At 41.7% G+C, this 144,179-nt stretch overlaps 2 protein-coding genes across 7 annotated transcripts in view; both read right to left on the reverse strand.

Moving 5' to 3' along the window:
• Nucleotides 1–6,844: 6,844 nt before the first annotated feature.
• On the reverse strand, nt 6,845–73,547 carry SPATA6 (spermatogenesis associated 6). Of its 6 annotated transcripts, none has more exons than XM_079776479.1 (13): nt 73,319–73,547; nt 65,876–66,013; nt 64,016–64,064; nt 53,633–53,674; nt 52,459–52,583; nt 45,166–45,246; nt 40,122–40,415; nt 36,048–36,135; nt 33,022–33,062; nt 30,172–30,356; nt 26,126–26,177; nt 20,186–20,277; nt 6,845–17,599 (listed from the first exon to the last, which is right to left on the reverse strand). In XM_079776479.1, the coding sequence occupies exons 1-13, from the start codon at nt 73,367–73,369 to the stop codon at nt 17,419–17,421; spliced, it is 1,419 nt and encodes a 472-aa protein (XP_079632605.1). In that variant the 5' UTR covers nt 73,370–73,547; the 3' UTR covers nt 6,845–17,418. The 6 variants fall into 6 exon arrangements, with proteins under 6 accessions (XP_079632605.1, XP_079632604.1, XP_079632601.1 ...); XM_079776478.1 differs by having other exon boundaries at nt 30,172–30,359; XM_079776475.1 differs by having other exon boundaries at nt 26,078–26,177; nt 30,172–30,359.
• A 26,933-nt stretch (nt 73,548–100,480) lies between these two features.
• AGBL4 (AGBL carboxypeptidase 4) overlaps nt 100,481–144,179 on the reverse strand; it is a gene marked incomplete at both ends in the record, with an annotated part of 953,795 nt that continues 910,096 nt past the window's right edge. Inside the window, 4 exons of the mRNA XM_079777856.1 lie at nt 100,481–100,601; nt 104,929–105,025; nt 132,760–132,922; nt 136,338–136,490. Of these exons, the coding sequence (XP_079633982.1) occupies nt 100,481–100,601; nt 104,929–105,025; nt 132,760–132,922; nt 136,338–136,490 (534 nt within the window). The remainder of the gene's footprint in view (nt 100,602–104,928; nt 105,026–132,759; nt 132,923–136,337; nt 136,491–144,179) is intronic.

Genomic DNA, 144,179 nt, shown 5'->3' on the forward strand with positions numbered 1-144,179 from the left:
CTCATTCAAAACCTTTAGAAGGGATTTAATTTTTTGCTTGCTTTCTTTTGCTTTGGTTTATTTGTTTCTGTCTTTGTATACTTCTTTCACAACAAATTTGAAGCCCAGTAAGTTAGGCAAAGCGCATCTTGCTTTGTACTCAAATTACTCTCAGAACACAGATTGCTTAAGAAGGGTAGAGATGCATAAACCTTTACAAATCAGAGGGATTTCAAATGGATTCAGTCTTTAAAATGTAGCTGCATGAGTAACAGTAGCTGATGTTCTTGAGCACTGTGCCAGCCACCGTGCTGTTTCTATGTATTACCTTGATTAACCCTCCCTACCCACCTGAGACAGGCAGGACCCTGTGTACAATGTGAATGACGCCCTGGGGCTGGGTGTTACTTTCCCTTTCTCAGAGGAGGAGATGGAAGCATAGTCTGATTCAACACCTTGCCATGATCTCACACAGTGGTGCACAGCTCCCCCAACAGGCTGATTGGACTTAGAGGGCTCTTACTACCCTGCGCTGTGCCTGCTCCTCTGCTGTTACAAGACTTAATTATGGTAGGAGAGGTAGTCTCTACTTCCAGGACTTCCTCTACTTTGTTCTGGCTGCACCATCCTATACATCTCTGCCTGCTGAAATCCCCTGCATCCTGTAAGGCCCAGCTCAAATGTTTGTAGAAACTTCCCTGTATTTATTGAAATTAGGGTGAAGTGTTAGAAAGGAATAAGAAACCAGTAGCCTATTTTAAAATGATTGCACAGAATACACAATGCCCTGTATTTCAGATCTTTCATTTGTGTTGTGGTAAAGGTTTCCATTTTAGAGAGAAAACACTATGAGTGTAAATAAAATAAATCCTAATGTCCGTGTTGGCGTAATAGTACGTCTTGCATCTTGGTTATGTGACGCCATATTCAAGACCCCATTCTAATCAATCTGGGGTGGAAGTTGTATGACACAGCAAATTCTCATGTAAAGCAACCCCGATGCAGTCCCAATGACTTCTGCTTCTCTTATATTAAAGAGTACATGAAATTAGAACAAGAGGCCGAAGTCATTTTACCCTTAAATGTTTGACAACTGACATTGGAGAAACAGCCACATTTATCCTTACTAGTACACTCTGCGGACACGGTGAGTTCATCCACCCAGCTGGAAGAAGAAGCAAACAAAACTCCTAACAGTCACAGTTGATGGCGTCACCTGCAAGGCCCCTGACAGGTATTTAGATCGAGCCTACTCTAAACCATAAACCAAAAATTTTAAGAGGAAAAAGAAATTCTGAAATAATGAGATGTGTCCATTGTCAGCAAGGGAAGAACAAACATCAAAGTAGCATAAATGCTAAAAATAAATAAATAAACAAAATAAATAAATAAATAAATAAATAAAAACGGAACAAAACAGAGCCAGATTGGCATGAAGGCAGCCAGGCTGGCACACACTCCCCTCAGCAGCCCTATTCACACCGGCTGAAGCAATGAGCGGCATCCATACAGGTACCAGAGCCACCAACAGGCATTAAGATACACTCAGTGTCCTCTGTTCTGGGGAGGTTAGGAAATATGTGAGACGTTTAGAGCTCCAGTCAATAGTTAAAAGAACAAGTATTCAAAGTATAACAATTATTTGAAGAATTCAGGGGTTCAGAACTCAGGGTCAGGATGGTGATGGTTTTACTCTTTAGGGACTTTATACTATGAGAATGTCAAGCCTATTGTGACTGACAATTTTTATTAATTTTGGAAAGGCAAGAACTTTCTAATGCCGTCAGAGAGCACTGTCAAATTCAACTTAAACATCATTATTTTTTCAAGTAGTTCATCTCTGACTTGAAGTACGACACACGTTATCTCAAAAGTCACTCACATGGTGTGGACAATCCTGCAGAATGCTTTCAGATGCCAGCATGGTGGTGTGTTGCTGAAAATAAGAGAATCTGATTTTTACTCCTCCTTTCCCTCCCCCATCTTCACATCCGCTTTATAGTCAATACAGAACTGCAATTGACAGTGTGTGCTATTGCCAAGCAGCACCAATAGTACCTTCATTGTACTCACTTACATCTGGCAAGACTTCAGGTCTCCCTGGACACATTTTCTCTCTGTGTCTTATGAGCATTAGGAACTTCGACAGGCCACCTCCTTTATAGTCACATATAACCTAACCAGCCTGAGAACCATTCCATGTGTCCAGTTTGCTATTCTACTTCTGACAAGTCCTATTAAAGAGAAGGGGATAAACTGACTTGCATTGCGTACAAGATGTTGCCTACACCAACGCCAGGCAGGGAGGCAAGATGAACAGCCGGAGCATATGGCCGGGAGCCGATGGTAGAAAGAAACTCATTCTCGTGAGCAACAAGGAACATCTTGAAACGTACAAGACATATGGGTTTTCGGAAGAAGACTGAAGTGTTTCATAATAAAAACAGGACAAAGTGAACCATGAGTGCTGAACAAAGTTTTAATTGAAAATGGGTTTTAGCCTTCAATGTGAATATACAATATGCTCCACAGATGGATTTTATATTTAAACCTTATCCAAACCAAAAAGTAAGTGAGACAAATAAAGCTTCTGAAAATGGCATAGAGGCTAAAATGTACGTAAACAATGGAGAGTTCGGGTACAAACAAACAGGGAGGGAGAGGCACCCAATACCCCCCGTTTTCTGCTTGCACGCTGCATAAGCAGATCACAGAACCTACCTTCGGTGTGAACACGCTCTCCTCAGCTTTAGTATGTAATAGACACACACAATTAGGAAACAACCTAATTGCCCAACCACAGAGGAATGGTTTAATTACTCCACAGGATATCCATGCAACATTAGATCAACCTTAAAAAATACATTTATGCATCATTTTAGAAAAGGAAATGTGTTTATATTAACATTAAAGTAGTAAGATAACCAATTTGTAAAAAACTAACAACGTTGTAGAAATGAATAGAATATCGCAATAAACTATACACACATATTACCAAGTTAAGTCTTTACTTTTATATGAGTACTTCTACATATAAATCTTCCAATGTTGTGGTGCACTATTGCTTTTTTGTCTTTTTATCTTTTTGCACTATTGCTTTTTAAAATAAGAAAATAACACTTGAAAAGTCCAGTTAAAGCTGAAATATTTAACTAGAGAAGCTGATATAAAATAACAGTGATTTTAAGTTTATCAGAAGATGTTTTCATATTAAGCCTTTGATGTCTGAGTTATAGTGGCCCTATGTATGCAACTTTATTCTCAATCTGAGGCCAGAAGGAATTCTCCCTAACGTTCCCTGAGTAGGCAGACAATGAAGGAAACACGGAGTCCAGCAGATGAAATGAGACAATTGTGCTCTGTGCACACAGGGCCAAGGGCTATACTTTTCTATCTTTTCCTTGGGGTAAAAATGTCCAAACTATCTGAAGCTTTTTCCAAAGCATTTAAACAGTGTGAGTTTAAGCTGGAAAATCTCTGGCGATGATTTTAGTGTTTGAAAGTATCTTAATGCCAGGAAATACTCTCCTAGCACAAAATATTTACTTTTTAAAGTTCAGTTGAGCTTTGTGTTTTATGTGAGATCTTTAAGGTGGATCAAAAGTAAATTCAGGAACAGCCTTTCTTGCTAGGCTTTTCAAAGGTTTCATTTCATTTAGAAGCTATATTTATTGCCAGTACTCACTGATATCCTCCCCTACAGGAGACTCTAGCTCCAGGCAGTGGTGCCCTCAAGCACATGTCAGCCTGTCATTTCACACCTGTAGGCCATTGCTCAATTTTCCACAATTAAAGTACTTTTCTCCCTTCCCCACCTATTCCAATCCAACCCATTCTTCAGATTGACCTCACCCCTCCTCTGTATTCAGGAAATTCTTTCTTATAAATGGCTTTGGTTCTCCCCAACCTTTGAATTCTTATTACTCATAGACTCCAGCACTTAGGAATGCCTATGTGGTATCTCTTCTGTGGTCTTTTCAAGTATTTATGTCACATGCTAAAATGAACTGAAAAGTCAGTGAGAACATTTAAGAATCATTTTTTTATGTCATCTACAGTGTTGGACACACAAGTGCTCAAAGAAATATGCTCAAAGATGAGAAACAGAATACAAAACCCTTATCCTTGGTCTTAATACACTATGCGAATGAAGTGGCATTATTGAGCATGTAGTTCTTTTGACATAAGGATACAATTCAATCCTATAGTTAAGGCGTCTGAAGGAGGAACTTCTGTTGAAATGTGATTTCAACATAAATTCCACCCTCATCTTAGGCCCCCAACTTCACCACACACCTTCCTACTGGAACCATCCCAGACTTCCCGCGGTTCCTTGAGTCCACTGTGCTGCTTGCACGAGCAAGCTCTGATGCCCAACTCTCTTCTCCTGGCAAAATCATCCCTTAAGATGAAAGGCTGATTCCTTTGTGAAGTCTTCCTTCCCTCACTAGGTGATTGCTTCCTCTTTCATGCTCTCTATGCGCTCACCCAAACATCTCTGTATACCGTTACTTACTATGTTGTATACATCCACAATACACTTCACGCTTTACCACACACTGTATTATAAAGTGTGAGGTCCAGATTTTGCCTTATTTTATATTTGCCCAATGCCACTCACCATATTTACTTCATAGTAGGCTTGTTTAATGAATACATAAATAAATGACCTGAAAACTGTTGAGATGAAAAGAGAAAGATAAAACCCTGGTATTTAAAGGTTAGCCATGAACAACCAAAAAGATATATAATTCATATGGAAATCAAGAACCAGTCATTATCCTCCTTGGAGATAAAGATATTTTGCACCTAAAATACAATTTAAAAAATCAGATGAAATTAACAAGGTAAAAATGTTTTAAAAGGAGAAATTTAAATCAGGAAAACACAAAAAACCCAACATGCTCTTTATGCTCCTTACTACAGAGGAAGCCATATAGGGGCAGACCCCGGGTTCTCTAACCTGGACCAACATCACAATCACCTGGAGAGACTCTTAAAACACAGGTAAATGGTCTGCCTCAGGCAGGATCTCCGCAGGTTGAGTGAGAAAGCCATTTTTCACATGAGCGACTCTGACCAGTCAGGATTTGGAACCACTGAACTGGAGCACAACCAAAGCTTCACCAGCAGCTTTGCACCTGAGTCCAATCATTTGTGGTAACCAGACCCCTGAGTTCTTTCAACGCCATGGAAGTTCACGACTAAGCCTTGCTGGGAGAGCTGCAGACAAGTCACAGGATGGTGAGTGTCATTTCCTTCGCTGCTCAGTGGAGCAGGGATGTGTTACTAAGTAGGCGAACTGGTCAACAGGTAGGACAGAGCAGGGAGCAGGAAAGCAAATGGTTGGAGGTATTTACAAACATATGAAAATTGTGAATCAGAAAAGCTGCCTCCAAATACAGAAGTGAATTGATCACTGACAATCAAGTATCACCTCTTAAAATCTAATACTTAAAGAAAATCAAACAATAGTAGGAAGAAGTTCTAGAGTATCTATGAGAAAATACTAATATCTAGGTTTAAGTCCTACTTCAGCCACTTACACATCCACTATGTCACCTGCAAGAGACACTCAAAACTTTAGATTTCTCATTTGTAAAAATGCAGATTACATTTTCCTGCCCTAAATAATTCACAAACATGCTAAGGAGAGAGACAATAACTTATGTAAAAATGCTTGGAAATGTTAAGGCCTATGCAAAATACAAACTACCATTTATCATAAAAATTAGTAGAAATTGTTTCCAAGGATTTTAAATGTTTACCCAACAAAAATTCACTGAAGTCAAATGTTCTTTTCCTTCCATTTTCTCAACATAAACACTTGAAAACACTTCCTAATTCAAAAACTGGCACCTTTTCTCTCATTTGGCAAAAACAATTCCCCTCCTTGGGTTTCCAGTGGAACCGAAATGAGTTTGACTGTTTTTGTTTAAGATTATCAACAAAAAGCTCTCCAAATTATGCAGTTTCTATGCCAAAACACATTCTTTGTGCAGCACAGTTGCAGAAATAGCATATGCGAACAACTGCTGGGCCACAAAGGAGAAGCAGGGGAGCATACTGTTTCTATCCTTTAGGAAAATGCAAAATGTTTTTAACATGTTCTTGTTGAGTAGAGTGGTAGATTCCTCTTCAGTATAACCGAATATTATTAAAACAGAATATTATTAACAACAGAATATTATTAAAAACGGGGTGCAAAGGGACGTACAACTGTTTCAGAAAACATACATTTCAGATGAGTCCAATAGATAATGAGTCAGATACATCAACAGCATCATCGTTAAGTAATGTCATTCATGGAGCCCTTACCATGTGCTGAGCATTGTTGTAGGCACTTTGTGTTTGGTAATTTAAACTTCATATTGATCCCATAGGATTGGCACCATTATTTCCATTTTACAGGTGAGAAAAGGTCACACAGTTGCTAAGTGGTTAAAGTGGGATTTGAATCTGGCATGTGATTTCAGAAGCTGTGTATTTAACCACTAGGCTATTTTCTGGGCAATGAATAATTTATGTACAGTAAGATGCAATAGATAAAATATAATACTCACTAGATGCCTGGTGCATGAAATTCATGCACTTGGTGGGGGGCCCCTCAGCCCAGCCTGCATCCTCTTGCAGTCTGGGAGCCCTTGGGGGATGTCCAACTGATGGCTTAGGCCTGTGGGCAGCGGACCTAAGCTGGAAGTCAGACATCCTTAGCTCTGTTGCAGAGGCAGGAGAGGCTCCCGCCACCGCCGCTGCACTCACCAGCCATGAGCCTGGCTTCTGGCTGAGCGGTGCTCCCCCTGTGGGAGCACACTGACCACCAGGGGGCAGCTCCTGCATTGAGTGTCTGTCCCCTGGTGGTCAGTGTGCTTCACAGCAACCAGTCTTTCTGCCGTAGGGCTGAAACAGGCTACCTGACATCCCTCAAGGGGTCCCGGATTGTGAGAGAGCACAGGCAAGGCCGAGGGACCCCACCAGTACACATTTGGGGCCAGGGAAGGACAAGGGACTGTCGGAGGGCTCCAGGGCATGTCCAGCCTGTCTAGCTCAGTCTTGATTGGCTGGACCCCAGCAGCAAGCTAACTTACCAAGTCAGAGTGTCTTCCCCCTGGTGGTCAGTGCACGTTATAGCAACTGGTTGACCAGTCGACTATCTGCCCCTTGGTGGTCAGTGCACATCATAGCAATCAGTTGAGTGGCCTTAGCATATCATTAGCATATTACGCTTTGATTGGTTGAACGGCCAACCGGATGACCAGACACTTAGTATATTAGGCTTTTATTATATAGGATTAGCTACCAGTTTCCAAAAAATATATAAATGCATTTTAAATTTCATTTTATTTATGTATTTTTACTTTATTTATATCTTAGGTTGAGATCTCTAGAGAAAAATTATGTAATTTAAAAATCTTTCATTTAAAACTTGTAAAGAATCACCTGGTAAACATGAGATGGGTCTACTTTAAAAAAGGTATATATGACACATATACTGTATATATATATTAGAGGCCCGGTGTATGAATTCGTGCATGGGTGGGGTCCGGCCAGCCTGGCCAGGGGGAGGGGACATGGGCGGTTGGCCAGCCTGCCTGCTGGTCGAACTCCTGGTCGAGGGGACAATTTTCATATTAGCCTTTTATTATATAGGATATACTCTGAGTCGCCAGATTATTATGCATTCAGAGATCATAATACAGTGTATATAGTCATGCCCCATAAATGATGTTTTGGTCAATGAGGGACCAAATCTACAACAGCAGTCTCATGAGATCATAATGGAACTGAAAAATCCCTATCGCGCCTAGTGATGTCGTAGCCATCTTTATGAAGCGCATTATGTGTTTGTGGTGATGCTGCTGTAAACAAACCTACTACGCTGCAGTCAGATAAAGTACAGCACATGCAGTGATGCACAGAAATAATACTCGGTAATGACAGTAAACGACTATGTTACTGGTAAATGTATTTACTATATTATACTTTTTATCATTATTTTAGACTGAACTCTTTCTACTCACAATAAAAAGTTTGCTATAAAACAGTATGCCATGTTACGCCAGCATCAGCCTCGCACATCTCATGTTTACTGCACCTCTCAACTGCATCATTTTAGCTTGTGCTTGATTTAATCTCGTGTTGTTTTGCACATGCTGTACAGGCTTGTATCATATAACCTAGGTGTGCCTTGGGCTGTACCATCTAGATTTGTGTAAACACACTCTATGGTCACACAAGAATGAAAGTGCCTAAAGATGAATTCCTCAAAACATATCCCCATTGTTAACAGCACAGCTGTACGCAGACCTCTGTGACTGGTGTCAAACAGTATACTCTTCTGAAAAAGGTGGTGACTGCTCAGTCACAGTCCTGCCAAATTCTTAAGAGCCACAGGGCTGTTCCTCTGGCTGACATATTCTAGGATTACCTCCATTGACTTAGAATGATCTACTAACTTCCGTCTCTCACATCCCCCAGATCAAAAGAATATGTTTTATTTGTAAAATATAATGGTACAGAGTTAAAAATAAAGACAAAATCAACTTCCTATGTCAAAACTGGTTTGACAGGATATACCCTCAAACTAAATTTAATTTTATTTTTAATATAATACCTTCACAAGTGAGAGACATCAAATGTAAGATTTAAAAGGATAACATCCTCAGAGACTGAAATCATGACTTAGTGTCAGTTGTAAACTCTACAGAAACCTCTTCCACAGGCACAGGGGTCCCAGGGTAAGGGCTGAGCAGTGTCTCTGCCTGGGTAGGTTTAGGCACAAAACAATTAGTGACAGGGTAAGGGTACTAAATCATTTTTAAGCATATACCTCTTGTCAGGTACAATGCTAGTCACTTGGTTCATTTACCTACTATATGTTTCATAGTAACAATCCTAGGTGGGTAGGTATTCCCATTTCATGAATGATAAAATTAAGGTTCCATACCTTCAGATACCACCACAGTACAGAATTCAAAAACAGGTATATCTGGCTCTTCCCATAATTCTACGCAACCTACATACATTAAATAACTAGTAAATTTAAGAGCCATACCAAAAATCTAACTAACTTGGTCTCATGGCTTAAAATAATCTTGAATTTTTTTATATTTATTTACAGCTCATCTTCCATTCCCTCCCAATCAGATCCTCTGATCTTTCAGAATACTCCCTCTATATTGACTTAGAATTTTAGTTTTAGTTACTCTTTATTGAATGCCATGCATTGTACGAGGTGCTCCACATGCATTAACTCTAAATGATCACAACACTATGAAAATAACTTTCATTTTTCAAGTGAAAAAATAAGTTCAGAAAGGTTAAGTAACACAGAGATAACAAATATAAGGAAATAAATCTGAGGTCTGGTCAACTCTAGAACCAGATGGAATATCTTTCAAATTGCAAATTCGTTTTCCCAGATCAGTTCCAAAAAGCAATTATGATAGTAACTAATGTATGTCAAAGAGTGTCCATATTTTCCTACTCAATTCTAATACTTCTCTGAGGAATGGAGGGCAATGTTTATTAACACCCTATTTCACAGGTGGTAAAAAATGAGGTTCGGAAAAGTTGTGAAGAGGTGATTTTTCTACTTCACAATGTTGTGAGAAATAGAACTTTCTGAAAATTTATATATATGTATAAATTCTTCCGTAGGGAGCAGTTATAGGGTTAAGCCTTGGACTGACCTGCTGGCAAAGTCTCAAACAAGTCCCAGCTTAGAGGGCACAACCCTCTTAGCATAATTAAGCTTGACCTTATGACACTCCCTAGATCCTTCCTGGGTAGCTAATGGGCTGTGGGAGGTGCAGCAAGTGCTGCCAAAACAAGTGAAACTTACAAGAACATTGTAACTATGGTGACCACTACCTTGTTTACCTCTGACTATAAAATAAAGCATCAGCTTGCATTCTGGATCTGTTCTGTGGTCTCAGCCAGGCACAGAAGATCCACCTAGACCCAGCTTATTCTCTTTGTCTTTTCTTTATCCTTCACCGGCCCTCCCTCAGGCTCGCCGAACCCTTGGCTGTGCTGGCGCGGCACACTTTCTCACTATTTTGTTTGCATATATCACTGATTTTATTACAAATCAATTACACAAACAAAAGCTCAGGTGAAGAATGAGTTTCATTGATAAAGGGGAGCCTCTAACAGAATATGCTTATTCTCAATTCTATTACATATGTTCAAAGACATTAAAGGTTTTCTCTCACCTTATTTCTGAACTAGATCATAAAATCAGAAAGCTAAACTTTAAACTTTTACTGAAACAGAAATGTAGTGATGTTGAGGCAGTTTTTTACTTCAAGTCTATTTTTTTCTGAGATTACTATAGTCACCTATGCTCTTGTTTACTATTTGCATGGAATACCATTTTGCCATTTATTCACTTTGGGTCTGTGTGTCATTATGTATAAAGTTAGTCTTGTAGATAACATATAGTTGGGTCTTTGTTTATTATCCCTTCAGCCATTCTATGTCTTTTGATTGAGGAGTTTAATCCATTTACATTTATGGTAATCATTGATAGAAGAGGGCTTACTTTAGCCATTTTGTTTTTCTGTTTTTTTAATTCTTTGTTCCTCTAATCTTCTATTGCTCTCTTATCTTTGCGTTTGGTTGATTTTTTCTTTTGTAGTGATATTCATTGATTCATTTTCTTTTGTATATCTTCTATATGTTTTCTTTTGTAGCTACCATGTGGCTTGTTAAAATGTACATACTACTCAAAGTTATCTAGAGATCACTATCCCCATCACTTCATTGCTATGCCTATCACAATCCCAATGACAATTTTTATAGAAATAGAAAAAATCATAAACTTCATGTATAACTACAAAAGATCCAGAATAGCCAAAGTGATCTTAAGAAAGAGGAACACTGTTGGAGGTATTACACTTCCTGATTTCAAACTAAATTACAAAGCCATAGTAATAAATCAAAAAGATTGACAGAGAGCAATGAAACAGAATAGAGAACCTAGAAAAAAAAAGCAGCATATATACAATCAAATGATCTTTGACAAGGATGCCAAGAAAGGATAGTCTCTTCAAAAAATGGTATAAGGAAAACTGGATAGCCACATTAAAAAAAAGAAAAGAAAAAGAAATTGGACCCCTACTTTACTTACACCATACACAAAAATCAATTCTAAGAAATTGAAGATTAATGTAAGACCTGAAACTATAAAACTCCTGAAAGAAAACTTAGAAAAAGGTTTCTTGATACTAGTCTAGGCAATGATTTATTGGTATGACACCAAAATCACAAACAACAAAAGCAAAGATAGACAAGGGGAATCATAATAAATTAAAAAGCTCATGCACAACAAAGGAAACAATCAACATAATTCAAAGTCAACTATGGCATGGTAGAAAATATTTGCAAACCATATATCTGATAAGGGTTTAAAATCACTTTTATCCTATATAATAAAAAGCTAATATGCAAATCGACCGAACAGTGGAATGACCAGTCGCTATGATGCACACTGACCACAGACACAGACACTCAATGCAGGAGCTGCCCTCTGGTGGTCAGTGCACTCCCACAGGGGGAGCACCGCTCAACCAGAAGCCAGGCTCATGGCTGGTGAGTGCAACGGCCATGGCGGGAGCCTCTCCTGCCTCCACAGCAGTGCTAAGGATATCCGACTGACAGCTTAGGCCCGCTCCCCGCTGGCCTAAGCCATCATTTGGACATCCCCCAAGGGTTCCCACACTACAAGAGGGGGTAGGCTAGGTGAGGGACCCCCTTCCCCGAGTGCATGAATTTCATGCATCAGGCCTCTAGTTTGTTAATAATAACACAGTTTCAGTTACATAAGTTGAGTAAGTCCTATAGAATACTTTACAGCATGGTGCTTATAATTCACAAACAAAATGGGACACAAGGAAACTCTGGGAGGCACTGAATTACCTTGATTGTGATGATGGTATCACAGGAGTTTGCAAGTGTCCAAATTCATCAAAATGTACATATTAAATTTGTACAATTCTTTGTATATCAATTATACTCCCAATAAAGCTGTTAAAAAAGGTAGTGCTGCCCTAGCCACGTGGCTCAGTTGGTTGGAGCGTCATTCCGTACACCAAAAGGTTATGGGTTTGATTCCTGATTAGGGCACACCTAGGTCTCAGGCTTCATCCCCTGTAGATACCCTGGGGGGTGAGTTTGGGAGGCAACCAATTGATGCTTCTTTCATATCTCTCTCTCTCTCTCTCTCTCTCTCTCTCTCTCTCTCTCTCTCTCATCAGTGAAGGCATATCCTCAGGGGAGGATTAAAAATGTATATATTTTAAAAAAATTTGTTCTACAGGAATGTGCAGTTAATCAAAGAGAGTAAGTAGGGCTCCACAGAAAGAGCATCATGAATCCTTCACCTGCCACTATCTCATAAATCCACTCTGGTTACCATGAAATCACGAGCCAGATACATTTTCAGTGATATTCCTTTCATACCCTTCCACCGATTTCCAACCTAGTTCACGAAATGATCTCTTCTTTCATTTTCAGTGTTAGAATGTTGGAAATCTGCCCCAGATTTTATAGCATTAATGTGATTTCAGTTTGCATTGTAATCTGAGGTTCTCTCTGAAGAGATACTAGCTCCATCATTTAAAAACCTATGAACTATAACAAGCTGATTTTTTTAAACCACTTATCTGGTTGAGAGGCAGAGCTGGGGTGAGATGCAAATCCAAGTTTACCATTGACTGGCCAACCACAGCGGTTTGATCCTTAGTTACTGAGTCTATAACACTGAGATTACTCAGAGTGGTTGTGAAGATCAATAAGATAATGTATGTCAATCACCAAGCACAAATGGTGATCTTTAATAAATATTACTTTTAATTCTCTTGTTTTAAAAACTAAAGATGACATGAAGGTGGGGATAGGAGGTGAAAAAAATGTCCCCTCAAAAAACCCCACATACATTCATATTCTATACAAATTAGAGCAGGATACATTCTCTTACAACAGGCTCATTTATGTCATTTTTCACAGCTTGAATGCAACCTACTGAGATTAAGATTATTAGTAAAAGTGAAAAAAAAACCTGCATTTCATTGAGACAGTTTTGCTTACATATTCACATAAATACCTTATTTATCATACTAATTCTTAATTAATCGAGAGCAACAGTTTCTAGATTAAGTAGGTTGTTTACATCTGAATGCTGGAAGATACAGGATTCACTCCCTCAGTCAAAGATGTATGGCTTTGTGAGTGACAGAAGACACTGGGAAAAAAGTGTTTAAGGCTCATTTGGGAACCAAGACATTTGCATTTCATAGAAGGGATTTAGACTCCATTGGAACATAAGGTTCTAGGAACAATTGCAGGCAATTGCTTTCTTGGTCCATTGCCTAACCCTGTACTTATCACCCTCTGAGCAGCAGTTTAGGAGCTGGCCCTGGTCACCTGGATGCCTTATACCTTAGTGGGTTAGCCAAGTAACAGACAAAAAGGCAGGTTGTCGTATCGACTTCTTTTTTTTCTTAAGAGTACTCTTTTAAAAAATAGATTTCACACAGAAATACTAACTCTCTTATCTGAGGAACTTGACAACCAAGGCACAACTAAGATTTTGTCTTATCTTTGGCATTTTTATCTCTTTGGCTACAAGTATAAACTAGCTGCTAGCAACAGTATTGTCATGGCTTGCTTCCTTCCTTCTTTCCTTCCTTCTTTCCTTCCTTCCTTCCTTCCTTCCTTCCTTCCTTCCTTCCTTCCTTCCTTCCTTCCTTCCTTCCTTCCTTCCCTCCCTCCCTCCCTCCCTCCCTCCCTCCCTCCCTCCCTCCCTCCCTCCCTCCCTTCTTTCCTTCTCACCTGAGGATATGTTTTTATTAATGAGAGAAAGAGGAACAGAGAGAGAGACAGACAGATATAGATAAATGTCAATGTGAGATAGAAACATCAGTGGGTTGCCTCCCATATGCACCCTGACTGGGGATTGAATCTGTAACCAAGTTATGTGCCCTGACCAAGAATTGACCCTGCAGCCTTTTGGTGTATGGGATGATGCTGCAACCAACTGAGCCACCTGGCCAGGGTGGGACATCTTATTTTTCATATCCAGATAGAGTCAGGCTTTGTGTTGTTTTTAGTGGCCCTTCCTGTATTTTTTCATGCAGTTACTCAGCAAACACTGTGTGACACAAATGCAGAGGCAAACCTAGAACAATAGAAAAGGATGCATGAGAAAGTCATTGATAATTCAGTTTCTGTTTATCAGTTGCTATACTAAAGATATGCCCAGATTGTGGTGCTAGGGCTACAAATATGATACAAAAATGAAAAAATACATTGTCTATAAGAACCTACAAAGAATGTGATAGAGTAAAAATGAGGAAACCCAAGATATTATACCACAACTGTTTATTTGCCTGACCCTCTGTGAATAGTCAAGGTAAGCTCTTAGAGTCAAAGAACCCTGACTTGTCTCGCTAACTCAAGTTCAGTACCTTTGTGGAGGTGATCCATAGAAATACAGCAAAATGCACTTTCTTGAATATCTGTCTCCTCCCCAAAACTTGCACACAAATATTTAACACTACTCTGTTTCCTAGCACTTCCTTATCTTCCACATTAATCAATTATACAATTATAGAAATGTTGGAACATTTAAAGATCATTCTAAATAACTCCTTCAGCAACTTATAGTTAAGGAAACTGAGCTCCAAGAAGGATAAATGACTTAACAAGGTTATATAAAAAGTAGTGGAACCAGGGAGAACTCAGTTTAATGATTCATTTTTTTTAGTTGAATTGACATTTTTCTTTATAAAATCCCCCCCCCCTTTTTTTATTTAAAGGTAAAAGTACATTGAAAGAAAGAAGGCCCGTTTATCTCTCATATTAAATTCAATAACTACTATAAGTCTGTGAAAAACATAGAAAAAAGGCTAAGATAATAAACAACTGCACCTTTCTGCTTTTATCAATGAGAAAAGATAACTATTACTAAAGCTCTTACCCTTTAAAGACAATAAACATAAGAATTCACAGTAATAGGATAGCAATAAACACCACTCCTCCCCCAGGAGAAGAGAAGTAATCAGACACTTAGCACAGAAGCCACGTATCTAAAGATATGCACCTGACTCGGAGAGATGTCAGGTTTAATCAGAGGATATGGCCTTCAGAACATCACTTCCCGAGTCAATGGCAACTATAGGTACAATAAGTAATTTCTGTGGTACTTACTCAGGTGAGAGATATTCTATGATAGCAAAACATTTTCTTTGAAGTTCGTATTTTTTTTTAACAAGCAGCAACTTTTAAATGGGGAAGTTTTTCATTTGTTTCCACACACACAAAAAAAGAAAAAAACACACACCGACATTTCACTGAGGATATAATTTTTTAAAAGCATTATTCAATGTTAACCGTCAAAAGGTTATTGTACAAAATGTCATTATATAACCTGATACCAGGGGTACCTAGTCCAGCATTTCCCCCGCTGGTGTCCACATGCACCTGAGGGTGACATTGAGAGGGAGTGAGGGAGGTTAAGGAAGACAGAATACGAGCGGAAAGATGGCCATGACAACAGATACTATTACATGCTTAATTTTGTTGAGAAAATTCTGGGTTACTGCAATAAGTAGTTAGTGAACACCAATAAGTGCCAGACTCTCTACTTGATGTTAGAGCAAAACAGGTTTATGCCAGCATTTCTTAGCGCCTCTAATACACTAGGGTTTCCTATGACTATGATGACCACATGTCCGAGTTTTAGCAGGCCAGCGCCAGCCTGCAACTGCTGATTCAGCATTAACTGCCTACCCTTTCACTCCTGTCATCCTACCTGTGACTCTGTATGTTGGGGGGGAGGGTAAATATAGTGCACAAATTTTCCTAAACTAATATGACCAATGCAATACTGGTATTTACATTTCTACAACCATTTCCTAAAACAGTGATCCACAGGACCTGGTTCGGAAAATGCTGACCTATTGCATTCTCTTCACTTGATAGCTGTTGGAAACTAAGGACCAGGGAATTAAAGAGACTCGGCTAGATAATGGCAGAGAGGACGAGAGCCGAGGACTCCTGGCTCCTATCTCTGATGCATTTTCTGACATATCACAGACTGTTGTACTATTAGTAAAACATTCTTAACATGATATTAATATTCTTAACAAGAAGTTCAAGTCATACTAAAACATTCTTAACATGAAATTAAAAAGTACTATTATTAGATTGCCAGTATTACATTTTCTCCTAATACAAAAGTAAGTCACCCACTTTTACAAGTTAATTTCAATTTAAATGAAGTTCAAGTCCATTTTTTTTTTCGTTTTAAATCATAGCTGTAGAATTAACAAGAGACAAGAGTCAATGAGAAAACACTACCTTGGAGTCAACGTCAAGATTGTAAGCCAAGTCTTTCTCTGCTTTCCCTCCGTTCACTCTTGTGAAGGTGAGGTAACTGATTTCTTCCTATCCTCAGAGTGTTGCTGGCCTCACAAGTGTGTGTTTGGGGGTTGGGGAAGGAGCTAATTTTATCAACCAACAGACTTTCCACTTTCCAGTGCCTACCACAAAGAGTTCTGCTATAATATTTTACTTTCATTTTGGTTCCAAGTGCCCTATAAAATAAGGATATTACTTTCTTGGGCCATTTGATACTTATGAAAACTTTAAATAAATTAGTTTACAATATAATCCATGAGTCTCTCTACATGTTTACTAACAGAGGCTGTTTTCTGATTCTATTTGTACCAAAAGACATGGCTCTAGAAGAAAATCAGACAAAGAATTATATCGTTAAAAATAAGTTATTCAGATTTTGGGTCACACATGGGCTCTGCTATCCTAGATAACTGTTGTGCATTTTAGGCAACTTAGAAAGTTCTTTTAGAGAAGAGAGAGTGAATGATTATAAAAACTTTAAAAAGAAAGTGATTTCTTATGAGTTAAGAAATATAAATAGACTTTTCTAAGGGGAAAAAGTAGAAAATGCTGGTTAAAACTCTTGGGAAATTCATTTCTGCACAGGATATCTTTTTGCTCATTAGTAAGAAAAGGGAGTTAATATTAATTAAATCTTGCTCAGACAAGATAACCAGTTAAGTACATGAAGAGAAAATTACAAGGTGATTAAGGCAAAACATTTTTAGAGCGAATCCAGTCTTAGATTTTCAGATGATGACATGAGATAACATGACAATATCCTTCGCAGTCACACTGGACTTTGTGATTGTGTTGCAGAGCTCTGACTTTTGGAACATAGCACTCTTTTCTGTGATTAAAAAAAAAGGCTTGCCTATGGTAATGTACCGTTTGAAGAAATGGACGTATTCAAGTCTAACTACTGCACTCAATGAGAGCCACCTGTTTAAAAAAGAAAGGAATACAGATATTGATCACATCAAACGCTTTCATTGAAGTTGACATGGACACTCATACAGTTCATCATGGATGATCTCAGAAGCTTTCCTGTGTATGAGAAACAGAACTACAGGCCTTTTTGTATAAGTTCCTGTATATCTTGTCCATGCTGTTCTCAAAGATGGGTCGGTGGGACTTTCCTTTGTAAGAGGCTGCCCTGTTGGACCAGTATTCACCGTCATCCATTTGGAGAGTGCCTCGTGGCCGCTGACATGAGCTAAAAAAAGAATACATGGGATTACAATGGTGAGACTAGACCAGAGGCACAATTATCTAAATCAAATACTGATGACGTACTTCACAGGTGTGTATACTCTGTTTGGACTATGATAAATAAAAGACAGTAAGACCTGTGCCTTTAAAGAATGACATTATTTGCATGAAAACAAATTACAGAACACTAAAATCATAGTGTGTGAGAGACAGAGTTTGAAAGGAATTTGGAGAAGAGAGGTAAGTGAGGTGTGGTGAAGCAGAGCACAGAGGGTGCACGGGGGCCAGTCACGAGTCAGACAGACCTGGCACTGACTTGAATTTAATCCATTAGAGGCTGGGGACCTTGGACCACTTATTTGATCATCCAGAGTCTCAGCTTCCTTGACGGTATTTTTGCAGTTATTGTTTTAAAAATTAAAGAGAGTGTATGTAAGGTACATAGTGTAGTTCTTAACTGGCACACAGAAGTTATTAATTATGAGGCATGGAACTACTAAGTATTTTATATGTATTTACATATTAACTTACATCCTCTGAAGTTAGTAACTAGACACTGAGACTCAGTGAAGTCCAGTGACTTCCTACGACCACTCAGCTAGCAGGTGGTGGAACGGAAGGGGTGGCATGTCTGTGGCTCTGAGCCCTTTCTACTGTGCGAGGCTGCTGCTGTCCTCAGTGGGGAGCAGAAAATTAGACTGAACATGAACCACCTTTGGAAACAGGAAGAAAGGCAGAAGAGGGTATATTTGAAGTGACAGGGACATACTGTTATTTTAAGAGTTTTGAAGGGAAAAAAAAGAACAGATAGGAAGCTATAAAATAGTTGTAGGGATAAGGGAAGAAAAGGCAAGTTTTTCTGAAGGCTCAATAACACTTTTTAAAAAATGTATCTAAGTTATAATTTTAATATCACAAAAAATTAAATTCTAGGCTCACCACATTATCTGCTAGAAATAAAATGCTAGCTTTTTCAAAGACTAAGTTTACTATTTTTTAAATAAATCACTGACCTACTTCAATAAATTAAGTACTTGTTATAGGTAAGACCTCTTAGGCATGCTAGAAATCATGAAGTTTGTACCATATAAAACTATATGTCCTGACTATTAAATTATATAAATATTTCTTCATATATGTATCTATAATCACATTTCACATAAACAATTTCTTCCCTAACTTATCAGTTCCATGATATTACCTCCACTGTCAACTATGAAATAGGAACTCTTGAAGTTGTCTAGAGATGTATTTGCTATTTTGCCTGAAGCCAATCTTACCACCTGAACACTGTATAAATGACCATGAAAAAGGGCATGAAGTGGCTGTATTACCATTTCAGAGCTTGGTAGTGTCAGTGATGATGTAGTAAAAACATTTACACACTCACTTTGGAAAACAGTTTGGCATGATCCAGTAAGCTTAAATATGCAACTTCAACCCAGTAATTCAACTGCTAGATACCCCAGCCAAATTCCTGAACAAGTGGGCCATGTACAAAATGTTCATAATAGCACTCTTATCTTTATTCTTAGTTATGCAGGACATTTTACGTCTATATATTATTTAGATTTTTTCTTCCATTTGTTAATACTGAAGGTAGTTTTTGGTTGTTTGTTACATCTTATTAATCAGATAGTGACCAGTGGAGAAAAAATAAAAACTATATTCAACCCTGTGTTACTTAAAAATATATTTGTAAAATTTAAATTACTCAGATTGAGATTCTATTATAATTTCATACTTAAAGCATTTATATTGAGCATATTCCTACTGTTAGTAAATGAAAAAAATATGCATAAGCGAACAGAAAACAGTTTAAATCAATAGTTAATTCCTTAAAACAACAACATAGCTAAAATTTTAATTCACAGATATAAAAGGCCAAGTTATATTCTAAGCATGAAGTTCAAATTACTTTTATCCTTCTCTTTTTTTATGGCCAACTCCCATCTATATGAAGCATCACCTTATGCCCGGTCTTTAATTAGGACTATGCTCAAACAGGATAATGCTGCCAGGAGCTCTGAAGAGAACTGAGACAGACATAGGAGGTGCTAAAAGGAGGAAAGAGTATCCCAGGACCCTGGGAATTGGCAAGGCTACCACAGCTATCTAAAACTTTGTAAAAGAGAGGCAATATGAAATTGAGAAGGAAGTCTACATGGGTAGTAGATTCTTTCCCCATACTAGCCTCCAAATCCCTAAGTATTGGAAGTAAAAGATTTCTTCCTAATTAATTTCATAGTCAAAAGTAATGGAAGACATACAGCTAGCATGGATATAAAATAAAGCATAAAATAAGCCCTGGATATGTGGATTTGCAGAGAAGCCAAATAAACTAAAAATTTAAATAGGATGAGAGCATCACCATTCATTGACTGTATTTGTTTTCATTGAAAAGTTTCTTTAATGCAAACATTAAAATATTTTAATAGGATTGTTCATATTTAAATATTTTAAATATATAAAATAATTAATTAATAATTGCTAATTTGAGTCTAAATTTCCCACAAATCTAGCAGATTAAGCAGCAGGCTATTTTTGTACCAATTATGAGAAAGACCAAGAGAATTAACCAAGTTCGTACCTGTACTCGGGATCACTGTCATAGGCATAGTCTCTGTAGAAAAGACCTCTTTTCATTTCCAGTTCGTCTTCCTTCTCTGGGTCTCTCTCATCCTGAAAAGTATAAAGATTTTCATTAATTCATTTTATAATTAAAATGACACATGTCTCTTTGGGAAATGCTCACCTCCTCCCCCATTCTAAGAAATTGAATTAAATGTTTGGACATTTTAGGAAAGAAATAAAAGGGTAAGTCAGAATTTATTATTTTGTTCAGTAAGACTAACATAGTTTTATTATATTTTTGCTAATACTGTTTATCAAAAAATGGACACCTAGTAGATATTTCTTGAATCAACAAGTGAAAGGATACTGTGTATGAAGATATGCAATAAGATGTGTAGTAATATCTTACACATTGTTATGTGGAATCAAGATACATGGCAACTCCTCCTTGTATAAGTAGCTTGTTCAGACACATTCAAGAGCACAAGAAATATATATATATATAAAAGCCTAAGTGACCGTTCCACTGTTCGACCGGTAGCTATGGTGCACACTGACCACCAGGGGGCAGACACTCAACGCACAGGTATGGAAACATGGAACAGACTGATGAATCTCAGGAGGAAGAGGGAAGGAGGAGGGGAGGAAGAGATTAACCAAAGATCTTATATGCATACTAGAGGCCCGGTGCGTGGATTTGTGCACTGGTGCGGTCCCTCGGCCTGGCCTGCAGGGATTGGGCCAAAACTGGCAGTCCCACATCCCTCGAGGGGTCCCAGATTGTGAGAGGGCACAGGCCAGGCCGAGGGACCCCACTGGTGCACAAATCTGTGCACCAGGCCTCTAGTAGGATCATAAAGAAATAGCTTTGTAAACTATATTCTTTATAGTAATTATTAACTTAATGTATGGCATTTATGTAATTTAGTATCAAATATCTTTCTCACTGACTGGCCAATACCCTATTACCTACTCAAACTAGAATAAAAATAGAGAAAACTGATAATAAAAGAAACTTGTAAGCATAAATAGATTGCTATAAAGATTAGTGTTAATAAGGAATTCACTTTATATAAGAAATCAACTGAAAATAGATTATGAAGAAAATAATTTTTAAATTTTGCTGAGAGCATGAAATTGTGAAGAAAGCATTCTGCTAAAAATGTAAACAATAAGTGAAAAGAATAACAGAAGGCTAATTGGTTTGGCTCTGGATAGAGTGTTGGCCTATGGACTGAAGGGTCCTGGGTCCGATTCTGGTCAGGGGCATGTGCCTTGGTTGCGGGCACATCCCCAAGTGGGGGGTGTGCAGGAGGCAGCTGATTGATGTTTCTCTCTCATCTGATGTTTCTAACTCTCTACCCCTCCCCTTTCCTCTCTGTAAAAAATCAATAAAATATATTTTAAAAAAATAAAAAAAAGAATAACAAAAAATGTGAATATATATTTAGAGTTATTAAAGCTTCTAGGTGAATTAAAACCTTTTATTCTTTCAAAGTAACTCTTTTAATTCTATTAATGCCCCCCCTCCTTATTTTTGGTTTACTATTCATATAGCTACAATGGCTTTCTTTTAGTTAGTGCTTGGATGGTATATATTTGTCCTTTTATTTTCAATCTTTCCTTATTATTAGTTTTTAGATCTTTTTTCTTAGGTAGCATATAGCTACTAGATGTTACTTATTTTTGCCTAGTCTGATAAATCAACAAAGTGAAGCATTCACTCTATTATCACAGAAAGTGTAATTGGCTATCATGAATACAAAAGACACTACAAAAAAGTGAAAGAAATAAAGAAAAGTAATGTTTTCAATCTCAAGAAATATGTTGCAAGAACTAAATAAAACAATGTAAATATTAAATTTAAAAATTCTAAAGAATGATAATACTCTGTTTAATTTTATAAATACTAGTACAGTTGAAAAATTAATTTTTGACAACACTGTAATAAAAACGTTGACTAAATTTTAAATGTTTATATATGAAGAAAACATATAAAAAGTACCTTTTAAAAAATCTGAGCCTAGATTATTAAACAAAACCCGTATTTTGAGCTGGGTAGTTACTATTCTAGACTCTGAGGACAGAAAGATAACTAAGACAGGGTTCCTACACACGTGTGGAACAAGGCTTGCTATTCCATGAAACTCTAGGGATAGAAAGGACCAAAGGGTTGAATTATTAGGAGACATAGTAAAGGACAAAATAAAGAAAATAAGGAAAAACTTTCTAATTAATGAAGCATTCTAAGAACAGAATGACTGTCTTAAGAGGGAGTAAGATCACTGCAGAGCACTGATACCCATTTAGATCAAGGATTTCATGGAGGGGAATTCTACCCTGAGAAACAAAAAGGACTAGATGACCTTCATAGTTATTCCCAACAGAGTTTAAGACTCAATTTTGCAACATTGTATATATATATATATATATATATATATATATATATATATATATATATACACACATACACATACACACTAGAGGCCCGGTGCCTGAAAATTCATGCACTGGAGGGAGGTCCCTCAGCCCAGCCTACCCCCTCTCACAGTCTGGGAGCCCTCAGTGTGGGAGGTGACCCGGTGATCAGGGGAAGGCGACACCCCATCATACCTCTGCTGCTGCCATTGCCAGCAGCGCAAGCCTTGGCTGGCCCTGGTTACCTGAGCCTCGGGCGGCCCTGGGCAGCTGGGCAGCCACCATCCAAGGCTTGCCTGTGCCTCGGGCCAGCCCTGGGCAGCTGGAAGGCTGAGGGGACTGGGCACCACCATCTTGTGGCTGTGGGCACCGCCATCTTTGAGGGTGGGGTAGTCAATTAGCTTATCCCCTCCTTATTGGCTGTGGGTGCCGCCGTCTTTGAGGGCGAGACAGTCAATTAGCATATTCCCTCCTTATTGGCTGTGAGCACTGCCATCTTTGTGACAGCGTGAGGGTCAATTAGCATACTCCTTCTTTATTAGATAGGATATATGTATATATTCAACATATACACATCTCTTATAAGAGTCCTTGTGTAGTCTATTTTTTTAAAAAGGTCAGGTTATATAAAAACAAAGAGGCCAAAACATCACATCTTATTATAACTTATTGACTATGGATCAAGCAAACATTTAAAGAGATGTATCATTCTTGTCAGTGTCAGAAAATACATTCCCAGGACATAGAGAGGTGATTCACCCCTTATTCCTCATCCACATTCCCATTTGCCCACATGCAAATACAGAAAAAGATGGACAGCAGCAATATTTGTTGCATACCTACAAGGTATCTAGGACTGAGGTATTTTTTATATGGATGTCTTTAAGCCGTCAATAATCACATCAAATATACTGAAACTCAGAAAAACTTAAAAATTTGCCAAAGATACAAACTAAGAGGCAGAGCTGGAACTTAAATCCAGATCTAACTTGATCTACATTATACTGCCTCCTAGAATGCAAATAAACTGGACTATAAAATCAAAACCTCCATCTCAGGCCATTATATCATTCTCCTATATCCGTGGTCGGCAAACTGCGGCTTGTGTGCCACATGCGGCTCTTTGGCCCCTTGAGTGTGGCTCTTCCACAAAATACCATGGCCTGGGCGAGTCTATTTTGAAGAAGTGGCGTTAGAAGAAGTTTAAGTTTAAAAAATTTGGCTCTCAAAAGAAATTTCAATCATTGTACTGTTGATATTTGGCTCTGTTGACTAATGAGTTTGCCGAACACTGTCTTATATGAAAACTAGACCCAAATTCTTTCAAGCTGATATCTAGTTAGTTTTTTTATGAAGGTATTCTAGAAGAGTATAGTCCAGAATTTCCACAGTTTCACTTATCCTTGGGTAATAGCAGTACAAGAATGCAGAATGGAAAATCCCAGAAAAAAACAATTCATGAGTTTTAAATTGCATACCATTTTGAGTAGCGAGTTGAAATCTTGTGCCATCTACTCCATTCCATTCAGAACGTGAGTCACCCCTTTGTCCAGTGCATCTAAACTGTCTATGCTACTAGCCCGCTAGTAGCTTACTTAGCTGTCTAGGTTATCAGATGGCAGGGCAGTATCCCAGAGCTTGTGTTTAAGTAATCCTGTGATGCTGGCAATGTGGATACACCATAGAGAAGCAGTAAAGTGCTTCCTTTAAGTGAAAAGGTATAACTCTCGACTTAATAAGGAAAGAAGAAAAATCATATGCTGAGGTTGCTAAGATCTATAGTAAGAACCATCTTTCTAACTGTGAAATTGTGAATAAGAATAAAGAGATTCATGCTAGTTTTGTTCTTGCACCTTAAACTGATGAAAGGTAACCTGCAAGTTTGAGAAGCTCTAAAAACTTAACACAGAATTAATCCAACAAAACCACACGCAGGTATATAATGGTAAGCTTACTAAACACAAAGTTGAAGGCCAAATCTTAAATGCAGCAGAGGGTGGGAAAACCCCACATTATTTCAAAGGAATAACAGCTGAGTTTTCAACAGAGACAGAAGAAGCCAGAAGATAATGAAATGGCTTCTTTAACATGCCAAAGAAAACTACTAACCTAGAATTTTATATCCAATTAAACCATATTACATAAAATAAAAACCAAGATGCTTTCAAACAAACAAAAACTGAACTCACAGCCAGGAAAATTACATAAACATAAGTGTCATAGGGAATTCTTCAAGCAAAAGGGAAATGATTCTAGAATCTAGATGGGAACATGAAATTACTGACAAGAATGAAGAATAATAGAAAGGGTAAATATGAGCTTAAATGAGTAAACAAAATTTGTCTCTTTCATATATGTAGAATTTAAAAGGCATGATAATAGATATACAAAAAGGAGGTGGATTAAAAAGAGTTAATGTTTTTAGGCCCTACTATGATTGGGGAAGTCAACAAAGAAATAATTTGTCAGTATGCATGTTGAAATCTTTAGGGCAACCAATGACAGAATAGTAAAAAAATAAATAACAAGTTAGTTAAAAAGAAAATGAATGGCAAAAAACACTTATTAATCCAAATGAAAGCCCCATCGATTGACATAAAAATTCTGGATTTTCATTCTTGAAAAAAGATTTCATGTGCTTTTATAAGATATGTACTTTAATGATAAAAAGCAAAGGATGGAAAAATATAGACCTTGCATATATTAGCAAAAAATTAATGTTGCTATAACTATACTAACATCAGATAAAACACACTGAAACAGAATAATTCTAGAGATAAAGAGGGACATTGCACAATAAAAGGTTCTCATCACAGACTAAAATCTATATCCAACCAATGACTGCTTCAAAATATATAAAATGTCACATAATACAGTTATGTCTCCAGGACTGAGTTTAGTGCCCTCCATGACACTCATGATAATTGTTTTTAAAACTAATAAATGAAAAAGGAATCAAACACAAAAAGAAAATATAGTAATTATTTGCATACTGTCACTCATGTATACATTTTTGCCTTATCTCAAAAAATATTCTCATATTGATGTTCCCTAATATTAAACTTGATAGATCTGCTCTGCTCTTTTCCTCTTTTAAACATTTAATTAGCATAAAAATTAGATGGGTGGCTTCTTCAAAATGTTTTTTCTTACCCTCTCCTTCATTCTACCATTTAGAATCAAATCTATTGGTAGGACATGGAATTGTTTTGTACTGGCCCAAAAAAGAAGAGTTCCCGTATTCTGAAGGATGTGAAAAAATTATCATAAAGTCACTATTTATTGACTATGAGATAATAATCCCTAATTTTTGTTTATGGTGCAGATGATCTGTGTCAAACATTTTGCATTACTCAGGTCGGGCAGGAAATTAGATACGAAGATTGTATATTTTCCTTCCCAATGATTAAATATTGCAAACTTTAGCATTCTGTTGTGGTTTATATGCCCAGTTATAAAAAGCCTTCAAGGGAATATTTTAGAAACTAACATAAAAATGTCTTTGATGAGCCTGATGTGATTTCAAGACATTTTTTACCCGGTCATGGATCTCATCGCAGTTTGAAGGTGAACACCAATCAGAATGGAATCTGTAGGCATAAAAAACAAAGGTGACTTGTAGTCAGAGGGTGAGAAAAAGAAATCTTTCCAAATGCCAGACAGAGGAAGTCGTATTTTTCTTATCCCTATGTGATAACATATAAAGATTAAGTAACATTTTTCTTCTTCCAACCAAGGATAAGAGGCAGATATAAACTCAGGTTAATTCTCAGCTATAGTATTAAGCACTCACAATATGTTCAACACACTTAATAATAAAGTTTGACATGCTTTTGTAGTAACATACCCATATATCTGACCATTCTAACAATTTCCATACTTAATTCTTTAAAGCTTTGTCTCTAAATAAAGAATATAAATTTTCATGTTAGAACAATAATTCAATGTAGAGTGCATTTAAAATTGGTTCTCATTTTCTAGTAATTGAATCATACTCAAACTATGTGGAAGAAATTCCTTTCTGCATACAGAATAAAACATTTTATGAAATGAAACAAAATATCTACAATAGATTAAAATGTTGTTTATAATCTAATCATGTTCTTACTCCTTCAGAACACAGGGGAACATTTCAAATATTGAATCATCATGTTATACATCTGAAAGCAATATAATGTTGTGTGTCAGTTATACCTCAATAAACAAATAAATAAAAAATACAGGGGAACATAAAAATTGAATGATCCCATCCCAGTACAGATGGTATCATTTGTCTAGTCTCCACTATGATGTAAGCATATTTTTGAAAAAGCAAATATTGAAAAATAAGTTAGAAAAATGTCTTTTATTAGAGTCTGAATGTTGGAATTAAAAATGTTGAAGAAGAAATAAAGCAACCATTTCTCTTTCTTATATCCCTGACCAAACTTAAAACTGGCATTAGTATAATTAAGCTGTATAAGTAACAATGAAAATTTCTAGATCTGATTATAGTGCATGTGCATAAAATGCCATTGATAATTCCTTTATAAAGGAACTAGGGGCCCCTTTAGCAGGAAAAATCCTGCAAGACTTCCTGCGGGCTTCCCTCCTGCCACTGGCACCTCTCCCACCCCCCCACCTCTCCGGCTGTGGCGGGCCCCGCCCACCCCGCCACACCCACCTCCGCTGCTTTATGGTCCCACGTGCTGCTGCTGCCACTGAGTGCCTTGACCCCGTGGCCACCACCGCCACCACCTCCGTGGCCGCGCGCACTGCTGCCGTCACTGCCTCTGTGGCATGCCCCGCCCCCCGCTCCCCTGACCCGCTGCGCCTGCCACCGCCACGCGCCGCTGCCCACCTCTGTGGCCGCCTGCACTTTCCCTCCAGCAGCAGCCTTGCTTTCTACTTTCCCTCCCTCTTCCTTTTATGGTGTCTTCAGTCTTCACTCCTCCCTCCCTCAGTGTATGCAAATTAGCCGCCATCCTGGTTGGGTTAATTTGCATACTCGCCCTGATTGGCTGGTGGGCGTGGCTTAGGCATAGCGAAGGTGCGGTCAATTTGCATGTTACCCTTTTATTAGGTAGGATGAGTACTAAAATGTTAATGGGTTGCTTGAAACTTTGCCTTTTTATCTCCCAGTTTGTTCTTAAAGTTACAATTTTATATGTTTACTCAGAGTATAAAATATTAAGCAAGATAAATGATTTACATAACCTCTTGTAAAGAATGTAAACAACAATGGATGATCAACTATATCTAAATTTTAATCTCCTGCACTTTAAATGGAAGTATTACTGCATCCCTGCAAATATCCTGGCAGACCTTACTTGCTACATATGTTTGCATCCTGAAAATCTGAGATCCATATGTAGCTCCAACAGGACCCCACGGTACCTTTAAAGATACCATGAGAGGATCCACTAGGCTGTGCTGTGGTATAAGAAATGATTGTCTAACAATATTTTACTCCACTTACAAAAATCAAAACCGTAAGCATGATTTAAAAGAAAATCAGTTCCTTTTAAATTAGATTTATTAGTATTTCGCAGTCTGGTTTTAGTAATAATTCTACATCCTAATACAAAAGCTGCCATAATATTAACATTTACACTTTGAGGGAAAACTGCTTCTGAACTGTAACACATCAAATTAAAACCATTTTATGGTGTGAAACTTTATTGGAGGTGTTTTTTAAAATGCGTCTAAAGCAAAAAAAAACTTTCACAATAAATAAAAAATTAATTTGCTTAGAGTCACTGATAACAGTTTTAAACGTCTGTTTATTCATATACATGATTAAGGAGTCAGCATTTTACAGCAATTTTAGAGAAAACTTAATTAATTTTAATGGCTATTTACCCAGACAAATTCCTATAGCTATATGTTTTGTCATACTCCCCATTTTTTTCTGGGATATATATAACCTACATTTATAGCAGTTTAAATTCCAATGGATTGTATAAACATCCATAAATATACTGCTGAGTGACCTGAAAAGCCAGATCAGAAATGTTTCATATTTAAAGATGTGGTACTGAGTGCACTAAAGAATAAAATGATTTTGTTCCTAGTAATATGCCATAGTTATTTTATTCTCCTTTATAGACTAAATTTATATATTTTTTAGAAAATACACTCAAAGCACAGGTGTATTACCTCAGTGAAAGTCCACCCCCGCCCCAAATTTTATTGTTTTAGATAAATTCAAAACTAACCTCAACCTTCCTCAAGTCATAGTTAAGTAATGTTTAATATTAGAATCATCATTTCCTTCTAGAACTTATCCACATCTATCCAGCATTTCAGAAGCAGTGATATATGAACAAGCAAAGATGCTGCATGCTGACCCGAAAGACACCCCTGGAACAAGTGCTGAAAGTGCTTTGTTTAAGGCTAGTGGGGGGTGGTTTGATGAATTTAACAAAAGAGGTATTTATTTATAGTTCAAACATTGTGTTAGGAATGTATTGTGTCTAAGAAAAGTTGAAAGAGGGAATCATTTGTGGGTCTGGAACGGATTAACTCAATTTACCATTATTTCTAATGGGAAAACTGATTTGATTTTTGAGCAAATAGCTTCTCGAACAGCCTTCTGGAACTAATTAAGTTTGAGAACTGAAGTTCCACTATACTAAGGGGTGGGTGGGTTGTTGTTTTTTAATTTGTGACAGCTATTGTTTCCTATGTTACTATTTGTGAGAGAGGCAAACAATTCCCAACTTGGATTCAACAACAATAATAAAAAAAAAACAGATGAAGAGAAATTATTTCTTTCACATTCAAATTATAACTAGCAGCTAATTTTGGTTGTAAAGGTGTTTTTTTAGAGGAAGAGCTAGAATTTTCACAAGATTAAGATTCTCTTGGGGAGTTGGAGGGAGTTTATTTGAGGAAACTAGTTACCATATACCAGCAATATATACATCATTATTATCACCAAAAGAAAAATATAATCTATGCTATTTTTATACATATTTAGATACATATGAATCTACTAAAAGCAAATTATCACTAACTCTATTTTTCACTTTTATGAACTACTAGTAGCCCTGCGCATGAATCCGTGCGCCAGTAGGTCGCTGCCGCCCTCCTGTAGCTCTCCACCTGCTGCCCCACCCTCCTGTAGCTCCCCCCCCCGCCTCCCCCCTCAGAGCTTGCTGCCCTGCCCCCTCCTGTAGCTCTCCACCTCCTGCTTGCTTGCTGCCCTGCCCCATCCTATAGCTTTCTGCCACCCGCTTGTAGTTTGCTGCCCCACCCTCCTGCGGATCCGTGATCCAATCATTACAGGGTTGGTCGTTACGCCTCAGGGCGTAATGGATAATTAGCATATTCCTCTCTTATTATATAGGATAGTATTTAATTAGGATTAAAGTCATCCTAATGACTAAACTCACTAATAATAAACTCACTGCAAGAGCACTGGGTTGGGGAGGAGTATCTAACACTATTATAATATACAATATGTTCTAAACAAAAACAATTCAAGGCTCTGAAAATCAAATTATACTTTTACAAATAATCACTTCACATACATTATTGCTACCTTCTCTTCTAGTGATGATTATTCAAAAAAGTAGTTCAGAAATAGAGACTAAGCATTACCTTTCCCTGAGAGAAGCTCGATTTAACACAGGGCTTGGAGGATGCTTCAGCATTGTTGAGGGTGCTGAATGTACAAGTAAGGTCCTTGCTGAATGCCGAGGCTTGCTACATGACCTTGGGCTCAAATACTCATCACACCTTTCCAAAGACTCATCGTAGTCTATGCCATGGGGTGTCCTGATCACCTGCTTAAAAAAGTATATATGTATACACAGAATATATATAGTAACATGATACACACACACACACACACACACACACATATCCTTTGTAAAAGTTAAAATGCCACTGCTATATTTAAAGGTAAATTTCAGAATATAGCAATCATTCTTATTGTAAGAACCAACATTAAATGCGTCTGGATTGTTCATTCCACATGTCTAAAATTTATAAAATCTTATCACTATAATGGCTTTTGAGGAAGGGTGAGGTACAGGTAGGGATATATATATAAATATATCATATATATATATATATATATATATATATATAGAGAGAGAGAGAGAGAGAGAGAGAGAGAGAGAGAGAGAGAGAGAGGCAGGCCTGGGGCATGAAAATTCATGTACTGGAAGGGGTGGCCCTTAGCCCAGCCTGCCCCCTCTCACAATCCGGGAGCCCTCAGGGACGGAAGGCAACCCAGCAATCAGGGGAAGATGGCACCCCCATCACACTTCTGTTGCTGCCACTGCTGTCAGCACAAGCCTCAGCCGGCCCTGGTTACCTGAGCCTCAAGTGGCCCTGGGCAGATGGGCAGCCACCATCTGAGGCTTTCCTGCACCTCGGGCCAGCCCTGGGCAGCTGGACAGCCGACATCCAAGGTTTGCCTGTGCCTCAGGCTGGCCCTGGGCAGTTGGGGGTTTGAGGGTGGGTCTGGCCGTACCATGTGCCTTCCGTCCCCCTGGCTGGGCTGAAAGGACTGTGGAACTCCGGCAGGGCTAAGGGGTCTGGGCGCCACCATTTTTGTGATGGTGTGATGGTCAATTTGCATATCCCCCTTTATATATATATATATATATATATATATATATATATATATATATATATGTAACAAAAGACAAATACACATAAATAGTAGCCTAGTTTAAGCTATGAGGCCAAACAGAACAGAATTCTAACCCTAATACTCATTCATTGCTTCATTTGTTCTGGGAGACACAAATGAATGAACCAGGATAGACAAATTCATAAATTCTTGCCCAAGTAGTAAAATTTACATTCGAATAGAGAAATAGATTTAAAAACACACACATGAAAACAAATAGATAAACATATACAGTATGTCAAAGGATGACAAATACCATGGGAAGAAAATAAAGCAGGAAAGGAGATAAGAACTCCTGATTGTTGCTATGGGAGGGATAGGTAGGGAAGGAGCTGTTAGTTTCAAGTAGGAGAGTAAATGGGGACTGCATACAGAAGAGAATGTCTTAGTAAAGACCTAACGAGTAAAGGCCTGAAGACATTAGTGAAGACCACAAGATGTCCTTGGGACGTCTGTGGGAAGAACACTCAAGAAAGAGAGAAAAATAAGTGCAAAGATCCTGAGGGTTGGTAGGTGGGGGCATGCCTGATATAGTAGAAATAGCAAGAAAGATGGCAGGGCTGGACAAAGCAGTATGAGATGAGTTCAGAAATATAGATTTTAAGGATTTAGGCTTCTATTCTGAGCAGGAAAAATGCCCTTTTTTTTCTTTTTTTAAATTTAATAAGATCCCCTTGGCCACTATGTTAAAAACAGTAAATAGAGGGGCCAAAGTCAATGACAGGGAATTCAGCTAGAAAACTATCACAACAAAATAAAGGAAAGGATGCTGACTTGGCCCAGAGTGATAGCAATGGAGGTGGAAAGTGATCAGATGCAGAGAGCATTTTGAAGAGAAAGCCAACATGATTTGCTAATGGACTGGATGTCAAAGATAGCACCAAAGGTTTTGGCCTATTCAACTAGAAGAGTTGAGTTTGTATGAATTAGTTATAACATTCCAACTGGAAGGGTAGAAGAGTGAGATATTAAGAGACTGGTTTTGGACATGTTTACTGTCACATTATCTATTAATCTATTAACCAGCTAACATATTAGAGTGACGTTCAGCAGAAGAGTCCAGGATAAAGTTATAAATAGTATTTAAAGATATGACAGTAGGTGATATCACCAAGGAAGTGAGAGTAAATCGAAGAAAACATCTGAAGACCGAGCTTTGGGAATACTCCATTACTGAGAGGCTGGGAAGATGAAAAGGAAATGGACAAAAGAGTGACCAGAAAAGAAGGGGAGAAAATAGGAGAATGTGTTGTTGTGGAAGTCAATTAAAGAATGTATTTCAAGGAAGGGAAGTAACTGGGTCAAATATTACTGATATGCCAAGTTAGAAAAGACTGGGAATGAACCTTCGGATTTAGCAACAGGAAGGTCATCATTGATATTAATAAGCATAGCTTTGAAGAAGTGATGTAAGTGATAATCTGGAGTTGAGTTCAAAAGTGAATGAGAGGAGGAATTACATTTATTAACACAGTTAACTTCTAGTCACTGCACTAAGTGTTGGGACTACAACAGCAGCTTATATTCTAGCAGTATTATTTACTAAATATTTGACCTTTAAAAAGGCCAGTTTGACCTTTAAGAAAGCTACCTAATCTTTCACAGATGCATTTCCTCATTTGTAAAATAGGGTTAATAATAGCTAATTTATTGATTTTTCCATAGTTTGTTTAGTAAAGTATCTTGCAGTATGCCATTCATGATATGACAATTATTGTTAGTGCATTTTTTGACTAAGATAATCTCCGACTTATGCTTTACCTGAAAGCAAGGCTAATTATCATCATTCTGTAATTTATACCACATACCTTATAATCCTTGGGTCGGTAGCCGCTATGATGAAAATGATCTGAAAAAAGATGTACAAATGAAACTATAAATATTTCATATCAAAAATAAGAAAAGTTGGTGTCATCTTGGCTTTCTGCTACTATCTATCCCTCTGTTTCTATGATTAGGAGGCATAAAGGCATTGTATGATAGAAAGAATGGCCTTATAAACAAGACATCAGAGAGCTGGCTCTCGCACATGTTCACGTGGGATCTTTCTCTCCATTTCTTCCTCCATGCACACAGGAAGAGTGGTCATGTGAGCACACAGTGAGATGGCAGCTTCCCACAAGCCTAGAGAAGAGATCTCAGAATGAAACCTATCTTGCCAGCTCTTTGAACTTAAGACTTTCCAGCCTCCAGAACTGTGATAAAATAAATGTCTGTTGCTTAAGCCCCTGTCCATGGTATTTTGTTAGGGCAGTTTCAGCAGACTAATACAGTACAGAAGACTATTATTTCTACTCTACATTTCATGAGGCTGACTGCCTGTGTAGCTAAAAGTAATAGAACTGAGGTCTTGGATTAGTCCAGTTTCTACTTCCACAAATATAAGAATAATAGATTTCTTTATTATAAAACAAGAGCACACAGAATAAAAGTGACTTTGTCTCAAAAATGACACCAGATTGTGGATTCGTTAACCAAATGGATGTAATATATAATCAATTTAATCAAATATCAAGTAGTGACTAACAGTGCGGGATAAAATAAACATGTGGCAGTCATCAAAACATTTCCTTAGCAACTATCTAAAATAGAAATGAAAACCCACTTTGTATAAAGTCATTGTTCACACTGGGAGCAGTCTGATAAGTGAGAGCCTCTGCATCCATCCTCTCTCCATACTTGACCTTCACCCAACAGGTGTAGATGTGACCCAGTCCTAAAGGACCAATCCTGGCTTTAAGCAGGAAGGACTTAGAGCTTTAATGTAAAACTGAGAAACTCTGTAACAGTTCATTGTTCCTATCAAAATTATCAATGTTAAATACAAAAAAAAGTCTCAGGAACTGATCTATGTGAAAGAAAACTAAAGAGACATGGCACCTGAGGACTATAGAGGATGTGGCATTTCTATTGCTATAAGGATATTATTGAGACAAATAGCAAAATCTGATTTAGGTTCATAGGTTAGTTGTTGTTCTTATATCACTGTTAATTTCCTTCTCTGAGAATTGCACCACAGAACTTAATATCTGTTTTGGTCTCCTCAGGCTGCCATAAGAAAACAGCATAGACTGGGTGGCTCACACAACAGACATTTCTTTCTCATAGTTCTGGAGGCTGCAGGTCTGAGATCCAGGTGTCAGCACAGTCAGGTTCTGGTAAGTGTTCTTGTTTTGGCTCGAAGATGGCTGCCTTATAGCTAGCTGTGTCTTCACATGGCAGAGACGAAGAGCAAGATCTTTGGTGTCTCTTTTATAGGGCACTAATGCTAACAAGAGGGCCCCACCCTTATAACCTCATCTAAACTTCATTACCTCCCAAAGGCTCTGTGTCCAAATACCATGACAATGGTGTTAGAGCTTCAACATATAAATTTTGAAGGGACACAATTCATTCCATAGTGATGTCCTTGTCAAAATTTTATACACGGGCGTGCGTGCGTGTGCATGCATGTGCGCACCAGCGCGCACACACACGAAGACAGGAGGAAAAAGAGATAAAAGAGGGAAAGATAAAAGCAAATATTAATGTGTGTGGATTCTGAAAGGTATATTAGAAGTCTTTGTACTCCTTCAACTTTTCTTTAAGTCTGAAATTTGGCAAATATGTAACTGTCAAAAAAATCAGACACTTAAGTGCTTTCCAAAAACATCTTCCAAATAAACATCTATATTGAAATTATTTTTTTTATTTTCTTGTTCTTAAAGCTTGTTTTTCCATACCCATAAATTTCTTCTAAGAGGAGAAACAGATTATAATATCTGTTCCCAATCTCATATAATCTGACATTATAGGTATAAAAGACTTATTACCACATATATCTCCCTGTTAGTGCTAAAAAATAAAGCAAAATAAATGAACACAAACTGAATGTTCTCAGAGAAGAATGTTTCATTTTCCCACTTAATAAAAAGAGATTATACACTACAGTTTAGAAAGAGCTAGAGCTCACTACATGTCATGATTATATTTTGTTCACTCTCTCATTTTTCTTTCTCTATGCCTTTGTTGGTATGTAATAAATTAACTTAAGGGCTGCTGGTGAATGCTTGTTGAGCTGACTAGACAATGTCTATAGATATTAACACTTAAATATCCCTAATTATTCAATACCATTTAACCTTCATAAAAATCATCTTCATACTGAACTTAATACTTATCTAACCATTCAGACTAGGACTAAAGTTATATATTCTTATAGACTAAGCCTAAAGAATGTTATCTTTTCAGAAACATAAATAATAAGTATTATTTATATATTATAATGAGAGCTGATATTTATAAGTCCAGTGTGCTAGGGCAGTTTACATGGCAACATTTACCATGTTATATTTATTCTTTAATAACTAAACTGATTATCAAAGTAGTTAAGAATTTATTAAAGAACTTCCACTTTGTAAATAAGTGGTAGAACAAATATTCAAATATATGTGTAAATGTCTGTCTAAAACCTATAACTAACTCTTTTTACTACGGTATTCCCCAAGGTTAGTAATATATGTTAAGGTGAGAAAAGAGTTCCATAGTCAAATAAATTTAGAAATTGTTAAACAGAACAAAACAAAATCAAGTTATTGTTTTTTACTAGAAGAATCAGTCTTTAATATGTTAATACATATTTTTTCTCAAAGAGGGAGATGGTTTATAGCAAGACAGAAATTCTATTAATTTTAGAGTGTACCTATATGGGTGTCCCACAAGTTATAAAAAATAGCACTATGCCATATCATCCAACAATACAGCAAAGATTGTTTTTTTGTTAACTAATGTCAAGTGAAAGACTTGACTGTAGCCAAGGCAATAAAGCAATGAAGACAGAGAACCAGTAGCTTACCATTGTGCATCCTGGACCATCCATCCCTTTCACAGTCTCTGCTAGAAGACCCAAATAAAGTATCAGCCCTGGGACTTGGGGGATCGACCTAGAAGAAGGAATTCAATGTAAAAAAAAAAACACCAAAAAACAAAACTACATCAGCTTAAATCTTCTTTCAGTCTTATGACACCAGAAAATCAACTAAAGTACATAGACCACATATCTTCAGGTTAATGTGGCAGTGACTGTATGGTTCAGCATGTTTCAAAGTCAGAGCATAGTTGAGTATTTTGTTGTTCATTTGTAAACAAAACTGATATTAAATTCCAGAAATTTTTAATTATATATTTGAGCCTATTTAGAAATGAAGATATACATTTGAAATATATTCATTACTCCATTGCCTAGTTGGCTTTCCATTACCAAGTTTAAAAAACAGGAATCTACTTTGCCACATTTATAAAACAAGTTTAGTCATTTGCTACTTATCTCCTTAGCATATAGATTTTGAATTCAGTGTCTTTACTTGGCTGTGTTCAGAGCCCAGCATGCTGAGTGCTTTATAGCTTACAGATAGTAACAGTCAATCACATTTTCTAACCAAAAATAAAAAAAGTCAGTGATATAAATCTGTAAAAAAAGACAGCTCTACTCAAGAATATTAAAAACTTTGAATTAAAGTTTTCAAAGAACAATACCAAGAGTGTGAGAAGGCAACCCATAGGCGAAAATACTTGCAAATTATCTGATATATTAATATGTAGGTATTAATATGCAGAATATATAAACTTCTACAACTTAATTTAAAAACTCAGTTAAAAGTGGGCAAAGGACTTAGACATTTCTCAAAAAAATATAAAAATGAACAATAAGCATATGAAAAAAATGTTCAACAGCACTAATCGTTAGGGGAATGCAAATTCAAACCACAATGAGATAATACTTCATACTCATTAGGATTACTATTAGAAAAAAAACAAACATATACACATACACAAATAAAGCAAAAAAACAACAACACAGAAAATAGTAAGTGTTTATGATAATGAGGGGAAATTAAAACCCATTTGCATTTTCGGTGAGAATATAAATTGGTGCAGCTACTATAGAAAATAGTATGGAGGTACTTCAAAAATTTCAAAATAAAACTGTGATATGATCCCGCAATTCCACTTCTGAGTATCTACCCAAACGATATGAAAGCATGGAATTGAACAGATACCATGACACTATGTTCACAGCAGTATTATTCACAACAGCCACTTATATGAGACACCCAAAGTAGTAAAATTCATAAAAGACTGCAAGCAGAAATGGTAACTGCCAGAGGCTAAATGGAAAGGGGAGTGAGGAGTCATTGTCTAATGGGTACAGAGTTTCAATTTAGCAAGATGAAAAAAATTCTGGAGACAGATGGTGGTGGTAATTATCTAATAATATAAATGTAGTTAATGCCACTACACTGTACACTTAAAAATGGTTAAAATATCCCTGCCAGCGTGGCTCAGTGGTTGAAAGTTGACCTATGAACCGGGAGGTCACGGTTCTATTCCAAGTCAGGGAATATGCTTGGGTTGTGGGCTTGATCCCCAGTGTGGGGTGTGCAGGAGGCAGCCAATCAATGAATCTCTCTCTCATAATTGATGTTTCTATCTCTCTCTTCTTCTCCCTTCCTCTCTGAAATCAATAAAAATGTATTTTTAAATGGTTAAAATAGTACATTATTTATTGTTTATATTTTAGCACAATTTTTAAAACTTAAATGAGGATCAAAAGACAAGCCACAGAATAAGAAAAAAAATTACAAATCATATCTGATAAGGTTCTAGAATCCTAAATATATAAAGGAAACTTACAACTGAACAACAAAAAGACAAACAACCTACTTGAAAATGGGCAAAAACCTGAATAGAAAGTTCTCCAAAGAAAATACACAATTGGCTAACAAGCACATGAAAAGATGCTTAACATCATTAGTCTTCAGGACAATGCAAATCTAAACCATAATGACATACCAAACCCCTAGGATAGTTCTAATAAAAAGAAAGCAAAATGGAAAATAACAAGTGTTGTTAAGAATGTGTCTAAATTGGAACTCTCATACATTGCTGGTGAGAATGTAAAACCACTGTAGAAAACAGTTGGACAATTCTTCAACAAGTTAAACATAGAATTACCTAATGGCCCAGCAATTTCACTCCTGGGTATTAAAGCAATTAGGAATTAAAACAGGCATTCAAACAAAAGCATCTGTACAAATGTTCATAAAATCACTGTTCACACAACCAAAAGGCAAAAAAAACCAACAACACCCAAAGGCCAATCAACAGATGATAAACAAAATTTGTTATGTATTCATACAATGGGTTATTATTCAGCCATAAAAAGAATCAAGTACTGATACATGCTAAAACATGGATAAAAACTCAGTAACATTGTTCTAAATTAAAAAGCCAGACACAAAATGCCAATATTGTATGATTTTACTTATATGAAATGGCAGGATAGGAAAAGCCAGATAGGTAAAAGACAGATTAGTTGTGGCAAGGGACTGGAGAAAGGGAGGAGTGGGAAGTGAATGTTTAATGAGTACAGGGTTTTAGTTTAGGATAATGAAGTTCTGGAACTAGACAGTTGTGTCAGCTGCAGAACAATATGAATTTATTTAATGCCACTAAATTATATGCTTTAAAATGACTGAAATGGTAAATCTGCATATGTTTTGCCACAATAGAAAAACAAATTTACTCTGCATAAATAAAATCCTATCTTGATAAATGAAAAATAAAAAAAAAATGCTGTTTAACTCTTTTAAAATGGTGTGCCAGTCTATTTAGGGGCATACTAATGATTTCTTGAAACTGCTCCATATTCTTTAGGCTATATTTCATACAATGTATGTAAAATTAGAATGTCTTTCCTAGAAGTGTTAACATTTTGCATAAGCATGTAACAAATTAAAATTTGGTTTGGTTATCAATTTGTTAAGTGCTTTTAAAATCATTAATGACTATGGGGGCGGGGGGGAGAGACATGTCTCTATTTATAAATACAACTGGAAGAATCCAATTTCCTATACAATAAGGCAAGCAATTTTCTAACTATATGCATTTCTTTCTCTTCATTAGAAAGCTGAGGAAAATCACTTTAATAAAAATGTCAAGGTTTATACAAGCCATATTAGAATTATTCTATCTTGAACACTGATGTGAAAAGCAACAATATAATAAACATTTTAAGAACAGTTATTTCCCTAAACAACTTTTATGTGGCTAACCCCCAAAATATTCCTGGTTGTCTTTGTGCATAGCCACCTAGTATATCCTTTCTTTTCAATTTAATTTACAATTGAGGGCAGATATAAAATTAAAAGAATGCTAACTACCATCAAACAAGCAAGTAAACATTATCTGGATATTGTTGATACACACCACCACAAAAAAAAATCTTATCAGAACTTATAAATTCTACAGAAATAAGACTAATGTAATCACAGTAATATAAACTTAAACCATATGAAAAGCAGGTTTCTGTATAGAAAGATTAGAACTATGCTACCCTTAAGTTAATGCTCTTCACTTTCAAAGGCCTTCCCATCGCTGTCAAATAACAATTTGCTTTAAAGATCCATTCATTATATAAGGTTTACCCAGGAAACATGATTTTAAGGAAAACTTACTTTCCATTATTTTTTAAAAAGCTGGGGAAAAATGGGGGGGTGTCTTCCTTTTCATAAAGACAACTAAGACCCCTTTTAAAACTCTGCTCTGCCATTTTAGTACTAACATCAATTACATCTAAGTTCAATCATTACAGTTATTATGCTGTACACAGTATAAGAAGAAAGGAAATCGGTACTTAGAGGATTTAATATGACATTCATAGTGGAGCTTGATCTTTGTCAGGTTTAAAAACTGACAAAAGAATGTTCTTTTATTCCCAGTTAATTTTCCATTTTAGATTGCTAGGCTAACAATTCAGGAAAGAAAATTATTAACATAGGCTAGAAGTTGAAATAAGTCTTAGAATAATATTTTTGTGAAAGAACAGATTAGTTCAGTTTCAAATGGAAATGTTTAAGAGAACACATACATGTCTAATCACAAATGGAGGTTTATCTGTTTCTTTTTTGAATTCATAGGGTCCCAGATTTAAATGGGCCAGCCGCCGCCTGGTGTCTTCAGATAGCTCACACATGCGTCTTTTTGTGTAGGGAGATGGAGAGTGTGATTTTGAAGAAATCGTAGGCTGTTCGTAGTTTTTTGCATTTACACAATATTTACTTCTCTCAGGTGACTTGGATTTTTTCTTTTGAGATCTTGATGTTCTGGTTGGCAGTCTGCCGTGTGGTTTTTCAACTGGAGCCGTATGGTAAATATATTTATCCTAAACATAAAAAATAAAAATGAACTTGGGTAGAAGAAAGATAGATAAATGTAAATAGATATATATTTTTAAAATAAATTTATAGCAGTATAATCTATCAAAGCCAATTAGATCAGTCTTTCCTATTTGTGCATATCCTAAGGGAAGTCAAACCCAAATTCTCCTAGAAAACTCTTTGTCTAGAAGTCAATAAAGTATACTATATGAATCTTCCTTCTAAGTCTAACAAATACTTTATGAAAATGAAAACCCAATATTTAATCATTTGAAAAATCTAGGAAACTAAGTCAGAAAAATTATTTTTCAGAACACTAAAAAAAATTAATGCTAGCATTGATTTATTGTTTATAATTAAGCATTCAAGTAATTAGATATGTAATTTAAGAGGGTTTACATTAATGTTGCAAATACACATGTCTAATTGATTATGACATCTTTATTGAGAAAACTATTAAAATAAGTTTTATTCATAGTGCTATGATTATAAATATATAGAAGTATAAATGTGAAAATCTGAAGAACAGGTTTTCATGAAATGTATTACTTGAATTATATAAGGTGATTAAGGTTTTAAGATCTCCACCAAACTATAAATTTATAATTCAACTAGAGGCCTGGTGCACAACATTCATTCATGGAGTGGGGGAGGGAGGGGGGAGTGGGAAGGGGGCCCAGGATGGGAGGGGGGCCCTCAGCCTGGCCTGTGCCCTTTAGCAGTCAGACATTCTTAGCACAGTGCTGCTGCGCTCACCAGCTGTCAGCCTGGCTTGTGGCTGAGTGGCGCTCTCCCTGTGGGAGCACACTGACCACCAGGGGACAGCTCCTGTGCTAAGTATCTTCCCCCTGGTGGTCAGTGCATATCATAGCGACAGGTCTTTCTGCTGTTCGGTCAATTTGCATATTACCCTTTTATTATGTAGGATTATTATGTAGGATGATGACAGATAACCACCAACTTAATTCTAGTTTCACATTTGTTATAACAGTAAAAATGTATAAAAGATATGTAATAAACTTGAATGATTAGCATTCTATCTTCTAAAAAAATAGTTATCAATCTAAATTTATTTAAAATGTGATTCTAAATTTTTTGCATTATTAAGATAACATTTTATTTAGTCTCTGCCTTATAAATGCATTAAAAGATGGGTTATAAGTAAATAAGACCTCTTCACTCATTTTCTAGAATTATGAGCTTTCCAATATTAGAAAAAATGGGCAGTTGATAATCTTTAATGTCCTCCTAACTACTCACTTTAGAAAACCATCAATCCTACCCCAATTTCTACTTTCTTAATTCCCTTCCCTATTTGCTAAAGGTATCTATTCTAAGAAAATAAAAATGTGAAATAAAAGGGAGAAAAATAAAATATTTTTTAAAAGTAGATAAACAGGAAAAAAAATATTTTCCAAAAAAAATATTTTCCTAATTGGAAAAATAAGTCCATGAGTTTCATACAAACCAACAGCAACAGATTAATTCTTCATCATCTTTGGCTCTTGGCCCTTCTCCCACCTTGTCAGTGACTTCAACAAGTAATTCAGAATTTTTCTACCTTATCCCATTTCATCTACCTCTATGACATCACACTGACTCACAAAGCCAGGGATGGCAGTACATGAAAGGACCTCCAAGGTTTAACAAAATGTTCAAGCAATGAATTTTTCTAAGACCTTGGACTGAGGCTTTCTGTTTCTCACCTTTAATTATCTTCTAGTACTTTGTCTTAGATTTCATCATTATGTAGATCCATTGCATCCCAAACTCTGAAATCCCTTGCTCACCAAAACTTTTTCCTCAACCTACTTCTTTTATTCTCCCTGAATCTGTTACTGGCTCTCTCAACCCTTCAGTTCCTAGACCTCGTTCCCCCAGACCTTCCTACATTTTTAGTGTCTTTAACCTTCAGACCCAAATGAGCCCATGATCATCCACTTTAGCAAAGCTGTAAAGTTCCTACTTATCCACCTCTGATTATACCAAAGCTAAAGTAATTAACCCCACCTTCTCTTTTCATTTTTTTAATGTTAAGTACTACTAGAAGAAGTTATAAATAGTAATATATCTACTATAGATACCTGCTGTCTGACTCTCCTCACTCCTTAATGCATCCTATTAATGCCAATAAAACTCAAAGCAAGTGCTGTTTATTCTGCTGACATAATTAATGGCTTGCTCCTTTGGCCAACAGCATAAAAGCACATGAGACACAGAGAGAGACTTGAAAAATACTTGCTGTCTTTTACTCCTAAGAACCTTCCTGCCACTATGTGGTAGAGCCAAACTGAGCTGAGTTAGCCTTCAACATGATGAGCGTCTGTGGCCATTGCCCCAGTTGAAATACAGCCAATTGACAGAAATGTAAAGTCCCTTCCTGGACCAAAAAGGCAGCCAAGTGAGAAAGATGTGAATGAAGCCATTCCAGATCATTCAGCCCTAGCCTAGGCAGTCCAGACCAAAAGAATCACCAGCCAATTCACGGAACTGTGAGAAACATTTTGTTTTAAGCCACTAAGTCAGTGTGGCTTTTTACATAGCAAAAGCTACTTGACATAGCAGATTAACAAACATATTAATAAAGCTTCTATTGATATTTAACTAATAATGAATTCTACTTTGCAGTAGGTAAAAAGAATAAGTAGAAAACTAGTTTTATTCCAGAAAAATCACAATAATATTCTTACTTTTTTCCCCCCAGTAAATCTAATTGGTGACAAAACATCCAATTTGAAAATGTGCCAAAAGAAATAAAGATTATAAGCATTGTAAACCTTAATAATCTCAATAATTTTAATGACTTTATGGACACCGCCCCTAACAATAAAAGTGGTTTGTCTTATTCTTATATTTGAATCCAAAAATGATGCTTTAAAGCTGTTAAAATTTTAATTATAACTAATATTCACTTTTTTTAAAAGTTGATTATATTTTCAAATAAGTTCAAATAAAATTGCAATTCTGGCTGTTAACATTCATAATTTTAACGTAAATGTATATACTCTTTGGGCCTACCACACAATGTTTTCCATTTTATATTTCATCTATTATCTTCTGATCTCTCCCAATTATCTTTAAAATAACCTAGTAACAGCCACAAAATTCATTCATTAAATATTATGTGCCAGACAAGTCTCCAATTTAATATTTAAAATAGCCTTATGAAAAACCTGAACCCAGATCTGTCTGACACCAAAGTTTATTCTCTTCCATCTCTGTTTAATAAAGAACAAATGACAAATATTGAAATAGCATGTTAAAACAAGTCTTCCCAAATGTTTATGAGGAAAATGAAGTCCAATGAAGTACTAATGGGGAGACTCTGGAGACAGTTTTACATTTCGAAAGGACTCTTCCACCAAGCTGTACTCTTAGAACATATGTACTTTTCTGAGTATATGCTATACTCCAGACAGAAAAAGACTTCTTTAACCACCCTCTAAATAGGCATATCATCTTAATGTGGAGAGAAAAATGTTGTCTGAGTCCATGTAAGACATTTCTAACAATTTACAACTTGTAATAAGTGTGCAGTGTGTATATCAAAAACAAGTCAAAAACATATCTCTACATTCAGTAAGTATAAACTGCTAGAACTCTAACAGCTGTGTTTCAGCTTGCATTTAAAAAAGACAAATAACTACAGACAAATTCTGATGTATTAAATATCTTGCTAAATAAGATACGATCCCTTTGTTAATTTTATAACTATGTTTTACCTTTCTTAGCTTAAGTCAGAGTTATCATCTCCAGCAAATCTACTCTAAAACTGATAATGCAGTAAATTAAGACTCCACTCTTTCCATTGTAGGCCCCGTCCTGCCCTGCTTGGGCCCTCAGGGCTTATATACCACTGGCTCTTCATCACAGGCTGGTCATTGTTACCTGGTCATAATGCATCCACATAGTAGCGACGCCTAGGCATTAAGAGATAACCTTTGGACAAGGTAGCAAGACGATCCTGGTGATTCAAGGAGTTAGACCAGAATGTAGTATTAGAGCCGGATATCTCAGTTCACTAAAGGCAGTTTTCAAAAATATAGAAGGTGCTTAGGCTGGAGTGTCTAAGGTTCACTTGGTCTGATAGTAACAGTAACCTCGCCAAACTGAGGAATAGTCTCTTAAGGAATTAGAGACATTCAAGAAAACATAACTCACTAAACACCAATATCCCAGCCTGAGACCTCAGTCATATTTGCTAAAAAGATATCCTTGGAACTTTCTGCAGTAACCTATAGCCTCTGTAAGATTTATAGAAGCTTCCAACCTAGTTCTCGGGGGATGTCTTGATCTCAACATCTTTCTGACAGCCTCATATCTTGGCATTAAAGAAAGGCCCATACACTTTTTTAAAAAAAATAACATCCTGGCACCATCAATCATGTGTAGCAGTCCTTTCACTCTCACATTTAGCCAAAGAACATATGTAACATATATGCATAACCCATGGACACAGATGACAATGTGGTGATGGTGAGAGGGAAGGGGTGGCAGGGGCTGGGTGGAGTTGGGTAAAGTGGGGGAGGAGAAATGGAAACATCTATAATAATGTCAACAATAAAAATAAAGTTTAAAAATGTTTAAAAAAAGATGTAACCAAACTGCTAAAACCTATGATAATTATTTTACCTAAACTAAAGATGGACCAAAAAAAGTGAAAACAGCTGCAGTAAATTAATAATACTACTACTTGCCAAATGCCCATAAATATGAACAAATAAATTAAACCATTAAATACTTTAAATGACTAACCTGAGTGCGGCACTTCCTTGAACTTATCAGACATTCAGTAATCACTGAGGTTGTAGAAAATTCCAGCTTTGGAGCAATTCCCTGAGGGGGGAAAGAGGCATTTTTAGACATTTCACTGTTTTGTTGTTGTTAATCCTGACCTGAGGATATTTTTCCATTGATTTTTAGAGAGAGTGGGAGGGAGGGAGGAAGATAGAGAGAAAGAAACATTGATGTCAGAGAGACATATCCATTGGTTGCCTCCTGTACATCCCTTGACCAGGGCCGAGGATCGAGCCTGCAACCTAGGTAAGTGCCCTTGACTAGAATCGAACCTGAGACCCTTCAGACCAGGCTGATACTCTATCCACAGCCAAAATGGCTAGGGGCTTCCTATTGAAAATAAAGACAACATAATGATGCTAAATGTTAGCTGGAAACAGTTTCTCTGTTTGTGATTCACTTACAAATTGATTATATTACTTTTATGAAATAAATGATACACTTTTTTATTTTTAAGTATTTTCCTGTAAAATTTCTTTAAAGATTTTAAAACTAGGATGCAATATTAAAGTCATAGATACATGAAAATACTTAATGGATTTCAGCTCTGCTCTTTTTATTTTTACAACTAAAAACATATCTAACTACATAATCAAGAAATACTTTGGATAGTCTCTTCATGTTAAAAAAAAAAATCATAGCTCCTGGATATGCAGTTGTCAAAAATAAGAAGAGGAATCTGTACCGATTCCTCCAACATTTTTCCCCATAATGTAGCTTACATTCAGATCTATTCACTTTTTTGAGATAAGTGAAGACAAACAGTGAAATTCAAAGGAACAGTCACAAAGCACCTGAGAAAATATTTGGAAGCAAGCAAGTTATGCCTTCACCAAAACATTCAAAGATATTTTCTGTTCTCAGTGCAGCTTCTCTCTAATAAAGACAGAAGGCAGAAATCGACCAAAGGTGCCTGCATTTGTCCTCTACAAACCCAGCCTTTGACCTACAAGTTTAGAGTTTCAAACATCACACATGCTACAGAAAAACAAATCTGACTTGCCTAAAAATTAAGCGAACGATTGTTTTTCTGCAAACATATCTACTAATAACATCCATTATGTTTCTTTGTTATCTATTACTGATAACATATTGCTTAGCACTTTAAAACATCAGTAAGCACTTACTGCCTCACACAGTTTCTATGGGGCAGGAAGCTGTAAGATGCTGAACTGAGTGGTTCTGGCTCAAAATCTCTCATGAGACTGCGATCAAGATGTCACTTGGGCTGCAGTTACCTGAAGGCTTTACTGGGACTGAAGGGTTTGCATTTAGAGGGGCTTATTCACAGCTTTGGCTGAAGGCCTCAGTTCTTCTCTAACGTTTAGCAAGGACTCAGCTCCACATCAAATAAACCTCTCCATAGGGCTGCCTGAGTGTCCTCAGTTCTCCCAAGACAGTGATCCAAGAGCAAAGCAAGGAGGAAGTCATGATCCTTCTGTGATGTGGTCTCAGAAGTATAACACTCATGCTTCTGCCATGTTCTATTTGTTAGATTCACTAAGTACAGCGCACAAATAAAGGAGTTAGGCTAACTTTTCAATAGAGGAGTACCAAAAATATGTGGACATGTTTTAAAACCACTATAATCTACCCTCTTACCACAAAGTACTTGCATTCCTGTGTAAACTAAATCCAGAGAGAGAGAGAGAGAAACAAGTCCCAAATCCCTAGGGCAGGCTGGCAAGCTGTAAACTCAGGCTAAAGTTGATACCACAAGCCAACCAGCAGGCTGGGAGCTCAGGCAATGTTTCTATATTACTGTCTTGAGGCAGGACTCCGTATTCTTCAGGAAACCTAAGTTTTTGCTCTTCAGGCATTCAGTTAATCGGATGAGGTTCATCTACATTATCAAGAGCAATCTCCTATACTTAACACATTGCGGACCAGTAGTTTTATTGCTAGCTTTACCCAGTGGCCAGATAAGTTTCTATTGAATGAGTACAAAAAACATCTTACATAAATGTTAAAGGCACGCTTTAAAATTAAATACCCATTGCATTTTGAAGTTATTTATTACATGTTCTTACAAGCTAATATCTTTTTAAAATATGATACTTTGTAAAACACTGTGTAATATGAAGTGGAACTAAACAAAGTTGGCAAATTCTTGTGATCCATCCACAAAGTTTTAAAATAAACTGATTGGAAATATTAATAACATCTACAAATATCCTCACAGTAATACTTAGACTACTGTTTGACCAAACAACAGGGTGCCATAACCTAATCAAGTTGATATATAAAATTATCACACCGTCTCAAATGTCACTCTATGAAGTCTATAAATAAGATGCAATTCATTCATTCAATTCAATCAAGAGGCATTTAAGTTCCTACTCCAGGCAAAGTATTGTGCTAGGAGTTGCTCACAGAACTCAGAATAACCGTTTGCTGTTACCATATAAAGGATACAGATGAACACTTAGATCAGTGGTCAGCAAACTGCAGCTCGTGAGCCACATGCGGCTCTTTGGCCCCTTGAGTTTTTAGCATAGGCCAGCTTAGGAGTACCCTAATTAAGTTAATAACAATGTACCTACCTATATAGTTTAAGTTTAAAAAAGTTGGTTCTCAAAGGAAATTTCAATCGTTGTACTGTTGATATTTGGCTCTGTTGACTAATGTGTTTAACCAACCACTGACCTAGATGGAAGTTATTTGCAGGGCAGAGTATGTGGGGATACATATCTCCCATGCCATCGCTGGGCACATCACTCTTCCTGCTCCTCTCTCCACATGTTCACCAACCTGGAAGATCTCTGAACCCAGGCCTTTTGGGTATATATGGAGCCTCATTACATTGACACGATAGACTAAATCATTGGCCATTGGTAACTGAACTCAATCTCCAGCCCCTCTACCCACCCTAGAAGTCTAGGGTGGGGCTGAAAGTTCCAACCCTCTTCCTTAGGTTACCTAGGGGCTTTCTAGAAATCACCTAAGCCCAGCCAGTGTGGCTCAGTGGTTGTGTTGACATATGAAGCAGAAGGTCACGGGTTCAATTCCCTATCAGGGCACATGTCCAGGGTTGCAGGCTGGATTCCAAGTAGGATGTGCAGGAGACAGCCAATCAATGATTCTCTCATCATCATTGATGTTTCTATCTTTCTCATCCCTCTCCCTTTCTCTGAAATCAATAAAAAAAATATCACCTAATTAACAATGATCTAATGACTTAGAAATTCTAAGGGTTTTAGGAGCTCTGTACCAGAAAGGGGATGAAGACTAAATATTTATTTATTATAAATCACAATATCACAGTCTCACTGCCCCAAATTAATTCTGACCCCTGCAGGAAAAAAGCTGATTTTACTGCCCAGCCCCAGGTTTGGTAAAGCCACAATTCTCACTGGCCACATAGGGTGTGGGAGCAGTCCCAGGCAAGAAGGCCACATACTCCCACCATTTTTACCCAAAGCTTTAGCAGTTATTCAATCATAAACACTCTTATTTTATTTTTTCCATCACCTTTTATCCTCTCTATGCCCTCTTCTCTCTCTGCACCCCCTGCCCCCCGCCACCATCATTACCACACCAAGCATAAATACTCTTGATCTGTTTTGTCTTAATTACCTTGCCAGTCAGCTTCCAATGTCCTTAAACTGCTGTTTGTGACAATTTTGTCCAGTTTTATATTTATTTTGTGTGGAGAGAGGAATTTGCCAACCTCTCTCTTCATACCACCATTAACCAGAAGGCCCACATTATATATTGCCTTAGCAATGCAATATCTTCTGAATATATGTAAAAATAATTCAAATTAAATTAAGAAAGATAACTGTTAATGGTCCACACTCTTATGTTTATATTGCCAGTTTGGTGTAATACAGCACTTTAAATTATTTTTAAAAGATCATAATTTAAAATCAGGTACTTTTTTCATTGCAAGTTTCTTGACAGTTGCTGAAACACTCTTGAAGATTTTCCTAGTATAGAAGGTCTAATGGATTCTGAAAATATCCCAAAGGAAGTATATTTCCATAGATTTGCTAGTTAGTCAACGTTTATACTTTCAGCAAGCTGAAGTTGCTATTTCCTAGGATAGAGCTATCATAAACTCACCCCTATAGGAGAAATTACTTAATTCACCATATTGACTCATATATTACCTCACTCTCCTTTCTCAGATTACTCTAGTATATTATAAAGTTAGTAAAAAAAATCCAAATTATTTCAAGCTAGTTAACTTTTGCTTTTTTCTTCTTTGAAACAGCAGGGGCTCTTCTCAGTTTCTCTAAAAGAAAGACATTTTCAGGGATGAAAATATTTTGAAATCATCCAACGAAAGCTGAAGGAAGTTGGCAGAAGGATGGGGAGTCTGTTGTCATAATGCAACTTATAAATATAAATATACTAGCGGTGCACGAAATTCATGCATGGGGGGGGGAGTGGGAAGGGTGTCCCTCAGCCCGGCCTGTAACTTCTCCAATCTGGGACCCCTCAGGGGATAACTGGCAGTCGGACATCCCTCTCACAATCCAGAACTGCTGGCTCCTAACCGCTCACCTGCCTGCCTGATTGCCCCTAACTTCTGCCTGCCAGCCTGATTGTCCCTAACTGCTCCCCTGCTGGCTTGATTGCCCCTAACCACTTCTGCCTCGGCCCCACATCCGGGACCCAGGATTCCCTCCTCCAGCTGACCAGAGGCACCCAGGATCCTGGCTTCCCTCCCTCTGGTCAGCCATAGGCGCCCAGGCCGGCTGCAGCCACAGGGGATGGTGGGCAGGTGGCTTCGCCTGGGCTGCAGCTGCAAGTGCTGGCGCCTGGGACTGCGGGGTGGGTGGCTTCTCCATCCCCCAGGTCAAAGCCAGCCGCAGGTACTGGTACCTGGGACTGGGGTGGGCGGCTTTTCTGTCTACCAGGCTGTAGCCAGCCTCAGGTGCTGGCTCCTGGACCACAGGCAGGCGGCTTTTCCATCTTCTCTGGTTGCAGTGTGGGTGACTTCTCCAGCTGGCTATGGCCTGGGATCACGGGGCAGGCAGCTTCTTCGTCTCCTGGGCTGCAGCCAGCCTCAGACGCTGGGGCCCAGTTTCTCTGTATCCCCCAGGATGTGGGGCAGGCGGACGTGAGGCTTCTGCTGTTGGCTGTGGCCTGGGATCATGGGGCAGGCGACTTCGTCTTCCAGGCTGCAGCCAGCCTCAGGCACTGGGGCCCGGTTTCTCTGTCTCCCCTAGGACATGGGGCAGGCGGACGTGAGGGTTCTGCTGCTATCTGCAGCCTGGGATTACGGGGCAGGTGGCTTCTTCGTCTCCCAGGCTGTAACCAGCCTCAGGCGCTAGCACCCGACTTCTCGGACCCCCACAGGCCTGGAGCGGTGGTGGTGGTGGGGGACTGCTGCCATATTTTCAGGTTAATTTGCATATTCACTTTGATTGGCTGGTAGCGTAGCAGAGTGATGGTGATTTGCATGTTTCTCTTTTATTAGTGTAGATATTTCCATTACATGAACATAGTAATTAATCTATCGAAATTCCTTCTAATGAGCATTTCAATTTTTCACTATTATAAACAGTGGATTAATGAACATTCCTAAGAAGACTCTCAGTATACCAGTGAAAATATATATCTCTAACATATATATTTAGAACATCATAGGCTATGAGAATCTTTTCCTTTACTAGATAATTCTGAATTGTGATTGTTCCCATTTCTGTGGCATAGCAGCATTAGAGTTCCCTTTTTTCACACTTTTGATATTGTGAGATTTATTAAAATTTACCATTTTATGGCTATACAAATGAAGTCACATGGTTATTTTAATTAGGATTTCCTTAAATGTTAATGAAATTGAGCATCTTTCCAAATGTTTATTGGTCATTCTTTTAAGGGGACAAAAGAGAGATGAGAGACAGAGAGACAGAGAGACAGACAGGAATGGTGGGAGGAGGGGTAAAAAAAGGAGAGAAATCCTATATAATAAAGAGGTAATATACAAATTGACCATCACTCCAACACACAAGATGGCTGCCCCCATGTGGTCAAATATGGCCGCTCCCACATGTGGACACAAGATGGCCACCACAAGATAGCCAGCAGGGGAGGGCAGTTGTGGGTGATCAGGCCAGCAGGGAAGGGCAGTTGGGAGGGACCAGGCCTGCAGGGGAGGGTAGTTAGGGGTGACCAGGCCTGCAGGGGAGTGCAGTTGGGGGTGAACAGGCCTACAGGGGAGGGCAGTTGGGGGGGACCAGGCCTGCAGGGGAGGGCAGTTGGGAGGGACCAGGCCTGCAGGGGAGGGCAGTTGGAGGGACCAGGCCTGCATGGGAGGGCAGTTGGAGGGACCAGGCCTGCAGGAGAGGGCAATTGGGGGGGACCAGGCCTGCAGGGGAGGAGGGCAGTTGGAGGGACCAGGCCTGCATGGGAGGGCAGTTGGAGGGACCAGGCCTGCAGGAGAGGGCAGTTGGGGGGGACCAGGCCAGCAGGGGAGGAGGGCAGTTGGAGGGACCAGGCCTGCATGGGAGGGCAGTTGGAGGGACCAGGCCTGCAGGAGAGGGCAGTTGGGGGAGACCAGGCCTGCAGGAGAGGGCAGTTGGGGTGATCAGGCCTGCAGGGGAGGGCAGTTGGGGGGGACCAGGCCTGCAGGAGAGGGCAGTTGGGAGGGACCAGGCCTGCAAGGGAGGGCAGTTGGGGTGATCAGGCCTGCAGGGGAGGGCAGTTGGGGGAGACCAGGCCTGCAAGGGAGGGCAGTTGGGGGGGACCAGGCCTGTAGGGGAGGGCAGTTAGGGGTGACTGGGCCAGCAGGGGAGGGCAGTTAGGGGTGACCAGGCTGACAGGGGAGGGCAGTTAGGGGCAATTGAGCTGGCAGGGGAGAGCAGTTAGGCATCAATCAGGCTGGCAGGGGAGTGGTTAGGGGCAATCAGGCAGGCAGGCAGGCGAGCGGTTGGGAGGCAGCAGTCCTGGATTGTGAGAGGGATGGGGTCCCAGATTGGAGAGGGTGCAGGCTAGGCTGAGGGGCTGAGGGACACCACCCCACCCCCGCCGCACTAATTTCGTGCACCAGGCCTCTAGTGTGAAGAATATAAGGCAAAATAGCACTTGTTAATTTTGGATGGTAGATGCATGGGTTTTGTTGATTTATTTTCATTTAATTTCAGTATGTTTAAAATAACACCAAAATTTCAGAAAACCATTATGACTAAACCAAATTAAACTTTGAATTAGTTCCTCACATTTCAGGTATTGAGGGCTCTGTGGTGGTTTTTAACATTGATCCTGCATCACAAATTAACTCAGAAAATAGTAAGCACTTACTCGAAGGCCAGAAATCCTTCTCATGGTAACTTGGCGGTTTGAATCATGGTGTCCAGAAAGTTGGTTTGGACCCGGGAACATGAAATCTCGTGTATTTTCATCATATGTAGACAGTGTTTCACCCACTATAAGAAAGATATCCTGTGATTCAAATTTTAACAAAATATTCTATTTAGAAACCAAATTATCAGGTACAATATATAAATGCCTGATGCTTTACTGAAATACCTGCTTCAGGGTCATAGTTTTTTTTTTTTCTATGAAAAGAAAATTAAAGTTATGTTCAATAGATTAACACATTTCCTTATTCAGACATGTAGCACATATTACTGATTATCCCTACCTCCTTTTGTAGAAGGGAGAATATTTATCTAAATTTAATGAGTACCTGTGAGTTCCTTAGAAAAAGAAGCTTTGTAAATGTATCAAGTTGCTATGACATTCACAGATCTGAAATTTAATTACAATCTCTATAAATTTTTCTATCTTCCATTCTTTTCCACCTGCCACTATAAGTTATTAGATTACATATTGAAAAAAAATATATAGAGATATTTTCTGGAATTTGTGATTATCTGAATTAGATATATATTTAATATTCAAATTTTTTTCAAATAACTAGTTTTCAATAAATATAGTTTTCTATTTTTCACATAAGTAAGTACCTGATTAAGACAGATTTCTTCTATAATCATAGATATCAATAATAGAAATAAAACTATCCTCCATATTGTAACTCTACCTATTCTAGGGATTTGTAATGTTTGCTAAATAGGTAAGATTTTTATTTCCCTCAATTCCCAATAGCAGTCAATAAACAAAAACAGATAACTGACTATCAAAAAAACATACAGTTTTAGAAAAATCACAAAAACCTAACAGTCAATTTTTATGAAAGTCACAAAATATACTAGAATAATATCAGTATTTTTTTTTTTTTGCTTTCAATCATTACTACTTATTCAATTTTAGAACAGTGTGTTCAAATGCCACTTATGTTGATCTTTCTATATATATTATTTTGGTCTATTGACATTTTACACATAGTGGACCAATACTAGAAATTCAACATTGTTCTTAATTTGGGAAGAAGGGGAAAATATGAAGATATTTAAAAAGCATTGCATTGAAATGGGTTCACATGTCAATTACCTAATCAAATATAATACAGTACCTGGTGGAACTAGTTGAATCAACTCAAACAATGCTGTATCATCTGAAAGTTTAACAAATTAATAACAAACAAAAGTTAGTTACTTTACTTACTATAGAAGTATCTAAAAGTCAAAGTAATTGTTGGGTAGACTACGTGTGTGTGTGTGTGTGTGTGTGTGTGTGTGTGTGTGTACACATATACAGACAGTCCTCGAGTTACATGGAATTTGACGTATGTCGTTTCGTGGTTATGTCGCCATCCCATTTATTTATAAAAAAAAGTTCCGTCATTTCGACGTATGTACATATGTGCTTTATGTTTTTTATTATTTATTTACCACAAGTAAAGGTCAGGAATTGTTCTTTCTTTTAAATTTTTTTACTGTTTCACTTCATTACTGCTGTGTATGTGCTCCATGTGAGTGACGTAGGCGCTTATGTAGGTGGGTTCCGACATACGGCGAAAATCACATTACGTCACGCCGTAGGAACGGATCTCTGACGTAACCCGAGGACCTACTGTATATTGTTGATATGCTTCTTGTGGCTTTACTAATCTATAATATAGATTAACCCTCCACCCTCTGTGGGGTTTTCTTTCTGATTTTTTTAAGACTTTATTTTTTTTTTAGTGTAGTCTTAACTTTTACAACACAATTGACAGGGAGTTATAGAGATTTCCCATATATTCCCAGCCCCCAAACATGCATAGCCTCCCCCATTATCAACATCACTCACGGGAATGTTACATTTTGTTTTTTACCAAGGATGAACCTACAATGCCATATCATAATTGGCCAAAGTACACAGTTTGCCATATTGTTTACTCCTTGTGGCGTATTCTGTGGGTTTGGACAAATGTATAATGACATATTTCCATCATTATAAATAATATTCATAGTATTTTCATTGCCTTAAAAATCCTCTGTTCTCTCATAGTTTTTAATAATCTCATGAAGTAGAGGAACACAAATTGGAGTATCATGGCCTTGGGAAGAGAGAGCAGAGACAATGGCCTGATTAGCTAGCTAGACCAGTGGTCGGCAAACTGTGGCTCGAGAGCCACATGCAGCTCTTTGGCCCCTTGAGTTTTTAGCAAAGGCCAGCTTAGGAGTACTCTAATTAAGTTAATAACAATGTACCTACCTATATAGTTTAAGTTTAAAAAATTTGGCTCTCAAAATAAATTTCAATCGTCGTACTGTTTATATTTGGCTCTGTTGACTAATGAGTTTGCCGACCACTGAGCTAGACTATAGAACTGGATCTTGGAAAGATAAACCACAAGAGTAAAGAATAAACTAAAAATAGATATACACTGAATGTTTGTAGCCCCTAAAATTCATATGCTGAAATCTTAACCCCCAATGTAATATTTGGAGTTCGGACCATTAGGAGATAATTAGGGTAAAGTCATAAATGGAATTAGTGTCCTTATAACAGAGACTCTAGAGAGCTTTCCTGCTCCTTCCACCATGTGAGAACACAGAGAGAAGATGGCCATCAATGAATAGAAAACGGACCCTCACCAGACATGGAAACTACTGATGCCTTGATCTAGGACTTTCCAAATTCCAGAACTGGGAGAAATACATTTCTATTGTTTAATAAGCCTACCAATCTATGATATTTGTTGTAGCAGGCCAAGCATACTAAGACATTAACTGAGGCATAAATCTGAATCATACAAAATCCTATCTGAATTAAGGTAATCCAGAAATGCCCGTGCTCCCTTGTAATCTTCTAAAACAATCATAAGTCTGGTCGGAAGGAAAATATTCTCAGTTTCAAATTATTTCTATAATTTTTATATTAAAAATCTGACATTCAATGAAAACTGACCAAGTCAGTAGAAAAAAAATGAGCATTTGGATCAAAAACTAAGAGATCACAGAAAATAAAAGCATATAAACAGGAGATTCAGAAAAAAAAGTTTATCAAACTGAGACTTAAAATATGCTTATTATGCTCAATAAAATAAAATACAAGATTGAGAATGTTTAACAGCTAACTGGAGACCATTATAAACAACAGAATGGAAAATTTTTAACATAAAAATAAAATAACCCAAAATTAAACACCGTGGATGGGTTTTATCAACAAATTACAAATAACCAAAGAGAGTTTTAGAATTGGGAGGAAAAAAAAAATTGAGAGAAGCACCGAAAGCCAAAAGTTAGAGAACAGAGAAAGAAGAAAAAATAGATAGAGTAAGAGGGCCTAACACTGTAATTGGATTTGCAAAGGAGAGCAGAGAAAGGGGCAAGGGAATATTTAAAAAGTTAATGTCTAAAAATGTATCTGAAGAAAGATATCAAGATACAAATACCAACAGAATATATTTTTAAAAGCACACACACACACACACACACACACACACACACACACACACAGTTGGGCACATCAAAATAAAGCTATAGAAAATAAAGACATGAGATATTAAAAGGAACCAGTGGAAAATGATAGAATACCTGTGAGGGAGTAATAATAAAATTGATAGATGATTTTACAATAGAAACTAAGGAAACAAAAAGACAATGGAATAGTATTTTCTAAAGTCTGGAAGACAATAATCCCAATATTTAGCAAAAATATCCTTTTTTAAGAGATGAAATAAATACACTGTTAAAATAAATAAAAATCAAGATGATCTACCACCAAAAGACAAATTAGAGAGTAATTATGAAAGAGTATTCTTCAGCCCTAGATGGGTAGCTCTACTAGTTAGAGCATCGTCCTGGGATGCCAAGGATGCAGGTTTGATCTCCAGGCACATACAAGAATCAACCAATGAATGCATAAATAAGTAGAACAACAAATCAGGATTGATCTATCTATCTATCTACCTATGTATCTACCTACCTAGCTATTTATTTCTGTTTGCACATTCTCTCTCCCCTCTCTATGTAGCAGCCATGAGGGCCTCACAGCCATGTGGACTACAACCAGGCTCCAAGTGCAAGCCGGAGTACTGGATATGGTAACACGGCACCGTGGGGGAGCAGCCAGGAGCAGAGGCTAAGCTAGCTGGATAAGGGCAGAGACTGAACTGAACTGAACCAATGGCACAGAATTTCTGGACCCTGACCTTTCCTATGGGCTCAATGAAGACAGGGCTAGACTTCGTCACAGCAGGACGGAGCTGAACCTGGGGCAGTCCTTTGTGTTTGCTCCAGCTTTAAAAATCTTACTAATACCCCACATCCTCCCATGCATGGTCCCCAAAATGCTTTTCTCCCAACATCCCAAAGACCCCATTTCCACTGGCAACAAAAATACTCTATACCTTCTGAATCTACCAGGGACACAATGATTAACTGCCAAACAAAGTGATGAAATAAATAGTGTAGGTTATATTGTTACTGAAACACCTCAGCTGTAAAGAAAAGGCCTGAAAAGTAATTGTTCCAAATTTGTTTAGTTTACATTTTATCATAAAAACACAGATTAACTTCTGAGAAAAACTATTTCCTAGTTTCTATAAAAACCATTCTATTCCTTTGATTTAAAAACTATATTTTGGCAAAAATACTTCAGGAAGAAAGACCTTAAATTATTGAAGGAAAAGCTTTATAGAAAAAGTAATGCTGCTGGAAAACAACCCTAAGTTAATGTAAATTACATCTACTGGAACATGTAATGTAATTAACCTCAGCTTATAGTTGCCCTTCATCTTATAACTAAGTAATGACAACTTTTCTCCTTCCTCTGTAGAACTTTAATTTTCATGTACTTTCAGTGTGAGTTAAAAGTAAATGCACTCCAATAATCCAGAAATCCTAGTCACATGGAGCGAACCAAAAGTTACAGAAAATACCTTGAGAGAATGCCAGAAGGCTGTTAACCCTAGGTGTCAGCAAGAACAAGAATAATTTTTTCGAAACACCGATTTACCTGCCCTAACTACAAAGGTGAAGATGAACTGGTTGGAATGCACTTGCCATTGTGAATTTAAAATAAGCATACAAAGTCCTACAAGTTCTCCTGAAGATTCAGGCAAGCATTTATTCTCAGCTTTCAAATCTCCACCTGAGAGCATTTTAAATACCCCAAACACCAGGTAAGTACCCATTCCAGAAGCTAAAAAGCAGGGGCTCTAATGAAATTGCCATTTTTCCCTACAGGCAAGAAAAACTACTAGGGACACCTAGTAATCTACTGCAATATAAATAAAGATCATATCTCCTCTTTATCCAAATGTTGAAGGGAATGAAGCCAGAACAGCTATTATATTATAAATTTTCAAATACAAAATATATTTCTTAACCAAAGAATAATGACACTACAAATAGGTATATCTCAATAGGATAGTTCCAACACTCACAAAAATAATAGTGAGAGGCAGTTAATTGTGATATTTTATTTAACTCCCTGGATATCAAATATCTAGCATGTACCATGCACTGCCATATGCACTAGAGATATAGCAAACAAAACAGGAAAAGTTTCTGGTCTTCTTTTTTAAAATATATTTTATTGATTTTTTACAGAGAGGAAGGGAGAGAGAGAGAGAGTTAGAAACATCGATAAGCTGCCTCCTGCACACCTCCCACTGGAGATGTGCCCAAAACCAAGGTACATGCCCTTGACTGGAATCGAACCCAGGACCTTTCAGTCCACAGGCCAACACTCTATCCACTGAGCCAAACCAGTCAGGGCAGTTACTGGTCTTATAAAACTGTCATTCTAAAGAAAGAGAAAATAAAAAATAAATAACATAGCAGTAGGAAGAAACACAGGGGGACCACTCTTCACTATTTGCCCTGAGCAGTACCCTTTTACACCTATCATTTTGGTGGAAATATTAAAAGCATGCTATTTTACTCTCAAAATATCCTGGTGTAGAAAATATGAACACCCTGAAGATAATGAATGAGATAGAGATTGAGATATTGACCAAAAGGTGATGCTATTTTAGATACACTGGTGAGAAAAGGCTTCTTTTATGATGATAAATTAGAGCAGTGACTGGAAAGAAGTGGGGGAAGCAAGCATTATGTTTATCATATGAACAGCTTTATAGGGAGTGTATTTGTAGAAGTATACCCTGCGTGTGTGCGCGCGTGTGTGTGTGTGTGTGTGTGTGTGTGTGTGTAGAACAGAATCTAAACCTTCAGTGAGAAAGGATGAAAATCCAATTTCAAAAAATAAGTAGAAAATTTTCATTCTCTTTCTTGCCTAAAAATGGTTCACAGTGTATAGTTTTAGCTATAATTAATTTTATTCTGATAAATTTCAGGATTAAAACCATCTTCTTAAAGAGAATCCCTCTCTATGAATGTAAAATATTCCTATTATGTATTTAATAGCATTAGCACTTAATATCATTTTCTATATCATAAACATATACTTACTTTCCCAGCATCTTAGGTAATTCTCTGGAATTTCCTTATAGGTGTTAAATGGAACTGGTAAGTTCTCCAATAATAGCAATAATAATAACATACCTCCGATTATAAGGTACATTTTTAAGTGTTTACTGTGTGTCAAGAACTGTTTTAAGTGCTTTATCTGAGACCTCAGATAAAGACTATGTACCAAACTGTCCAATTAAGAGGACACTAGAATCTCCTTGAGCATTTGGACCATACTCAACTTGCTTTCAGATAACATATTCTTAATTAATAGATTTTGAATTTCAGACAAACAGACAAGCACACATTAGTTTTGTATGTTACATAATGGGAAATGATATATGTGACTCACAATTTCTGTAGAGAATAAGTGGAAATTCTGTTTCTGTTCTGCTTGCTTGTTTTAGTTTTTAGATTCAATTATTGATAGATAAATATTTTTATAACATAAAAATTTCAGAATGACAAAATAAAATTATCTTCATACTTTCTAAGATACACAATTTCCCAGATACTGAATAAAATGTTCGGCATATATTAAAAGTCATATACCTGAGAATTGAGGGTGAGAAACCAAGATGGTGGCATAGGTAAACACCTGAACTTGCTGCCTTGCACAACCACTTCAAAACTACAACTAAAAGACAAAATGGACATCATCCAGAACCACAGGAAGGCTGGCTGAGTGGAAATTCTACAACTAGAAGGAGAGAGAAAAGCACACTGAGACTCACAGGAGGTGCAGAAGTAAAGTGCGGAGGTACATAGGCGCATGTGCACAGGAAGGGCTGGCAACTGAGGACGTGGTTATCTTTTTCAACCGGGAGAGAGACACAAGCTCCTGACTGCTCTGAACTCCAGTTCTGAGGGAGACTCTGGGGACCCAGACTCATACAGGGGAAACTGGATGGTCTGGCATCGGGCCGGAACACGAGGGCGGCTATTTCTCAGAGGTGCTTGCAGCGATTACCGCAGGACACTGAGACCCGGGGGACTCTTAGGGCAGGGCTGAAGGTCAGCCATTGCTGTTTGCTCCACTCTGTTGATTCCCTGAGACCCCCGCCCCACCCAATTTACAACCCCACCCCAGCTGTGCGCAGAGGCTTTTGCATATGAATGGCCTGGCCCTTTGCAATCTAAAATTACCTAACAAATTGCAGCTGGGTCAGAGAGCCCCAGAACTTCCAAGGCTCCACAGCAGCTTGCATTGCTTCACAGCTGGGCCTCATCTGGGCACCTCCAAACCCCAAACAAAGAAAAGGAATCTGCAGATCTCTCCATAGCTCCTGCTGGGTGGCCTCAGGCAGAGCTAAATTTGCACTTCCTTGGAGATACAAGAGCCAGTAGACCCAGTGGTCAGAGTGGTACCATCCAGATTACAACTCCTCAGATCCATAAGGGACACACTCAGGGGGCAGACTCAGTGAGCACCAAAGCCCCACTGAAGCAAGTCCTGCCCCATAAGGGTGTCTCCAGCACAGAAGTTCTCCCATCGTAGACACAACTGATCCTCACAGCCAACTGGCCTGGAGGTCAATTCCTCCCAGGGATACCAACAAAAATCAAAAATCAAGGCTTAACTACAACAAGACTGTGCACACAGCCCACAAAGGGGTGCACCAAGAGTGTCTACCTCAGGTAACTGGGGAGACTGAGCCACTGGGCCCTATAGGACACCTAGCACACAAAGCCACTCTATCAACTCAGGGAAGCAGCTAAAATGCGGAGACAAAGAAACAGGTCACAAATGAAAGAAATGGAGGAAAGCAAACTACTGGATATAGAGTTCAAAACCACGGTTATAAGATTTTTCAAGAATTTTCTAGAAACCGCCAATAAATTTAGTGAGTCCCTTGAGGATATGAAAAAGGACCAACTAGAAATTAAGCATACACTGATTGAAATAAAGAATAATATACAGAGATACAACAGCAGACTAGAGGATCATAAGAATCAAGTCAAAGATTTGCAATACAAAGAAGCAAAAAACATCCAACTGGAAAAGTAAAAAGAAAAAAGAATCCAAAAATATGAAGATAGTGTAAGAAGCCTCTGGGACAACTTCAAGCATACCAACATCCAAATTATGGGGATGCCAGAAGAAGAGAGAGAGCAAGATATTGAAAACCTATTTGAAGAAATAATGACAAAAAACTTCCCCTACCTGGTGAAAGAAATAGACTTGCAAGTCCAGAAAGCACAGAGAACCCTAAACAAAAAAAATCCAAAGAGGACCACAGCAAGACATATTATAATTAAAATGCCAAGGGCAAAAGACAAAGAGAGAATATTAAAAGCAGCAAGAGAAAAACAGTTAGTTACCTATAAGGGAGTACCTATACAAATGTCAGCTGATTTCTCAACAGAAACTATGCAGGCCAGAAGGGAGTGGCAAGAAATATTCAAAGTGATGAATAGCAAGAACCTATAACCAAGATTACTCTACCCAGGAAAGCTATCATTCAGAATTGAAGTTAGATAAAGAGCTTCACAGATAAGAAAAAGCTAAAGGAGTTCATCACTGCCATACCAGTATTATATGAAATGCTGAAGGGTATTCTTTAAGAAGAGGAAGAAGAAGAAAAAGTAAAGATAAAAATTATGAACAACAGCCCTAGCTGGTTTGACTCAATGGATAGAGCCTCAGCCTGTGGACTGGAAGGTCCCAGGTTCGATTCCGGCCAAGGGCACATGCCTGGGTTGAGGGCTCGATCCCCAGTAGGGGGCGTGCAAGCGGAAGCCAATCAATGATTCTCTCACATCATTGATGTTTCTATCTCTCTCTCACTCTCCCTTCCTCTCTGAAATCAATAAAATATATTTTTAAAAAATAATGAACAAATACATAACTACCAACAAGTGAATCTAAAAATCAAGTGAATAAAAAAAATCTGATGAACAGAATAAACTGGTGAATATAATAGAATCAGGGGCATAGAAAGGGAGTGGACTGACAGTTCTCGGGGGGAAGGGGATAAGGGGGTGCGGGAAGAGACTGGACAAAAATCATACACCTATGGATGAGGACAGTAGCAGGTATTAAGGGCAGAGGGTAAGGTGGGATCTGGGCAGAGGGGAGCTATGGGGGGAAAAAAGAGGAACAACTGTAATAATCTGAACAATAAAGATTTATTAAAAAATAAATAAATAAAAGTCATATACCCACTGGCACCAAATTTCTACCTAGCTAGTCTGCCACAGTAAAAAATAAAATACCAAGTGATAGAACAGCTATCAAAAAATAAGATTCAGGTTGTGAATTCTCTGGAGAAGAGTCACTAAACTATAAATTCCCTGAATGTAGGACAATGAGCCTGCCTGATCCCTCTGTGTTCGCCCAGATTCTAGCATGGTTGTAGGTTCCATGTTTCTACATTGCCCGAGTCCCAGTGTGGTATGGATGGGAGAAGATGTGGAGGAGATGACTGACATGGATGATACCTAATATTTTTGACCTTTTCATCCACAGGTCCATATTCGACCACAGTTCCATACTAAACCACAGTTCCATATTAGACCATAGTTCCATATTAGACCACAGTTCCTTACTAGACCACAGTTCCATATTAGACCCATCTGGTGATCCCTGATCCTTTCTAACTACAGGGATAAACAATAGAGCTTTTCATTTCATATCCAGAGCTCAAATAACTTATTCCCACGTGTATACCTTTGCATTGCTGCTCTACAAATAGCTGTACCTTTTTATATTGACTCCTGGTACTTTGAAGAATTTACTGTTATCCACAGCCTTGAAAATGTCTCTTTCAAATAATTTATTAACTTTAAATGTAATTCAAAATGCAAAACATATGCTTTTTAAAAATTTTTTTAATTGATTTCAGAGAGAAAGGAGAGGGAGAGAAAGATAGAAACATCAATGATGCGAATCATTGATTGGCTGCCTCCTGCATGCCCCCCATTGGGGATTGGGCCCACAACCCAGGCATGTGCCCTTGGCTGGAATCAAACCTGGGACCCTTCAGTCCAAAGGCTGATGCTCTATTCACTGAGCCAAACCAGCTAGGGCAAAACATATGTATTTTAAACTATCACTACATCCATCTTCTATTATTTACTCTCTTGATTTGCAATACACTGAGAGTAAAGACATATTTTTGTCTGCAGGGAAAAGTTCTACCTAAAATGAATCCCTGTTTTTACATTACAAACAATCTGCATTATCTTAATAAATAGTTCTCAAGAAGTGGGGTTTTTTTTAAATCTTTATTGTTGAAAATATTACCTACCGTATTTTCTGGCCTATAAGACGACTTTTTAACCCAGGAAAATCTTCTATACGCCCAGTCGTTTTATAAGCTGGAAAATACGGTATTTCCCCTTTATCCCCCCCATTGACCTCTTCTAGCCTGCCCCCACCACTTCACCAAGGCTTTCACCACCCTATTGTCTGTGCCCTAGGGTTATGCATATATGCATACAAGTTCTTTGGTTGATCTCTTCCCACCCAATAAGTGTTTTTGTTTTCCACAGCCTCTCTGTAGCACATGTATTTTTTTTATCATTATTTCCAGGTATATTCTGAAATTTTAAAAAAATTCTCAAGATTTTAAAAATTCTTTTTAAACCCTTTTTAAACTTGCCGGAAACCAATCACTGTTTCACTAATAGAGAGATGTGGACAGGAAGCCAGGAAGGCTGGTCAACAACCTTAATTGCTCTAACCACTCACCATTTAGTTGAGGCATTGTTAGCTGAAGCAGCCTCCACCTCTGTTTGTCTTATGTAAATTTCTGTTATTTCCTGCCTAAGGGCTATGAGTGTTTCCCATAGCCTCAATAAAAGGGAGAGCAGGGCCAGAGCAGTGTAGTAGTCCTTCCACTAGAGGTGGGCTCCTGCCTGGCCCCCAATATTCCCAAATTAATACTTTTCTAGTCTCTTTTCATTTGTGTGCGGCCTTCTCCAGAACCCGAACCCTGAACCACACGGGACGTGAAAGGGGCTCCCACATTAACTTTTATCCAATTCAGGATTAAATAGCATGATTCTAAAATGTCTTAGAACCAGGATTTAAAAATTAAACTTACATTCAAGTTGTGCAACCACATCTCCAGGGTCTACTGCTTCAGGGAACACCTAGAGTAGAGAATGGAGAGGAAACAGGATGGAGAAAAGGACGTGAAAGGCACATATCTATAACTTATTCCCTTCCATGCCCAACATACTCCTTTCCCAACCAAAAAAAACTTTTGACATTACAGAGAACTATCACTTCCTTTCTGCTTCCATGATCACTGTGGAAGATTTCACAAACATTACAGCCGCCTCTGCCTTCCTCTCACACTTCATCTGCTAGCATTTTTCCCTTTCTTTTGTTACCATGATCATATTGGCCTTCTTGGTGTTCCTCCAACTTATCAAGCTTATTTCCAACAGGAAGCCTTTATATTTGCTACTAGAGACCCGGTGCACAAGATTCGTGCACTGGTATGGTCCCTAGGCTTGTTGGCAATCTGGGCCAATCTGTGGGGAAACTGGCAGGGCGATCAGAGGACCCACTGGCACCCACCTTTGCCAGCCTGGTGCTGCCTGCTCACCGGCCCCAACCCCCACTGCTGACGCCAGTTGCCTCCCTCTGAGGGGCAACCGGCAGGGTGATCGGGGATCCCCCGCTTGCACCTGCCTTGGCTTGCCTGGGGCCTATGAGCTGGGGCAGCTCCTGCGTTGAGTGTCTGCCCCCTGATGGTCAGTGTGCATCATAGCATCCAGTTGTTCTACTGGTCATTCTGTCATTCGGTCAATTTGCATATTAGGCTTTTATTATATAGGATTCCTCTGCCTAGACCTTCAAATAACTGATCCTGTCCCATAACTGAGGCTCAGCTTAAATGTAATTACCTTCTGTGACCACTGTTTAACCCTTTGCACTCGCTTGCTTTTTTCTCGATTCCTTTATTCTAATGCTAACCGTGTCGAGTCACACTCAACATCCGAGTGCAAAAGGTTAAAGTAGATAATCCCCTTAATCCCTCAGACTTTATTCTTTTCATGACACTTATCACTATCTAAAATTACATTATTCATGTGTTTACTTAATTTTGTCTATTTCTCCTATTAAACTGAAACTCCAAAAGGGGGAAGATGTTTGTCTACCCAGCACTTTAAAAAGTGTATGCAACAGAGCAGGTACTGGGTAATTATTTGTGGAGAAAAGGAAGAAGGAACGAGAAGGGAAGGGAAGGGAGACAGAGAGAGGAATATAGAGAAATAAATCTTAAAAGTGAGAAATATGATTGGTAACTAGAGGCCCGTTGCATGAAGATTCGTGCAATAGGCCTTCCTTCCCCTGGCTGCCGGCACAGTTTTCCCCAGGCCTTTGCTCCAGCCACAGCGGAGAAGCCAAGCCTCTTCAGTCTTCAGTCTTCGCTCAGCACCTGCATATGCAAATTAACCCATCTTTGTTGGGTTAATTTGCATGCCCACTCCTGATTGGCTGGTGGACGTCATGAAGGGATGGTCAATTTGCATCTTTCTCTTTTATTAGTATAGATAACCAAAAGCAGCAGTTTTGGGGGAAGGAAGAAGTGAGGCTTATAGAAGGAAGTATCACAAGACAGCCATAAAAAAACATGACCTGTTCTTACTACCATCTCCTCTCTCTTTTTTATGAAAATTATTATTTAGAATTAAAGGTGCTATATTTGACATAAAGTTCACTATGATAATTTTAGAAATGAACTGATCCATTATGAAAAAGAGGTAATTGATTCAATGTATAATATAACACATATTTATTTTCAAGCCTCAAAATTCATGTGACAAATCTTCCTTTAAATTAAATCAAAATACATGGTCAGCAACAATAATTTGGGTTCTGGAATTTTATTCAAAGTGTGGAACTACTTTCACTTTTTGTTCATTCATTTTGATCTGAGATTTGAACTCACCTTTTCAAACACCATTCTGGCATTGAAGACCAATGGAAAAGTGGCTGGGACACATTGTGTCTTTTTATATTGGCCAAACACACAGATGCTAAGATAGATGTCCTCCTTGTCTTTCAGCACTACTCCTGGACAAGTTACCTGAAAAAAATTAGGTAGATGTATATAACTGCTTTATAAATTTCCTGATCTATCTTGCCTAAATGACTTATAAAACATTACATAAAAACACTAGCCTGCTAAGCTAATAAAAATACACAAATAAAAAGATAGAGATTCTAAGTATTGACAGAGTTAAAGGAAATGCCTTTATAATTTCCATCCCTCTGAGAAATCTATGATTTTCCATTTGGTTATCTGTGCCATATTTGAAGTTCTATGCACTAATTCTTGGGACAGACACTAAGAATTCTAAACAGTCAGCTTTAGGGGCTCACTCTACGCTGAATTGCTGACATAAACTTATTCAGCATCATTTAATCACAAGGATTAAGAATCAGGAGAAATAAAGCTCTATACTAGAAAACACACACACACAAAACACCAATAAAAGCACAAAGTTGACTTGTCTTACCCTAAATAGCAGCTGATATACATCCTCATCAAAAGCAATATGACCAAGTATTGAAGCAAGGGAATTGTACATTTATAGCCCAATAAAGTGTTTTTAAATATAAAATTGCACTTAATTATCCTTGTGGTTGACAAAGTATAGGCACAAAATGTGGGGTTTCTAACAAATCCACAGTGTGATCTCTGCAGTCCCTACCCTATTGCAGTGTCAGTGATCACACATGCTCTGAGGATCTTAAAGGCTCTCTAAAATTTGAATCTAACCTACCCACATAGCACTATTATCAACACCCCCTCATAATAGGATCAATGTGTGTGTTTATTCTCTAAACACACACATTGCTTTCTTGTCTTGTCTTCTTCCATTATCTGGGTTACTCCTCCTCACTACTTCATCCCATCTCCTAATTTACTCCAAGGCTTGCACCAACTATCATTTCTTACAAAAAGAGAAACTTCTCGTGATTCACTAGTTAACATTATTCATTCAATCTAATTCTGATATTGATTATTAATTTACTATATGCAAGTAAATATGTTTTAGATTTAGCATTTTGTAGTGCTCATAAGGTTCTAATTATTGTCACCATGTATTTTAATTAAATAGGTACATCTCACCTCTTTTATTTGACTGTACATCCCCTGAGGACAGAAATTTTATTTTGCTCATCAATGTGTCTAAAATCAGCAACTTTCATTATTAAGAAGAAGCTCAAAGATTACCTAGTATGTATGGCTTTTGATATTTTATATATTGCAAGAATGAACAAGTCATCTTTTCTGTCAAAGAACAGTTTAGACAGCCGCCATTTTGGAGTGTGTGACTTGGCAGCTCCCCTGGGGGCCGCCATCTTGAAATGGCAAAGGCCAACCTCTCCTTTGAATTAGCCAATCATGAAAGACTGTGCGCCTGAGCTCCAATCAAGAGTAAGAGACAGGTCACCTGAGTGAAGATTAAAAAGCCCAGCAGGAACCTGTTCAGTGTGCATGCGCTCCCAGACCATGTGTGTGTGCACCCTTCCGTACAGAAGTAAAGATATTTGCCTTGCTGCCTGGCTCCTGAGTATGTTTTGTATTCTACCAGGACCCTGAGTTTGGGGGCTCACCTGGTTTCTTACATATATGAAAACAACAAAGCCCTAAGAAAGAATAGGTGAATTACTTAAAATCACACAGTAAATGAATCAACACAATACATTCAAAGTGCTTAGCACAGTACCTGACAGCATTTATTCAGTAATAGCTACCATTATTAGACTGACAACCATTACCTTCAATTTTAATAGACAATTGCATTTAATAAATAAGACTTCATGCCCTTTGTACACAGCAGTGTACAAACTGAAAAAAAATACAAAAATAATTTATAATAAAACATATATTTCTACATGTAAATGCTCAGGCTCAAGGTATAATATTTGCAGCTGTGGGCCCTGAGGGGGTGGGGGGGGAACACCTACGATGAATGAGCTAACTGGTTCAAATTGAAAATCAAATCAAATCAAATGAAGAACAGAACCCACTAGCCATTTCTAAACAGAGGCCTCTCACACAAGTGGCACTTTGGAGAGAAGCTTGCATTGAACTGCCGCCTGCAATGTGTTCCTGCAGTCTGAGCCAGCCCTTACAGAGGAGTTCCTGGAGTTGTATTTCAACCAATAGGACTGAGATTTCCCCCGTCCAATCAGAACATCTTTACCCATCAATCAGAGCAGCTCCATTCTGACCAATCAGGACAGAACTTTTTGGAGCAATCAAAACGTGAGGATTTGCAGTCCTTATATGCATGAGGGATGACCACTCAGGGACTGGGGTGGGGACTTCTCTATATATGTCACCTTACCTCTGGCTTAGAAAGCACACTTTCCCTTTCCTCCAAAGATGGAAGACTTCATTTCTCCCATGTCTTCAGAGCAGAGCGGAAAGAGCCAAGCAGGGTGAAGCTTCTAGCAGGAGAGGGGCCATACCTGAGTTCGCCTCGCCCTAGACCACCTCACAGCCTTGCAGTTCCACAGTTGTGCTGTTTCATTTTGACCTACAATACTATTGAGCTGTTTCACATGGACACCAGGAGATATGTACAAATATACTCACTGCAGCACTGTAATATTAAAAAATCTGAAAACACTGACATTTAAAAGTTCATCAACAGGGGGATAAAAATTAAATCACTCATTTAAACATACAGCATTACACAGCAATTAAGGAAATGGGCTGGATCTGCAAGAAACAACACACAAATTTCAAAAAGTGAAGTGCAAAAACAGGTTTGTAGGAGGATACATACTGTATGATTCCATTTGTGTAAAATTTTAAACAAAACAATAGTGTAGGTAATACTTAGACATATACAAATATGTAGTAAAAATACAAAAATCTGAATAAAAAGAATATACTCCTACTTCAGGATACTGATTACCTTAAATCTAGGAAAAAAAGATCTGGAAGAGGTGCAAAGGAGCCTTAAATAGATCTGTAACATTTTATGTCTTTAAAACAAAGATCTGCATCAAACATGTAAATTATACTACTATTTGTTAAATTGGTGTGTGTGGGGAGGGCGAAGGGGCGGGGAGGGGCGTGGGGAAATCACATTATCCATGGGTTTTTTTTCCTGTAAATTTGAAGTATTTTATAAAGCATTTTTTAAAGTCTATATATTGCAGGTAAATTTACCACCAACTGCAGGGAAACTGAGATACCACACCACAGAAATGTGGACAAGGACCACATTCAGCTGAGTAGTGACTGAAAAGGACCCAGATCTGTTTGCCCCAGTGCTATCAATAATTTGAGTGAGGTAATGGGGTGAAGTGAGTATAGAGAAGAAAAAGTTGGAATTATACAGATAAACTAACCCCAAACTAGCACTATTCAGGAAAAGCAAATTAGCCTGTTTCATTGCCCAGGCATTGGGCTTTACTCTTATATCTCCAATTTCTTCCATTTTCTCAAATAATGGAATGAAAACTGAACTAGTGAATAATAAAAAGACAGAGAGAAACAGAAAAAATACTTTTTCATATTACAGATGTTTCAAATATTAAAAGTGTAAGTGAAGGGAAATATTATTTTGCTGTTCTTTAAAAACAAGTTACTTGGCATATCATATCATTCTCCAGACTCATTGAGAAAAGTCACACTTGATTCCTAGCAATATATTTTCTCTCAAGTCATATGGCTCTGTTGAGCAACACAAAATGTTGAGATTACCACTAATATAAAACTGCAGCAAAAATAAACATGGAGGGAATGAGGGGAGAAAATAATGGAGTGCCATACATTCAATAGGCAAGGAGAGATAAAACATCTAATATCTAGTTTGTAGGAACTGGGGAGCAAATTAAATGTCACTATAAAAAATTCAAACAATAACACAACATTGGCTATTCTATATCTGAACCCCATCTCTTCAAAAGGTAATGTGCACAAAAAGATTTTTACAAGAAAGATTGTTTATAGGACCTTTATCCTGGCAACCACAACCTGTTAACAATCCAAATAATCATCAATACAGAGAATAGATAAGCATATATGATATGCTTATACAACAGAATACTACTCCACAATCTAAAGGAACAAACCACTGATAAACACAGCAACACACATGGATGAATCTCAAGAATATGCTGACCTAAAGAAGCCATAAAATATGACTCACTACATGGCCTCATTGAATATGAAGTTCAAGTACTAGTAAACTATAGTGACAAATCAGAATAGTAGTTCCCTCTGCATGGGGTTTAAAGGGGCATTAGGGAACTTTCTGGGGTGATGGAAGTGTTTTAAATCTTGATGTGAGTAATGGTTACATGAGCATATGAATTTATCAAAATTCATTGGGGAGGGAGACTGGAGAGGGGAGAAAGGAAATGTCAAGGTGATGAAAAAGTAGAACTGCTCTATATTAAAATGGATTAAAAAGACCTAACAAGGAAATGCAACATGTAAACTTTGATTGGACCCTGGTTTGAAAAAATTAACTACACAATTCATTTTTGAGACAACTGGGAAACTTGAGTATGGCCTAGATATTAAAAAATCATCACTAAGTTCTTAGGTGTGTGATAATGGTTTTGTGGTTATATAGAAAAATGTCCTTATTTTTAGAAGATGTATACTGAAGTATTTAGGAGTGAAATATCATTATATCAATAATTTACTTGAAAATTTTCAGCAAATTATATATATATATGTATATATATATATGTATATATATATATAATATATATATACACACACACATATGTGCAAATAAATTAATGTACATATATCATGGGATATAGTTATTCATTATACTATTCTTCCAACTACTCTGTATGTTTATTAAAAATGTCAATAAAAAGTTGAGAAAAAAAGGAAGATGCCATCTTTTATAGTTGTAGAGTGATCCTCGGGGTTTAATAAGTGAAAAAAACAAAGTGCAGGATAGCTTATGTAACATATTACCTATTGTCCAAAAAAATGAAACTAAAAAGAACATGGGTTGGGTTATTGTACAGGTATGTGTATCTACTTGACTATATTACAAAAGGAAATACTAGAAGAATAAATTTAAAAAATAATGGTTACCAATAGCAGATGAGTAAAGATGGGAAATAGGTTTGAATAGGGCTGGCATCAAGACTTCTCTGAGTATATCATTGTATATAGTTTTGACTTTTATGCCTTATATATAAATGCAAAAAAATTAAATTGAAAAGAAAAATCTAAATAAAAAAGATGCAATAATTCCTCACATAATTCCTCTATTCAATCAAAGCCAAATTAGTCAAAAGTGTTACATGTGTATGGTTATTAATGGCCTTTTTTTGCTCCTTCTGAGCATCAGAGCCATTTAACAGGGCTTGTACTGGTCAGAAAACTTAACATATTGTTGCAGATGTGCCCTTTAAAAGTTGTGCAACCCTAGAAAAATAGTCATGCTATGCCTCAATGATTGTCTCACCTGTAAAAAGGAATAAATCCAATGATAGCTAAGATTTCTTAGAAATGTAAAATCCTGTGACTCAAAAGTTTGGTGGGGAAAAAAAATTTTAACAGGAATGTTTCCACCTGCATAATTTCTTAAGCCTCCATGAACAACGAAGTTCCATTTTCCAGTCACTCACTTTGTGTAGTGCAACTAATACTGAGGAGAAAGAATAGTGAAAGAGCATTTGTTTCTCAGACTCCTTCAGGAGTCATCAGTTACAGCACAATCAAGCACTTCCTCTTGGAAAGTCTGTATCAGCAAAGGAAGGGAAGCAGAGCCAGCCAGCCAGTCAGGCCCCGGCTCTCATCAGGCTGCAGCACCCCATTGGTTAGCAAGCAGGGAGGAAGCAGCAGCCAGTCACAAAGCCCGTGGAGTTTTGCTCACTGCCCTGAAAGAGTGGTTTAGGAAACTTTGTGTATTCTTTTGCTGAACTAATCTCACTTTACAAAACATCTGCTAAATGTTGGCAGCTCTGGAAAGAAAACATGTGAAGCGAGGGCTATGGAGTTTCCAAGGCAGCAGAGGGAAAAATCTCTGCCGGCTTCAAGGCAAAAGGAGAGTGCCAGAAACTGATCTCCTCCACCCCTGCCTCACACGCTGCCCCACCCAGCCTCCCTTCTTTAAGACCTAACAAAAGACCTAAAACAAGTCTCGTGACTTCCCTGGAGGTTTCTGGGACTGTGCTGCAGCAGCCTCAGGCGGGACAGCCAGGACAGGGGGATGCTGCCTGGGTGGGAGTAAGTGGAAAGAGAAGCCTTGCGTGCAGGGTGTGCGGGGAAGTGAGAGGGCTGCGTGGTGCAGCACCCCGGGGAAGGATGTTGTACATTTAAAAGCCCCCATCACCACCCACTCCCAGTTTTGACGAGATCAAAGACTGATGTGAGAGATAAGAAGACTCAAAGAGGTGGGAGGAGAGAAAAGAAACCGAAGGAGGAATTTTGGGTTTCAAACTGCTTAGAGGTCTCAAACTGGGGTATGGAAAAGCTCTTTGGAGAGGGGCAGCTCTCATCTGAAGGGGAGAATGAGGAGGTTCTCTAAAGAGAACGGGGAAGGGCGTTTTCTCATAGCTTGGGGAGGTCCAAGCCCCGCACTAGAGGAAGGACTGGGCTGGATTTGCACAGCAGGTTGGGGGGATGGAGCCCCTTCGGCAAGTCTGGAGTAACTGCGTGGACTTGCAGGTCCTCCGGAGGGAGTTCAGAGAAAAGCAGTTTCTCTCTAAAGGTGCATGTCTTTCTCAGAGTAACGGGAAGGACAGGGGCTGCCTCTTCATGCTGGGAAGGTGTGGGGATTGGAGGGGCCTGCAATGACTTCTGAGGGGCTGGCTCCGGGAGGGAAGGTGCTTTGTGAAATGAGGGCATACTTCAGTTGTTGGGTGTAGGGGCTCGACTTTGAATACTTCCCTAATCAGAAGGTTGGAAATTGGAAAAAGTCCGCCTGAAGCGATTTGGGAAGAAATGCTCACTATCCTACCCCCCCCACCCCCACCCCCAAACCCCCAGAAAGGAGGGAAGTGGGGCCAATAACACTCTCTAAGAGAACAGGCGCAGAAAAAGAGAAACGTAATGAGAAGCCTGCCCCGCAAATAACTCACTGGAAAGTTGACGTGGTTGGTGGCGGGGAGGGGGGGCGGGCTTAGAAATGGTTGGAAGAAACTGCAAGTGGAAACTGGGATGAAGCGAGGAGTGCTGAGGGGGTCAGGCCTCTACGTGACAGGAGTGGGAGGGCGCTCCGGAGTTTGAGGCGGGAAGACGGAGGTGGCCAGGGGTCTAGGCTACCTAAGGATGGCCCGGAGAGTGAAGGAGGTTTGGGGTGACTCGGGGTTCTCGGAGCTGAACGTGTAAACTCCGGGGGCTCACTGGCACCCAGGCGGCGGGGGCCGGGGCGTCACCGGTACTCACAGAGCGGATCTCCAGCGCCAGGGCGCATTGCAGCGCCTTCACCTTCGGCATCCGCACGGGGAGGGGCGGCGGGGAGGGACCCCGGCCGCGGGCCCGAGTGAGGCGAGGAGACGCAGGGCGGGACGGGAACGGGGAGGAGGCGAAGGCGGCGGTGGCAGCTGTGGCCCCCAGGCCGGGGCCCGCGGTCCAGCCTGGGTCCCGCCCGAGAAGCAGCTGTGCGCGGGGCGCAGACTCGTTGTCATGGCACCCGGGAGGGGCGTGGCCGGGGGACAGCGGGGCGGGGACGCGCCGGAGCCACCGCGCGAGGGCGGGCGGCTGGGGGCGGGGCTCGGCGTAGCCGGAGAGGGCGGGGACGCGCAAGGGGGCGGGGCCTCAAAGGGGCGTGGTGAGGTCGGGTCACCTTCTGTGACATCAAACTGTGAGCCCAAAACCAGACAAAGGAGAGAATAGGCGTGTAATGGGACAGGGGACCGGTAGACAGTTGGACTCCTGAGGCCCGAGTTCTAACGTGGCGAAGCACCGTGGGCTAGTGGCGTCCCCCTACGGCATCACTTTGCCCAAGTGTAAAGGATAACTATTAGTTCTCCTTTGAATTTCACTATCCAGTTTACAAAGACGTCTTGAGGAAACAGGATTAGAAGAGACTTGCCCAAGTCAAAGGCAGAATCATAGTTTTACCTTTCACATTTGATGTTTAATCCGTCAAAACTCAATCTTTGTACATGATTTTAGATAGGAATCTGGGATTCTGATTTGTTTTAACTACGGAGTGAGCTAGATTTCCCAACAATATCTCCTAAATTTTCTGAACTTCCCTTATTGCTTTGTGGCACCACCTGTGTCATATATGAATTACCTCAAGTTCTGTCTTCAAGTTTTCTATTCTGTTCCAGTCTTCTGTCTGTCATTCTTGCAACAGTATCACACTGCTTTATTACTATGACTTCTTAATATCCTGTTTGGCAAGTCTCTTTTTAATGAGATTGATTTAGCTATTTGTGATTCTTTATTGCTTCATTTTATTTTAGAGTACCTTCATCAGGTTCCTCAAACAGTTCAGCTGGAATTTTTATTATGATGCATTAAATTTATGGACTAATTTGGGAAATTGACATCTTAGGAATATTACATCATCCTATCCAACAACATAAAATCTTTGTCCACTTATTAGCTCATATTCTATGCTCTTTACTAGAGGTTTCAAGTTTCTTGCATAAAGAGCCTACTTAATTTCTACGTATTTAATTATAGTTTTTCTTTTTAAAAAATATTTTTATTGATTTTTTACAGAGAAGGGAGAGGGATAGAGAGTTAGAAATATCGATGAGAAACATTGCTCAGCTGTTTCCTGCACACCCCCTACTGGGGATGTGCCCGAAACCAAGGTAGATGCTCTTGACCGGAATCAAACTTGGGAACCTTCAGTCCGCAGGCCGACGCTCTATCCACTGAGCCAAACCGGTTTGGACTATAGTTTTTCTTTATACTATTGAAAATTGTTTCTTATTTTTAAATTATATTTACCAGTTTGTTATTGCAACTGAATAATGTTTTAGTAGGCAGTTTAATTACTGGATGATTACCTTAAACTTGTGCAGATATGTATAAGACCCAAGATGTTTTTTTTTTTTCCAAGATGTTTTTTAAAAAAATATATTTTGATTGATTTCATTGAGGAAGAGAGAGAAAATCATTGATTGGCTGCCTCCTGCATGCCCTCTACTGGGTTCAAGCCCACAACCTGGACATGTGCTCTGACGCGGAATGGAACCATGACCTCCTAGTTCATAAGGTGATGTTCAACCACTGAGCCACCACTGGCTGGTCAACCCAAGATGTTTTTAAAGCCCCTCTAACTTGATAGGACTCAACTTCCAAAGTCTGTTTCCCCTACAAGTTTTGTTATGCTTGATTATAGACTTTGTTAGGGCAAGTCTAGTGCAGACCTTAGTATAGGTCAGTGGTCGGCAAACTCATTAGTCAACAGAGCCAAATATCAACAGTACGACGATTGAAATTTCTCTTGAGAGCCACATTTTTTTAAACTTAAACTATATAGGTAGGTACATTGTTATTAACTTAATTAGGGTACTCCTTCAATCGCACTGTACATGCGTGCCCGCACATGGTGTTTTGTGGAAGAGCCACACTCAAGGGGACAAAGAGCTGTATGTGGCTCGCAATCCGTGGTTTGCCGACCACTGGTTTAGGGCATGGTTCTTTCTGGTACGGTGCAGCCTTTCTGGTATATCACTTGGAATCCAGGAGTATTAACAAAGTGTTAAAAAATACATCTCCACAATGGAAGGTTCACAGCTTCAATGTTCCCCAGCAGCACTTGATCTCAAGAAATTCTGCTCTGTTCCCAACCCTGTAGCAGCTGCTAACTGGAAAGCCTCAGGTGGTCTCACCCTGTACGCATAAAGTTCATCTCTCAGCCTTGAACTGTTGGGGAAACCCCTCATAGGTTTCTGGACTCTCTCTGCATAGCTTCTGTCCTAGTCAGTTTGGGTGGCTACTATGCCAGAATAGCATTGACCAGGTAGCTTACAGACCATAGAAATTAATTTCTCACATTTCTAGAGGCTAGAAGTCGAGATCAGGGTAACAGCATGTTGGGTTCTGGTAAGGACCCTCTTCTGGGCTTGAATGGCCATTTTCCCTTTGTGTCTTCATGTGGAGAAGTGGACACGGGAGCTCTTGGGGTCTATTTTATAAAAGCACAATCCCATTTGTGAGGGCTCCATCCTAATGACCTAATGACCTAATTACCTCTCAAAGGCCCCACCTGGAAATATCATCACATTGGAGGTTAGGATTTCAATATATGAATTCAGGGAGCACATTTGATCCATAGCAAACAGTTTGAAGATGTTCCTTCTGTCATAGCCTTCAAGTTTCAGCGTCATACAAAAATTCAGCTGCCGATTTCCAAGCCCAGAAATAGAATTTTGGTAAAAATTCTAACATGCATGAGTAGCAGCATTGTGAATGGCACCACTATAATTAATGATATCTCAGGAAGCTTTATCATCACAGGTAGCAGATAAGACAGAAATAGTACTGCTTCTGCACTTCCCCTCCTTTATCCTCTATAAAATTTTATGGGACATAAGTCTAATAAAAAATGTAAGCTCTTAATCTTTCCCAGAAATCCTACCTCATTTGATGAATATTTTAAAGGAATAAATTAGAGATTTTTTTATTTTTTCTGCTTTTATCCAGTCTACTTTGCATTTATGAAGTGAGGATGGGAACTCAGACTCTACCAAACAGTCAGTCGGTCAGAGGCCTTTCTGAAGACCTCTATTCTTTCTCATGCATGTTCAGTCTCCATAAAAGAATTGATTTCTGACTGTCAGTATCTTCATTAGTTATAAGGCAATTAACATAACCATTCCATTCAGTGATGGTGCATTATATGTCAGGGGTTGTATAATGTACTTTATATACATTATTACATACCTCACACATCTCTACAAGGTAAATATTTATATCCCCATTTAACAAGTGAGGAAGCGATCTTGGAGTAAATGAACTTGCCCAGCTCTCAGAGCACCTGGCACAGCAGGAATGTGAACCAAGCCTGCTCTACTCCAAAGGCAGCCTTCTTTCCACTATAAAATGCTGCCTCTCATTATCTGTTCTTTAAATAATATCACTCACAAACATACTAATGAATTTAAGATACAATGCAACCAAATAATCATGATGACAACAGTAATTATTATAGTAATAGATATTATATATATATGTCATTATGGTCTTGCATTTGAATAGAAATTTGTTTCTGAAAGCATGTTTCTGCACTTAATTTGATTCTCAGAATGATTCTGCATATTTTAAAGTAGAACTATTTCTAAACCTTTACCACTAGACTGTAGAAAGGTGTGAAAGGTTTAAGAAGAGCAAGACTTGTAAAATTTCTGATATAGTTTGGCATGAAAAGATATTGTAAGAGTTTTCTTATATAGAACAACATGAATTGTACCCCTTGGAGGAAAAAATGTTTGGCTTAAAATGTATTATGCAACTATAATAATAAATACGCAGGAGAATGTTTTGTTTTATTAATATTGTCTCCCTACGAAAGATATGCTAGTTCAATCAATGCTAATGAGATTGCCATTCCGCTGAGCTTTAGGAAGTAATAAGCCAATGAGGAATCACTTCCAATTTCTCATATAACAGCCTCAGGGAAAATGAACTTGTAATAGATGAGCTTGCTTCTGAAAAACAAGAGGTGAGCATGGGAAGAGAGTATAAAAGTTCTGAACCCTAGTTACAAACTGGATCTGCTGGAATTGGGCCTCACTGCCATCCCAGTGGGTGGCCTGAGACTCCACACTACTGCCTCTTTTCGGGAAAGAAGGGGCCTGGGCACCAGCCAACTGCATTGCATTGACTGTAAGCCACACCCATTCAGGGAAGAATTTCTGAATGCAGAAGGATCCTCTGGTGTTGGAACTAGGCAGCTTTTGGGGAAGGTGGAGGATTCTGATACAAATAGCACTTATTTCATCTACAACTACCAAGCTGTAAGCACCTGGGCCACTGAGTATTTATGGTAAACTGAGTAATAGCCTTGAAAAGATGAGTACATTCTAATCCCCCAAAATCTGTGAATATTACTTTCTATGGCAAAAAGGACTTTGCAGATGTGATCAACTTAATGTCCTTGAGATGGAGAGAGTATCCTGCTTTATCCAGGTGGGTCTTAGTAATCACCAGGGGGCCAGAGGGAGTCAGAGTCAGAAAGAGGGCGATGTGATCCTGGAGGCAGAGGGAGCAGAGGTGATGTGATCCGGGCCGTGAGCTGAGTGAGAGACAAGGGCAGCCTTTAGAAACTGGACAAGGAGAGAGGAATGGATTCTCCCCCAGAGACTGCCGAGGAGCCAGCCCTGTCAACACTTTGGCTTTAGCCTGGAAGACTCATTTCAGACTCCGGACCTCCAGAAGTGTAAGAGAATACATTTGTGTTGTTTTAAGCCACTAAGTTTGTGGTAATTTGTTACAGCAGCCACAGGAAACTTACCGTACTTGATTCGGTTAAAACTGCAGGTGGGTTAGAAGTTAAACAGGCCGACGGCGCATTTCTTAAACTAGTCCAGAAATAATTTTCCAACAGAAATGGCAAATTTAAAAATCATGACACAAACAGTGACCTCAGAGGACTTTTTAAGTCCCACAGTCGGGAAACGCAGGCACCTCTGCAGTGTCTGCAGGGGCTGGTCTCTTAGAACAGTAAGTGATAAACAGCCCCTGGCAGTCCTTCCTATGCCACCTGCCAGTTTCAACAAAATTAAATTGTAATAACAGTTCCTGAAACTAACTCAGGCCTACTAATTGAGGGTGTGACCAAAACCACATAAGGCTGCATTGGCACCCAGTGACTGCCCTCCATGGGTGTACCCCTCCCTGCATGTTCCATCTGGGTAATCTCCCTCAAATGGACGTGGTCACCGATGTTCTTGAAAGAATGAGAGAGAGGCTGAAAAACCAGGACTACAGGCTTTATTTATAGGAAAGAAGAGTGGTAATGAGTTGGGTCTCTTCCGACTTTAAAATAGATATGCATCCGGACCCCTCCACTGAAGACCCCCTTTTACATTGCTCCTCTCTCAGCTTCTAGTCATCATAACAAGATTGGCTTCTCATCTCTCCCTCAAAGTTCTTGGATTTTTTTTTTCTTTTAATAAAGTAAAGAGATTTTCTGTGATGGGTGTAAATGACTCTCAGATAAATAATGGTTGACAATACCTAAAATTAGATATCTGGTCCTACCGAGATCAATGAAATCAGTACCTTTGGGAGAGAGGCTCAGGCATATATATTTTTAAAATTTCTTTGGGTAATTACAGTCAGGATTGGGAACCACCGGTCTAAGCCAATCATGAACATCCTATTCCTGGCCAAATTTTAATCACAAGGATTATGAGCTGAAATGTGTCCCCTAAGATTCTTAAGTTGAAGTCTTGACCCCCATTATCTCAAAATGTGACTATTTGGAAATAGGCTCTTTAAGGAGGTAATTAAGGTTAAATGAGGTTACTGGGGTGGGCCCTAAATCCAATGGTGTTCTTATAAGACGAGGACACGGACTCGCATGCAAAGAAATAGAGAGAAAATGGCCATCAACAAACTAAGGAGAGAGGCCACAGAAGAAACCAACCCTGCTAACCCCTTGATCCTGAACTTTGAGCCTCCAGAATTGTAAGAAAATAAATTTCTGTTGTTTAAGCCAGAAACTGTTGTCATTAGTTATGGCAGCACTACCAACCTAACACAACTAGTAAAAACAAAACAAAACAATAAAACACACACTTGATCTCAAATCCATTTTACATTTTCATCTTAGGAACACTCATTTTCTGAGGTCTGTCCATTAGCGTGGGCTGTGCTTTCTTTTTTCAATCATAATAGCTTTCACCATAGGAAGATACCAAATACTTAGGTAAATTGCTTTCACTTGCAAATTACAGAAAACTCAATTACCAATGGCTTAAGAAATAAAGACATTCAATTATCTCTCATAACAAGAAGTCTGGAGGTGGTCAGGAGGGGGATGCAACTGGAGCTCACCTGGTTTGCAAGCCCAGGTCTTTCAATCTTTCCATTTCACGGTGGTCAGCATGTTGTTGCTTTAAAAATGTTTTTTTTATCTTCATGGTGGTGGTCTTCAGGCTGGTTGTCCAAATTCACACCAGGAAAAGGGACCACGGGAAGTACCAACAAACGAGAAAGTCATGCCTGTCCCTTTTCATAGGGAAATAAAAGCTGTTTTAGAAGCATCACAACAGACCTCCTTTGCTAGGTCACAGGGCCTCCTGCAGCTGTAGGGGAGGCCAGAAGTGGAATACCTCACAAATGAGAAAAGGTATTCATGACAGAGAACTAGTGGTGTCAATCCTCAGTGGAATCACCTAGAGAAATTTAGAAAATATAGCTACCTGGGCTTCATTCCCACAGTTGCAGATTATATGTTGTAAACTCTACAGGTGATTCCATTGTGTAACCAGGTTGAAAACCACTGGTGTGTGGACCAATTATGGTTCATCCATGGCACCACCTGGAACAACACCTGGGACTCAGCAAGCAGGGGAGAAAAACAGTAGGATAGGGATTAATATCTTGTGGCAGACACAGTTAGAAATTATTTGCTCACAAAACAAGAACAATGCAACTCGATTTGGGCGTATTTGGATATAAGATTGAAATAATTGATCAATCTCTTTGTTCTCTCCCTTTCTCCTCCACCTTCCTCCCCTTTTATTTCTCTTCCCCTCTATTTTCCTTTACCTCATCTCTCCCCCTCGCACTCCATTTTTTTTCTCTTCATCTCCCTCTCCCTATATCTAGCACATCTTTATAACCAGGATTAGATCATTGTAAGCAGAATCATAAGAAGTATTCCCCCACAGAACCCCAAAAGATCATCGAGTCATTGGTTGAATGCTTCTAGTGACAGAAATTAGAAGATTGTTATGAAAATATTCCTAGTGCAATGAACAGAAAAATGTGATAGGCAAACACAGTACTGAGGAAGGAGCTAATGCAAGTCAGGGACCCTGACGCCTCTTGAATATACAATAAATTTGTTCGTCTGTCACATAGCGGACACTCAAAGAATGAATAGATGTGGAAGGGAGATAAAGGAGGAAGAAGAGGAGGAAGCAGGAGCAATAGTGCTGATACCTGAGGAAGAGATGCTGGTAAAGCTGGGGTATCATCAGCTCCCCAGCCTGACCTGAACCAGGGAAAGTACCTTTGCTTGTCCACTGGGGCTTTGGACCTCCTGGGTGAGCTGCCTGTGTTCTCCTTCCTCTTCACCCCAGCTGTTCTACCACACAAAGGGCTACATTCTCATCGCTGTGGCAGGAAGTTTGCCCATTACCAACCCTCCCTGTGTGCCTCTTTGATTTGCAACATTTAAAGGGCATGAAGAGCTGCATTGAGATGCAGGCTTTTAAGCCTGAAGTTAGCCTAGTGTGAGTCCCCACTGAAACATCCTCGCTGGCAGGAACTGCTGAGCACAGCTGGGTGGATGGCAGCATTTGCCCTATAAAACATTTTATACTTTGCCAATAACTGTAAAGAGGAAAAGAGGCCCCTGTCTAGTTTGAAGTTACAGAGCAGCTTTGGAATGTGCTGACCAAAGCACAGTGTGCCCCTGGCTCCATCCGATTAGAGTGTCCCAGCCCTGCTATGAACACAGTGTAGTTGGCAGTGTGCAGGCCTCTGACCCAGCCCCCACTCAGCAAAGCCCCAGATCCCTCTCTTCCCCATGGGGTGGGGGTGAAGGGTGTCCTCAGGAACCACTGAAGCTGGCCAGCCATGGTGCAACAGTCATTCTCCACTTCACCTCTTAGGGGCTTTGTTTGTCAGTGGGTGCAACTACCATGACAGAAGACTAGAGACCTGAACCTCCGCTGAGTTACTGTCATTCTTTAGCTGTTTCTTCACTTGCACCCTGGCTTCTCTGCTTTCCCTATCAGGGGCCTTGAAGGAGGAGTCTCTCCAGGCAGTGCAGACATGCCCCTCAGTCAGGCTTCAGAGGACGGGTAACCTACTGAAAACAGTTATTTATAAAGCTCACCAAAGGTCAACGCCCTTTCCGATTTTCATATTCATTCTTGACAAGTGTGGATCATGCTATCCAGGGCCAAGTTAGAAGACAGTTGAATGGTAGCATCCAGTATCAAGTGCAAAACATGATTCTTTCCTGTTAACTCACAAACCAACAAAATCCTGGCAGGAGTTATAGGTCGCGCCTGTAGGATGAACTCCTTGAAAACCCATGCATCCTGCTGAGGGCATCCTGTGAGATCCAATGCGCTTGAGGATTCAAATGCCTGGAATCTGGGCTCAACCATCAGGTTCAAGTCCTGTCACTATTTCTCCTCTGGAGACCTTATGCAAACAGGATTCCTGGAATCTTTGCTTTTCCTGTCTTAGTTTGGCTTCCCCAGGACCCTTAGACAATTATTTGAGTACAAGTAGTTTATTGAGGTGGTGACCCCAGGAAACTAATCAGATAAGGAAGGAGGCCATGCAGATCACCACTGTAGGGAACTGGAGCCTAATCCCACTGAGAGCCCGTGCAGAATATATGCCTGAGAATCATTCCATCCAAAGGGCGAGAAATCTGGTGTCTTTATCCAGGCATTCCCATCAGCCATTGGGTGAGAGCGTTAATTCCATTCCTCCCTGACTTGCCATGTGGGCAGAGTGGGCTCCAGCAGCTGCAGAAAGCAGAGGATCACAGGTGCTGGCAGAAGGAAGTGTGGTCAGTGGTCAGTGAGCACTAACCGGTGCATCTGCGATAACAGGGGTGGACACTGACATGGGAGGCTGTTGTTCCCAAAGTGGATAAAGCAGGACCCTCTCATCATCCATAAAGAGGGCCACAACCAAGGAGAAGTAGCTTGTGTGATCTTCAGAGTGTGGTGACAGTCTGCATGGAAGCCCTGAGTGATGTATCCAGCAAGGAACAGCTGGGATGTAGGAACTGGACCAGGCCTACATCCCTGGGCCGCTGGGCACTGACAAGAGGAAGGCTGGGAGCTGGGGTTTCGGGCCGAAATCTTAGTTCCAAAAGAAATTGGGTTTGAAAGGAGAGGAAACTGAGGCATAAATCTGCATTGCTGTAGATAAATGGTTCTCCATGCGAATGCTATCACCTCATAGGTGTTTCAGAAAAATGTGGGTCTTTTGAAAATGACTGTCCTGGCACTTAGTGGGAAATATTCAGAAATACATAATGAAGTGTTCAGCATCCCCAAACCCCACCCCTCCACATATTTTTAAGGTGAAAAACGTATTTATAAATATCTGAATTTACAGCCTAACTTCATTTTGCATAGAAACTCAAAGCCACTTTTGCCTAATTTTAGTACAGAGCAGTTTTATTTTGTTCAGGACTCTACAAGAGTTTAGAAAAACACATAGCTCTCAGCTAGTGGCAGTATTTGAATCACCAATTCAGCATGCCTGACTGAGTGAGCTTGCATTTGCAGTTCTTTTCAGGTAATTTTCTGAAGAGATGAAAGGATGTACTACTTCATTATATCTTTTTATGTAGCTGTGCCAGAGCTGAGACTCATTGCTCTATGCTTATCAAACATACTGGGAAGAATAAAAATAGCTCCAGACTTCCATGCTGGTAGGGACCAGCAAATGCTATCCTGAAAGCTTCTCCACCCTGCATTATGTTGACCTATTCTGTCGTTTGCCTTCAGATTTTGGTATCTGCTTTACAAGGCTATCAAAAAATCTGGTAACTTCCATACCTGAGTGGCTAAGGTGTCTGAAAACCTTACCCTAAAAAAAGCAGTTAAGAGGGATTGGCTGCTTAGAGGTGTTTACCCTAGATATGTGCTTCTGGAGTGAGCAAAGGTGGAATGAGGGAGCTAACTCCTATCATTTAATTGCTGAAGGGCTTACACAGAGCAAACTGGTTCTGAGTTGGAGAGAAGGGAAAGCTAAGACCAGTGGTGATCTAACTGGAATAAACACATCCAAAATATTAGGGTGCAAATAAGGTTACCTTTTTTCCCATAACAATCAAATTCTCCCTTCCCTCACCCCTTAGATCAGTTATTTTCTGGAAGTCCAATGTATCTTTCCTAAGTCCCCTCTTCATTCTTCCAATTGTCTAAGAATCAAATCCAAACCGGGGTCTATTAGGCTTTCACAGTCAAATACTAGCAGAGACAGAATTCAACACTGGGCATTCCACTCCTGCTGTTGCATCTTGCTCCCACGTGGTGGCACTGTTGAAGACAGCCCAGCAGAGTACAGAGACACTGCAGGCCAGCTGGGGAGTTGCCAGTAATGATGGCCATGGTTCTTTGATGAAGGATAACCCTAGCCTAAAGGAACCCCACACTTTGACCCTAAAGTTTTCAATTCTTAGTACTTGCTCTTTCAGCTTAAACACCCAGCCACATTTCAAGGAACAATTAGCCATATTTGCACTGGGACTCTGGTGTCTGACTCTTCAGACCCAAACCTCTGTCCCTTACCCTCCTCTACTATTCACGTTGAATGAAGGTAAGCTTTTCCTCTTGAGCTCTCAAAATACAAAGTCTTACTCTTCCCGTTTCTCAGATCACTTGTCCTCCTTTCCAACTTATTTCTTTGCCTGCCTATTCTGAGTGGTCAGTCTCTCTTATTACACCATAATGGTTATCTCATAATTATACCCCTGGTAAAATATCTTCTTTGGCAGGCACCTACCGCAATTGATTCAAAGAGGGGATCAGACTTTAGCTTAATATAAGAAAGAACTTAAAATCCGGAGCTCTATAAAGTCTGCCTCAAGAGGTAGTGGGCTCCTCATCTCCAGAAATACTTAAAAGAGGCCATTTGAGCAACCCCCGACCAATATCCCATCATGACATGTGGCTCAGAGAGGAGAAGGCTTGCCTGTATTAACTGTCACCCCCAGTCCCCCAAATAGAACAACTATCACAGTTTTCCCTTTTGCCGAAACTAATGAGTCACGATTCGAGTAATGTTTTTCTGTGGCTCCAAAACCATTTTGCTTAATGAGGTACTAAGTCTTTATAATTAGGCCCAGAAGGAAATGAGGACGTGGCCCTTAAGAGCAATAATTATTTCAGTTATTTATGGTAATAAAAAATTGAAAATAGGAATTCTTCCTCAGAATGTGACTATTTATTCTTTTACATATTGCCTAACAGGCAATTACCCTATTAAGGCGGCGTTTTGTCGCTAAAGACATTAATTGAAATGTAAATTAAATGTAAATCAGCTAATTAAATTGATATGTAATGAACTTGTCAGGCGGGCCTCTCTGATCAGATGCATTTCACTAATAAACAAGCATGGTAGCCCCCAACATGCCGCTGAGCGAAGGCTGCCTGAGCGGGTCCCTCGGAAGAAGAAGGGAGGGGCTGCATTACCCAAATCCTTGGGAAGAAAGGAGACAGCTCCTTCAGGCCCTCAGAAACGTGTTTCCCTGTGATATGTCTCTGGGCCTCTTCAGTGGTTTCAGCAGATACGAGGCCTTCGGTTACAAAAGCTAGAAAATTCAACTCACACTGCATCAGGCGAATGGAACACCCAGAAGTAGGATGGATTTTAGGGTGGCTTCTCCATTTCTCTCAGGTCCTTTCAGCCATGCATGCCTCCCATGTTGGCTTCATCTTTAGGTTGACCTCTTCATGTATACATATCACATGTGGCGGGGGCTATTGTTGCTACAATCACTGAAGGGAAATGCTGAGGCTTGTGCCAGTTGAACCAGCTCAGCTTTGCAGCCAGTATGCACTGCTACAGTGAAATAATGAGACTTAGATAGCTACTCCCCCTCCCAGTAGCTGCTCCCCCCTGGAATGCCTTTCCTCTACCTGGGCCTCCCAGAACCCTGTAGACTAGTCCAAGATTCAGCAAGGAAAGGCTTGGTGCCTGACCTAAGAGGGGCCTTCAGAACCCTGCTATGGTGCCTTCAGAATGTCTGGCACCTATTCTGATCCGTTGGTGCCCTTGCTATGCTGGTTGTTAAATATTTTGAAAAAATTTCCCATATTAAATCACTCCTAAACCAATACCAGTGATTAGGAAAATTCCATTTACTGATTAGCTACATCCCTGAATTTACACCATGGCAATGGGGAGAATTTCTCTTGATTAATCTAGACTCTAGACTCTTGAACTTGAGTGTGCCCCGGAATGACCTGGAGGGCTTTGACAACAGACTGCTGAGCCCCACTCCCTGAGTTTCTGATTCAGGAGTGGGCCCTGGGACTAGATTTCTGTGCAGTACCCGGATGATGCTGATGCTGCAGGGCCAAGGACCGCACTTTGAGAGCCCCTGCTTTAGTTCTTTGCCAAGCTTGGGAGAATTGAGAGCATATTATTCAAATCATTTTCTGTGTTGGGTAGTTCAAATAAGGAACCTGGCTGAGAAAAGCTGCTCTGGGCTAAGGGTCAACAAAGTATGGGCCACAGACCAAATCCGAGCTACCACCCATTTTTTGCAAATCAAGTTGATTTAGGACACAGCCATGTCCATTTGTGTGTGAGCTGTCTATAGCTGCTTTCATGCTACGTTGGTAGAGTCGTGTATCATGGAAGTGATTAGGATGGATATCTTATGACCGGCAAAGCCTAAAATATTTACTAACTGATTCTCCTTGAAGAAATGTTTGCCAACCCCTGCTCTAGACCAATCAAGGCCACCTCTTGAGTTGAAAGTGGGGTTTATCCCATCCATTAGCCAGACCGCTACAATAACTGCAAAGTGAAATGGATGGAAAGAAAACAATCCATGTCTACCATATTCCTCATCTGTTAAGTGGGTATGAGCATCCTTGCTCTAAAGAAAGCTTTGGAATCAAGTGATAAAGTTTACGCAAGTATAAGCAAAAGCAGACAAAAGGATTAGTTAGCATTGAGGATGTGGGTCTGAGGCATAGCAAGATTTATATGCATACAGTCCCCTGGGCTACCTCAGAGACCCATGCATCAGCAGACTGACCGCAGCTACGTCTGTAAATTCCCTCAGATTTCTCCTATGTACCCTGTTCTGACAAGTGAGATACAGATAGTTTTATCAAGACAAGCCATCTGAAAACATTCATTCACCCATCCATTCACTCACTCACTTAACAGATATGTACTGAGCACCTACTTCAGGTAAACACTGTTGAAGGAATTCAGCAGTGAACACAATGGGACATGCTACAGTAAAGCTCCCAGTAGTGCAGCTTTGCCCATGTCCATAGAAGATCTATCATTGGTTCTAGGCCTATTTGGTGAGAAAATCCACAATAGATGCCCTTTATTAGGTTTGCTGAACATTTGCTAAGAGGTTTTTATCTTTTGGTTTTAACTTTACTTTTTTATTCTACTAAAATAATGAATTATACTTATTTGAAAGGTTTAAAACCAAGCTGGCATTCCAGGAATACACTTGACTTGGTCAAATGTCTCATCTTTTTTATAAAGTGCTATATTTGATTTGCTAAAGTGTTACTAAGGATATTTATATATGTACTCATAAGAGAGATTGGTCTGTAGTTTTCTTTCCTTAAGTGTGTTTGTTTAATCAGGGTAATATTAGCCACATAAAATGAATTGGGAAGTGTTGCCTCCACTTCTATTTTCCGGAAGACTTGGTAGAGATTTCATATTATTTCTTTATTCAATGTTTGATTGAATTCATCAGTGTGACCATCCTGGCCTAGAATGTATTTGTGGTAGGGTTTTTAACTATAAATTCAATTTCTTTTTTTTAATATATATTTTATTGATTTTTTTACAGAGAGAAAGGGAAAGGGATAGAGAGTTAGAAAGATCGATGAGAGAGAAACATCCATCAGCTGCCTCCTGCACACTCCCTACTGGGTATGTGCCTGAAACCAAGATACATGCCCTCGACCCGAATCGAACCCGAGACCCTTGAGTCCGCAGGCCGACACTCTATCCACTGAGCCAAACCAGTTAGGGCTAAATTAAATTTCTTTATAGATATAAAACTATTTGTATGATCCTTTTTTCTTGCATAAGCTTTGGTAGTATGTGTGTCCATAAAATTTTTGGATTTCATCTAATTTGCCAAATTTATTGACAGAAAGTAAGTCATAACATTTACTTCTCCTCTATTATTTCTAGGATCTGTACTCATATCCTCTTTTTCATTCCTGATATTGATAACTTGCATCTTCTCCCTTTTCTTTTACTGATGAGTCTAGCATGCGGCTTTCTGATTTATTGATTCTTTTCAAAGGACCAGCATTAGGGGACAAAAGGATTATTCACCTGGTTACTGTGCACCACCACAGACTGAGAGTGCACACCTGGGAATGCATCCTAAGAAACTAGTGCAGTGGGGATTGTGGGTGATAGTTGGATATAAGACTGAATAAGAGAGATTTTATTAAATGGGGGAATTAACCTATGACTGAGGACTTAGCACCCTGAAGAGACACCTGAAGCCAATCCTAACATGCTACTTTATGATTCCTTTAGTCTTGAGTACACACACACACACACACACACACACACACTGGCCTTCAGGAAATGAGGAAAGATGCTAGAACTGCCTTGGCAAAGTATTAAAAAGGGCTAAAAGAATATGGTCTGGAGGGGCCTTGGTTGTTTGGCCAGTATGTGGAACGTCACACTGGTCCATATTATTTGTGACATCACAGTAAAGAAACCAGAAGAGCAGTAATGCCCAGTGTCTGAATACCCTGGTATACACATATGCTGGAGGACACCAGGGAGCCACAGTCAGTCACTTGGTTTAGGTGCTCAGGAAAAGGCGTTCTAAAAGGAATTTGTGTAAGCAGCAATCAGGGAGGGAATTGCTAGTGCTATAATCCTAATCCAAATGAATATGGCATGTTTGAGAAATGGGAAGAAGACCAATGTGTCTGGAGAATAGAGAACAGGGGGACTGTGGTGAGAGTAGAGGTCTGAGAGGTGCTTAGAGGCCACGTTATGTAAGGTTGTGGATGCCAAGCTAAGATGTGCAAATTTTAATTGACCCATTTGAAACATTTTTTGTTTGTTTGTTTAAGCGTGGTCAGGAAAAAATAATGGGCTCTCTGCAGGGGAATAAGGTCTCAGTCGGTTCACTATAACAAAATTCCATAAACTGGGGTGCTTAGAAACAGATTCATTTCTCATAATTCCAGAGGCAGGGAAGTCAAAGATCAGGATTTTAGCATTCGGTGTCTGGTGAGCACTTTCTAGTGATAGCTATGTCCTCACATGGAGGATAGAGACTAGGGAGATCTGTGAGGTCTATTTTTATAAGAGCACTAATCCCATTCATGGGGGCTCCACCCTCATGACCCAATCACCTCCCAAGGCCCCACCTCCTAATAATACCCCATTGGGCATTAGGTTTCAACATATGAATTGGGGAGGGGGTGAGGGCAAACATTCAATCTGTAGCAGATGACATGATTTACGTTTTTGTAAAAACAAAACAAAAAAAAGCACTTTGGTTTCTGTGGAGAATGGACTACAGTGGAGTGGAGGTGAAAGCAGGATCCTTAGTAAGGTTTTGCATTCAGACAGGCTGGAGATGGTGATGGCTTGGGTCTAATGGAGATGGAGAGAGGTGGATGGATTTTGGGTGTATTTTGTAGGTCTATTCATGTATTAGAAATGAAAGATCAAAAAGGAGGCATCAGTAATAGCAACAAAATGTTTGGCCTGAGAAACATTTTGCATGGATAAGAGGAGGATATTTGGGGCAGAGATTTAAAAAAATGTGGAAATCAAAAATTCTGTTTCAGTTTGAGATGCCTGGTAATCAATTGACTATATGAATCTGAATTCCTGGGATGGTGTTAGGCTAGAGATGAGGATCTGGAATTATTGGCACAATTTGTGAGTTTTAAGTATTTTGCTTCTGGGGAACATTTAAAGAGATAGGGGTAGTGTCTTGGTGTAAAAGTGGTTGGGATTTGAATCCTCTCTCTACCACTTACTAGTGATGTGGCTGGCCCTGGGCACATCACCCTTGTGTATCCAACTCCTCATTTATAAAATGGGGACAATAGTACCTTATTTCAGGGTTGCTGGGATAATTAATAACATATGTAAATCTCCTGGCATTAGCAATAGTAGATGTTGGAGACATTGGCACGATCTTTTACCTAGTGAAAGCCACTTGAATTACAGCCTTAGTGTCTAGGAGTAAACATGCTAACCCACTTCTTTGTTTAACTCATGATCCCTATATAAAAACAAAACAAAACAAAACAAACAAAAAAAACAAAACAAAAAATACCTAGATAAAGGCTTATGCACTGGGTTTGGGTTGGGTATAGAAGTCTTGGTGTAGGTTTCTGCTACAGAATGGTTCTGTGCTACTAATTCCCATTTGTTTTCCAGTGTTTGGTGAAGCTGTAAAACATCTTCAGTGTTTTGAAGTCATGGTTTGAAGTCAGCCAGACCAGGGTTCATATCTCCAGTTTGTCTTGACCTTATCCTTAAGTCTCAACTTCAGTCCGCGGGAGGGCTGCAGCAATACTGACTTCCCATGTGCAACCTCATTGGCATGAACAGCCCACATCAGCTCCTTCAGGATCTGCATATTTAATACATATGTCAACTGGCATCTTTGTCATTTTTACTTTAATGCGGCTCGTCAGGAGCTTAGCATTGAGGAGCCCTTGAGTTTGAAGCTTACGGAGCAGTTAAGCTCCCTCCTGGGAGACTCCAGACCTGGAGACTGTCAGTGCATGGAGATGAGCAATTGTGCCTATTTGCTTCCCTCTTGCCAGAAAAATGGAATGCTCTGGAGTTCATCAAGGACTTAAACTGTATTTCAATGAGCTGTGTATACATTGCATGATAATGTAATTAATCTAGAAAACTATACTTCGAATAAACTCAGGGAACCAGCCCACCTTCTGTTAATTTCTTTTAGTTATCATCAGGAAAGCTCTGAATGTCTGCCTGCTGTGGCTCTTACCCACCTGACGGGAATGGTCGTAAAGCTGAACCAACGATGGCCTTGCTGATCATCAGAGTGCTGACATGTCCATGCTGTCATCTCATGACAGTGCTTTAGTCAGATATGGCAGACAGAATAATCCCCATTGATCCTGGAGCTCAGAGAGATGAGGTGGCTTGCCAAGGTCACAGGAAGGTTTGTTTCTCTGCAAAGCCAGGTCATTCAAGGTAAGGACTCTGGAGTTAGGCACATCTGCATTCAAATCCCAGTTCTGACAGTTACTAGCTATGTGACTGACCCTAGAAGCCCGGTCATTGCCCACTCTTATCCCCTTGCTCTCATCCATGCAGCGAATGCTGCTCAACCTCTGACTGCGGGCACTTGCATTATGTGGCCGCCAGAGCCTGCTTGCCCCCTCCCTCCAGCAGTCCAGAAGTGATAGGGACTTAGGATCCTTGGGAGCAGCCTCATCCAAGACTGATTGGAATTGGTGAAAAATACCAGCTCCCACATCCCTCATGTGGGATGATTCTGAGACATGAGTCCATTGGCTCCCCGGCTTCTGCACAGGACTAAGCTCGGGTTGTCCATGGTAGCAACTTGCTGAATAACAAATATTTCATTGGCTGCCCCACCTTCCTTGGCTCATTTTCCCATCTTCCTACTCTTTTCTTGAGAGCACTTCTTAAATGAAGCCCTGGTACTTAGGTCCTTCTCCCAGGGTCTGTTTCTTAGGGACCTAAACTAAGACAGTGAACTTTGACCAATCATTTAACTCCTCTCTGATGTTCAGTTTCCTAATTTGCAAAAATAGAATCTGTGTAGTACTCACCTCAGAGGTTTGTAGGAAAGTTTAAAGGACATATTTCATATGAAGAGTTTTGCAGTTCTGTTCATACCAGCAAAATTTATAATAGCAAACAATGGGAAATGACCAAAATGTTGAAGAGGGAAATGGGAAAATAAATTAGGTTTTCTCTGTATGGTAGAATATTATATAATCATTAAAATGAATGTTTTCAAAGAACATTCAATGACATGGAAAATTACACATGAAAATTATATATCACACAATCCAGCTGGGGAGCTCAGTGTGAGGAAATATCTAAAACTGTAAATATAAATTACCTAAATTTTTCTTAAAAATGTATCAAAATACATTAAAAGTTATTCATCTCTTAATAGTGTGAGTTATTGTCTTTATACTTTTTTTTCTATTTTTAAAATTTCAAAAATTTCTAAACAGTTCATAATGAGAAAAAAGGAAATATTACTTAGAGAAATTAATCCTACCTTTAAGATTTCAACTATAATAAAAAATATGCCTAAAAATGTATAAAATCTCAAGCACTTTGTGTTTGTCTTCCTTTTTTCTGGTCAAATGCACTGATTATTAGAAGGAAACTCAGCTTTCATGCAATGTCAAAGTGGAGAGTCAGCAAGGGCACAGATCTGCAAAGGCCTGGGTGTCTAAATTTGAGGTCCTCAGATCCCAAGCTTCAGGCTACTCACCTCTTTCTTCACAACTTCAGCTGTACCTCTGGCTGCTATCTGTGATGAATTCCAAGCTGGAGGGTCAATGTAAGACAACTGTCAACAGGCCTGGCACTGATGGCCCATTTGGCCCAGCTCACTTGATCCAGCTTTAGGTTCATTTCTTTGGAGGATTCTATGACTTACCTGCCCCACGTTGATCACCCCTGTACATCAAAATCTATCTGCATCCAACCTCCCCCATACTCCATCCTACATTTTTAGGTAGAAATTAGATGGGAAAAAGCCCATCTATCCATCCATATGCCCAACTGTCCATCCATCCATCCTCCATCCATCCTTTCACTCAACAAATAATCAGTGGCTGTGCAACTCTGTGCATGCACTGTTCTAGATTCTTGGGATGCAGAGTTGACTCAGACACTGTTCCGACCAAACTTCCCAGCATTGGACAGCAAAGACAAAGCACTCATGCCTCACCTGGCCATCCTGTGTCCATGTGTAGCTAACCCCAGGCTACCTGCCTCACATTTCCTCTGCTCACCTGATTTTAGTATAGCCAGAATGGACAGTTCCATGCACTTGGCCAGCATCCCTTATCAGGTGGATCTCGACTGCCTCAGGAATCAGCCTTGCAGAGGAGCAACCAGGAAGTGAAGGGGAATTTAGGCCCCAAAAGGTAACCCTCAACTGTCTTCCTGTTGCATGGGGAAACAACTCTAAGAAGTGTTTTTGCACCATTTCTCAGAAGTCCCTAGAGGGATTGAGATCCTTTTCCTCTCAGAGGTAAGGGATCATTAACACGCCCTTTACTGGATTTTCTCTCTGCTCTATCTCACTTTTGATTCTCCCTTTACTTCTGCTTCTAGGTATCACCTGACAAATAAGCTGCTTGCTCTCTGTTCCTTGTCCTACTCTTCGCTTTTGGAAGAACCCAAGCTAAGATCCATGGCAGGCATTCTGAATGAATGAATGAATGAATGAATGAATGAAGACTGATGATATTATAGCAAGAGGAGAGAAGGACACAGTTAAAGCTGTACAAATGACCACCTATTGATGAAGGCAGACCCTATTACCTACCTCATTATTCATTTACAATGAGGAACCACAGCTTCCCAGTGTGCAGACCAGTGTGTTGGATTGACTGACTATCTTAAAAGTACCCGGCCTAAGTAATGTAGCCGTGACTAATAATAAGAGTTACCCTCTAAGGGACACTTCCATTTGCTAGGGACTTTATTCACATCATGTCATTTATGCTTCACCAACCTCCTGTGAGCCAGGAATGAATTAATCCCATTTTATCAGTGAGGAAACTGAGGTTTATAGAGGTGGCTCAAGATCATGTGGCAGAAGAGCTGGATCTGTCAGATAGCAGAGTCCATACTCCTGTGTCCGCCTGTCTACACAAGTCTATTGTGGCATCGCATCAGGAACCTAATCCTCCAGCTGCTTGGTAAGCAACTTATAATGCACACCTTTGAAATCAGGGTGTGCCTTCTTCTCTCAGGGTCTAGGGCAGCCATAGTGGGTCTGTGCAGTGAAATCCTATATAATAAAAGGCTAATATGCAAATCGACCGAATGGTGGAACGACCGGTCGCTATGATGCGCACTGACCACCAGGGTGCAGATGCTCAACACTGGCGCTGCCCCCTGGTAGTCATTGTGTTCCCACAGGGGGAGTGCTGCTCAGCCAGAAGCCAGGCTCACGGCTGGCAAGCACAGTGGCCTCTCCTGCCTCAGTGTCAGTCGGATATCTCCCAAGGGCTCCTGGACTGCGAGAGGGTGCAGGGCAGGCTGAGGGACCCCCCACTGAGTGCATGAATTTCATGCACCTGGCCTCTAGTATAATAAATAATTCATAAGTCTTTGTGTTACTGTTAACCAACACTTAAGATAAAACATTGCTTTATTTATTCTATCTGGCAGCTCAGGGGTGTTCCCTGATGTCAGCTACACAGTGATGTTAATTACATCCACAGCACTGCACCTTCTGTATGCAAGGTTCGCCATATCACCCGCTGGTCTCATCTCTCCAGTGGTCTCTGGTTCAGCGTCAGGTCTGAGGACAGAGAGAATCCTTGGGAAGCCGGCACCAGTGTTGCTGAGCTGAGAATAAAAAGTTACTAACTAGACATCTTGCCCACAGCATTAGGGTGTAGCAACCTGACATACTTTTCAAGGTAGATATGAGACCATCCTGCAGGGTAGGCAACTGGGTGGGGATGGGTCCTAGGACCCCCAAATGACACAACTGTAGGAGCCCTTAGTGATCACCTACTTAGACAGGCTCGTCTTATAGATGAACAAGCAGGCTTAGAGAGGGAGAGTGACTTTTCTAAAGTTATATAAATGCTAGTAGACTGGGATTAAATTCCAGATATTTTTGCTCCCAGTTCAAACTCTTTCTAATGGATCATTTTGAGTCCCCCGTCCCTAGCCCTCATCCCCCTCCTATTGTGTGGCTATAGGATGGATGCTTGCAGAGAATGTTTGTTCCTTCTCCCCACTACACCCATTTCCTTGAAGTTCCTGAAGCCACCCTGTGAGTTAGGAAAATAATCATTCTTAATTCCATCCTTAGGTGAGGAAATTGAAGTTCTAGGAGGGAAGATGACAGCAGCTGAATCAGGCTTACATTCAGGCCTCTGGGTTAGCCCTCTTCCTAGCACCACATAGCCTGCCTAAGGGTGATGAACAAAAGAAAGAAAGAATGAATAGATAAATGAATGAACTTACTAAAGAACAAATTAAGGCAAGCAGGATGAACAAGGTTTAATTTTTGAAAGTCCATATCCTGTGTATTTGCATTTCAACACAAAGTGTCAAGCCTCCTGAAGCTGCGCTATGGACCAGAGCAATGAGGTGTTTATTCACAATCGCGTACCCACCACTCTGACCACCACCCAGTGCTCAGCCCAGTGGAGAGCAGGCCTTCAGTGAGCACTTCTAAAACTGAGCAGAAATAAACATGCTGAAACCACGGCATCTGTCTCCCAGGAGCAGTATGGAAAGGTATCGGGGTGTTAAGGAGAGCAGCTGCTCCCTTCATAACACCACGCCACAGTTGCTGGTTTAACTTGTATGTAGTCCAGAGGGCGTGAAGAAGGAGAGAGAGAAACAGAAACACATAGAGATGCCTGAAAGAGATGTGAACATGAGGTCACCGGCTAACAGTCAGGAAAGGGGCTCTGGGTGAGCTGTCCACCAAGGATCTGGCTGGATAGAATTAGCATCAGCCTCCACTGGGGCTGGGCAGGAGAGGTGGCCCTGACATCCCACTGGGCACAGTCCAGGGAGGCTGGGCAGAGGGGTGACCCATTAATATGGATGAGATGTCAACAGAGAAGATAGAATTTCAAACGAAACGTCACCTAGGACCTCTGACTAGGAGTTGAAGTGAAAACATGCTTAGAATTGACAATGATCTGTCATCTAATACTGAGTGATGCGCACACTAAAACATTCACAACTACTGGTACACACACTCATGTATTTTCACTCTCAAATATAAAGAAGTTACAAAAGCCTCATACATAATACAATTAGACTAGTGTGCACACACACATGCACACTTACACTCAGATCCATCACAGTCAATTATCTGTCACCCTCCCCCAGCCTCTCCTCATTTGTCTCCCCTCTTCGTCTCTCTCCCATGGATGCTCTTAGCTTTAAAGTTTGACAACTTTGTATATGGGCCTGCAAGCTAGGTTTGCTCCACTTTGCCCAGGGGTTTGCCCTTGTTTAGAAACATCCAAAGACAGAAAGAGGAGAAATGTCCTTCTCACAGAAATATTCTGCTCAGAGCAGCCACCTCATTCCCATCAGCGGTAGCATCAGCAATACATGAAGACTCCCACAGAATGGTTACTCTCTGCCTGGCCTTTGCAGGGCCCTGGGATCTGAGCAGTGAGTAATACTGATTTTTGCCATCTCTAATCATCATGCCCCCAAAACAATGCAAAGTTGAGTTGGGAAAACAAAGCTGATACCCAGGAAAAGTGAAATACCAAAGCCATTTCTAAGTTCCAAAAATGAATGTTTACATAAGAGTTCTCTTAAAAGCCCAGAGGAAAAGTTATTTGTGAGGGCTGGGAGGTCAGGGAAGACTTCCTGAAGGGGGGTCTTGAAGGATAGGTAGAAATCAGGGCTGCAGAGAGGAATGGGAAGCGCTTAACAAACACAAGATGTTTAATGCATTTTGTTGGATGATCATGACAGGGCAATCCAGGTCAAAGGCAAAGAGTGGACCAAGTGGGGACCTTTATTGAGATCTCAGAACAAGGGGAGAAAATACTGGGAAATGCTTTTTTAAATACAGTACTTTCCCATTTCATCCTCTCATCATAGCCTCATAGTACTCTTGGGATTAGGTTGCCTGGGGATGTCACCGTATCAAAGAGTAAGAAACTGAAGGCAGTTGAAGCTCTGGGGTAACTCCAGACAGGGTGAGATTTACTTAATGTCACAAAGCCAGGCAGTGTTGCTCACTGATACCCAGCAGGGGGCGCTCTAGTCTCTCTTCTTGCCTGCCCAGTTCCTTCTCAGGATAGAGCCACAAGCAGGTATAAAGGGTAGAATCTGCTACCAACCAGTGTTCTGAGGGGAGAGAAGGAGACAGCTGTACAAAAAGGAAGGGTGGAGGGAGGAGGGACATGCTGGGCCTCTACCTTGCTCTCACACAACCCTTTATAAACAATGCCAGGGTTTTTTGTTTGTTTGTTTGTTTGTTTTTGGCATCAGTCCAGAGGCTGAGAGACAGAACTGAAGGTCTGTTTAGCCTCAAAAACTGCAATAGGCAAGCAGGAGCCCCCAGATTCTTGTGCTAAGGCCATAGCAGAGGCTGGGACCCAGCCCTGATGATATTATTAGCTTGGTAGCAACAGCAGCAGCAGCAGCAGCAGCAGCAGCAGCAGCAGCAGCAGGGTGTCATTAGCTAGTTTTTCCTATTGCCTTTGAATAGGAGAGGGGCACAGGATGGGCTGTATCCTTTCACGGTAATTCAATGGCACCCCTGAGGCTTGCCTAAGAGGACCCCAACTTATTTTCTTAAGTTGTAAGAACAGTGCCAACCATAGAAATCTGGAGTGACTAACGTTCGTTGAGCATCAATTCATACATCTACCAAATATGTACTGACCTAATTTACTGTGTGCCAGGCATTGCATCAGAGGCCTTTGCATCCATTGTCTGTTTGATGTTCCCAACAGTCCCTTGGGTTGGTGCTGTCCTTCACCTCAGTGCTGAAACCCTTCTCCTCTAACTTGAGATCATGGGTATAACCTGGTCCAGAAAAGCTAGGGGGTTGCTGAGCAGGCCAAGGTCTCAGGAGGTCCACTCGAAACCCCTCTTTTCTTGGTCAGGCTTTTTCACTCTGCTTTTCCAATGTGAAGAAGCAGACAGTACTATTGCAAAAACATCCTACAGTTGGCCTTATACCCATGTATTTTTTCCTCTAAAGCAGTAATTTTCAACCTTTTTCATCTCATGGCACACATAAACTAATTAATAAAATTCTGTGTACACCAAAAATTATATTATACTTTTTGCTGATTTGACCCCCCCAAAATTAGGTATGACTTTGATTCATTCACACCAGACAGCTATTGTTGTGTTGGCTGTTGTCATTCTTTTATTTGACAATCTAAGGGAAAAGAGGTCAGTGCCCCTGATTAAATAGTCAGGTACTGCATGTTTTAAAAATTCTTGTGCCATGGCATACCAGCTGGGAATTGCTGGACTAAAGGAATGCTAAATGTTCATGGAATCCATATGCTGTAATTTAGAGACATTTAGTGGCACTCATTTAGCATTAAAAGATATTTTTCATACTGCACAATCCATTCTCTGACATCAGTTATATAACCTCCTGCTTCAGGTCATTTCAGAGTTACAGACTAGAAGGCAATGCTGCAGAGCATCCAGCATCCCCCTAGAGAAGAGTCCTCCATTTCCTTCATGACAAATGTATATTCATACTCTGCTTGCATACCTCTGGTGATGGGGAGCTCACTGTTTCTATGGGAGCCCATCCAATGATTGACAGCTCTCTTCACTAGAAAGTTTTCCTCATTTGGACCTGAAATCGGTCTTACTGAGACTACTTCCCTGAATTTAGTCTTTATATTTGACAACACAGAGAAAGTTTGCTTCTTTTGGACAAAAAGAATGTCCAAAATATAGATTGTGATTTTGCCTTCCTACTTCTGCTCCCTCTTAGGTTTTGTCTCAAGGACAAACAGCTTCAGTCTCCTCTTCCATTTCTAATGGGAAATTATTTACAGACAGCTCATCATCCTGGTTGTACTATCAGTAGCATAGCTGTCATTTATTGAGCACCTTTTCTGTTATTTCCCATACCCAAATTCATTAAACCTACATAACTACTATAATGAGATAGACATTACTATTGCCATCCTATGGGTGAGAAAACTAAGATTCAGAAAGGTTCAATAACATACCCAAGATCACCCAGATATTAAGAGACAGAACCAGGGTCAGGATGCAGAATTAAAACCCAGAGTTGCCTGGCTCCATGTGTTTTGCTTATAAACTATGAACATATTCGCTGCTTGCGAGGCCTATGATCCAATTAATCAAAGCAATTTTTAAAAGTGGGTCCTAAATCTAGTCACAACATATAGAAACAGTCTGACCAGGGGAAAATAGATCTGGACTATCACCTCCCTTACTTTATGCAATTTGCCTCTAATTATGCTGCCTCAAGAGAAGCTATCCTTTCTGAAAGGCATGCCACTCTGTTACCTCATGTTGAGCTGGTTGCAGTCAAATAAATCCCCAGGACTCTGACTTGGCAACTGCTGGAAAGTTAAGTTTCAACCGTTCTTCCTTATCTTGGTTATAGAGTCCCTGACAACAAAGTGAGGTTGGCTGGTTGGATCTCAAAGGAGGGGAAGACCTAAAGGGAAAGGTGCCAAGAATACTCAGAGGGACAGAAGAGCTGCATCAACCACTTTATTTGTGTTCCTCTGGGCAACGAGCACCCTGGGGAGAAGCTGTATACACAACACAACATTTGTAGCCAGCAAACATATGGTTGTTTGTTATAATTTCTGAAAACCAATAAGCAAAGGAAGAACACGCTTTGCTCTTCATTTTTGCATCAAACTTAGAAAATCTTCAACCCAAAGCAAAAAAGTGCTTAACTGGAGCTTTGTGCTAAAGGCCCTATCTCCCTGGAGCCTCCCTTCCTCTCCCTACCTCCTAATCCTCATTTCCGGGAGGTCACTTTAATTAGCAGGCTGTCGCGGTGACTCAGCCTGCTGCTTCCCCGACTGGGAGGGAGCAGACTCTCCTGGACCCATTCATCATACAAAGGCACTTGACTCTTTAGAAAAATGCACAACATTAAGCTTGCCCCACCTTGGGAATTGCTGCTGCTGTTGTTTTATTTTATCACCCCCACCTGCCTGGGAGTGCATCTTTTTGTCTTTTGTATCTCCCCTACCTGGTCATCAGCCTTCCCCCCTTTCAGACTGTCAATGCCTGCCTCTTCGGTGGCCAGGCTGGGTCTGTGACACCAGAATCTGAAGATTGAGTGACCAATACTTTTTTTGTCTTTGGAGCTAAATTCTCAAACCACCCAGGCCATTGGGAAATAGCTCTTGGAACAGTTTTCTGACGTTGCATGCTGGGATTTGGGGGAGTCAGGGAGCATGCAACTCATAGATAGAGTGAGCGAATGTCTGAGACCACTGTAATTTCGAAAACTCTGTCCCATTGTTCCCAGCAGTGCACGTGTCTTTGGGTTGCATGTGTTGTTGATGTTGCTTTGGATCAGCAGATACGGGCACAGCTTTTCTAAAACTATAAACAACCAGAGCTTATTCTAAAAGTTAACCATCTGTAGTAACTGTACAACTTCAACAGGGAAAGGGCTGGAAAGCACGGACTTCTGACCAACCTCTCAAAGGGACGTGCAGGTTTTCCTCTTCCTGTGAGCATCTCTATGTGTTGGGAAAGGGCACCTGTACTCGCCTGGTTTGCATCTCCTATTCTGTTCCTGAGCTGTAAGCTGAAGCCTTACAATTGATTTTTCCATTGGTAAAAGGGAAAATCAATGATGAAATTTCTCATTTCCCCTCTTTCCTTTCACTAACTAATTCCTTATCCCACAACCCTTCTTTTGAAAACTAGAAGGTGATTAATGTTAGCAGAAAATGCATGCTCCACAAGACCTCCCAGGACTTCATGTCCTTAAAAAGCGTTTGAAGGGTCTTTGTGGTTCACTGAGCTCTTCTTGTCCCCTTTGCTGATGGGATAGCTGCTGGCCGGGCCCCGCCGGAGTGGGTACTTGTAGGGAGGGGGTCTTTCTTTCCTGCAAAGGGGGAGATGACAGAAAGAGAGAAGAAGGACAGCACATATACACACTGTATGAAATCATTAGTGTGCATGTCTATCTCCCCCACTGGACTGGGACCTCCTGGGAACAGTGGCCTTGTCTTGTCCTGGGAACCCACACCAGGGCCTGGTTCAAAGCAAGCACAGTGGTTCAATGAATAGTGGTTAGATGGATGGATGGATGGATGGATGGATGGATGAATGGATGGATGGATACATTACATCATTCTGGTTCTGGAAGAAACCTGACTCCCTACAGCTCAACTCTTCCACATTTCCACCTTGATTCTACCTCATTCTGCCCATTCACAATGAGATGAGGGTGGACGCATAGAAGGGCTATGGCTTAAGAGCCTAGGACCCATTCCCTTCACAAACATCTGGGCTCCAGAGCCCTCTTTATATTTCTCAGTACAGCCCGATTATGGAATTTCATGATGGGTCTGTCTCCCCACAGGCTGGGGGCTCTTGGAAGTCAGAGATGTATCTGGTTCACTCCTGTGTCACAGCAGCCAGTAGCCAGCAGGCAGCACTCAATGCAATACTCTTAACACCACTTTTCGGTAATAATCCACTGTCTGGTTGGCTCACACACTAGACTATGAGCTCTCTGTTGGCAGGGACCAAGTCGTATCCATTTCTTCATTTTCCCTCACACAGGGCCTTATGTTGTAACTGGTAAGTTGGTATGCCATTCGTTCATGCTTTGGACTAAGATTGATTCCCAGTGGAAAGAGTGGGGTTCAGAGCCAGAAAGAACTCAATTGAATTCCTAGGTCTGCTGTATATGAGAGGTGTGACCTTGTAAAGTTATTTAACTTCTCCGAGCTTCATTTGTAAAATGGGGATAAAATATTCCAACCCTGTGGGGGCATCGTGACTTTAAATAAAATAACATGAGTAAACACACTGGTGTCATTCCTTGCCAATTGTAACTTACAAAGGCAGGGTGCTAGGTGCTAGGTATGGTCCCAAAATGAGTCAGCCATTGATGCTGTTCTCAGGCTGCATAGGTTTAGCAGAGGGGAAAACTGAATAAAATAACTACACAGAATAATAAAGAACTATAATGCATGGCAGAAAGTGGCAAATGGCACGAGGAGGGCAATCTCTTGTTCTAACTGAATTAGGACTGAAGAAGTGACTTCCTGTAGTCCCCTACGCTCTGACCTTGGAAGAGCCATTCTCCTTCATTATTGATGGCTCAGAAGTAAGGTAAATACAATAAGAGGCAGCACACCAAAGGGACCTCGTGCTTTAACACCCCACACCCCAACCAGAATGCCTGGCTGTTGCTCACAGAAGGATCTTGCCAACATGGCAAGACTGTCTAGCCTGGTGAGACACAGCTTGACCTTCTTTCCATTGACAGCCTGGAGCACATGCTTGGAATGTTGCTCATAGGCAATGTGACCTTGAAGAAGGCCTTTCCCTTCTCTGAGCCTCCCCTTCTTCATTTCTAAAATAATGAGAAGAGCCCACCTCCTTCCTGCCTCATAGGCTCTGGCATATAGGGGCTGGGGGCAGAGCTGTCTCCTTGCTGAGGCTCACCTGGCCTGGTCATGTTTCCTATTTAATTTTCATGCATCTTGATGGTGCATTTTGAGCTTTAGCCCCGTGACTGTCACTGTGGTCCCGTCAAGTGTGGGGTCTGTTTTGGTCATCAACACCACATCTCTAAGCCTGATCTCTTAGGCCTACCTTGATGGCCGTCCTCAGCCACCCTTTCTTAGTGATGGCCCAGGACCCAGGGGTGTTGACATGCTCTGTCAGCACAAGGGTCAAAACTGACGTGTTATAATTACCCATAGAGATGAGAGAGAACAACGATTAATTTTGAGTCAAAACGTGTAATTTTCCTTTAGAACCAGAACTGCTCTTTTGCTTATGCTATTTGATGCTTGGGTGGAAAATAATACAAGAAACGGGAACTATTCAAATCCCAAGTCAGAGCCTTGTGTCCTCCTGGGAATTCATTTTTAAAGAGTTTCTGACCAGTTGAGAGCTAAGGGATATTCATGGTTTGATGAGTCAGCAGTGCGGGGATGGAGAGGGAATTAATTTTTGTTTTTCTTCATTTAAGGGTGGGTGCATTTACTTTAAGTCCTCAAGGCTTTGAACTCTGAGGAATGAACTCTCCCATTGTTTTCTAAAGAGGGCCCCAAAACTCAGGGCAAGGGGATTCCATGAACAGTGATATCAGGGTGCTGAGAACTTCCCTGCATCCTTTAGACCAAGTTTCAACCCCCCTCCCCATGTCAAATAATTCTTCATAACTAATGCTGAGAATATCAAGCTGGGGATATTGGGGCCCAGGCTCTAGTCCTGCATCTGACCAGCCCTGTCTTCCTCATCCATATCCTGAGGAGGGGTCCTGGATGATTGCTAAAGTCCCTGACACAATGCAACATGCAAGAAAAAAGTGGTAAAGGATCAAAATAATTTCACTCAGGCTGAGAGAAAACCTGAGAGAGAGAATCCTCAAATTAACTTGCAAATGAGATTCTAAGAGTTCTTTTGAGTTTTATAAAGCTTTAAAAATTTTAAGAACTTTAACCAATCAAGAATGACTTCTAAGAAAGAACTGAATACTTTTCTCTAGAGGTGAGCCCCTCCAAGACAGGGTCATATCTTAATCATTTATACATTCAGCTTCATCCTTTCCCCAGGGTCCTTGCATAAAGTGTTGTTTTCCTAAGTGGATGACTGCCTGACTGCCTGAATGAATACAGGAATGCACACTCAGTACAGTCTAGACAATGTGGGAGCACAGAGAAGAAATAAATGTAATCTTCTCCCAGGATGGGGGGCACAAAGAGCCCCATGACTGGTGAATAATCTGAGACTGACTATGAGTCAGAGTACATTGTCATGCCGCTGGGGCTCAGGGCTAGTGACTCACAACATGGTTTAACTGGGGCCCTGAGAAATCATCCAGCTCAACCAGAGAGGGCCAGGGTCTTGCCCATGAAGAGCCTGTTGGAAATCTGGGACTGCAAACTAGAAACCAGAGGAGATGGAAGCATTTATTGACCATCCATCTATTGGCTGCCAGGCACTGTACCACGCTTGTATCTAATCTTTAAAACCATCTTTAGAGGTCGTTGTTATTACCCCAACTTTATAGATAAATAGAGAAAGGTTTTAAGAGGCCCCACAGTTAGAATGAGCCTGAGAGAATTTGAACCCTCACTTTCCAGGTGGAACATAGCTGAGCCTCAGTCTAGCTTTGGAATCATACAAGTCTAGGATCAGATCCTGGCTCTGACAAAAATTCTCTGACCTCAAGCAATTCATTTCACTTTTCTGAGCTCTCTTTCCCTCATTTGTAATATGGAGTATATAACATCTACAATGAATAAATAAATGGGATCAGGGACAGCAATTACTTCACTCAATAAATAAAAATGATTACTATAGGATTTTTTTTTGTTTTGTTAATAATTAGATAAGGAGGAAGGTGCATCAGGGAGGAAGGTGCAAAGGCCCCGAGGCAGCAAGCACATAGTCAAAGTCTTGGGCAAGGACTGTGGGAAGACTGGTCTGGCAGGAGCAGTAAGTTATACATCTTCATGTCCTTCAAGGAGGCTGGACCACAAGGGAAGTAGGAAATGAAGCCAAGAGACAGGGCAGGGGCTGCACAATCCAGATGCCCAAATGCTCACTGGGCTCACTTCCCGCAGGTGTGGTAACGCCCAGTGCTTTGCGCTCGTGTCTAGTCCTCAGGAAGAATACTCATCTCCTGACGTCTCTCCTCACTGGCTTAAGAAGTTGCTCCAGCAGAGTGCCTGAGCCGAACCTTCTCAGGGGATTGTCCCCTTTAGCCCTGAACCTTTGTATCTTGAGGGAAAGGGACTACCATGCACCGAAGGGACATATGCATGATAATCTTCCAACTGAGTGCTACTCTCCGACTTTATGGATGAGGAAATGGAAGGATAAGACACTTTAGGAGCCTAGATGACATAGGAGTCTCTGAGGATGAGCAATCAGATGAAGTAGCAAATGGTACCACCAGACTAAGTTAGAATTATGACTGCACTCGGCTCCCAGTAAGCCCTATCCCTGCAGACTCCCATGCAATGTGACCACCCCTCACTGTCCGACCCCATATTGATACTTTATACTCAGGAAATACTCTGTTAAACTCTTCTTTCCCATACACACTCTGTGGCAGGGCCGGGATTTCTTTCCTGTGCCACAGATGGGAAACTGAGGGTGGAGAGAGGCTAAGGGAAGTTGCCCCTGAACGTGAAGCCCACAAAGCAGGACTCCAGACCACACTGCTCTACTCAGCCACTTACCGCAACCTTGGCACGGGAATCGCCATTTTCTCAACCATGGGGTCCAGCCGATAATAATCCAAAAACGTCCTGGCCACGTTCCGCCCCAGCTTCATATCTGCAAGTGGGTGCATTAAGGAGCAACTTGGAAAAGAGACTGACACAGAGTGAGAAGAGGACTAGTATAATAAAGGATTACAATAATAAAAACAGTTGTATCTCTCACTACTCAGCGCTTTTTGTAGGGACTATCTTTGGAATCTGCACAAAACCTTAAATGGTAGATACTAATATTTTCCTCATTTAACAGATGAGGAAGCAAGTGCACAGAGGTTATAATTTGCCCAGGGCCACAGAATTAGGAAGGGGAGGACCCAGGTTATGGATCTAGATAGTCTTACCCCAAAGACTGTGTTCATAGCTTTTAGAATATACCGAGTCCCTTTGGGAATAACTGGGCTTCTGTGGTCTGGCGTCAGGTTTATCAGGAGGCTGATAATAAGACCCAAGAGCAAGATACTCTTTGTTGTATATAGAGCAGGGCCCGCCTGACCCTCAGAGATCTGTCTTCTTCTTTGGTAATCCCAGCGACAATGATAAAACCCTCTCATCCTACATAGTGTGCCCATGCCACCTTGAAAACTACCAATAATAAATCTTTAGAGTTATGTTAAAATACAAACTCCCTGGGGACCACAGTGGCCATTAACACCTTAGTATAAATTAGTACAGCAATCATCTATTCAACTACACAGAGTATCTACTCTGTGCATTACATCTCATAGTGCTGGGCCTTCACATGAGCTATTTCCTCTTCCTGAAATTCCTCCCTCTTCCCTTAACTGATTTATACCTACCAAGTCTCCATTTGTGTGCTATCTCTTTGGCAAAACCTTCCATGACACTTTTCTCCCCTTGCCCCATATTTCCATGGCTTCTGAACTGACTTCACTCCAAGCACTTATTACTTAGCTCATTCCCCTCAGCTCAGTACATCCAAACTGCCACCAATTCTTCTCCATGAGACCTCCTATCTCTTAAGTTTGTCCCTTGTCTCCAGTCCCCGGCTATCCTCCTAGACAAGGCCAGTACGGCCTTTCCCCTGACTTATTGTCACCCTGTCCTGACTGCCTGTCTCCACCCATTTGCTACAATGTAGCCAGGGGTGCTGTTCTAAAACACAGACTTGACCATGTCACCCAACTGAGTAAAACCATTCAGTGGCTCCCAGTTGCCTTTAAATTTCAAATTTTGGAACTTCATTTACAAGGTCCTTCATAATTGGGTCCCTGATTATTTTCTTGGCTTGTGCTTGCTACCTCCCCACATCTACCCCCTTCCTTGCCCTTCACACTGCAGCAATACTGAATTTTCCCCCCTCCAGGTCTCTGCCTATGCCATTCTATCTTCCTATACCACTCTCCCTCCCTCCACGAGCCTTACAGGGCCGACTCCTTCTCAGCCTTCAGACAGCTCAGTGTAGTTGTCATTTCAAGGAGAATTCTCGGCCACCGTGCCATCCAGGGTCTTGGAGCTAGACTAGCCTTTGCAGAAGGGTTGAGTGAATTTGCTCCACCTTCTTCAAAAAGTCCCCGAGTTGGGGTTGGGCAGGACCCAGAACATGAACACTGGCATTTTTGGAGCACCTGGCATGTGCCTGTCACTGCACTGGGTACTTGGTTTACATATGCATTTTGATCATCAAAGCAACCCAGTGAGGAAGGCACTTTCTGGGAGGGGAAGGAACGTGTCCAAGGCCACATAACCAGCGATGCTAGAGTCAGGACTAAAATCAGGAGTGTCTGACTGCAGAACTGTGAGCTTCCCACAACCCTGGGCTCTTTCCCAACTTGAAAGCACCTTTCCTGTCAAGGGCTGAGTCATCCCAGGCCAGTGCCTGGTGGGAGAAGGAAAAACACAGGATGAGCTGTTTATGACAGGCGCTTTGCCGCCCGCCCGCTGTGCTCTGGGGCTGCCACCTGCTTTCCTCTTCTGGATCTGACCGACCTTCTCTGTCCCCTTCTTTAAAAAGTTCACAAGCTGGCATGGCCTCTCTAACCAGCAGACCCTGAAGGCAGCCTCACGGCCAGGGCCCACAGAGGCAGCTGGCAGCTTAAGGAGAGCAAGTCATGCTTGTGTGTGCCAACAGTAAGAGCTACAGGGGCTCAGAGAGAAGGAGAGGTCCCCAAGGACTGAGGACTGGGTAGAAGAATTGCAGCAGAAGTTTTGGAATCAGCTGTATCTAATCCAAATCCTGGCTGTGCCACGTGCTGTGTATGGCGGATTGTATTTCCCAAAGACCTCTGCAACAGTAGCTCCATCTCAGATGCTATTCTATGCTATAACCTTGACACTCCTTCCACTGAGAGATATAGTCTATGTCCCCTCCCTTTGAATCTTTGTGGGCTTGTGACTCATTTGTAATCAAAACAAATGGCAGACACTGTGGGACTTCTGAGGCCAGGTCATCAAAGGTGATGTAGCTTACCCCTTGCTTACTGGGATACTTCCACTGGGGTCCTGAACCACCATGCAAGTAGTCATGAGGCTGCCATGCTGTGAGGAAGCCCAATCGCAAGGGGGGGCTGCAGGGAGAGATCGTGAGGCTATGTGAGAGACTATGATAGAGAGATATTTCTAGCTCCAGCAGCACTGTGCTCTTCCAGCTCTAGACATTGTCTAACGGCAGTTCCACCAAAGGCTCCAAGCTGGAACCACTCAGCTGAGCCCTTCCAAAATTTCTGAGCCATGGACAACACAAGAGAATAGCGTTTGTTTTAAACACTAAGTCTGGGGGAACTAGAGCACTGTGGGACCTCACATAAGCGAGCCAATCTCCTGAGCCTCAGTTTCCTCATCTGTAAAGGGAAACAGTGATGCCTGCCTCTCAAGGCTGTTGTGATGAAGTGTGTGACTAACATATGGGGGTTGGCGGAATGAAAAAAAAATGAATGGGGAAGAGGGAAGCCTGACCCTTCCTCCCCAGCCCGCAGTGACAGACAGACCGGAAGTCACTCTGGAAGACACTGTGTAAACCAGTACTCTTGAGCTCCACAAGGAAAGGAGCTGGGCTGCTCCAGTGAAACGTCCCACTGTCATTTTCGACAAGCTCTGTTTAAAGGACAGTGTTTGGAAGGTGGGAGTTGCCTAGGACAGCCCTTTCCCTCTCCAGCCACATTACATATTCCTCAACCCCTGAGGGCCTCACTCCACATTATTTACTGCAATGGCCCCGTCTGAGTCAAGAAATGGGATGTGAGTGGGAGATAGGGAGAGAGTGATTGAATACTTTCAATTTAAACAAGCTGTCTTTCAACAAAGATTTAAGATCCAGGCAAAGAGAAGGCAATAACTCTCTTGGCTGGAACCCTTTCAATATATTGCAGAATTAAGCCAGAAAAAAATTGGGGTGAAAACTCCCAACTCTTCATGGCCAACAAAAATCTCAGGATGGCCTGTGAGCTGGAAATGTCAGACTCCTCAGATTCTCATGTAGCTCCTGATCTGCTTTTTGCAGATGGCAGGCAAGGACGTCAGGCGGGATCAGGGCCCTTGAATCAGGGAAGCAGGAGGGCTCTGCTGGGACTGTTCTCTCTCCCACAGTGGGTGCTGCGGGCAGGCCTGGTTATTATCCCCGTTTTGCAGGTGAGAAATCAAAACTGACTTGTGTACTGAAGCACATCAAGTATTGGCACAAGGAAAATTGAAGCCAATTCATTCATTCATTCATTTGTTCAATTCATTAGTTCATTCATATATTTATTAAGTGTCTTCTACACACCACACAAGGTTCTAAGAGCTGGGATACATGAAGAGAAAAATGGACAGTCTCTGTCCTCATCATGTAGGTCTTTCCTTGCCATTATCCTGCCTCCATATAAAAAAATTTTAACTCCTACCTGCTCCCTGTTTGGAGACCCCCACCTAGAATTCTTTCTCTGTTCACATTCCTCCCCATGCCAGCAACAGATGATCATTATTAAAGGAGATGGATTAGCTCTGCAGAGGGGTAGGCCAAGAAGAAGTGATTTCTCTTTGGTAAAGCTGATGGCACTGCTGGAATATTAAGAGGCACCTGTGTAGGAGCCTCTAGCCTGAAGAACAATGCGACAGTGAAATATCTTTTGTCTCTGCCTCCCTCACTCATCCTCCCACGGTGTCGGACAGGTGCATGATTAAACAGATGAATCTTTCCCTCGAGTGTGTGTGGTGTGGAGGCTGCAGATGGAGTTGTGGAGTCCTTTCCAGTTGCAGGCAAGTCCTGAGATGCCCTCGAGGTGAGGAGAGAGAGCGAGCAGGAGGGAGGAAGAGACCAAGTGAGACAGGCAGAGGCAGAGACCAAAAGAGAAAGAGATGCCAACAGACAGGAAGACACAAAGAGAGAGTGATCAGGGTGCAGCAGAAAGATAAGGAGAGAAAAATAATCAGAATGGCTGAGAGAAACTTAGACTTGAAAACTGGAGAGAAATGGAGTGAGGGGCAGAGATAAACATAGGAAGTGAATAACAGAGAATCAAACTTCAGTGAGAGAGGAAGATACAAATGTAGGCAGGGGGAGGGGGAAAAGAGAGGAGGAGAGGAAGAGAGAAAGGCAGAGGATGAGACAGAAAGGGAAAAGAAAAAAAAGCAGAGAAACTCAGGGACAGAGGACAGACAGTAAATGAGCTGCAGCAAGCTAAAATAGAGACAGCAACAGTGAGAGGCAGAGAAGACAGACAGAGGAAGGGAGAGACAGACTGACAGGGAGGGAGACCTCCTCTTTGACACGTGACAGGTAGCTCAAAAGGGGGAGGTGCTTTCAGAAAGGAGACCAGAAAAGAGTGCGTACACACTCAAGGTGGTGAGCGTGAGCAAGACCTGCACATTTAGCTGTGTGACTCTGGACAAGCTACTTATCTTCTCTGAGCCTCGGTTTTTTCATCTCTGAAATGGATAATGTTGCCTACCTCACAGAAATTGTGTTGACCAGAAATTATGTATCCAAAGCACAATGCTGGCGAGCAGCAGCTCTTTTTATGATCATTATTATTTATGAACCTGTCATTTCCAACAAAACATAACCTCTTCAAGGACAAGCGTGTGTCAGTTATTCAAACTTATTTCTAGCACCATTTAGCACATGTTAGGATTATGAACAGAGGGCACAGAGAGAACAAACAAATCAACCAGGCAGGTCGGGGGGGGGGGGGCCAAGATAAGGGAAGAAGGGAGAAAAAGAGGGACAGAGAGAAAGAGGGAGGGGAGATGAAGAAATTGTTTTTAAAATTCTATTTTCTGTATGCTCAGGGATAAGACCTTGCAGTTCCCTTCCATGCTGCGTGCCTCAGTTTCTGCTCCTGTAAAACTGGCTGTGGTTGACCTAAGTGATCTCTAGTTCTAATTCCCTCCCTTTCTCCCTCCCTCTCTCCTGCTCTCATTCTCGTTCTCACTCTACTCTTCCCCAGAAGTGTTTCCCTGGAGCAGAGCTTTTCCAACCACGCTGATGACGGGCAGCTTTATCAGGCATGAAGATGGTGCCTACCACTCTGGTGGGGTATTTGAAAGGGAAATCAGGTTGGGGACTGGCTGGGCTAGAACAGATAGAGACCTGGCCTCAGGTATAACGTGTCTGCGTCTGGATGGGTTGATCTTGGGGGAGTTTTAGACTCCAGACCACATTAGGCAGGTTGTTGTCATTCATTCACTATTTGTTATTCACTTATTCATTCAACAGACACTTAGCAAGCACTTCCTATGTGTTAGGCCAGTGGTCAGCAAACTGCGGCTCGCAAGCCGTGGTTTGCCGCTCTGTTGACTAATGAGTTTGCCGACCACTGACCTAGACTCTCGATTCCAATAATTATAGGCTCTTGTTGTTCCTTGTGATTAAACCCCTATCGCAGTGGTCAGCAAACTCATTAGTCAACAGAGCGGCAAACCACTGTTTAGGCCATGTAATAGGTATATAGAATATATACACTAGGTATATAGAGTTGGGGAAAAAACCCAGGCCAGCTGTGCCCTCAAGATGCTGATAGTCCAGACACTGCTGACATTGGAGGATGTTTAGCAGCATCCTTGCGTCTTCCACTAGATGCCAGCAGAACCACCCACCTCGTGTGACAACCAAATGTGCCTACAGACATTTCCAAACATTCCCTGGGATGCGGGGGGGTGGGGGGGAGCACCAGTGTCTAGCGGATGCACAGTATCTGGTGGAGGGGGAGCAGGTGAAACGGGAGAGGTGGCTGAGAGCTTGACTGAGAGGGTCTCAGCTTCCCTGCCTGGGAAAAGTCATCCCTGAATGGATCCTTGGAGACAGGCAAGGGCGCAAGGAACCTGACCTCACAGGCTGCACTGACCTCACAGGACGCTAGTCTATCCTCTAAACCTTCATCTCTCAGATATCTCTCCCTTCCCTACCTGCCCCAGACTGCTGGCACCTGTAACCCGCCTGTCTACCTCAGACTCATTCCTCCTGGAGGGGGAAGTGCACCTCTCCCTCCAGCTCCCACATTGCCACCTCCTTGTGGCGCCCCCCTTCCCCCCTCTTCCACTCCAGGTGCCAGCAGTTTCCCAGCAGCGCCTCCCTTTTCCCACAGATTAGCCTGGGCTCTGGAAATTGGCTCTCAGAGTCCACTGTGCCTGCCCAGCACCAAGGATGGGCCCTGACATAAAGCAGATGCTCAAAAATAGATACTATCTTCTCTTTCACCTTTAACATCCTGAATCCAGGAACTCCCTGTACTTTGCTGACCTTCATATTTTCTAGGCGACCCTGCTAGCGGTTCTCAACCTGTTTAGAACCGCTGCTGTAGAGCCTACGACCATCGGAAAACACAGACATTTACATTATGATTCATTAACAGTAGCAAAATTACAGTTATGAAGTAGCAACAAAAATAATTTTATGGTTGGGGGGTCACCACAACATGAGGAACTGTATTAAAGGGTTGTGGCATTAGAAAGGTTGAGAACCACTGGCCTAGAAGGTCATAAAATATCTGAGCAGGAAGGGACCAACAGTGGACACCTGTTTTGCTTTGTTTTCCGTTCTTAATCTATTCCCCTTCCCCAACACTCCACTTTTCCCATAGTGAACCCCAATCCCAGTCCCTGTGGTTCAGGAGGAGCTGACTCCACCCAGAGTGTGGGTGGGGATAGAGTTGAACCTTATCCTGGCCAATCAGAGCACTGAATTCTCCTTGCCACAGGGAGTTGTAGGGTATGGCCAGAGCCCAGTGAGACTCAGTGCTGGGACTTGTCTAGAGGATGGGATATCCATCCACCAGGGGCTTCTGGCTGCTTTTTTTCCCCCCTGGGGTTGGGGTGGGGAAAGAGCCTGTCAGAGAAAGGAGCCAAAACTCAGGAGGTAGCTAGAGACCAAGTCCTGATGACATAGATTCTCTTGATCCGGGCATGCCTTTCACCAGTATTCATTTGGATTTTTAAATTATGTCAGCTAGTTAATCCCCCTTTTGCTTAAGTCAGTTTGAGTTGGTTTTTCTGTCACTTGCAACCAGAGGAATTGAAACATCCTAATTTTACAGATGAGGGAGAGATTTGCAAAGGCACACAGTAACTATACACAATCAGCTTTCAAAATAAATATATTGCCTCATTTTTTTCTCTTTACTGAGGAACAGAACAGGGACAGGTTGTCCTCTGCCTGGACAGGGTCATAGGATATTGATTTTGGTCACAGAATGCCTAATCTTTCCCCAACAGAGAGAATTTCTTAATTCAGGTCCTCAGGAACCAGTTTTGTTTTGCATTATAATGTTTTTATCCACCAAGTGAAACTGCTGATGACCGTCCTTCTCTTCCACACACTGTAATCAGCAGCAATTAATTCTAATCACAAGGAGACAGCAAAAATGAACAGAGCATTAATTGGACGGAAGTAATCAGCATCTCATTTGGCCCCCAGTTGGTACCTGCATGCAGGCCAATGTGAGCAGGCACATGTATGCGTGCATGCACATTCACACACACACACACACACACACACACACACACACACACACACACACACACACAACCAGGGCACAGGGTGTAGAAGGTGCACGCTGTCTGGTCAGCATGGTATAGCATTAAAAAAATCAAGGACTTTTGAGTCACAAACATCCACCACTAAAGTTGCTTAAACTTGGCCTCCTTATTTGTAAAACCAGGATACACAGACCTACTTCAAAGTGGTTGAGAAGATTAAATAAGAACGTTATGGGAAAGCACTGCTCGTTCTCCTTCCCTCCACATCAAACAGTTTTTATAGCGGGGAGAGAAGAAAGTCCTAACGTGATCTAAGAGCTTAGATCCTTGAATATTCTGGACGCGGCCTAACCAACTTGATAGTCTCCTCCTGACCCCTCCCCTTAATCCTATAGCTGTCCTCCCCCATTTACCCCAATACACACACACACACACACACACACACACACACACACACACACTCCTTTCTGCCTCTTTCCTATCTGGGCAGGCAGCTCAGTATCCCAACGGCCCCTCACTGTCCCTGGCACTGTCACCCAGTGGATGCTGAGTGGACATTTGCTGTATAACTGTTGACGGAGCCTGTGCCCTTTGTTCATGCTATGCTCTCTCACCACCTTGGCCTCAGTCCTGGTCATCCTTCAAGGCTCAGCCTAGGCATCACCACCTCCTTTAGGATATTTTTGAAACCTGTTCCTTGACCACTCTCCTCTTTTTCCAAACTCCATTCCTCTTTCGTGATACCTGCAGCTTTCTACCTTGTAATATAAGATGCATGGGTATCTTTTCTTTTAAAAAAAATGTTTTTATTGAATTTTTAGAGAGAGAGGAAGGGAGAGAGATAAAGAGATAGAAACATCAATGAGAGAGAAACATCAATGAGAGAGAAACATCATCGATCAGCTGCCTTCGCATGCTCCTCCCCGCCCCCCCGCCCTCCCCCCCGCCCCGCCCCTGCCAGGGGATCAAGCCTGTGCATATATCCTGACCAGGAATCGAACCGGTGGCCTCTTGGTTTCTGGGTTGATGCTCAAGTGCTGAGCTACACTAGCCAGGGCATGGGTATCTTTACTCCTCTATTTCCCCACGTTCCTCCACTCAATCATTCAACCAACTCCTTGAGCCAGCGCACGTTGGGCATCATGGACATTGAGAGGCATCTGACGGGGTCTGTGTCTCAATCTGTCGTCCTTGAGCACAGCATTTGATATGCCTCACCTTTCTATACTCCAGATCTCAGGCCATGATAGGTTATCTTTCAATATTTGATAATATCAATGGGTTGCCCAAAAGAAGACATCTGGGCTGGGACATTGGTGACTCTTGTGAGATTGCAGAAGGCCAATGAGCTTCTTGAGCACAGATGCCCCTGGGCTTTCTGAGGGAAAGGGCATAGTATTATAGGCAGAGATCTGGAAGTAGCCCTGCCCCTACATTATATCACACAGAATGCACTGAAACCTAAAAACCCTCAATCAGCTGCGATTTGGTGCCCAGAGATACACGATTTACAAATATGCCTACAGAAGCTCTGGCCTGGGGTCAGACTCATCTCTGCCACCAGGTTTCTTGGTGATGTTAAACAAGTCATTTACCCCTTCTTGGTATTAGATTAGCCACCTCAATTTTATTCATTCAACAATTATGAATACCTACTGTGTTCCTGGCACTGTGCTTAGTCTTGAAGATACAGAGATAAATCGGATATGATTAGCTCCTTTCACGGGCTCATAGTCTAGTAGACATTATGAAAAGGGGCATCATGTCCACCATGTGATTTCACCACAGCCAGCTACCAAGACTTCCCTCCCTGCAGGGACAGGCAAGACACTCCTCAGAACAACCCCTTCCCCTACCCCAAATCCTTGGCTGTGCCCACTGTGGAAAGAGAGCCAAGGCTGATGCCAAGTTCATTAATAATTTTGGCTTCTGGAGAAAGAAGTTGGAATGCTTTGCTCTTCAGATATCAAAACATCCAATTAACACGGCTAATTAGCATCACCAGCAGCAGTCAGAAGAATGGCGATTTAGATGCAGGATTTCAAAGGTTTCCTAGTTGTAGACCAAGGCAGCCCATCTCTTGCTAATGACCAGAGTCCCGCACTTAGGCAATTCTATAGCAGTAATCAATTAGCCTCGCCACTGGGCAGAGACTGGCCTCATCCCTGAGTCATTTGTCTAATCAGAACTGGAGATAAAGAGACAGAATGGGGGTGGGGAGAGTGAATTAGAAAAAGAGGGAAAGGCAGAGAGGGAGACACACAAAGAGAAATAACACATAAAGACAAGCTCTCAGAGACACACATACACACAGAAGAGAGAGAGAGAGAGAGAGAGAGAGAGAGAGAGAGAGAGAGAGAGAGAGACTGATAAACAGACAGCAATCATATAGACACTGAGAAAAAGAATTTTTTTAAATATAGAAAGATATGACAACACAATTATGATCACCAGTGGCTTTGGGAAAGGAGCTGATCATTGGGAAGCCTACTGTTCTGATCTGTAAAATCAGGCTTAGCTGTGGGGTTCAAAGTAAAATTTGGCTGCTGTGGTGAGATCCCAAAGAGGAGAGACTAGGAGACCCAAACCAAGCTTTTCTCTTCCCTTCTCACACTGAACCTTGATTTCTCTTGAGGAGGCCAGGTATGAGGTCAACACTCCTCCATCTGAATACTTTCTCCCATAAATGCAACGGGCCTAGCAGCCAGTCCTGTGATCAACCAGCACTACTGCTGCCTCCCTCAGGACGGACACCAATGGGTCTCCTCCTGAGTTCACCTCAGAAATAACTTCCATGTCTTCCTTCCTTCCTTTGTACTGCCTCTGATCCATCAGACCTCCTAGTTGCATCTTTAGATTATTGCAACCACCGCTGGTCTCTCCCTGCTGCTGTCCAATCCATGCTTATCACAGTTGCCAGAGTGACATTTCTAGATACAGACATGACTATGTCCCTCCCTCACTTAAACCCTTGTAAGTGGGTTCCATACTTTCTCTGGATCAAGTCTAAGTCAATTAAACATGATTTCAAGGCCTCCCTTTGGGCTCTGGCTCCTGCTATCTTCTCTGCAGCCTTCTCCTGACCCATCACTTCCCCTTCCCACTCCACACTCACACTCCAACCACACAAGATGACATGGGGGCCCTGGGGACTCCATACGTCTGAGTTCCTCCACGTCCTGTCTGGTCCCTGCAATACTAACTGATCTCTGCTCTTGCTCTGTGCTTTTCTATGTCTATGTGTTGATTCACCCACTTCCCCTGCTTACTAACCTGTTCTTTATACCACCTCATCTCTTACCCATCAGGTATGCAAGGGTCACAAATGCAAATGTCGTCAGAAAAGGGGCTCATATTATACACATATGCACTGTCAGGTGTGAAACAATAGAAGGAGCAGTGGCCAATTGGACAGTCATGCCTTGCTCAAAGACCCTCAAACTCTGTGTTAAACCAATCAACCAACCAATTCACCAGCCAGCAAACATTCTCCTGGCCAAAGCCACCATCTGTAGGAAGGAGCCCGCTATGAGCCACCAGTGGGTGGCTTGGACTTGGATCTGGACTTGGAGCTCAGCCCTGCCCACAGGATCCTCAGTGCTCAGACCCCTCTTACCATCTCCTTGCATCTGGCTCCCCTATGCAGGGGCATTTTCATAGCCTCTGCTATCTCCCACCCTTTGGGTCCTGCAGGAGTGTTAACTATGTGTAAACAGCTGCAAAGAACACTAACATTTATAGTGACAAGTCCAATCCCATCAAACACCAGGCCCAGATAAGATGTTGTTAATCAGCATCTTAATGAAGCCTAATTACAGCAGGTGATGCCTCCCACTAGGTAAGGCAGTGGTTACAGATGGGAGCAAGCCAGGAAACCACTGCCCTCTCCTCAGGGCCTGTTCCAGTGTAACAAGGGGGGGCTGGCTCAGGAAGGACTGGGTGGCAGGAGTGATGCCAGTCCAGCAGAGGGCCCTGCTAGCAGTAAGAAATGATCCCTCTCCCCAGGGCCAACATAAACACAGTCTGGACAGTGAGTGGAGCTGGGCTTCTAAAAGGAGACAGGTTCGAGCAAGTGCTCACCATTTATTATGACATTCTGCCTCACCAGACAGAAATGGGTCTCTGTTTCAACCATCTACCCTTGAGTCAGGCCTTCATAAGGCAGCATAGTCTTCAAAAAATGGTCTTTGGTTCCTCAACTCTGTTTTTTTTCTCTTTGCATTTACTGCTCTTTTCTCTTTACAACACGCAAGCATCCAAGGTCCCTCCTGTCCCACCCTCGATTGCAGTTTAGTGGTTTGCAGTGCAGGCAGTGGAATCGGACAGTGCTAGTCAGGACTAACCACCACATCCCCCAGCTGTGTGTCCTTGGGAAAGTTACTTTATCTCTCTGATTGTCAGTGTCCTCATCAGTCGGATGAGAACAATAATCCTTATCTTGTCCTCTTCACAAGGTTGTTTAGAGATTAAATTAGGGAAAATACCCAGGGCAGTGCCTGCCACTTAGGAGTCTCTTCCTTATTCTGTATCTTCACTGAGAAATGGGAGAAATTCTCGACCTGGTATAGGGTGGGTGCTGGGTAAATATTTGTTGTTGCATGAATCCCTCTAACACTGTTATAGACAGGAAAATGCAAGACCAGGGAGGGAAAGGAAGTCCCTGAGCCACACAGTAAGTTTTTGCTGGTCTGGAGCCTGTGACTTCCTGGAGGCCAGGACCCAAGGACTTTTCCTGAGGCCTTCTTTCTGGATACAGAGAGCTTATATGGAGGACTTTAATTACTTGTTCCAAATCTGTCTTAGAGTGTTGATGGATCCAAAATGGATGAGTCCATGTTGCTTTAAAGCCATGAAGAAAAAAGGCAGCAACAGAGCAGGCTTTGGAGGCTGACAGACCTGCGCCTGAGAACTGGCAGAAACACTTCCTAACTGCATGACCTTGACCTTGGGCATGTCCCCTAGTTACCCTGAGCATCATGTCTTCCCTGAACTCCTACTCCGAATGTGGACCATATGCCTGTCTTTCAGGGTTATAGTAGAGATCCATGCTACGCGTGCCATTTACAGAGAACATCCTAATCATAGTTGGTCAATCACCTATCATGGCGTTGTGTTTCAGATGGTACTTCAGAGCTGGCCTGCAGCACTAGCCACGCCTTTAGAGGTTTGCCCTCACAAAGACTCCCAGCCTCCATCCCTGCCATTCGGTGTTTTAATATGCACAGTGCCACTGCTCACTGTGGAACAGCCACTGACCATAAAGTCTGACATTTTGAAGATTAAAAATGCTTTGAATTAGTCATGCCCTTGTGAAGTCACCATTCCTACTTGTCCTGCTCTGGAATCTAAAATTGACTTTAAGCAAAGCCAGTAACTTTCCCTCAATAATGACCTTCCTGGGAGGCAGCCTGGGGCATTGAGGCCAGGTGAGAATCTGAGTCACTCAGAAGACCACCAGGGGAGAGGAGCCACAGTATGAACAGCCTGTTTGGAGAGAGGGGTTTGTTCTGCCAGGGCTTGGTGGTGAGGCCTCTGCGAAGAGGCAGGGAGTGGAGGGATGAGGAGGGGAAACCTCCTTCTGGTTGCACACCCGGGAGCAGGGCAGGGGCTGTGGGAGCCAGGGCTCTGGCTGAGAGCCTGGCTCTGCCCCGTACAAGTGGTGTGACCCAGGTAAGGGTCATCTTGAGCCAACATTTTCTCACTTGCAAGACAGAACTAGTTAGGGACTTCTTCACAAGGCTGCCGTGAGAATTAGATAAGCTACCGGAGTCCTTAGCACAGTGCCTGGCACGTGGTGGGCAATCAGTAAACAGTTTCCTTCTCTCAAGAGCTTTCCAATGTTTTAAGACTCATCTGGTCCCTGTGCTTTCACTGCTGTGCACTCCTGGAGTCCCAGGGACACCCACAGACATGTCATTGCTCAAGTGTTTAGCCGAAGGGAAGTGAGTATGGCATTCTCCAGCCTGCCCTTAGTGCACGTGAGAGGGGCAGACCCCAAAGCTGGTCACAGTCGTCCAGAAGCACATGTCTCTTAGGCGGTGCAGGTGGTTTTCCATCTTGGCAGGAAGTCTGTTCCCCAACCAGCTGGCCTCCTGACCACCTACCCAGCAGATCCCTGACCTACTGGGATCTCCACAAAGTGATCACGCAGAACCAGGGGCCAGTGAGGGTGTTAAGTACTTAATACATTTTCATTTAACTTCACAATAACTCTGGGAAGTCTATATCATTATCTCTATTTGACTCTAAGGTCCGAGAGGCAAAGCAACTTGCCCAAAGTTGCACAGGGCTTAGAAATGGCAGAACCTGGACTCCAAACCATTGAAACACACCAGCTCAAAGACCCCTAGTCCTGGCCCTTGCCTGAGCCTGGATCCGTCGGCTGCCCTGGCTTCTCTGTCGCTGGAGCTTTGACATCCCCTAAGGGTGCTGGGAAGATGCAGACTGTGTTCGTGTAGCAGCCGGCTAGACCGCTGTGAGCTTGGAGCATGTTTGGGATTGTGCCCTTGCTGTCATCAGGGGTCACTCTTCCCAGCATGGGGCCGGGGTGAGATGTTTCCTTAAGAGCTCAGTGCTGGGAGATGCTTTGTGTTGCTTTATTGCGCATGTGCTTTTGTTATAATTAGCACAAATGGTAAATGAATGAGCAAACAACTTAAAATAACTGACCCAGGGACACATACACCAGGATGTCATAAGGAGCCTCAGGAGACCACTCCTTCCTCTCACAAGCCTTCCCTGTAGGACACAAGGGAAGAGAGACTGTCCTTGACATCCTTACGCCCTCTGGTTGTCTCTCAGCTCAGTTCACAGGCCTGGATCACACACTTTGTCAAGAAGCCTCTGTTCCCACTTGGGGAAGCGGAGAGAGTGACAGTGAGCCCTGAGAGACAGTTCCTTCCAGGTGAAGGGCAAGTCCCCACTCCTCTGAAAACCTCAGTAAATGGTATTGGAATCTGATCTAAACTGAGGTCTGAGGAGGGAGAGGGAGCGAGGGGAGGGGAAGGAGAACAGAAAGGCTGGGCCAGCAGGGAAGGGCAGGGAAGGGAGTGTGAGGCCGTGCTGGCAGCCAGCCACCTGCTCGCCCTGCACACACCATCTCCTTAACCCTCAATCCTCACCATCAGTGCCTGTTCAGGATTGTGTAGATGCAGAAATAGGTGCAAAACATTGTCACTATTTGCCTTAAGAAAGGCAGGTAGCTACGGCGGAAGAAAGAGAGAGAAAGGAAAAGTGGTGAAGAGGGGAGGAGAGATGGAATTTTTGGTGAGGGGTGGGTGAGGCAGAAATAGCAGGTGGAGAAGGTGAGAAAGCACATACTAAAAATATATGTGTGTGTGTATATATATATATATATATATATATATATATATACACATATATATATATGAGAGGGACAAATAAACACATAAAAAAGAAGTGGAAAAAATGAGAGAGAGAGAGAGAGAGAGAGAGAGAGAGAGAGAGAGCGAAAGTGGGGAGGAAAGATGGAAAGATTCCATCCAGGAGAAAAACCTGGAAGAGGTGGAGGGGATGTGCCCCTCCCTCCTCCCCTACAGGTGGCTCACCCCCTCCTCCACCCCCCAGATGCCAGCCCTGAGACCCTGAGACAAAGGACTTGGCAGCCTCCCAGTCCTCTTTGGGAAGACCTAGACTCTCAGAGGCAGCCATGCACCCTGGGGGCCAGGAGAGGGCACTTCAACCTCAGGCAACAGCAAGGCAGCAGCTGGTCCTGCCAGGCAGGCAGAGAGAGGCAGAGCCAGTCTCAGGCACAGGTTCCTGGGTTCCCAGCACCTCTGGGTGGAGCCAGCTCCCTGCATCGTCCTGAATACATGGATGTGCAACTGACTGGTTTGAGTCCTCCTCCGGCCCTGGCCCTGGTCCTGCCCTATTCCAGACCTCTGTCCGGAGGGCAGCATGCCTCCAACTCTCGGGGGCTCCTCTTCCTGCTCCCCTTCACCAAGATCGTCCTTTCCTTGAGTGCAGGGAGACTAATTTTCAAAACCCCTTCTTACACACTATGCCATTGGATCTGCACAACCATTCACAAGTGGGCACAGCAGGAGAACGAGAAACAAGCACAGAGATGGAGTGTCAGGTGTCTGAGATCACATTAAAAATAAAAATTAGTGGACTTTCTAGTTCTTACATTCCACGGTGAGAACCCACGTACATTTGTTCTCTTCACTGTGATGTTTCCTCGACACCAGAATTAAGGAGTGTTCTCTCTCTCTCTCTCTCTCTCTCTCTCTCTCTCTCTCTCTCCCTCCCTCCCCCCCCCCCCCCCCCGCCTCTCTCTCTCATGCCCAACCTGGTAGCAGACTGAGTCTTGGCCTCAGTCACAGATCTAGACCTTACACTGAGCCCTGAGCCTGATCATTAATTACTTTGTCCTGCTACGAAGTTGTGAATTACACACATGAGTACAGATAACGGAGTCTGAGAACCCCAAACACACTGTGAAGAGGATTGCCACGTAAGAATCTTAGGCACTCCTTAAGAATCTAATGAACCCTTCATGGAAGATTCCGCAAAACCTCTGGCCTGCCCTGCCTGGCACCATGCCTTCCTGAGGCCCAGAAACATAATACTCAGACTTCACCCAATTCATGACTTGACTAGTAACAGTAATAATGGTGGTATCGAGTATTGAGGACCTACCATGTTCCAGGTATGCTATTACACCTGAGATTTCATGTTTCCATCTATTTAAAATAACCCTATGAGTAAGTATCAGAATCATCATTGCCTCAGATGGGCAAAGTGAAGCTCAGAGAGATTAGGTCACTTGCGCAAGGTCACAAACACTAAGTAGAAGAGCCAACACCTGAACCCAAGTCGGCCTGGCTCCAGAGGCCCTGCCTGCTCTTTTCATCCCATTCGTGGACAATGCATCTGTTAGTTACAGCTCAGTTATTCGCTCCTCCATCAGGTGCTGCTTTTTGTTTTGTCTTGTTGTTTGTTTGTTTTTCAAAAAAAGTGTCATCTGAGGGGATGGGAGGACAATTTGAGGGGAGGGAAGGGCAATCAGATTTGGACTTGACATCAGAAGAAAGAAATTCAAGCTCCTGGGAAGGTATTGTCCCAACACCCACACACTGTGTGTCGCTGCACAGGCGCCGCCCACCTGACTCTGTAGCTGCACTGAGAGCTGGGAACTGCCCGTGCCTTCGGATGGGCCCTAGGGAACCGAATGCACCTGCCTTGTTGGTAAAATACAGATAATAATACCCTCTCCCTAGATTGTGGTGGGGTCAAACAAGAAGAGAACGTGCTCTGAATGTAAGGCACTTTATACACTGATAAGTGCTGATGCCATTCTTTCCCACCCCCTACCCCCCACCCCTTGGCCCTCAGGTCTTGGAATTCTGTGAATATCCTGTCTCCTGCCTCCACTCTGCTGACTCATGGCAAAATCTGCATAGATTAAGAGCAGTGGGCCTGACCTCCCGCCCTCCTTTCCTCCTCCAGCCTGACTCCCACCTCCTGCCTCTCAAGATGCATCAGCATGCCAAGCACGGCACAGCCCCAGCCAGAGGCCCTTGTCTCAGACAGAGTTGGCAGCTGCCTCCTGTGATTGGCAGGACATTTATCATCTTGAGGAAAATATTGACATCTAAGAAATCCCAGACAGGCAGCGTGTCTCGTCGGGCGTGTAGCCTGCCGCTTGGGAAGTGAGACTTGAGGTGTTGGTCCCAGGTCTCTCTGGAAGAAAGGGTGGGCTGGTGGTCCCGTAGAGAGCAGTGCGTGCCTTGCAGGGGTGGACAACATCCTTGGGATGCCTGTGTCCATACATAGTGGAGGTTCAATAAATGTGTGTCAGTCTAAGTTAAATAGGCTCATTGAATGAGGCCTGGAGAACGGAGGCTCTTAGTCCAAACCTTTCATTTCAAAGATGGAAAAGTGAGATTCAGGGAAGTCTAGTGATTTGCTCAAGATCACACAGCAAATGAGTGGCAGAAGGCAGATTAGCAAAGTCCAGGGCTCATGAATCTCACATTGGAGTTCTGTCCATTACCCAACAGGTAGGAGCAATCCCCAAATCTTTGGCCAAGTGGGATCACCTGACACACTGGAACTCTTGGTTCCCCAGCAGAACCAGGAAGGAGGGGACCCTCTGAATTACTTTCAGAGCCAGTATCACAGGGTCCTTTTAAGGAAAATGAAAAGAGAGGGAAGAAGGCGGGTGGATGAGCATTACTTGGCGAGGTGGCTCGACATATGTCTGTGCTGCACTTGCTTATCTCTAGCTGACCCCACTGAGCCATCCTCCCCACGCTGCCATTGGCTCTCCCTGAGAAGCTGTCCTTCATCCCCTGGTTCCCACAGCCCTCTCCAGCCTCATCCCCTTTCGTTTCCCAACTGAGTTCCCAAGGCCCAGATTTGCCCAAAGGAGGGGATACAGCTCCCTGAGTGCTCTGGACTCTGCACATGCCACTCTCTCTGCCTGCAAGGCCCTCCCATGGCATCTTCTTTGCTGCACCTGCTCCCACCCCTGGGACCCTCAGGGCTGTGTTTGTTTGATGCTCATTCCCACCACCCCCTGTGCTCCTCTGTCACACATTGTCATGTCTCCCTCACCACACTGGGAACGTCTCCAGGCAAAGGCCGCCATCACTCCTCTCTGCATTCCCAGGAACTGGGCCAGGTCCTGGGAGTCGCAGGTGCTCAGTAAGTGCAGCCCTGTCATTACCTCCCTCGCAGGGTGCACAGTGGAGCTGCCTCCTCTTCCACTAGATCTCGTCCTGACGCTCGTTGTGCACAACAAGAGGATGGATCGTCTCCCTCTGCTCCATGATGGCTCTTTAGAAATTTGACCAAAGCAAATATGTAGGCTCCAAATATCTTCTTTCCAAAGGAAATATCCCCAATTCAATAACCAGTTTCTCAAGGTCAAAGCTTTGGGTAGAGTGACCCACCATCTCAGTTTGTCCGGGACTGTCAACCTGCTCTGGTTTTAGCACTGAAGTTCCCAGGAAACCCTTCAGTCCCAGGCAGACTGGGCCAGCTGGTAAACCAGCGGTGCTCCCTTCGCATCCCTGTCCTTCAGGGGCTCTGCACTGTTTTCTCAATGTCCTACTTCGAGAGGGGACCAGAGATGAACACAGGGCTCCCGGGGTCGATGACACATCAGGGCAAAGAAAGGCCAGCGCCTCCTTGTTCCCAACATCTGCTTCGCTAATATAGCCACTTAGCACCAATTTTGGCAGGAGGACAGTGTGTGGTAGATTTGGGGATGGATATGTTTGTGTTGCTGTCCAATATTGAGCTTAATAGTATCAATGAAGACACCTAAACCATGTTACTACACAGGAAACCTCATTCCCCCAAATTAGAGTTTCCAAAGCTGCTTTTGTTTTATTTGTTTTACTCTAAAGGTAGAAATCATTAACACCTTTGTTCTTATTATTGTCTATGCCTCCAAGAGTTTCAGGCATTCATTCCCTCAACAATTATTTAGTAAACACCTACAGTGTGGCAGACAGTCATTGGCATCTGGGCAGGTCAAAGTCAGGCCTAGATCAGCACCTGGTTAGAACTGACCTTGAGTAAAGTCCTTCCACTTTGGGGGCTCTCCCCACATTTACATGACAAGAAGATTGGAACATAGAACCTGTATGCATGAGTGTACAATCGAACATAACTATAAATAAAGTAGAGGCCCGATGCACGAAAATTCATGCAAGAGTAGGTCTTCCTTCCCCTAGCTGCCGGCACCAGGGACCCAGGACCCGGGCTTCCCTCCCTTGGCTGCTGGCAGGCACTAAGGACCCAGGCTGGCTTCCGTTGGGCCACCCACAGGCACCCAGGACCTGGGCTGGCTTCCCTTTGTCAGGAAGGACATCCAGTCTAATTAGCATATTACCCTTTTATTATTATAGATTATTATTATAGATAGGTTCAAGTTACTTAAGAACCACCAGGAACCCTCTGACCAGCAGCTCACAGCCATACCTCTGAGCAACATCAACTCTATCATCACTTGGTTTCCATGGAGCCTTGCAGTGATGCTAGTGAAGGCTGACAGTTATCCCCATAAAGTAACTTTACAACTTTGTAATTTGTAGCTCTCTGTTGTCAGTAATATTAACAGCATTTCGAATTATGGCTATAAACTTGACAACAGCAGATAAAACCCATAGAAACCTCATTTTGGGGGAGGAGAGAGGATAGGGGAAGGTAATGAAATGTTGTTTTTCCAGACCTGGGTAAGAGGCACACTGTGATCTGGATGTGGGAGCTGCAAGATCAAGGCAGGGCTCACAAAGGGCCAGGCAGCTTAGTCTGTGCATGGGTCTGGTGGCATCCGGAAGACCAGGGATTACAAATAGGTCACAGCCAGGGCTAGGGGTTATAGAGAACATGGCTACAGGAGGAGCAGGAGGTGGCTGGTGGGTCCCAACCTCTGTGGGGTTCAGGAAAGGGCTTTTGTCCTACAGGAAAGGGAGGGAACCTGGGCCCACTGCAGAGCAAGGAGGGGGTGAGGCAAAACCACCAGGCAGAACTGAGAGAGTAGCCCTGGGCATGTTATTTGACTTTCCCCACATGTAAAATGGAGGTACTTATCTCAAAGGCCAAAAATCAAATAATTCTTTTTGTATTTATCTGTCTATCTATTCATCCATCTATCTATCTAATGATTTAGAAATAAACTTAAGGATCATATCATTTTATCTTCTAATGTAAAGATAGGAAAATTGGAACCCACATGACCATTCCTCCAATGCAGGGATCCTGGCCTGACTCATGAAGCACATCTCAATATCCTTATCTTTATCATCACTTCTACTATTAGCCATCCACTCATTCAGCCTGTCATTCCATAAGCATTCACATTTAAAGATCAAATTCTAGCTCATGTCTACATGGGGGTGGGGATGGAGTGGGAAATAAACCTCCAAAAGGTCCCTGTCCAGTTTAGTCTTCTGTTCCCAAAGCCCATGGATGGAAGCATTTTTTGCCTATTAATCTTAACAAAGGCTTGGCCATGGGCATGACAAACTGGGAAATACCTGGGTATCATTCCATGCCAATCAACAGATCAGACCTGACACTTCCTACTCTTCTGCTTAAAAGGTGAAGCCTCCTCCTCAAGAAAGAAAATCCAGGCAGTAACCCCCACACCTTCCCAACCACCCAATACACACATATATCCTGATAATTCTCCTGAGCAACACAGATCACATCACTCATTGTCCTATTAGTGGGCCAACTAGCAGATGCTGGTGAGGCCTTCCTTCCTTCCTTCCTTCCTTCCTTCCTTCCTTCCTTCCTTCCTTCCTTCCTTCCTTCTATTCATTCATTGGCATTCACTGAGGCCTACCAAGTATCAGGCTTTAACCAGAGAGGTAAAGTTATTTAACCAAGGTCACACAGCTTTATGATGGGGACAAGGGGCATTCTTTTCACCAGCTCATCAGGGGAAGCCCACCTGGACTGTACATACCAAACCACTTTCCTCGTTAGGACTCTATAGTACATGGTAGAAAAATCTAGTATAAGCCTGTCCAAAGTCTAGGCTCTCTCCAGAACTTCACGCCCATAAAGCCACCTGCCTGCCAAACTTCTCTATTTGTACTTGACATGACCACCCTACACTCAACACATCCCAAACAAAGCTCAAAATATCCCCCTCCTCAACCGCTTTCTCCAACAGTCTGTATGTAAGTTATTGGTCCCACTGTGTTGTTCAAATCAAGAAAGCTTGGCATATTCCTTGATTTCTTTCTTTATCCCATGCCTAAGTAATCACCAATAATGCTCAATCTTATCTGTTAGATATTGGAACACATTATTAAAATGAGACTTAATATTGGTTTTAGCTGAGATCCTGAGTCTATAGATACCACATTTTAAAATTTTATTTTTATTTATTTATTTTTTAATTGTTATTTATTGATTTGAGAGAGAGAGAAAGGGAGAGAGATAGAGGAAGGGAGAGAGAGTCATCGATTTGTTTTTCCACCTATTTATGCATTCATTGGTTAATTCTCATATGTGCCCTGACCAGGGATTGTACCCACAACCTTGGCATAGTGGGATGATGCTCTAACCTCCTGAGTTACCTGGCCAGGGCCAGATACCACATTTTAAAGTGAAGTATGAAACCCACCATGCAGGACTTGGAAAAGGAAACCAGAGAACCAGTTATGCAACCTTTAGCTCATGTTCAGACAAGAGGGCCACTGGAGGGGTGTAGTGCCCCAACAGAGGTGACCGTCAGATCACCAGGGACTGAGGATGAAACTTTGTGGTGTCTACTGAGTTCTGTTGGATGGATGAATAAAATAAATGACATCATCAATGACTGGTGTGTGTTTCAGAGGATATAGTAGGCTTTGAATTGAGACCAAGCCAACAACCTGAGTCCTAGATCTCTGCATCTTCTCTTGGCCACACACATCATTCCCTTCACCTAGAGCCAGCACTCTCTGATTAAGGTGTCCCAGCTATAAGACTGTGGAAACGAGTCTGCTCAGGCCCAAAGGTCTCTCTTCGCAATGTTTTTCGCATCCGTTTTGTCAAAGAGCTATTTCCTTTGGCTGTGACCAGACCATAAACAAAGGCCACAGAAGCTGTGGGTTATTTTATGATTCCAGTTTAGCATCTCCCTCTCTCTCTCCTCTCAAATGCCCACCTCCCCCCGCCTCTCAAATCATTTGAACAGAGCAATTTATTACTTGCAGGACAGTAAAATGTAAATAGTGTTTGCTGGAGAATGGTCTAAAGTTCTCAGGAATTTATCATTTAACAACAACAAAAACAACATGCAACAGGGAGGAAGGGCAGGGGAACTAATATTCAATGGCGCCCGAGTGTGTGCCCAGTGATTCATCTGCATTCTCCCTTGTAACCATCAACGCAGCCTGTGATATAAAACATCTCTATTCTCCCTTTACAGATCAAGAAGCTGAGGGGAGGGAGAGGGAAGAAAGGCTTCCTGCAGAAAGAGAACCAGGGCTCAGATTTCCAAGGTGAATGGGAGGCAGACAGAGTGGTTAAATAATTGCACTAGGAGGAAGGCCCTGGTCATGTTTAGGGAGAAAAACTAGACTGACAGACACATGTGTTCTGGTGGGTGGGGAGGTGAGCACTATTGTGAGCCTGGGTGCAAGGCCCCTCAGGATTCCCTCCCTTCCAGCCTTCTCTGATCTTACACGTGCCCAGGCCCCTCTGGGAAACCCACACCTGATACTGGGAAGAGGGTGCTCTGGATGACTGACACGAAAAACAAACCATAGGAACTGTACCCCCACACACTGTGTGGCATTCTGAGGTCAAGGCCCTTAACTATGGTGATTCCTCCAAGGCCCTTTGCCCTGGGAGCCCTCCCAGCACAGCCAGGCCTCTTGCTCTAACAGCCCTGACTATGTCTTCAACATAAACACAGGTCCTCATCCACAGTCACATACATCCCTTCAATGTTTTAACCAATAGTCACTTAACTTACAGTGCACACTCACGCACATTATTTTTTTTTAACCTCATTGCAGCTCAGTGAGGTGAAGTATTATTATGTCCTATTACAGATGAGGACAGCGAGGTCCACTGAAGTGATGTAACTTCCCCAAGGTGACATATGTAGCAAGTGGCTGAGCCAGGATTCAAACCCAGATTTGTCTGAATCCAAGGTCTGTTCTCTTGGAATACCTCCTCACATTTTCATGAGTATCTCTATTTAATCCCCATAGCAGGGGTGGGAAAGTGAAAGGCCCTCAGTCCCTTTGTGAAGATGATGTTGCTAACCCAGGCAAGGTTAGAGGACTCGCCGAAGGACACTCTCTGGGAGGTGCTGCTATCAGGATCCAGGCCCCTGCCTCCCAGGCTAGAGGACACTTCCTCCCAGACCACAGTGCCGTTCCCATCAGACCATCATGTCATTTCTTTCTCTGACTGGGAGGAGGAGCCAGTAGCCAACACAGACCACAATCTGTCTGCCTGAAGTCTCCCTCTGTCATGAGAGGAGGGTTTTAAAAAGTGCATTTCGATTGGGAGCCAGGTTAGATCACACGTGTGTGTGTGTTGAATTGGCCCGAGCTTCCCCGGTGCAGTTCTAGGTTTTTCTTCTCATCCCCTGGGTAACAGAACAAGACGGCGGCTCTCACAGCATCATGGCCTGCTCAGCTCATGTGCAGCCCTACCAGTCACCCTTACCTCCCTCCAATCACTAGCACCTCTTTCCCACTGACACCCTCTAATCACGTACCAAGTCCCCTCATTCTAAATACTCCACGGCACCACCAGAATTGAGGCCTGAATCACCTCCGACCTGATGATCAAAGCAACCTCCTAATGCATGTCTCCAACTACAGGCTTGGCCCCTCCAGTCTGTCCTTCCCACTGTAGCCAGAGTGGCTTCCACCACAATTTAAAACCCTCCTATTGCTCCCATTACCTTCATGTTCAAGTTCAATTCCTTACAGCCTCTCCTTCATCTGAAGTCCTGCAGCCACACTAAGCCATGCACAGCTCCTGCCGACACCCTCCTCCCCTCTTCGTCTGCAGTGTCCTCCCTCTAACAACCCACTCCCAGCCAATCTGGGTAATTTCTATCCGGGTGAGGCCACGCGACCCTGGGTCTGGGAGAGGCCACGCGCCCCTGGGTCCGGGTGAGGCCACGTGCCCCTGGGTCCGGGGGAAGCTAGATCCCGGGTCTGGGCGAGGCCGTGTGCCCCTGGATCCGGGTGAGGCTGGGTCCCAGGCCCAGGAGAGGCCACGCGCCCCTGGGTCCGGGTGAGGCCATGCGCCCCTGGGTCCAGGTAAAGCTGAATCCTGGGTCTGGGCGAGGCCGTGTGCCCCTGGATCCAGGTGAGGCTGGGTCCCGGGTCCGGGTGAGGCCGTGGGCCCCTGGATCCGGGTGAGGCTGGGTCCCGGGTCCGGGTGAGGCCGTGGGCCCCTGGATCCGGGTGAGCCTGGGTCCCGGGTCCGGGTGAGGCCGTGGGCCCCTGGATCCGGGTGAGGCCAGGCGACCCTGGGTCTGGGAGAGGCCACGCGCCCCTGGGTCCGGGTGAGGCCATGCGCCCCTGGGTCCGGGGGAAACTGAATCCTGGGTCTGGGCGAGGCCGTGTGCCCCTGGATCCGGGTGAGGCTGGGTCCCGGGTCCGGGCGAGGCTGTGGGCCCCTGGATCCGGGTGAAGCCATGCCCCTAGGTCCAGCTGAGACCAAACCAGAGGGAGTCGGACCTGCATTACCACCATTTGTCCACCATCCAGAGCTGAGGGGTCAGTGCCGACATGTACTCATAAGGAACTGGTGGACATTGATATTGGGTCTCAAAAGAACTGTTGGTCCAGAAAGAAACTCACTACAGACTGATTCATTTGCCTGTCAGCATAACTATTATTGCTCGTCTCACATTCAATTCTTATATCTCTAGTGACACATGATTTCGCTCATCTAGGGGAAATGATGAACAACATAGACTGATGAACAAGAACAGAACCAGAAACAAGGAGGCATCGATCGGACTATCAGGCCTCAGAGGGAGGATAGGGGAGGGTGGGGGGAGGGGGGAGAGATCAACCAAAGGTCTTGTGTGCATGCATATGAGCCTAACCAATGGTTAAGTTCAACAGGGGGTTGGGGCATCCATGGGGAGGGGTGTGGGATGGGAATGGGGGGATGAGGACAAATATGTGACACCTTAATCAATAAAGAAATTAATTAAAAAAAAACCTCAGCTTAGATGTCACTTGCACTGGGAAGCCTTCCATGACCTTCCAAAACTGTTTGGGAGGTCATGTAAAGACATTTTTGTTTTTAGTATGTTCACTGTTACATCCCATGTGCCTAGAGCTTAACTTGTTTGTGGTGGACACTCAACACAAATTTACTAAATGAAAGTTTTCCACGGCCCTCTGGAATCCTTCCCCACAGAACTCATCATATACGTATGTTATAGTTGCCTCTTTCCTCTTCTGTCTCCCCAAGGAGAGTGAAAGCTCTGAGTCAGGAACCATGCCTTCTTGGTCAGCATTTTAGCTTGGGCCCCTAATCTGATTCTTGCATGTCCTGGTGGTATTACATGTGATGAATAAGGACTGGGCACTGAGGGGAGGGAACTGTGGCCTGGGCTAAGTGGGAAGACACTCTATTGAGAAATACGTTTACTTTCAACACAAAAGCATGTCAGAGGTGCTGAGAAAGGATGAGAAGCCTCAAATTTGACCTCAGACACCAACCACAAACTGAGCGCAGGCTCCTGTACACAAACTCATACCTCACTATGTACAGGGGTTGTGGGATCCCCTTTGGTGCACAGGCTCAAAATCTACCAGGCAACTCTCTCTACCTCCTTTGCCACAATATCATGTAGAACAAAGCCGGAGGGTGCAGTGTGGAATGTGACCTATGCATGTGTTACAGGAGTTAGGGGATCATAGAGAGGGCATGGGCCATACATGATCAAGGGCGTGTGTTTTGATGTGGGGGCGGGCAGTGTGGCACATGATAGATGGCCAGGACTTTAGAAACCAAGGGTCCTCTGCCTGTTCCTTTGCCAGGCCGAGGTTAAAGGTTATGAAAGCTGACTTCAAGATGACTGCCTCAGTCTGGGTGACTGCAGGGAGGGACCCTTGGTTCTCTCACAATCTCTCCAGTGCTCTGTGGGTCTGGAACATTTCTCAAACACCCAGCTGACCTGCTGCTCACCCCTCCATCTGGGTTTGTCACCCTGCCCCCGTGATCCCAGCTAGGGAACTGGACCCCCCCCCCCAGAACCACTAGGCTGCAACCGACTAGTCCAAAGTTACATCACAAATAGAAAGGATGCTTTCCTGCCCAGAGTATGGCAGAAACTCCATAAACACCATGGGTTGAATAAAGGCTAAAAGGAGCACCTCCACTTTTGGGGAAGAATTTGAATATATACACAGTTAATTTATTTCCTCTCCTTTCTCCTCCTTCAACTATAATTCTTTCTCTAAGAAAACTTAGGAAAGGAGAAATGGGTCAATCCAAAAACAAAACGATAAAGGAAAACAGACATTGTCAGAATCTGTCACAACCCTCATCCTAGTGACCTTGAAATTAAAATCAACACTCAGGAAATTAGATTGACTCAATAACCCCTAAAAATTTAAGCAAGCTAGAAAGTAACCTCTAATTTCATCATGACATGCTTGGGGGTTTTCGGATAAATTGTATGAGGAAAGGCGATTTGGCAGAGGAAATGCAAAGAGCAAGATGTGCAGAGGATGAGAGGGAAGAGAGGGAAGGCGGAAGGGAGGCAAAGTGAAAAGCAAGAGAGGAAAGGAGGATGGGAATAAGAGGGAATACAGAGGGAGATGAGGGAGGAAGGGGTCGTGAGAATTAGGGAAAGAAACACACAAAACAGGAGGGAAGGGAGAGATAGAAGGAGAGGGGACAAGGGGGGTGGGAAATACGTAAAAGGAAAAATAGTGAGCAGAAAGAAAAGAAAACGAGAAAGCAAGAGAATAAAAAGATGGAAGATAAAAGAGAAAATATAGTTTTAAATGTTCAGGGTTAGAAAGAGGAGTGAAGACCATCAGGGTCTTCCTCAGCAGCCCCGGGGATGGTCCTGCCTGTGTGCTCACACTCCTTAGATGGCAGAAGACTCTCTCTCTCTGAGGGAGTAGAGGGGAGGGGGGGCACAGCATAAAGTAGAGGGAGGCCATGGGTCCAGGTGCCTGACCAAGACTTGAAGCATAGCAGAGGCAGCTGGGAGAGGGCGTCCATTAGAGTGCGAGGGGGAAACAGGACAATGCAAAGATGCCACCAGCAGAGCCAGCCATCTCCATCCTCACCCCGGAGCCTCAGTCCTCACCTGCAGTGGAGACCAAATTCCTGACCTGTCTAGTAAATCCTGCCAGGCCTGGCTGTGGGCTGGCCCGGGGCAGCGTGGGGACCTGCCAAGGATACAGGCTTCCTCGGTGTAGGGCACCGCGGCTGTGGTGCCCCCGCTGATGTAGCTGTAGAAGGAGACCTCCAGGGTGTAGCAGGAGGAAGTGTGGTCCAGGAGCCCACCGAGGAAGCGGCGGCCAGTGCCTGCCTTCACGGCGTCCCGGTTGAAGGATGTGCTGGACTGTGAAAGACAAGGAGGAGCAGAGAGTCAGGGCAGGACGCCTGGGCTACCAGACTGTGAGCACACTACCTCTGGGCCTCAACTTCCTCACCTGAAAAGTGGGATATTAGTCTCACATCACAGGATTATTAGGATGACTAATTAACTCAACAAACAGCATTAAAATGAAGGCATCCGGCAGAGCTCCTGGGGCACAGTAACTGACATTTAACAAATACGGGGGGTGGGGGGGGGGAGCGGGGAGGCAAAAGTAGGTTTCCAGTCATGCATGTGGGAAACACTGCTTTTGGCCATCCCTGTATTTGGGAAAATCTGAATGGGGAACAGATGGAGCAAAGGAACGTGGACAGAGAATAAGAAGCAATATGTAATACTATATGCAATACTTTAAACAATAAAATACAACTTAAAAAAAGAGAAGCAATTGTATTATGATGAAAATCAGAATTAAAATTTAGGCAGTGATTTCAACCTAATCATATTGTTTCCCCTACAGCAGTATCTCATTTAGGCTTCAAAAATAACCCCCTTGGAACTGTAAATTAGTGCAGCTACTATAGACAACAACATGGAGGTTCCTTAAAAAATTAAGAATGGAGCTACCATGTGATCCAGCAATTCCTCTTCTGGGTATGTACTTGGAAAATTTAAAAACACTTATTTGGAAAGATAGATGTACCCCTATGTTCATTGCAGCATTATTTATAGTAGCCAAGACACAGAAACAACCTAAGTGCCCTTTGACAGGTGATTGGATTAAGAAGATGCGGTACATACTGAGCCATAAAAATAGATGAAATACTGACATTTGTGACAACATGGATGGGTCTTGAAAGTATTACGCTAGGTGAAATAAGTCAGATGGAAACTGGTTCTACTCAGATGTGGGATATTTAATAAAAGCAATAAATGAACAAACAAAACAAATAAAAAACCAAAATCATAGATACAGACAACAGAATGGAGGGTTAGCAGAGGGGACGGGGGTGTGGAGAGGACAAAGAGAGTAAACAGGGTCAAATAAAGGTGAGGAAAGGAGACTAGACTTCAGGTAGTAAGCACACAATAGAGGATACAGTCATAGTAACCAGTGTTGCCCCAATAAATTTAATGAAAAAAAAAACACACAGAAAACTCTTTGGTTTGTGTTATAATTTTGGCCCTCTAAGGTGAGGAAAGGGGTTCAGAGATGGAGCAAGTAAGTGATACAGGACAGACTTGAACCAAGGGATAAAGACTTCAGAACCCACTGCACTCCTTCACAATGCTCCCCACCCATTAGCCACAGCCAACCTCATGGCTGACCTCACGCCCAGCCTCACCAGAGAGCAGGGATCATGGCGACTTCTTCACTGGGCGCTCCCACACTCATCACAGTAGGTAGAGGAAGGAGCAAACAGGTCAGTGCCTCAATGCCCCTGTTTAGAACCTGTGACATGGAGTCAACTGGCCTTCGTGTCTTCATCTGTAGAGTGGAGGTGATCATAAAATCTCTTTCACAGTCTTGGCCAGTTTGGCTCAGTGGATTGAGCGTCGGCCTGCAGACTGAAGGGTCCCGGGTTCAATTCCAGTCAAGGGCACATGCCCGGGTTGCGGGCTTGATCCCCAGTGAAGGCAGCCGATCCATGATTCCCTCTCATCATGATGTTTCTATCTCTCTCTCCCTTTCCTTTCCTCTCTGAAATAAATAAAAATATATTTAAAAAATAAAATAAACCTCTTTCCCAGAGGTGTGAGGGTCAGTTCACTTGTGGTTACAAGCATCTCTGCTGACCCATGAAGATCTAAGCACATGAAGAGATGGTGGTTTTAATAATAAAAAAAAAATGTGTGTCTTATTAAGCAGGAAGTAAGAGAAGAAAGCAAAGACAGAAAGGAAGAAGGAAAAAAGACAAAAAGAAAAGAGCAAAACAAGACAGAAAGACATGGAAAGAAACAGAAATATGTGTGTGTGTTGTGGTAAAGGAAAGGATCAGAAAATCATATAATATCAGATCTTAAAAGACTGTTGAAGTCCACATAGTGAAATCCAACTCTCATTTTAGAGTTGGGCACTGAGGATCAGGGAAGAGGGGAAACAGAGATTAGACTAGGGTAGATGGCTTTGACCTCGGCCTTAAGCCCTTAAGGGGGCTTCAATGCAGAAACATAATCAGGAAGGCCAGAAATAAAGCTCCTAGACCGTGCTCCTTTTGTTGGCCCTGGAAACCTTACCCCTGTGAAGGTCTCTGATCCAGGATACCACAGTCTGCTCTGGAATTGAAGTGGTTTCAAAAATACAGGGCTGACCATCCTATAGAGATTCCCACACAAATGAAAATGGCTGCTTTTATCCCAGACCTGCAAATTGGGAGCCACCTGCTTGGATTATACCACCAAACCTGAGGGACTTTGCTATATATACCCAACCTCGCTGGGCCATAGGGGTCTTGTAGATGTAAAGAGAAAACTGGGCTAAATAATCTCCCCCATCCTCTTGTGGTCTGGCAGTCAAAGATTCTGAGATTCCAAGTGCATCTTACCTCCTGGAGAAATTTATCATCTCCACCGATGTCCAAGCCTGAAGCAACAGGCAAGGCCAGTGTTCATCGATCTCAAAATTTGCTCTCACCTTTGTGCCACCCCCCAACCCTCACCCCACCTCTGTCCACATGGGAAAAACAGGCCTCAGAGATTTGGTATCAAAACAAAGGAAAATGCACAAACTATCTCCCTTGTCCCCATGCCACATGCTGACTCCCCTCCTTATCTTCTCTCCCGGTCCTTTTCCAATATTGCTTTTGCTGCAAATTATTCTAACCGCCAGCCTACAGTCTCTCAGGCCTCCTCGGCATGGGAGGTGGGTAGTAACACACTCCTGGGGCCTGCTGAGGTCTTTTCTGCCTGCAGAGTGCTTTCCCATCTATTGCTGCATTTGTTCTCCCAGGAAGCTATGACACAGGCAGGGCAGGAAATTGTCACCCACAAATTACTGACAAAGAAACTGAGGCACAGAAGGCATCATGAGGGAAGAGAATGGTGTGTGTGTAACCCCTTCTGCAGACATGACAGGCTCCTACTAATGGAACTGGGGCAGGTAAAAACCAACCCGGGGCAGGTCTGGCATGTGCTGAGTGCTCAGTTGCTCAGTGAGTTTCTTGTCTTAATGCTGAAGTCAGATCAACTACACAAATGCCAGCTCCTCAGACAAACCAAGCACTTGCTGCCACATCAGAATCTCCCTCCCCACTGGTGAGGAGCGGCCTGAAGGCAGGCACGGCTTATTACCTCTGTCTTTATCATCCACGCATGACCTGGTACAGAGCTGGTGTTTTGTGAATGTTAAACCAAACTGTACTAAGGGAGAGACAGAGAGGAAGGCCGGAGGGAGTGGGCCGGGGGAGGCTGGGCCTGGCCAGAGGGAGCCCTGGCTTACATAAGAGAAGTCCTCAGCGTTCTGGCAGAGCAGCTTGGGGAAGATGGCCTGCCTCTGGAAGCGCTCCTCATCCTCGAAGACATTGCCGTACATGAAGCCATTCATCATGGTGGAGTGGGCGTGGATGTCGATATAGAACTCCAGGCTGGTCTTCTGTTGAGAGAGAGGATAACAAATGAGAAGTCTGGGGTCACAGAGAACAGTTTAAAGGAACCAGACACCACACACACACACACACACACACACACACACACACACACATCACACCACACACATGCACACACACACCACACACATAATACACATAACACACATACACACACATGTATGTATGCACCACATGTATACCATACAAATGCACACATGCACATACGTGTATACACACTTTCTTTCAAGCTGGCCCTACCTATTTAGCAATCATTTGCAATGTGATTGGACGGGTTGAGACAGTACAAATCAATTTCTGCTCACATATAATACCACCTGCCCTCAGGTCTGAGAGCACTACCTCTTCAAAGTTCTCTGAAAGAAGTGAGGTTTTTGTTGGTCAAGTCCTGAAAAGTTAATACACTCAAGAGTAAACGCAGTAGCAGAATTTGTTTCTCTGATTAATTAGAAATACTTTGAGGCAACATAATTATGTTTACACTAGAGGCCCAATGCATGAAGATTCGTGCAAGAATGGGCCTTCCTTACCCTGGCTGCTGGCACCGCCTTTGCTCCAGCCCCTGAGCTGCCTTTCTGCCTTCCCACCCTACGCAAAGGCTTGGAGTGGCTGGGGCAGTGTAGAACGCAAGCGTCCTGCCCCACCCCCACTGCTTGGTGCCTGTGTATGCAAATTAACCTGCCATATTTGTTGGGCTGATTTGCATAGTCACTCCTGATTGGCTGGTGGTCATCATGAAGGTATGGTCAATTTGCATCTTACTCTTTTATTAGTGTAGATTGGGCCTGCTTATGGTTGTTTTTTTTAAATATATTTTTATTGATTTTTTTACAGAGAGGAAGGAAGAGGCATAGAGAGTTAGAAACATTGATGAGAGAGAAACATTGATCAGCTATTGGGGATATGCCCGTAACCAAGGTACATACCCTTGACCAGAATCGAACCTGGGACCCTTCAGTCCACAGGCCGACGCTCTATCTACTGAGCCAAACCAGTTAGGGCCATGCTTATGGTTTTGCCCTGACTGGCCATTTCTAGCTGAGGGGTCTGGAGTAAATCATGGTCCTACTTTGAGCCTCCACTTCCTTATTTGAAAAGTGATTATTTTAATTCCAACCTCAGAGAGTTACAGTGAGAATCAAATATCACAATGATTACTATCATTTACTACATATTTAATGCATGCCAGGCACCATTCTTGGAACTTCACCTATGACCTCTTAGTTAATTATTTTATTTAACCTCATTTCATGATGCCACACCTACTCCCCAATAGTATATAATAGTGCATGGAAAACACACACCCTGTGACTAGCCTTTCCCTGCTCTCTGCTTACACATGTTTAAGGCACTTCCTGGCTTGATGTGGTTTATTTGTTACCATTCCCTCTATGAGCTCCCTGGAGGTAGGGCTCGTCTGTAAAGAGCCCCGTGCCTGTGCATGAAGGCTGCTCAGCATCTGTGTGCAGAACAACTCAACAAACAACCCCAGAGAGAAGACTCCAGACACCGTAATGAGCTGGCAGGAATTGGGGACTTTTTAACTCCTTAAATCTTAAATGTCGCTCATATCCAATTTTGTCTTCCTATACATCAGTCCAAGTGATGGCTATTGGTCCTTCCTCAGAGTATCAGAGGCCTCCAATGGGGAGTGGACTTGCCCAAACTCATGGCATAACTGGGACTAAAACCCAATTCTGAACACCTGGCACAGTTAACTTATCAACATCAGAGGCCAGTGAGGGAAATAGCCAAGGCAAAACCTGGCCACATGCCTGTCCCTTTTCTAGAGTGTGGTCCTGGGAAAAAAGGAAAGTCCACGCTTTGAAGGATTGTCCCTCCTTGGGACACTTTCCAATGAAGTTAAAACCAAATGAAAACCATGCTGCTTCTAGAATGTGGGCCTGATGACTGTCATTTCATTTGCCTCAGAGTTGGAGTGAAGCATTACGCCTTGCTGCACTCCCAGTTTTCTGGGTAGCATAAGCTGCCTTTTGAGACATATAAGATGCACTGCTCTGTGTGATATTAAACTCATCATTTTCAGCTTTGGTGGTGGAATACACAATGATTCAACAGCAGCCCTATAAAAGTCTTCTTGCAATTTTATTTTCTTCAATTGCTTGTCCTTTCCTCTGAGCTTTTGATGAGCTGCAGAGGAAAGGAGGAGGTAGAGAGATGACTTAAGAAATGGAGGAGGAAAAACTGCACTTCACATCTCGGGATGTCAGAGCTAGAGAGGGCCTTGGACACCAGCTTCTCTGACCTTTCCCGGGTCAGCCCTGAGCGGAGAGGCTGCTCGCTGCAGGCTCATCAGTGAATTGGTGGTGGAGCAAGAACTAGAACCTGACTCTTCTGATAATGATCCTGAAGTGGCTTCCACTGCCTCATCCTGACACCTGGCACCTAATGTGGTTCAAATGACCAGCGGGTAAATTATATTGATTGATTTACATGGTTCAAAAGTAAAAAATACAAATACATGAAAGTATTTACAGTGAAAAATCTCCTTTCCACTGCTGTCCTGCAAACACCCAGTTTCACTCCCTAGAAGGCTCTCATGCGTCTTTCCAGAGATGGTTTAAACCCAAACAAGAAGTATTCCTCTCCCCGCCTCCCAACACACACACACACACACACACGCACACACACACACACACACACACACACACACACACACACAAGGTAGCACACCATTCAAAGTTGCTTTTTTATCTCTTGATATGTCGTGTAGGTATTTTTTCTAAGTACATAACAACCATATATTCTTTTTAACAACCACATATAATTATTTCACCAGTCTCCTGTTGATGGATATTTATTTCCAACCTTTTCCTGTTACAAATAATGTCTTAGTGATTGACTTTGTATATATACTATTTCACACATATACAATTACATGTAGGATAAATTCCTAGAAAAGAATTTCTGGGTCCTCTGCCCTTTTGCAATTTGATAAATATTGACAGATTAACCTCCTTGGGAGGACCAATTTGCACTCCTACCAATGTATTATAATGTCTCATTGTCAATTACCTTGATGAGATGGGTGAAATCAAATTTTTTAAAATTTGCCAATTTGATGGGTGAAAAATGACATTGCGGGTTAGTTTTAATCTGAATTTCTCTTAGTATAATTACCTTTTATTATATGGTTAAGTATCCTTCCATATGTTTAAGAACTATTAGCATTTTCTTTTCTATGAGTTGTCTGTCCATTTCCTTTGTTTTAAAAACTGAATTGTTAAGCTTCATTTCTTATTGATTTATAGAAACTAGATGTTAGGGAAATTAGCTTTTGTGTGCTGTACAAAAATATTTTGCACAATTTGTCATTGTTTTTGACTTTACAGGTACTTTTTGCCATGCAGAATTTTTAAATGATATATTTTTTACACAGATTTATCAATATTTTCTCTTGTGGTCTCTGGGTCAATTTTTTCCTTTTCTCCTCTATTACTTTTATTTTCATATTTAAATATTTCCTTCCAGTTTTAATTTACATGGGCTATGGTATGAGATAAGAATTAAATTTCATTGTCTGACACTACTTATTAAATTGTGCACATCTTTTTTCGACTGACTTGAAAAGCCATCTTTACCATATACTTTTTTTGTATGTATTTGGGTTTATATTTGGGCTTTTAGTCTGTTCTAATCATTTTTCTATGCGTCAGGACTATAAAGTTTTAATTATGTTAAGTTTATAAAGTATTTTAATATGTGGAATGCTTCTTCTCATTACGCTTCTTTCCCTAAATTATCCTGTATTTTCTTGCATATTTTTCTGTACAATCTTTATAATTGTTTAGTTTTCTTGCTCCCCAAAATTCTGTCAATATTCTCAACATTTGTGATACAATTATATTAGATTTTCATACTAATGTAGGAAGAATTGGTTCTTATGGCTTTAAATCTTCCAAGCCAATCCAATCCAATCTGAGAATATATTTTGACTATCAACTTCTTCAATTTTTGTGGGGGATTACAGCAGGAAATTTTAAAGTTCTTTTATTTGTTTGTTTGTTTTTCCACTTAAACTCTGAACATTTCTTTTGATTCCAAGGCAGTTTATAAAGTATGTGATGCTTTCTTCCATTAAATCTTCTAACTGGTAGTTCTTTACAAATATAAAAGCTCTTGTTTTTAACATGTTAATTTTTTACCCAGATAATTTACTAATTCTACTATCATTTATAAATTACTCTTTTAATTTTCTTGGATTTTCATTTGTTTACCTGTTCATAAAATAATCACTGAGTGCCTATTATGTGTCCGACAGTATTGTAGGTACTGGGAGTATGTACCAGGGAGTGTTCTGGACACTGGGGATATAGCAATGAACACAGCAGGAAACTCCTAATATACAAGAGTTTACATTCTATAGAGAAGAAAAATAAATCCATTAATAAATATACATTATGTCAGGAGGTACTTATGCCATGGAGACAAATAAAACACAGTAAGGGAACAGAACATAATAGGGGTTCTGGAAGAATAGAAACTTGAGTGGAATTAAAGAGTTAGTTTTGAGGATATAAGGTAGAAGAGTCTTCTAGGAAGAAGGAGAAATAAATGCAAAAGTCACATGCAATTGGCATGTTTGAGGAACAGTGAAGAGGTGAGGATGTCTGGGAACATGGAGTGAATAAAGGGGACAGTATTTTCCAGGTTTGTAATCTTATCACCTGTACATAGAAATTTTATCTCTTCTTTTTCACTTTTTCTGCTTCTAATTTTTTCATGTCTAACTGCATTAGCTAGTACCTCCAAAACAATGTCAAAGTTTTAGTAGTTTCTAAGATCTCTTCCCACTCTGAGATGCCAAGAGCTGAAATTAAAGCAGAACAAGGTCTGGGTACCTGAATAGAGTCTGTGTTTGAGTTCTTAGTTCTTTTTTTATTCTTTATTACACATATTTAGCACTATTCTGGAAATGCCAAAGACATAAACACTGATTCCAACAATATCCTGATTCTGTTTCGTGCCTACACTGGCTTTATAGACTTGTACTGGCCCAGTTAGAGTGGAGCGTGGAAGGCAGAAGTAGGGCATCTAACTTTGCTTCTATGTTAACAGAATCTGTGACCATGGACAAGTAGCAACTCTCCACTGTGCCTCAATTCCCTTATCTTTAAAAGTGGTTGTTGGGTAAGATAGAGGAGATATGACTTCCTAAAATGTTTCATGCTTTCTTCTCATCCTCAATTAAAATAAATCTCCCATACTTTTCCAAGTAGCTTCCTGCTTGGGTGTTGATATTGGAACTTGCTACTGTAGACCTAATCTAGCTGATAAGTATGTCTGTTTGTCTGAGCTCTTTGAGGACAGGGACTATGTCTGGTCCACATCCCGTTATCTCTTACTTGTTCTACTGCAGTAGCTTTTCCCCTTGTGTCCTTGCTGCTTCAGGATGATCTTTTTAAGTGCAAACACATCATGTCACTTTCCTAGTTAAAACCATTCTACTCTGCTCTGTTGCCCAGAGGATAGAGTCCAAGCCCTTTAATATATTTTAAAAGGCCCTGCGTGATCTGGTCCTTGTCCTCTGTCTACTCTCAGCCTGTGCTACTTCTGGTCCGATGTTCTATACTCCAGTCGTGTCAAGCTACCTAGAATACCTGGAACTGCTATGCTCATGACTTTGATGCCTACATTTATTCATAATAAATATCCCTTTTGCCAGGGGTATGTTTTCTCTTTATTTGGCTAACTCTGATGCAGCCTTGAAATTTAAGACCGAGACTAAGTAGATGCTCATCAATTCCATCTCCTTTTCCTGGACCATGGAAGGCATTTCACGGTCTCCCTTGCCATTTGGGATCTAATATGATGTGGGCAGTCATGAGAAGTGCCATTTCCAGGCCTGACCCTAAAACTCATATACAATCACCCACATTCCCTCTTGTTCATGTGCATGGAAGCTACATAAGAACAATGGTATCAGGAACAGGAAGAAGCCTATGTTCCCGAATGAACACTGGGAGGAACATGGCCAAAAGAGTCACCTGACCTGCATCAGACTCTGATGAACCTTTACTGCATTAAGCCACTGAGATTTGGGAATTGCTTGTTATAGCAGCTAATATTATTCATCTGACTGGTACAAAATCTCAATTCAAATAGCCTTATTTCATCCCTCAGGATGAGTTAACAGCTTCCACTGCACTCTCATAATTCAAGATACAAATCTCTCTCATGGTGCTTACACATGGTATAACAATACTTTATCTCCATCTCCCATTAAAATGTGAGTTGTTTCAGGACAGGGACCATACAAATTTTTTAAACCCATAGGACAGAGCCAGACCTCCTATATAATAGGTTGCCATTAGTTTGGCGAAGAAATGAGTAGAAAATGGATTGATGGAAGAATTAAATGAAGGAGCTAGTACATTTCACGTTTTTCCCCAGCAGTCACATGCGATACTTTTTGTGGCCAAGTCAGAGCAAGAGGCATGTCACTAATGTGGGGCCCTTAATTACAATTTGGGGTTGAAAGTGGAAGTGGGGAAAGCATCTCTGTTCCTTCCTTCTAAACTTAAGAACCTTAATTAAAACCGAGCGATGAAGGGCTGTCCCCTTGCCAGCAGCCAAACAGCTCATCCTGCAGTCAGGGACCTAAAGAGTAAATTAAAATCAGTGCCAATAAAATTAAAACTACCTTAGGGCATATTTGCAACATAATTTAGTGTGGAGTTTGCTTCTACCCAGACACTGGGGAGGAAATGTTTTTTCTTTCTTTCTTTCTACATTCTGAGCTGCTGCCCTGCTTCAACTCCCTGGGCACAGGCCAAAGCCCAGGCCTGGTGCTGTGATGTGGTGCTGAGTCCCTCACATTTGGGCAGCACTTCACTTCAGGGTTTATCTCAGATTCAATCCAATGAAGGAAGGGAAATGCAATCCAGGAAGGGCAGAGGGGTTTATCTCAGGTTCGGAGATGAGAAACTGAAGCTTGGTGGGGCTGACGGCAAGTTGAGAAGGGTGAGCTGCTTTCTTAGTTTCAGTCGTACAGAGGAGGGACTGAAGCTCCCAGAGCTTTAAAGAACTTGCCCAGGATTTTGCAGCAGGAAGTGACAGAGCTGGGACTCAAACCCAGGCCTCTGGCTACAAGCTCCCAGGAGCTTGCAGTGTGTAGCAAGGCAATCCCCGGATCATACCTATTAAGAAAGCTCTATATAGAATCATTCATCTCTGAGCCGGGGGACAGTGGGGACTGGGGACTGATCCTATCAGGCTTAGCTTCCCCAAAAGGGATAGAGGCAAGGGCTGGGAGGAGCAAGGAGTGTTAGAGACATTCCAGACAGCAACCTGGCTGAGATTCACCCCAGAAAGCAGTCTCCCCATGGACCTCAGGCAAAAAAAAAAAAAAAAAAACACCACACAAACAAAAAACCCCACACACCCAAATCTATTATTTTTATAATTGATTAAAATACCTCCATGTCTGGTTCTTTTGTTGTTGTGTTTTGTTTTTTTTTAAGTTGAAGTAGGTATTTATGGAAGTCAGAGTGCTGTCCTAGGCAGAAAGGAAAAGTTTGCAGAAAAGTTAAGAACTCTTTCTTGAAAAAAACCACCAAGCAAAGCAAACAAACAAAACCATGTAAAGGTCCTGCGTAGTCCAGAATTCGGAAGTTGTATTACGCCTCCCCTCTCGAGTACACCCTGAATGTGGC

Source organism: Cnephaeus nilssonii (assembly GCF_951640355.1).
Source record: "Cnephaeus nilssonii genome assembly, chromosome: 7".
Lineage (NCBI taxonomy): Eukaryota > Metazoa > Chordata > Mammalia > Chiroptera > Vespertilionidae > Cnephaeus > Cnephaeus nilssonii.

Bases quoted from the DNA above. Each gene is read 5' to 3' on its own strand.
- SPATA6 (XM_079776475.1), bottom strand. From the start codon at position 73,369: ATGCCGAAGGTGAAGGCGCTGCAATGCGCCCTGGCGCTGGAGATCCGC. The intron at 36,136-40,121 runs GTATGTGTTCTC...TCCTTCTTCTAG, and splicing joins CTCCATTTGTGATTAGACAT to GTCGATCCCCCAAGTCCCAG. The intron at 30,360-33,021 runs GTATGTGGTATA...TACTTTTTTAAG, and splicing joins ACCGACCCAAGGATTATAAG to CAGGTGATCAGGACACCCCA.